Source organism: Drosophila simulans, chromosome 2R, assembly GCF_016746395.2.
Source record: "Drosophila simulans strain w501 chromosome 2R, Prin_Dsim_3.1, whole genome shotgun sequence".
In the NCBI taxonomy this organism is placed as follows: Eukaryota; Metazoa; Arthropoda; class Insecta; order Diptera; family Drosophilidae; genus Drosophila; species Drosophila simulans.
Genome location: NC_052521.2, coordinates 10079521 through 10203178, shown reverse-complemented (window position 1 = coordinate 10203178; position 123658 = coordinate 10079521). Strand labels below are relative to the sequence as shown.

Below are 123658 nucleotides of genomic sequence, written 5' to 3'. Positions count from 1 at the left end.
CAATTTTGACTGCGGTACCAACTGAAATGCCAAACATGAAAACTTGCGAATTGAAATTCAGTTTTTCTTATCGAGGGGGCCCAACAACCGAACAACCCAACAACCACACCGGATACTGAGGCAAACGTGATGATGCATTTAAGATTCTTCCGATTGGTCATTATCGTCTGGCATTTAATGTTGGCCTCGTCTTCGACGGACGGCGTTTTTGATTGATCTACTCATTGACGTTGCTGCCCCAACCACTCTGTTCCACGCTGGTCCACTCTGGTCCGCTCCATCCTGCCGCAGCTACTCGGAGTCCTCCGCGGCCTCCTTCCCTGCTGGATTTCTGGAGAAGAAAGGGGCCAGAAGACACAGATGGCGGCAGTCGATAAGCGAAGTGGCGAGTGAGCAAAAAGTGCAATGGCGTTGACAAAATGGATGATGGGGCCCAAGGTTGCGCAAGTGCATCTCGTTTTTCTGCAAAGGATCGCGGTTCAAAGGGGCAGCTACCGAACGACTTGATAGAGTTGTACACCGAATAGATCGCGAGATCTTTTGATTTTATGATTATTGGCGAGGAAATTTCTTATTCAGGGATATTGAAAATCAAGGGGCTTTAGTGCTTAAAGTTAATGTTTCTATTAGCAAAAATAATGCGGCTTATTGAGCAAAATCTTCTATATATATATATACTCTTATATAATACTCTTATAACTCATTTCTGGACCAATTAAATTTTCTCATTAGGCTTGGAATCTGTCACATCGAAATGGAATGCTAGTGGTTTTTGAGCACTCCCGAATGACCAATTTTTCTAATGATTATAAGAATTCTTATTCTCCACCTCTTATTTATTACGTTCCTCTCTCTTTCTTTCATCGTTTCCGTCTCTTTCTTCGAATAGACGAAACTGATCATCAAAAATGCGCGACGTCCAAAGCGTTTTGCAACTTGCCGCAGTAGCAGGGGCAACAACAGCGGCATCAGCATCTTGCAGTTGCATACCCCGGCGTACACAAGAGGCATCCCCCCTCCCCTCACCAATCACACAAACACACTAAGAAGAATTAGTATATAAGATATATCTTTAAGGTGCCTTCGTTACTAGATTCTTAGCGCATAAAGTTAACTTTGTTGCATGTATGTTAATAATTTGGTTTGCCACCATTAAAGCACCTAAGTCTTCTTAAAGACTGCATTTTAAGTGATTTTATCATAGAATTTCTTTCAGTGCACCCCTTCTTCCCTGAGATATGGAGGGATGTGTCGGCGGTAAACGATTCCCAGGCCTGGAATCGGGAATCGAAGCGATCGTGCGTCATATGAATGCCTCGTGGTTTCTGCTGCTCCTCGTCCGATGTCAAGAAACAAATTTGGTGGCTACTCGTTCTCGATCTCGTCCGTTCGATCGTTCAATTTGGGAGCAGGATCTGGAGGAGCATGGACCGGTGGAGGGGCAGCCGAGGACGAGGGGTTCCGAGGCAGAGACACAACTGCTAACAACTGCATTCGATGCAAGTCGCAGGGCAACAGAATGATAGAGAGAGAAGAGAGACAAAAACAACTTAAAAGCATTTTGCAGTTGAGCCGACCACAAGACTTCATCATCTTTGCGGCTGGAAAATGAGGAAGGGTGGGGTTAAGAGGATGCGAGGTGGGTTAAACGAGTCCGGGGGGGCAACAATTTAATGCCGATGATCGCGGTTGTTTGCTCCCCGGCTCGTTTGGCCATTTTGCCGACGCAAGGAGATAAGAAATTTCGCGATTTGCTTGGCAATTGGGAAAAACTAGAAAAGCAACAATTTGATTAACAACGCTGGGAGAAAAACCCAGCTGCACAGGTGAGGTGGAAAATCTAATCAAGGCTAAGCTTATCATCATTAAGTTATCATAATATAATTGGCATTACCATCCGGCTTAGCTTGATGCACCTTCGTTGTAGCAGTTATTATAATATCAGCTTGAATATATACAATATGACTTTTTTCTCAGTGCAGCTGATGCGGCTGATTCGTCTACATGTTCTGGTTCTTCTCGGGAACCCACGGGATAGGAAGCGCGCCTTATCAGTGCCCTGGAGTCCGGGCTGTCGCCGCCGGATCGTGTCCGATACGGGGTCTTAGGATTCTCTCGTCCTGACGCTCGTCCGCTCGTCCTCGTCTGCCCAAAGATTGGCCATCGGATGGCTTTGTCTTTGTGCCGCCGAAGGAACTTGGACGCTGCACGGACGCTTTGCCGCTGGCGGCGGAGAGCGGCAAAAACGCACCGAATATCAGGGCCAAAGCGGAGACTGCAAAACAGAAGCGCGCCCGGAATGTGAAAAGTTGGTTCCCATGACTCCATCTCCCTGGGACAAGGCGCTGTTCAAAGACACCGAAATTCATCGTCTCCATCTTCGCTCCATGTAGCTCTGTAGCTTTTGTAGCTTTTGCAGCTCTTGTTGCCCCGTTTGCTCCGCTTGCCCCGCTTGCCACTCGTGGGTTTGTCTCTTCCGTCGTCTGTCTCGTTTTGTATTGTATTTGTAGCTCCGGTTTGGGCTCCGGTTTGGGCTCCCCAAGCCCCCAAACTGCCGCCTTTCCCGTTCCCATCCGCCTCCCCCATCCCTGCCAAGTCAGCCCCACCCACCGCTGTTCACCTCGCGAGTTGTTCGCTGTTTATCAGCGATTTGGAAGCATTCAACACGCTGTTTGAACTAACATAAAAACATATTGAAACATTTGGCATTGCCGGCGATAAGGAGTGTTGGAAAGGGGGGAGTGGCATTGGGTTTACACGGGGAAAAAGGTTTCCAACTGGAATATTTATTTCTGTTAAGTGTCAGAAGTTTAAGTAAAGTAGCTAATGCTCATTACAGGGATTACTCCTGTTAATATATTCGTCACTAAAACTTGTAGTGTAAAGAAAACAGATTAAGTAAGGCATTATAATGTCAAGGATTAATGCAAATGTTTAAATTGTAGGTCATAGAGTATAGAAACCTAGGTTACAAGAAAAGAGTAGTACTATATGTATCCTTAACCATAAGGATTGTATGTCAACGCTAAAAAATCGTGATTTACCTTCGATTCCAGTGCCGAATCAATATCGAGACATTTTCGCGCCGTGCAAAAGCACTCCGTCTTAAGTAGGCACTTCTCACCTCAGGAGTGCCATGAGGATTGGTCCGGAGTTGTTGGGTTGCGGATTTTCGGGTCTGGAATGGGTGGCGTGGGCTTAGCTAGCATACTTCTGTGCGCATTCGCGTCTACCTCAAAGCAAATACTTCGAAAACATTTTCATTACTCCAATTTGTCGTCGTCATCTCAGCTGCTTGGCTGCTCGACTGCTTGTCTGCCTCGTTGCCTGATTTGATTGTCCCGGCCGCCGTTCATAACTTTCACGGCGGGATGTGGAAAAGCGGAAAATCGCAGGCGACACGCGGCAAGCGACGGTCCGGGATGGGAATGGGATGGGTTCAGTCAATTCCGTGTTTACCCGGGTAATGAGCCCCAAATTACCCGTTGTTTCCATGGCAAGCGATTTTCCAGCCAGTTCATCATGGCGACGTCCGCTTGCCGCCGGCTCCTTTCACCACTTTTTGTGCATTCAATTTGCACGGATGTGCAATCGAAAGTTTGTCAAGCTCTTCGGCTGGCCGGGCATTTGACCTTGTTGAACATGCAAAAAAATATAGTGTCGCACGGAATGCCACAAATAGGGTTTATTGGTGAAAAATTGATGTTGTTAGCCCCCACACACCCTACACACACACACACACACAAGAAGGTCAGACTAAAAAGCCCGAACAATGCGGCTGGAAAATTGAGAGGGGAAGTGGTTTTCCACCTGCCGCCTCCCATTTATTGAGTGTCATTTTCCCTTGGAATTCGTAAAGTTTATTCAGAGCAGCTATTGAGACTAGTGGCGTCATCAATAAATCAGATGAAACTAATATAACACTTTTTTTTAAGTCTAACGAAAGGCCTAAGCATTCTGCTGTGTTATCAAGTATCCTATAATTTAATAAAAGCTGGTTTATTATCTGGATTTTTACTTATTAACGAATAAATCCGTTACATAGTTAACTTGTCAAATAAGTGGCTTTCCAGATAAGTCTTATAACAATATATTAGAAAGATTTTTGTTTTTAATTAATTGAAAGTTATTAAATACTGGATAAAAAAGGCATGTTTTCAAATAACTACTATTAATAAGACTCCTTTTACCAAGGAAGCCGCTACAGGGGTTACTCGCTAAGTGAAACCCACTGAAGTGCACAACTAAATTGCGGGATAAGAGAATATCCCCCGTACGTGCTGGCCAGCTATCGTGTTCATTATCTTAACATGCCCCGAAAGGACTACTTGCATATTCGACGGCAAATGCCAAACGCGACCAGGCATCAATTTCAACAGCTGCTCCGGGGAATCCCATTCCCATTCCCAAGCCCGCTTCCATTCCCGTTCCCTTGCCCTCTCCTTCCTCCACCTCCTCCATCCTCTCCTCCACTTCGGCAGTTCGCCACTTCGACAAACGAGGCGAGTGCTGAAAAATGCAAATCAAGTTTCAAATATTTGAACAATAATATCTGTGGAATGCCACCCAAATTACTCACGCAGCTCGAGGGGGAAGAAACAGGACGAGGACATCGGGCATCATACATATTTAAAATGTCGCGTGCTGTTAACTTTTGAAATGCCAAAAATTAACGGAATGAAATGGGGACTCCAACTCCAACTCGAATTTGAGCCCATATATACATTCTAATTAATAGCGGCGGGAGCAGAATGCTTAGGCGAGGGGAAAAAAGGATGTGTGCGGCACACTCAAAAGGCATTAGAAGCGGTCTAGAATCACCAGATGCTGATCCGGCGATCGGTGGTCCTCGCATTCGGAGCTGTCAAATGAATGCATTATGCATATGGAATGAGCAGGATGTCCCTCCATTTGGACAGCTTATCGCGGCCGAAACGGCTACCGCTGTCCGTCGCTTGAGTGCCTCATGCTGCACCTTTCCCGGCCAGTCTTCCAGTTTCCCGTTTGCAGTCGGCCACCGGCTTACCTGATTTACCTGGCCACCGGGGGCGCCGGCCAGAGTTATCGACGACACATTGACAGGACATAATCGGCACACTTGTAGCGGCTTATCTTAATTGCTACTGACCTGCGCAACGTCCAGAGTGCCCAGCTCCCAGTTACCGATTCCAGGTTCCCAGCTACCAGCTACCATCTCCCAGCTCCCAAGGTGCTCCACTTCCATTCACGCGGAGGTTTCTCAGGTCCCGCGAGTTATTTTAAATGCGTTTTTCAAGTGCTTGTCTGCTTAAGAGCGCACAGTGTGGTACACTGACGAAAAATGAGCATATAGAAGTGGTCAAATATTAATCATAATTAAAAAAAAAAGGCCATCAAACCCATTCATCAGTACATGATACACTAATCAGAGATCTGGAAATCCTCTTAACTCATCTATGCTGTACTATTTTTGTTTTTCATAAGTATTCAAGTGTATTAAGTGATCGTTAGCTTTCGAGCTCCCATTGTTCTCTGTGTAGCACCGCGTGTGTCATAATGGTTTGCATATTTGTTTGTTAACTGCTGCTGTTTTCTGGTTTTTCACTCGCTTTTCTTTTCCACTCAGCTGGCATTTTCACATTGCTCAGCTGGGCGTTTGTGGTCATTGCTAATTAAAGATTATGCGCTGCGCGTGTCCCCGATGCATTCCCGGGATCAAATGGGATTCCCCGGATGGCTGATGGCTAAAGTTGATGGCCGGGCTTACCTGGTTGGGTGGTAATACGCGCAGCAGAACTTCACTGGATAGTTGAATACTTCGATACTTGTATAGCTGGATACTTGGATACCTGGGTACTTGGATAGCTGGATACTGGATACCCGTATAAATCGAGTGGTTCTGTAAATGGCTGTGGATTGGCGATTGCCTCGGACTTTGCTTTTGTTTTATTCCGCAGAAGTGTAAATTGCGGCTCAATGTGCGAAATTATCATTACCATATCGGGTTGTCAAGAATTTTAACGGCCATTTCTGTGAGTGTGTGCGAGCTGCCGAGTGTGTGTGTGTGTGTGACAAGCGCAAGCTCATGTAAGTGCTCTCATCGAGTGGATTTACGTGGAATTGCAAGTGCTCGCCCCCTCTGCGACCCCACTCCCGCCCCTGGCCCTCCTGCTGATGGATGAAGCTGCCACTCGCCCGCTCTCTGCCTCTCCCTCTCCCGCTCTCGCACAGGTGGACACCCAATATGGCTATTGAGTTATTCACTTTGACATGCCGGCAGCGACGACAGTGGCATTCCACTCCATTGTGAGTCCACTGGGCTGAGCCGAAAACTGCAGCTGGAATGCGTATTAGCAATAACAGGGCGCATATTTCGTGCACTTTTCGTTACTCTCTTTTTGCTTTTGGTGCTGGCCCCCCATTGACATACACCTCCCCACCCACCATTTTTTATTTTATTTCTATGTGTGGTTTTTCGGGTGTGTGCCTTATAGGTGGATGAAGAATTATGACAACATGGCATACTTGGTGAAAGTATTTAGGAGCGACCTGGCGGTTGCATGCCCCACCGACATTACACCCCCACTTCACTCCCCCTTTGGTTTTAATTACGCCCCTTTACGGCAGGCAGTACACGCACATATTTTTGGTAGAGTGCGTGTGTGTGTGTGTTTGCTTGATGGTGGAGCGGGGAGGGGAGGTAAGCTTAAGGTCAGCTGCGAGTCCTGCGGCAAAAGTCCAACCCTTGGCAAAAGATGTCTGCCGCAGCCACTGTGCTGCTCACTCTCACACAAACGAGCGCACACAGGCAGAAACGCACACACGCACAGTGTACACTGTGGAAATAAACCGGTTTCCTGAGAGCAAGGGGTTCAACCTCTTTGCATTATTGGGCGGAGACTTGAGCTCGCTCTCTCTCATGCCTGAAATGAATTGTTTGTGCCTTGTGCGAATTATACATCACGCCAGGTCTGAAGTACACTACAGTTGTCTCGCTCGGACGCAAGCGGCGGAGTGGCGCGCGAGGCGAAGGTGCGAGCGGGAGGGCCGACTTCCTTGACTTTTGCCAAAATGTTGCAATTGTTCATGGGAGTAGTTAGGTGAATGTGCACGAAAGTGTGGGCGTGGGGGCGTGAGGGAGCGGGTCGTGTGGGGGCTGGATCGCCACCCACCTCGCTCTCTATCGATTCAGCGAAGTGAACTGCATTTGCGGCACTTGCACTTGAATGCATTTTAAAGCGCCCGTAGCAGAGAGCATAGCATATTTTTCCACCAAATTTCAACAATTTCAACAATGCCCCGTCCATTTGCCGTTATGAACTGCATATGTATGTGCGTGCGTGTATGTGTGTGCATATCGCCAGCAATACATATGCACGAATTGCAACGACATGCCTCTGTGTGTGCATTATTAACCAAATATTTTATATTCATCTCTCTGCTGCGCACTCTGCTTCTTGGTTTTTTACCGCATTTTCATGCCGTTTGCCTGCCCATGTGTATGTGTGTTCGTGTGTGTAAATGTGGCTGTGAGAATGTGTGTGGGCGGTGCACAGTGGATTCCCTTTTAATTAACTCAATTTCATGGCATTTTCTCCTCTACGCTTCTTTTTTTCAGCACATATTTCATATCCTTTCCGACGATGTGACGTGATGTGGTAATAAGTTGCATTCTTTTTGTGTATTTGCAATAATTGCCCGGCAAATGTAAATAAAACAACGCATTATCAATAAAAATGAACCCTGGTTGGGGTTTTATCAATTGAGTGTTGATATGCATATTTCGCATATGTAAGTATAATTGAATTTTCACAAATATCCACAGAAATTAACTACAAAGTTAATTTTCAAGAACTTGCAGTGAGAATTTCACAAGCATTAACTCCAGGCTATAAAGAGCACATAAATGTTTAATAAATAATTAAACTTTTTTAACAATCTTTTATACAATTTACTTATACGACATAGTAAATACAATAAACTATTAGCTCTACGATTTGGCAATGATGGTTCTTGTACATATGTACTCGATTTTAATCGAAATTGTAAGAAGTTTATAAAAACTAGATATCCACTAAGTACTTCCATTTCAATACTCATTGTGTACACTCTTCTTTGCGATAAAACTTTATTACGTATTATTTGCGGGTAAGCCTACACCCCACTTAACTAACTGGACTTTTCTTGGAGCAAATTAAATTAGATGGCGCGGAATATTCCTAATACAGTTTGTGTTCATCCACCGTCTGCCTCCGCAATCCAATTTCCCGCAGACAGGAGACAGGAGGCCTAACCCGGATCTGGAACCGGAGCATCCTTTGCCAGGTCAAACTAATAAACTTTCCTTGCTTTTTTCCCGGCTATCCTTGGGCCCGCAGAAACCTCATCTCGTCTGGGGTCCTTTGTCTTGGCGTCCTGGGGCCCCGCCTATAGATATAATTGCTGTTTAAAGGGCCTGTGGAGCGAATGGGGCGAAGGGAAGTGCAAATGCAGCCGACAACTTCAAGTCGAGCATTTTTGTGAATTATTTTCCCATTATGAGCAGATTAAGTTTATTGTGCGGCCATTGGCAGAGTCCTGAAAGAGTCCTGGCAACGCGGGGTATTTTCCGTCTTCCATCTGCGCCGAGTGGAAGTGGGCGGTGTGCAAAATCAACCCGACATCTTGGCAGCTGCTTTGGAAAATTCACTTCAACACACGCACACACTTTCAGACATCCTGCTTTGTTTTGAGGTCCTTGGGAGCTGGAGGTGGAGCTGGAGCTGGAGCTTGTGCTGAGATGAAGAGGACAAAAAAAGGGGGAGAAGAAAGAACGGTCGGTAAGCGGAGGAAAAGTATTTTAACGCGGTCTGAATTTCAAAAGTTTGCCAAGGTAGAACCGCTCGAGGCCAAAACGAGTGGAGGAGTGGGGCTATCACTTGAAATTCCCAGCGATTCCCTTTGAAGCATTTCGTTTGTATGCAAAATGTTGTTTCATAATTTTCATTCTGTTTGCTTAAACGTGTAAATTAGAAAATACCTTCGAGTGAGTAAGGAAACGAGGTGGGGGAGCTAGCAGATATCTTACACACATTAATTAGAATATCAATGGAGCATTTGGTTCCATGTCTTTGTCTCCGATACACAGGAAATGTCACCTTGTACCCGGGCACTTTTGGGAACTCTGCTCGGGACGCAGGACTCTTCGAGCGGGCACAGACAAATAAATCACAGAGCAAACGCCACACAAACTGACATGACCGGACCAACCTACCAGCCAGTCAAATGGAAAGGAGGAAAATGGAAAGGAAACCAACCAGATGCACATGCAACCGCAGGCAGCCCGAAATGAACCCGAAAACCATGGGGAAAGACGGGAAATCGGGTGACGGGGAAATCGGGGAATCCGGATTGCGGGCAGGAAAATGATGTATGGATTTTTTAACGCCGCTGATTGTCTGCGCAATCGCCGGAGCCACATGGAGCTCCCAATGCATCACATCGAACAGTAGCCCCGCTTATTCGGTAGGATGATTCGGTTCCGAAGGATTCCAAATCCGATGCCTGGCTTCCAGCGCCGTAATCAGCGCCGCATGTGGGGAGCATTGGACCCCCAACATGTGCTCAAAATGTGTTGCATCCACAACAGCGTTAATTATAAATTGATTTCTGCTCTCATGCAAACCCACCATTATCTGCAACGCGGCAAAAACAATTCGATTTGGCAACATATTTAGTTCCATCATAGCAGTCGATCCAATGAAAGTTGTTGTATTGGAAAGATTGATAGATACAGTTATCATCTGTGGTACTTCCAACTAGTTGCAATAAGCAAATAAGTTCCTACTAAGCCCATTGTATAACATTCCATTAAAGTACTTGTCATATTCGTCTGTTTTGCATTTCGAAACTTAATTGTTTTTGCAAGTTTATACTAATTTGTCCTAATAAAATCACCATATACCCTATATCCCACTGTTTCCTTAGCTCCTCACCTCTCGTTTTTCCGTGACCCCCACTCCAATCAGCAATTAGCAGCCAATACGGTTTGGCCAAATTTACGAGCTGCACCCGGGATGCCGGAGTACGTGCCAGCAGAGCTCTTCCATCCATCCGTCGACTCATCCATCCATTTGCTCAGCGATTTCTCCAGCGGAGGCGGTGCGATATCTTCTCCCCAAAGACGCTGGGAAAATGTTTTTATTTATACTTTGCGGCCAGTCACGCACATTCGCTGGTCATAAAGTGTCGCCGAGTGGAGTCATAGTTCCCCTATCGAACGGTGGCTCCTTCAAATGGGGGCCTCCAAAAATACCCACGTGCCACACTTCGCTCTTTTATTATTGTTTTCCCATCTTATTTATTATCCAACTTTGGTTGCGCGCCTTTTGTTAACATAACTTAACCGAATACCAAATTGGAAATTTGTTGGCCTCCGCGATTCTTGTTTATCTGGGGTAAAATTAATTTCCATTTAATGTGGCAAACGGTCTTGTTGACACTTGGTCCAATAACCTATGGGCAAACTGGGGTATTCATTTTGTTGGACGTGCCGCTTTTGACGGCGACTATATGGAATTGATGGAGCTGACTAAATAATATTCACTACTTCAGTGGTAAGTACCGATATACAGAAACATATCTTTGAAATACATCTCACCGAAATAGAAACCATGTGCTTTTAACGCATTAGCTCTATATTTTATAGATAACCTTTTAAAACAGTTGATCTTTCTATTCACTCCTTTAAAGATATATTTTTATTAGGAATTCTAATAGCAGAATTTACGCTATAAGCCAAAGTTTTCGATCTCAAATCGTTTGCTTTTTGCACTTTCAATCCGCAACCGAATAGATACAAGACTGCAGAGTACTACTTATCCCTTGGATCGCAAACATTTAGCTGAACTCATTAACACACAATGCGGCCATAAACAACAACAAATGCTACCGACCAGAGTCGAAAGTTGAGAAAAGGAAGGAAGTAGAGCCGCCAAACGGAACCATCTGTCCCGATGGCGAAACTTGAGTGACAACAGCAGCAGGAACATTGTTTTGGCCAAAAAAAAAAATAAATAAATAAAAGAAAAAGGCCAGCAAAAAGAGGTGAATTGAATGAGTTGCGGAGGGAAGTTATTAAAAAGCGATAAACCCAGAGCAAAACGCATTTGGCGAATTGTTGAACACCTTGTGGATGGCCTCCCTTGGCCAAGCGGCCGAGCGCAGTTACCGCGAATTATGGAATTCTTATGCTAAAATAATGGACCCACAACACCGGACTCGGAGCAGAAGTGAAGCCACCAAGCTAGTGGTTCATCGATCAGTAATAAATTTGTTGCGTACACCGGGGGTACAAACCAAAAAACAGAAAAAAAAGAGAATATGGAGCGGGAGCATGTCGCGCGTTTGTTTCATTTCTTTAATTCATGAGCAGGATCGGCGTTCTGGACCAACTGTTCCTGCTCCGCCGATCGAAGGTGAGGTGCTTTGGCCAACTGTTGAAAGTCAATAGTATGGGTGCCCCTCCCCCCCGGTTCATTGTATAATAGCGCAAAAAGCACACAAGCTCGTCCATCCGGTTGAAAAAGAGTGAAATGGAGGTGGGGGAGTCACTGTTCCCGGACAAAGTCACGGTTGCAGTTGCAACGCCAGAAGTCACAGGAGCCTGGCGTCTTATTTATGACTTGTGCCACCACTTGGCTACTATCTCAGATTTGTGTTTTCATTAATTATGCAAGAGATTCCTTTTGGGGATTTCATTTCATTTCATTTCGTTTCGTTTTTGTTTTGATTCGGGTCGTGCTGGGTCGTTTTGGATGATAAATAGCCCGAGATTAATAAGGCGCCTGGCTAAATGGCGTGGAAAGCATTCAAAGTCGACGATTATGAAATTTGGCCGCTTATCTGATTGTGTTTCGTTGCTTAATCGGAATGAAATCATTAGCAGATGGGCACACAAACTAATTAAAGTTTATATCAACTCCAAAATTCTTACCTTTATCGAACCGCTCCCTTAGAAACGCACACTCAGTTTATTGATTGTATTCAAATTGTGTTTGTTTTTTTATTTTATTTATCTTTTTTTTATTGGGTTTTCTGCTTTGCTTTTTTCTCAATTTGATTTTCGTTATCCTAGTTTGTTGAAGTTTGCAAAAATCGAAGTTTAAACAAAATAAATTCTAACTTTGTTGTTGCTTTAAGTGTATGTCAAAGTTCGCGTTAACTATACAAGAAATGTCGATTATTAAACGTTACCAACGCTGATTACGAATACCATTATATATTTATGTGTATATTTATATATATAGTGTATATAGTCATTATTGTATGTGTCTAAATTGCTGATATGGGATGCTAAACTTACAAAATCAAATTACGCGGAAAAAATGGTCTCGAATGCGCGAAAAATCGTTTGTTTACAAGGTGTTTTTAAGCTTACGAATTATAGTTTAACGTTAAACATTATGGTAAAATTAAATTAAATTTCAAAATCCTTTGCGTTTGTTATTGTTTTGCTCACACAGAAACACAGACACTGCAGTTTTGCTTAAGAAGCGCTCTCAAAATCCCGACCCAAAGTCGCACATTGTATTCGATCCGGGGTGACGTCCTTAGATCTTCCAGGACACGGTTTATACACTCGCCGAAGGACCTCGGCGCCCTCCATCGCCAGGTGGCGTTTAGAACCAGTAAAGATCCTTCGACGATTCCTGTACTTGCGCCACCTGCGCTTCCAGGCCTGGAAAATAAATAGGATGGGTTTATAAGAAAACTTCATATATTGCTATGAGATATCAGCTTTATATATCTATGATTAAGGTAATATATATATAAAGTAATTTTAATCAGAAAGGCTTGCAAGTTATCCTTCATATCACGTGTTATAAGTACGAGATACCTAAGTACTTTAAAAAAATCTTCCTTACGATTGAACTACACTTATGTGAACACATATTATCCTAAATTATGTTGTATATATCACCGCTTAACTAATATATTTGTCCCTTTGAATTGTTTCTTTTTCAACGACATACATATTTAGTAAACTAAAACCCTGCTCATAGGCTCACCTGCCATTGTGGGATAGCTGGAGTACTCCAGGGCGTGGGCCGTCTGCTGGTCGTGGTGCAGCCTGTAAGACACGAGAAGCCGGCGAGAGGTCAGGACGTGGTCTGTGTGTTGCCCGATCGGGGGATCTACTCACCTGGAACCGTGGCTGGCGTACTGCTGGGGCAGCCTGAGGAGACTGCCGTACTGGGCCATGTTGTGGTGGTAGGCGTGGGCGTGGGCCGCATGGGCGTGGGCTGCGTGGGCATAGGAACCATAGTGGGCCGCATGCGGCACCCACGGATCGGTGGCGTAGCCGGTGTCCGTCGCGGTGCCATACAAGTCGCTAACCTGCAAGCAGATATCCGATCGGATTACAACTTATTTAGCATGGATGTGCAGGAGCGGCAGGATCGAAGGCTCCTTCCAGTCGTAATTGCCTCACGTACCGCCAGCAATCGGCAACTAGCAACTGGCTACTGACCACTTGGACGTGGCATTGTTATTGGTTATGGGTCTTGGGTGGGTGCTCACCTGGTGGTGTGTGGGCGCGGGTATGGGGTGCACGTAATTGCTGTTCCAGAACGACGGTGGGAAATTTCGATTCGACATCGGGCTGCTGCTCTCTGCAATTGCAAAATGGGGGAGTTGTTTAGGGCATACGTATAATGATAATGGTTCACAAGTTATTGTTAAATCGCGCTAAGATTATCAGGACAATGGAGCAAAAATAGTGGAGGAAAATCCTCAAACATCTATTAGCAGGTAAGAAAAATAAAGTAATAATTTCCTTACTTTACTTTGTTCTTAAACAAACACAACCTTTGCTGTTTCAGTGTTGCATGTATCTTAAGATACTACCACTACCTATTTATGTAACTAGTAAAAGGAACCATCTTTTATACAGATAAATTGATAGCTGAAGAAGGTGTATATGTATCTTTTTCATTGAATTTTCGCCAGCAAATATACTCGAAGGAGGTGCTATGCTTTTGCCTCTCGGGGCAATTTCCATTCACTTGGCGGCAATGATTAACTGGCAAGCCGGCAGATGAACGAGTCTTGGGGGATTCTGTGGCTCGGCTACGGGATTGGTTGGACCCTCTCCACGGAGTCCCAGTCTGAATCTCCGCCTCGGTGGCGGCGCCATGGCCTGTTGCAAATAACTAAGCGGAATGTTTTCGGTTGTCGTTCGTGCTCGTTGTCGCGCTGTTGTTCAGGATCATCACTTGTATTAAATGGTTGTAAATCTACGCGTTTATGAAATCGCGCGACGCCGCCAACAAGATGCAGAAGGAGCAGGAGCCGGGCAAGACATCTCCATTATGTGTAATGGAGCTCCCTCAGGAGACCGGGCGCCCAAAAATAGCCACTGCAATTGAGCGGCAGGAGATACCAAAAACTTGCATAGGCTTGCATTTGCGTTGACAACATTCCAAACTCGATTCGAGAGAAAAATATCCAACAACTGGAGAGGAGTTTTGAGGATGCGGACGAGGACGAGGCTGGAGGATGTGGATGTGGATGTGGATGTGCTTGTGGGGATGTGTAATGTTTGTGCTTGGCTGCCGTCGCGATTCGACAACTTTGGCCGGCACGTTGGCGAGTGTGCCATGCATGCTGATGACGATGAGTATGAGGATGCGGATGATGATGGCGATGGTGCGGCTGGGTTACTGAATACTGGATGCCATGCCGCGTGCCTTTTTTTTCCGTATCAGAAGCCAGAAGTCGTCATCATCCCATTGCCATTCACTCACTCGCTCAGCTGAGGCCGTGGAATTCCCATTAATGTGCAAACAAGCAGACTGCCAAAGATATTTCCTCTCCAGCTCCTTCAGTTAGCATTTCACTTTCAGCCAGCGGCTTCAAAAGCGAAAGCCGCACTACCTGTCCCCACCTTTCACCTTTTGGCCTAATGAAGAGAGCGTGGCGATTTATGACCCGATAAGGTTCGATCGCCAGCGTTGACGCATAGTGCGTTCCTGCACAGAGAAAACTAACCTAATCCTCTATGAACATTCTAAATCAAGTATAGAGTATTCAAACTAAAATCAAATCAACAGTAGTTGTATCTCGTTTAAACTTTAGTGAGTTTCTATTCGAAACGAACAAGTATAATCCTTATATATTGAAACTATGCTTTAAACTATTTTTTGAAAGTATGTTACTTATATTTAGTGCACTTTCTCTTTTTATTTTGTTTTTAAAGTAAAATCTAAATTGTTCTAATTTCCTTTAGAGCACAATATTTTTCCGTGTGTCCCTGCACTTGTATCCGTATCTGCAAACGTATCTTCAAATGTATCTGTATCTCTGTTTCGGTTTCGGTTTCTGTTTTGTATTTCGGAAAGACGTTTCTCCTGCCTGCAGCGGGTGCCAAGGAATTTTAAATCGAATTCTTTGGGCATCTAATTAAATGCTCCTCGCGGCAGAGAAACAAAATGAAAATAATACGAAAGACTGCCCTGATGAATCGGGTATTTTTTGATCGAGAAACGGATCGGGAAACGGGGGAAAGCAGAGAAAAGTGCAAGCGTGCCGTTCCTACCGCTCTGCTATCTCGTCATCTTCTGCGATGCCCTCTTTCGGTTCGGATCGGTTCGGTTCGATACGATTCGGTTCGGTTCGTTCTGTTTGGGTTCACTGTGCGGAGCAGTTAATTGAAATGCATTTTAAAATCGTAATGAGGAATCTATGCGGCATTCGGCATTGCCACCGTCCGACAACAGCAACAACAACTGGCACCCAAAGCAACAACATCAGCATCGACCGCATCGCATTCCGGCGACATTTCATAGCACATTCCAACTAGCGATATATACATACATATATATGTACATATATATATATACATCTGGGCATATAGCACATACATACATATAGACGCGGGGCATTGCATTTCGAAAAAAAATGTATATAAATGTTGAATAGTTTTAAGCGCACAAATGTAAATGTTCAACTGTGTGCGCGCTGCTCTCAAATAGACAAATGACCAAAATGAACTTTAAATACCATTAAGCAGACAACAAAAAACGGGCAAAAACAAGAGGCGTAAAAGTAAACAAATTTAAACAAAAACCCATTCGCATTTTAAAACTGTATTTTAAGGGGCAGTTCTAAAATGGGCAATGTGTGCCAGTGTGCGGCAGTTGGCGAAAAAATGCCAACGTCACCCTAATAATAAGAATTTTGCTGAATCGAATCACCCTACTGCATTTGGTGACAACTTGAATATTTGGTTTTTAAATATTTTGAAGTTAGATCTTTATACGAATTTCTGGACTACAAAAGTGATGATTTCTTGGAAACCTAATAAGCTATCCTTTACTAAACTTATACTTTATAAAGAAGTGTTTATTTATCTGAATCATAAATAAAAAATGATATATCGAAACATATCATTTGTCCATATCTGCTTTAATAAGCATTCAACCAAGTTATTTCATTTAGTATTTGCTTATTTGTTGGCCAGTTAATTGGCTCCAGGAAACTTTACTGGCTTTGATTTAAATTTTGGCGAGCCAATCACTGTAAATTCGTAGTTAAGCAGCCTGTGGAAAATTTCCAATTATCGCATAACGAATGGGGGAATTGAATGGAAACTGAATTTTCGCACAATCAAAGTGGTGGCATTTCCTCAAAGCAGAAAGGAAATTGGGCAAATCGGTGGGGGAAAATCGAGGCAATGGCAGCCACAGAAACTCAATAAAATCCCAGGTTTAACTGCAATTGGCGGTGTGGCAAAGGAATATGCCACAAAGTGCTCCAATCGAGGGGGCGGCAACCGGATAATCACCCAGTGGGCGTTGCACGTACGAAACATTAGCATTAAGAGGCTTTTCGACTGCCAACACCTGTTCGGCATTCAAATGCGAGGATAATGGAATAGATTGATTGAGCAATGGACACCAGTTAGCCGAGCAGCATAGCATCGATGCTCATAATGAAAATCTTCACTTGACAAGCCTGAATTCGTTATGGCTGGGCAAAACTGCAACAGGGCAATTAAAATTAAAAACAAAACAAAAAATAAGCAACACACATGTTGGGTTATTTTTATATATATGCACATATATATGCATATATATAAACGTTGATCCGTGTTGCACATAGTGTGCAGCAGATAGACGGACAGGCAAAACAGACAGGCATGAACAAACGAAACGTTTATCTTCATTAAAGGAGGTAATTAATTTTGAAATCGAAAGAACAAGCGAGTGGCAAGTGGCAACTTGATTTATTTGTTTTATTGTGCGCCCGTTTTTGGTGTGAGTGCTTGTGAGTGTTCGCATTCACATTCACATTCACACTCACATTCACAGACATTTCACAAACTTGTGGAGGGGATAAAACAAAGTGCCATCCTAAAGTGTTTTTATCTTATAAACGAATGGCTGACAATGAGTGGAGGCGAAAATTTAAATATTTTGCATAGTTTTCGAACGAAAAGATGTATTAAAGGCGAGCATCTTAATGAAATCTTAAAATTTGAGACACATTTTTATTCGATTTAAATACATGTCAAATGCCCAATATTTTGATATAACTTAAACTTTGGGTACATCCACACACCAAAGCATTAACTTTGCACTTTTAAAAGTTTAAAGGCATATCGATTTGTTGTGAAAACTTCTTCATCATTTTGGAAAGGCTAAATGAGGCTACTGCCCCAACTATATACTCCCACCCCCAAAGTTTACACACATTAACCGACATATTCCCCATCGATACAAGGTCATCAGTTGAGTTTGGGGTAACACAAGAAGTGGTTCCAGACATTAAAACCACTTCACAAAAATGAAAATGGTGTATTTTTCTTTGTTAGATTTAGCCACCTCATTCTTTCCCACACACTAATGCATTCCGAAAGGCATAATTTGCCTGTTGTAAATTTTCCGAGAACATTTTAATAACTTTGCTGGAACTGCTGGCTCATTTTTCACCTAATTATGCCCCCATTTTGGGGGCACAAGTGGGACAGTGCCGCAAATCGAGGCAAACACGCAAACTGACAGCCGGGACAAGTACATGACACGAGCGGTTCTTTGATCACAACTCACTGGAGCCACGAATGAGTGAAAAACGGGTAGGGGGAGCACGGAAAACATGCTGATTATCATCCTGCACTAACACAAATACCAGTTCTTATTTTAAATGCTTGAGAAAGCCTATATAGACTATGATAATTTAAATCTAATTAATTTAACCAAAGGAAAAGTTGTATTATTTAACTCTGATAGAGTTAAATTGATAAGTTATCATATTTTTTTAGCACTCACCTTTAGAATCCTTGTTGTTGTAGTTGAGGGCGCGGGAGAAGTGCTCGTCCACCTGGCTGGCCGTGTCGCCCGAGTAGTTGGTGAACACAACGCAGGAGGCCGATAGATACTGAGCCTGTCCCTGGCCACTGCCGGCCAATCCGCCGCCTCCGCTGCCCATCGGCGCCTCCAGAGCTGGCAGATTCTTGGGTATTGCTCCCGTGCCGCCTCCGTCGCCGCCCCCCGAGCCCGTTCCGCCCGCTGAGGATGGACCGCCCGTCGCTCCGCCGCCACCGTGCAGCGGATGGCTGTGCGAGTGGGCGTGGCGCGGGGAGTCCGGACCGGAGGAGCAGGATGATTCATTATGATGCTGATGTTGTTGGGAGCCCACCAGGCGTGCTGGGAAATCATACAGAGCGAGGAGAAAAGCGGAAAAACTATTAAATAATCGCAAAATAATGGCGAATTCGCCAACGGGAAAAATATGATATAATTTATTGAATGCTAACTGGTTTGGAATGCGAGTGCTTCGTCGGAAATTTCAAGAATTTTCAAATTAATTAGCTACGAGTGTGCGATGACTATCGGGCTTTTTTAACCGCATGAATTTTCAGTGAGCTGCCAAAAAATAAATATTATGCAAACATTGACATTGACAATATCAATGAAAACACGCACATGAAAACCCATAAAAAATGCATTGTTTTAAAGCGAACGAACACGTGCAAACACAGTGTTTAGCTAATGAATAATTAATTACATCTATAGCGACTTTACTTTCATTTTGGTAGTAATACTTTTCAGATTAGTTTCACCTTTGGAGCTGAACTTTATAATGTACTAATTGAGACACTAATGTATTAATTAGTGGAAGGGCTAAATGGGATCGATCTCTAAAGTTAAATAAATCAACACATCGATTTTTAAAAGATTATTCTCATTATAAGCTCTTTCGTTAGTAACTAATTAAGGAAAGTCGCGGTTTTAGTTCCACTAAAGTTAAAACTAAATAATAACTTTATATTCTGATAGTTTGAAATGACTTTTGTAAAGTTTCTAGATCGCCCTCATAGGTGGTGTACCCAAGTGATCCTTGCTCACCTTCAGCTTCGCTGCGCGGCACGATGAGGTCCTCTTCTTTGGTTTGGTGCGTATGCGTGTGTGTGTGCGAGTGCGGGTGCGTGTGTGCGTGGGCGAGGGAGTGTGCGTGCGTCCTGTGCGAACCGTGCAGCGAGTGTCCCGCCGCTCCGCTCAGCACCGGACTCATTCCCAGTCCCACGCTCCCAACACTACTGCTCCCGGGCACCACATTGCTGCCAAGCAGTCCGCTCGCCGGTCCGCCGCCTAGTCCTCCCAGGCCGCCCAGTCCACCGCCTCCGATTCCGCCGGAGGAGCTGGCCTGATTCGCTGCGACCGCCACTGCCGCCGCTGCACTGTTGTGGGCCGCCGCTGCCACCGCCGCAGCGGCATTCGCGCTCACCGAGGGCGGCAGGATGGGGCTGCAGGGCGAGTGGGAGCTGCCCGAGGCACTCGATGAGGCGGCCAAGTTGACGCCCGAGGAGGAGTACAAATCCTGGTTGAACTGAAAATGTTACAAATTATTAGTTTAGCTGTTATCAAGAATTTTAAAGTTAGAAAGTTAAAGTTAAGCGAATAGATTCCTAATGATCAGTGACATTTAAGATCTAAGCAGTCGAGAATGGGTTCTAACGGTTGGATGATGTTATATAAGATTTTATGCAATTTTATCTAATTTTCTAATAAGTTTAAATATGATACCTTTAAAAAGTTTTTTATTCATGCCAAGGAACTTCATACTTAGTTGTTTAAACTTAAAAATAGTAGTGATTCTTATCGGAGATAGTGTTTTCATTTTGAATTCAAATCATTCTTTTAATAGTATTAAACTATATTGTAGTTTGAACAGCTTTAACCGCGCTCCCCTTTGAAACTATATTTCTGGATTCATAAGTGGATATTCCCGGCAGATTCCCGAAAGGCCGGCGACGGGCGAGTAATGAGTTATGAGACCCGTTGCAGCAAATTGAAAATGACACAATAAGAAAATTTATGTTGATGGAAAACGCGAGTGAGGCCATTAAATTTACGAGCGTTTGGCGCATATTATCACGGACTCGGGCCAAGGTTGCACCGCTCCAAATGGGTAAATGGGCTGGGGAAAAGGGGGAGGTTCGAGTTTGGGGAGGAGGTGAACTGAAACTGAAATAGGAGAGCGGCCAGAAGGCGATAATCACGCCGCAATCTTCTGCTTAGCGGACTGTCAAACATAATGCGGCGCTGGCGACGATTTACGAGCAACACCTTCGACCGTCCCCCCTCCTAATGAGCCCATTAGTGGCTCCCTAGCCGATAACCCCATGGCAATCGTTGCCCTGCCCCTGCCCCTGCCCCTGCCCTGCTATGCCACATTTGCAGCCGAAAATCGTTCTAAATTTAAGCATTAACTTCCAGTCGAGCGGGGCGAACCACGACCCCTGCCCTGCTCCATTTCGTAGGCGCATGCCAATTATGATCGTGTCTAAGGGTTAATAATGGGTTAACCGGGCACGAACCATTTCAAGAAGAGTGCAACGCGTCCACGGACAGCAGCCCTGATTTACGAGCCAAGTATCTGGTAGATACAACAGCTGGCCCGTTAGGAGGCATGCCACTTAATTAGACGAAAGCGCTGAGTCAGCCAAAAGATACTTGCTAATAGATACAGATACAAATTGATTGAGATACAGCTGCGGCAAAAGCTGCAGCATCACAGGCACTTGCCGCAAATATGTGGCAGATCGAGTATCTTCATCTGTCACCTGGCTTAAGCACATAATCAATGCGTTCCGCCTTATCGGCCAACACTATCAGCGACGACAGTCCAAATTGGAGGGCGGAATCCTCCGGTTGCGGAACCCGAATCGCGAATACCAAGTGCAGTAGCGTAGGCGAAACAATGCCCAGATACAGATACAAAACGCACGGTCGCAAACGCATCGGCAGATGTATCTGCACGGCAAGCGGCACACAGAAAGAAATATCTTGCATATACATATATGCATCTTTTGAACAAAGCTATAACTTTGTGAAGAGTGCGGTCACATATTTAATTGAAATGTTAAAAAGCGCTGATTCACAGGTATCTATCTTCAAGTTTTAAAACATTGTTTATGGCTAATGCTATTTTGCTAAATATATTTTGCTAAAGATATTTTGCTTAATAAGGTACATAGTTTCATATAAAGGTCATAAGTGCAGTAATCATCATATTCAGTTCAATGTACACACCCTGACCATTAATTAATTTAAACTATCTGAGCAACGTATCATTTTCCCTGTGTACTTGTATCTGTATCTGCTGCAGTGTTATTAGCTGCAGGCGATATTTCGGTTATGCCGAGCAGTCAGACCTTCGATCACACGGCATAAATCACCGGGAATCGCCAGACGAACCAGCGACAAAATTTCGGGCCCCAAAACTTTTGGCTTTTTTTTTTTGGTTTTTTGTTTTTTGAATTCAGCTCCCTGGTTTATCTGCGATCGGTTGACAAAAGGCCCCAAGGATCGAATCGGTATGGTTATGTTATGGCGTTGTAGGCGAGGAGAGCTGCAAGATCGGCAAGAACTAATGGCGATACACACAATAAATTAACCGAGCGGCCGAAGGTTTTTGTTTGTTTATTTGTTTTAGTTTAACTTTAGGTTTCGGGACTGCCTGGCTGGCTGGCTGGCTGGCCAAAGTGTCGAAAGGGCGGACGAGGATTGTGCGTTTGTGGGACGAAATAAACCGGTCATCCAGCTGAGGAGCCAAAGCTGCTGACTCAATCTGCGATTGGCCTTCCATGGCGGTGGAGCAGAAAGGAGCAGAAAGGAGCAACCGAAGCCGCAATATCCAGGCGGGTTTATCGCGGTCCCTCTTTATGGGCATGCAAAAGCATAGAATCAGAATCGTGTCGTATCGGTTACTTACATAAAAGGCCAATTTCGATTTGGTGCCGCGGCCTTGTATAATTGGAACTTGCGACACAAGAATTTCTTTGTGCCCCAGCGGCAGCAGCAACGGCAACTGCCTCATGGATATATTGGCCGCACTGCCACAGCCGCCTTTTGACCATGGTCGGCCGGAGTTTTGGCCCTCGAAACTGGACACTGGAAACCTGGGATCGTGAGAACTTTTCTGTACTTGTCACAGAAATCACAGCGAAATCTTCGAAATCAATGTTAGCAAAAAGCGGGAGAGGCGAAACAAAGCCAACATTGAGTCGCGGAATTCCTTGAAATGTTGCCCCTTTAGTTGGGCAACTTCTCTTCTTTTTTTCGGTTCTTTATTGTTTTCGGGTTTCCCAAATCGATTTGCGTTCTGCGTGAATTCTTATGATTTGTTAGAAGCGTCTAATTATTCAGCCGCCAAAACCGTCCAAACAAATTGACGCAGCCAACACAGTAGCTTTCGTTGGCCTTGGCCAAAAGTGCAAAGAGGTATCCATCAATCAGCGGTGGCCAAGTGACTCATCCTCGGTGCTTTCCCTCCTTCAAGTGCTCCTCCTGCAACTTGTTCTTGGTTAAAAGGAGACGAACGAACAAGAGTCTTTACAAAACGTTTTCTGATTTTCCTTTTGGCCACTCGGTGTTTATGCAAAGCGAGCCACTTTGCGCTGGCTAACAGAAACTTGCGTTGCACAAATGGGATTCCAGTTTTGAATTGCGCTTGCACAAAGAGCCTTTACTATTTAAATTTATATTTTGCAATTACAAATGTGAGCTTAAACGCATGAAATACAAAATATAAGTATTTAAGAACGCTTAAACTACTAAATCATGTCGTTCCTTTTTAAATAATGTTTTTTCTCGATAACTGACATTTTCCATAAATAGCTTTGATTAATTAAAATTCTAAGCAAGTTATTCAATTGCTTCTGTTTAACAGACGTTGTTTCTTATCATTTCAAATAATGGTTTTTACTAAAAAACAGTTATGTCAGCAATTTCAACTACTAACTTGGAGTTACAAAAAGTATGGAGAATTGTAAATTTGGAAATGTTTAACACCTTGGTACGTGCGTTAGCCACAAAAACCACAACGCCTTAAACTCGAAAATTCGCTGGCCAAAAATGTTCAAGATACAAATTTGGTCACCAACACTTTTGCTGGTCGGTTTCAGCTCATTTCTTTGATATTTTATGAAATTAGTGAGTAATTAGTATTTAATAGATCTAATAAGTTAAATAATCTCAAATTGTTGTGATTTCTGTGAGTCGACCTTTATATACTGTGTTGTTTTACTATCTATTAGATTCTTTTCCTTCAGTATTTCTATCAAATTTCTAATTTTAAATCCTTCATTTATTACTTATAAAAAGACAAATTGTGACTTTTATTAATTGAATGGTATTCCTGCGGGTATTTATAGTTAACCTTATACACAAAATAACAACGATTAAAAATGTTTTCATAAGATAATGAACTCAAAATAAACCAATAATTGTTAATATACAATTAAAATTGTCATTTATATTAACAAAATTATAAAATCTTATAAACGGGAACTATTTTTTGAGTAACATCGAATATTAACTTTCGAACTGAATAAGTAAAACTCGTCTGACTAAAATTTCATATTTTTTGTGACCACATTCACATGACTATCATTATTTAATTGTGCTATCGAATTCCGTATTTTAGTTTATTATCCAATCCCTAAAAGCAGCCAAAGCTCAAAAGGATTAGCTATTTAACTATCTGAAACTAAACAACTATTCTTCTTCTGATTGTAAAAATGTAAATTATAAACATTTTACTGACTGCTTGGAGTTTAAGCCAAGTACAAGTCAATTTAAATCAATCTAATCTTTAAAATGTGATGTTTTTTAAGTAATATTGCTTTGAAAAAACTTTAGCTAGCTCTAGGAGTTAGCTGAATGCAGTTGTTTTGGCCTGATTACCCGGCCAAATATTCAAAGTTCGGGAGGCAAATCGAATCGAATCGAAACGAATGGTTTGCGGTACTCACCCTCTCATACTGGTAGAACGATCGACTTGGTCCAGCGCGCCCGTACAGATATGGATAGTAGGCACCGTACATAACTTCGGGGCAGGACACTGCCATTGTCGCAGTGGCAAGCGCACTTGCAACTGCAACTGCCACTCACTGCCACACACACACTGGCACTGGCACTGGCACTGCACTCACACTGGCTCACTGCTTTTGCGGTTTGGCGATGGATGGTAGTTAAATTGGTATTGTCACTTGAGCGGGGAATTGTGATACCAATACGCGTGGTTCCAATTGGATTCGTAATCGTATCGGGGGCTTGAAATTGAATGCTCTCTCTGAGGAGAGCGAGATAGATGGATAGATAGATAGAGAGCGCGCGGGGCGGGAAGGGGGCTAAAACTTGGAGTAATTATAAAACCGGCTTTCAAGTCAAGGCGTGTTTTGGTGTTGTTGTTGTTTTTCTTGTAGTTTTTCTGCAGCAGTTGTAGTATTTATTTCTTTTGTTGGCTGGCAAAATTCCTGGAATGAAAACTCCGCTCGGCTAATTATATTTACATATTGTAAAACACCATCGCGTTTGTATCAGCAGCAGCTATAATTGCTTTTCGTCTGTTTTTTTGTTTATGTTTCTGTTGTTTTTCGCAAACTTCTTTCTATGCATTTGCCATTCCCGTTCGTGGGTAATTTCCTTTTCTTTTCGACTCAGTTTCCTCCCCTCGTCGCTCTTCGACTTTCTTCACTTGCTTCTTTCTTCTTTGTTTGCTTGTGCAGGCAATTGCAATTATCATTTCCACATTGTTGATTGCTGTTAGTCGTTGTTTTCTATTTTTTCAGTTTTTTTTCCCTTTGGCGTTGGAACGTCAATTTCGTTTCTCATCCGCGTTTCCGACGAAGAATTGCCAACTGGAAGGAAAATGGAGAAAAGTGCAGGAGAAGGCATTAACAATTTGCTAATTGTGGTAAGAAATTCAAAGCTGAAGAGCCAATTTCTGGCATTTATGTTAAAACCGACTTTAATGATGTGACTATTTGAACCGTAAATGTGTGTTGAATAGCAATTGCATGTAAACAAACCATCATCAAGTCTGAAAATGGCTATAAAAAACCACAAACGAAAACTTTCACAGCTAAAGTAATAATGATCAAAATAAAAACCAATAAACTGGCTCATAAACAGTTTTATAAACGAAGTGAATAAAAACTTGTTCAATAAATCCGTCGGAAAATAAGAAATTACTTTAATTGGCTTTAATTCTTGGCTTTAGCTTTTAGATATATCTTGAATTAAATCGCAAATTTATAAGCTAACCTGCTTTGTAGAATGGAAATAAATAATAGTTATAATTTTGACTATTTCTTGATGTAATAACGACAGGAGCGAATGCCAAACGTTGAACAATCTATTGGATTGAACACAGTAAAAGCTACTGAAATATATGAAAATATATTTAAGTTCCGACGGCAACAGGAATTATTTTTAAATTAAACTCCGTCGGGACATGCGAATTACAATAACATGTCACAAAAAATATTCGTAATTTAATGAATAATTGTAGCTATGACATATCACATAAAATGACTATAGCTCCATAATGTTCCCGTTACAAAAAACGGAAGCAATTTGACAACCTTTTTTTAATCCTTAACTGTTTAGAGCTTTTCACGTTGTACCTTTTTACAATTCAATTAAAAATTATAGGAACAATATAACCAATTAAGTTGAAATAATAAATTAACCTTAACAATTTTAGACGTTTAGCATAACGTGTGCATAATAAAACAAAATGCAAATCGATAAAGTAGGCAAATTATTAAAATTATAATGGCACCAGAAGGAAAACGACTGTGCTCCAATTAGACATCTCATTTATCAAACCCGTACTTACCACTTGAATGTTTTTAGTGTAATCCAATAAGATGTTCAGTGTTGCTTGCGTATATCAACTTTATTCTCGTTACAGTCCACTTTTGGCAAAATATTCAACAATTTCACAACTCTTGTCAAGGTAAAACTTGACTTAATTTTCGTTTGATCGTTTTTTTGTTGTTGTTAATTTGAATAGTAATTAAAGTGATACGCGCTGGGGAATTCGCACGTGAATTCTTGAGATTTTGGCGCAGGGGCTTCTGCGATTATTTTTAACCGAAAACGAGCAGCAAACATTTGGTCGGCGCACTCAATGAAAATATTTTCGCTAAATCCACAAAATGCCGAATTCCATAAATTCTTGCCGGCCCGAGAGCGAGTGAGAGGGAGGGAGATAGAGCGGAGCGAAAACGAGATGGAGAACGGCACTATTTTGGCAATTGCAGCATCCGCGGAAATCTCTATTTCTATAATTATTATTCTGCTTTGCGATGTGGCACTTGGAAAACAAATGAACTGCACTTGCCGCGATCACTCACTGGGATTTTGGTTTTGTTTCGTTTTAATTTTTCGATATTCTCGTTCACGCTGAAATCGAAAATCCGAAAATCGAAATCCCGCGCGGCGGTGAGAGAAAAACACGGAGAGCTCCGGCTGCCGCTCAATCGGAAGAGAAAAAACAAACTGGCAAAAGGAGCGGTAAATCCAATGCATTTGCGGGCAGCGCGACAGCAGCGCAGTCGCCGCGGCATTGAAAACAAAATGGCAATTTCTTGTATCGGGCCATCTCCCTCGCACGGCAGTCATTGGACCGCTGTGGGAGCGGGACAACTAGTGTGCTGCAGTTGCCAAGCACCGCCCACTTGATTGCTGCCGCATTCAGCGTTGTGTTGTTGTTTCCAGGTTTCCAACTAACGATGCCACATCGGTGTGAAAATAAAATGGAGTGCGTCTCAATTGTGTCCTCAAGTAGACGAAACTCCTGCTGTTTCTCTCTGATTTTAAAGTTCGACAAACAGATTGAAAGGAATTCGCATTCATCCGGGGCCTTCTACTTCGTCCTTTTGTTCCTTTCCTTGCCTTTCCGCAATGAAAAGTATGCGCCAACTGTGTCAACAGTGTTTGCAGTGCCCCCGCAATCCTTGTTTTCCAGTCCCCATCCAAGCCGCTAGCCCTCCTCAACCGCGAAGTTTTCGTATTGATAATAATCTGATTGCAAATGAATACAATTTATTGTGCTGTTCATTCGCCTTCATTTCGCCGCGGATTGTGTGTTGACAAGGTGTGGATGCGAAAAAGTGAAAGACGATCTACTACACCTTTAATTGTTAGATTGTCGATAGGAACGTGTAAAAACGCTGAAAAATCTGTGGTTAATATCAAAATGGACATCGTGTTAGCATGGAAGGTAGCCTTACAACAGACCATATAGGATCTATACTTTGGTTTTCATTTACTAATTCTAGGAAAGTCGGAACACAAAGCTTGGTTTTAGTGACAGCTAATATGTTTTGATTACTGGTTATATTTTTTGCTTTGTCCTTACTAAATATCGAAATTTGTTTAAAGTGCAAAAAGTTGTTTAAGCAATGTCGCATAACATGTTGAGGGAAACTTCTATAATTACGGAGAAAGCTAGAAATAAAACCATGTTTATGTGGGAGCTTAACCTGAGAAAGAAATTTCCAGATAAAGAAGACATGGCCGACGGGACTTTAAGTGGTGACTATTTAGGAGATCCTCAAAAGTAGTCAAGGTAGTCAGCTTATAGATGATGACCAATAAAAATATAATGGTTAGTACACAGCCTGTATCAAAAACTAAATTTCTAAATCCTAATGTCAGATAATAATATTTGGGTTTGCTCCGCCCTCAAGAAAAGATAATATCACTTATTTATTTTAAAAATTAGGAGAATATTATTCTATTATAATACAATTCAATTAGACAAATCAAAAGTGGTGAACTATCTTTTCTTGAGGTTTTTAATAAAACTGGTTTGGTTTCAACCTTTAAAGTAAATCATTAATAAAACTCATTGACCAAGTGCATATGGATAAACTATAAGACCAAATCTGGCCTTTCTACAAACCCTAAAACTATGCAACAAAAAAACACAAATTTCTAGCTACATGTTAGCTTATATATTTTACCCACTTATAAATAACCAACCAAAATATTAAAAGCCATTATTAAAGTACAAAACATACGCGCAAATATTTATTTTTTACGAGTTTCCAAATAAATTTGACTCTAGGCAGTCTTCCCGTACATTTTTCTCGTTGTTTAACAACTTCGCAGCATGTTAGTCTTGAGAAGAAGGATAAAACACTCACAATTGGGTTTGGCGTAAAAATAAAAAGAACTGAATGCTTGGAAAGTCACAGGGAAAGTTAAACAAATGTTTCATCGAATTGGATTCAAATCTAAAGAGTACGTTGTGTGAGTTTAGCTTGTTTAAGGCGTTAATCGTTTGGGATCGCGTGGGAACATGGAAGTCTTGCGGATGTTGTCCAGTCCCAGATACAGCATCACCACACGCTCCATTCCAATGCCACCACCAGCATGTGGAGGACATCCATAGCGGAAGGACTCGATGTACGCCGCAATCTTGGAGGTATCTAGAAAACAAATATATACGGCGTCAATATTAAGTATTTATAAAGTAGATCAAGGTGGAAGTTCTTATCTGAAATGTGATACAGTTTTAGCACTTGAGCTGTACACTTATATTATTCTCTTATTGCAGTCTTATCATTGTTTACCGAGAGATCTTGTGACTAAGCTGACCTTAGGAGTTATTTACTACGTGTAGGGGGTACTCACCAATGCCATGGTGCTTGGCTCGCTCGATTAAGTACTCGGGATCGTGGATACGCTGCGCGCCGGACAGGATCTCCTCGCCGCGCATGAACATATCATAAGAGTTGGAGTAGACCGGATTGTTTGGATCAGGCATCGTGTAGAAGGGCCGTATCGCTAACGGGAACTTGTCAAGGATGTAGAAGTCAGTGTCGTACTTGGCCTTGACCAGGCGACCCAACAGCTTTTCGTTGGGCGTAGACAGATCCTCCTCGTCGCCGGTCTCCACACCAGCCTCGCGCAACATGGCCACGCCATCGGCGAACTGGAGGATCAGTGGTGGCTCCAGGAACTTGAAGGCATCAACCTTGTACTGCTGGCCAACAGATTCGATTTCCTTGGCGTACTTGTCACGCAGTCCCTTGAAAATGGACGTAAACGTGTTGCCAATCGTGTGCAGCACCTCGTGGTAGTGATACTTAAAAGCCATTTCCAGGTCAAGGCCTACGAACTCGGTCAAATGCCGATGAGTGTTCGAATCCTCTGCACGGAACACGGCTCCTACGGTATAGACCTTGTCAAAATCGGCAGCGATGGCCATCTGCTTGTACAGCTGCGGCGACTGCGCCAGATAGGCTGAATCCTTGAAGTAGCTCACGGTGAACACGTTGGCGCCTCCTTCACTAGCCGCCGAAATGATCTTTGGCGTGTGAATCTCGGTGAAGCCCTTCTCGGTGAGAATATCGCGGAATAGGCGACATACTCCGGCTTCCAGTCGGAAAATGGCCTGATTTGCCGGGGTCCTCAGGTCGAGCACTCGGTTGTCCAAACGCGTGTCCTGGTTCACGCGAATATTCAGACCTTCCGCATCCTCGGCGTTCTCGGGACGCGATGCATCCTCGATTTGCAACGGCAACTGAGCCTTGGCCTGGGAAATTACGAATATCTGCTCGACGGACAATTCCAGCGACTGCTCTGTGCAGGATTCAATCTTGCTGGACACCGCCACTGGCTTGGCCTGAATATCGATGATGCTCTCCTTAGGGATACTGAAAAAATAGAGAGTTTTGAGCTTAAAACGTATTTAAATAATAATGTTTATCAGTATGAATTAATAAATTTCAAACAACACAAATTCTACGCAATAATATTTTATCAAAGTATGATGAAAATATCTATATGACCTGCGCAATTCAGATTCGATATTGTGCTTTTTTGGGTTAGGGCTCTTAAGATAACCGATCGCCATGTCGAATATTTATAACTTACTTTCCCGCGAATTTGACCATCTGTTTGGAGATAACATCACCGACAGCCAGGATGCACTGCACCGTGCTGCTCTGCTGCCGCAGGATGAGGAAGCACTGCTTTCCCTTGGCTCTCGACGTGTGGACGCGTCCTCGCACCCAGACAAGTCCTTTGCCCACCTGACCGCTTAGTTCCGATACCGGGACAAAGTTGCGTTCACTGCGTTTATCCTTGGATTGGATCATTTCGGAGAGGCCATATCGTCCGGCGGCGTGATCCTCGGCAGAATCGCCCCCAGCATTATTGGCCGCCGCGGCAGAGGCGTTCTCCGCTTTTTGTTCGGCTTTCTGTACAAATAGAGATTAAAGCTGTTATCAGAGGTTCAAAAATAACAACACGCCACGTCCCCAAATCAAAGATTCTCACCTTTGCGGCCTTGGCCAGCTTTTTGGCTCCCTTTTTGGAGACCTGCTCCCCGTTGGCCACGTTCTCTTTCTCCTCGACCATCTTGGAATGCACAAAAACGGCTGTAGGGAAGGAAGGGTTGTATATTTTACAAGAGGGTCACAAAACTAGAACGTAAACCACACAGTTTCGATAAGCGAGCAACAGGCGAAAAAGGAGGAGTATTCTGTGCGTTGCGTCATGGTTTTATAAATAGCACTTGGCTGATGAAGTGCCCCATTTGCGAATAAGTGACATTGGCTTCCGGACTGCAGTTCAGTGACCCAGTCTCCTCCTCCAATAGCCATATGTCCACAAATATTTCTGGGGACAGAGAAACACTCTTTGTCTAGCGGCTCGCACATAACCTAAACTTTGCGGTCTTTTATCTGATCATTTACCGATTCTATTCACTTCCTGTCTCTTCTCCTATTGATTATTTCAATGGTGCATTCGAGTGCACTCGACTTACCAGCTAGATTTTGCCCTTTTAATACACAAACGAATTGATTTCACGAGCGTCGTGTACTATTGCACATGCCAGCAGCGCGGTGCAGTCTAGAGGATTTCTATCGCGGCTATCGATATATATCGATGGTTGCTTGCGTGCTTCAGGGTGGCGCATATCTGAATTTGTGACGTTACATATTTCAACATCCTAAGAATTAAGTGGAAAATTCAAAGGCATTCGTAATTTAATTACAATACTCTGTATGTATTAAACATATATCTACGAATATAATTTAAGACTAATGTATTTGCTTGCTTCTTACCACAAAGGCACCATAGTGTGGTACGAGCCAAATAGCATTTAAACGCAATAATGTTTAAGCCGGGCTAGTGTAGTCTGTAAATGTACCACCTTCTAAAAAAATAAGTTCCACCCCCAACGATAATTACAGCTGCGTTCCGATAACAGTCAGCAGGCACATCTCTGTTAATTTATAGCAAAAAAAAACAAATATTCAGAAAAACAACATTCAATTGTTTGTTTTGATCAAATTGCAACGTAATCCAGAGGTAATTAGTCATCCAAAGAGCATAATTTGAATAATGGGGAGATAGTAGGTCACGTCTAAGAAAATTGTAATAGTGTGATTTCCCGGTAATTTCGAGAAGCTGGCAATTTCTAAAAGTGAGTCACCACTTTTCCTACACCGAGCTGCTGTGTATGTATTATTTGCGCTGGTGGTGCTCCGGCTGAACTAATTTAATAGCTACGACTTGGTTAAAGCGCTTAAGCTCGCGGTTCAACGTGTAGGTAAGGTTCATAAATGGCCCCAGCTATTTACGGAGAACCCACACCATAAAGCTTGAGAGGTACACGTCATGGGGGCCACAACAAACCAAACGGTGCCGAAGTTTCTCAGGCATTACTCAAGTGGCAAATTGATTGATAATTAAAGTTGCATGCCACCAAAGGGTGTGCACTTTTCTTAGACACTAATTAAATTAGCTAATGATTGCTTATCATCTGTCTTTGCAGGTAAAACAACAACGAAACAATGCAAGGTGAGTGGAATAAGGACAAGCCGTACTAACATTCTTTTTTGGATCTAAGTTTACTCCACAGCGGTTTCGGAATTACATAGAAATCCCTAGAGCGAAGTCCCTCGAGAATGTCCTGGCAAAGTGTTCCCCAGTATCCCCAATACCAAGGTTCAATCTTCTTAACTTCTAAGCGAGTGTTACAGCTTACCCGTTTTCAGATCGCATGCTTTTGTTCGTCCCGGGGCTTGTCGACCCGTTGAATGCTCAGTAATTTCCCAGAGCTGATTCATTTCCATTACCTCTCTCTCTTTACACATCGTACTTGTCCCTTCTTATCATGGTTGTATGTACATATTTGCTCGAGATTGTTTCTTGGTTTACCGCATCTCTTCGTCACGGCGAAGCGTTTCATTTAGATTTTACAGTTCTTGGTAGACAGATTGCTGTAGCGAACGCGTTGGTAGCACCTTTTTAGATGACAAACTAAAACGAGATGTCTTATTCCGCAGATCCCAACCAGCAGTACAACTATGGCGGCGGTTATCCCCCGCAGGGAGGATATGGTGGATATCCACCTCAGGGCGGCTATCCACCTCAAGGACCGCCACAAGGCTACCCACCCTATGCTCAAGGAGGTGCTCAACCCTATCCACAGCCCTACGGACAGGGCCCTCCACCGGGAGGTTATGCTCCCCAGCCGGGATTCATCCAACCACCACCATCTGCTGGCGGCTACGGAGCCTACGATGATCCGGAGAGCCAGCCCAAGAACTTCTCGTTTGACGACCAAAGCATCCGTCGCGGATTCATACGTAAGGTGTACCTGATTCTGATGGTGAGCTTAAGATAATTCTACATAGAAGGCATGTACAATTAATTAACAATTCTTTGTCGTTAGGGACAACTAATCGTCACTTTTGGAGCTGTTGCCCTGTTTGTATTCCACGAGGGCACAAAAACCTTTGCCAGGAATAACATGTGGCTCTTTTGGGTTGCCCTCGGCGTGATGTTAGTAACCATGCTGTCTATGGCTTGCTGCGAAAGTGTGCGCCGCCAAACTCCGACGAACTTCATATTCTTGGGTCTGTTTACAGCAGCTCAGTCGTTCTTAATGGGAGTTTCCGCAACCAAATATGCGCCGAACGAGGTGAGTACTTTGATTTAAGTACGATATGTAGTAAAATCAAACGATATCTGTTTTCCAGGTTCTCATGGCGGTGGGCATAACAGCAGCGGTTTGCTTGGCCCTAACGATCTTCGCCTTGCAGACCAAGTACGACTTTACTATGATGGGCGGTATTTTGATCGCCTGCATGGTGGTGTTCCTGATCTTCGGCATCGTGGCCATCTTTGTCAAGGGAAGGATCATAACACTGGTGTACGCCTCGATTGGAGCGCTGCTCTTCTCCGTTTACCTCATCTACGACACACAGTTAATGATGGGCGGCGAGCACAAGTACTCTATCAGTCCCGAGGAGTACATCTTTGCGGCACTAAACCTCTACCTGGACATTATCAATATCTTCATGTACATTCTGACTATAATCGGAGCATCGCGCGACTAAGTTCCGCTCTATTTCCAAATATTGTTTACAGTTTAATCGGGTTATTCAGTAGCCTGGAATACACGAATATTGTTGTCGCGTAATCTCATCGGTGTGCTCCCCCAGTGGAGGCAATCTTCAACTAACGAATTACTCAAATACTTACAAATCTATCTACTTCGTGTTGTGTTGCCAATTTCCCGTTTCCTTCTAGTTCTAAATGTCAGCTAAGGGTATATGAACTAACTTTTTGTTATGTATGTTTTATTCTTGCTTAAGTTGAGGCGCAAACCAAGTGGATATTTCCAAATTTAAAAAGAAAATTATAAATATGTATGTATACCAAATGATATGCCATTCAGATACACGAAACAACAATAAATAGTCACGTATAAACATATTTATGTGAGAATATACATATAAGCAAGTTGGCTTGCAGTTGTTAAAACCTAAAAACTTAACCGTGTGTAATAACCAAGGAATCCCGATTTTCAACTATGAATCAAGTACCGAACCCTGCAGCGACACTGAGTTTAAAGTCAACAATAAAGCGCATCTATTTATTAAAGCCACAGACCCCTGCATTGTGGGGCTTCCGTCAGTGGTTCATCCAGTTCAACCAGCCAGCCACCACCGCCAGATGCAACTTTAGTCTGCGACGGCAGAGCGACGCCGGTGGTTGGATTACTTCTGGACTCCAGACCATTATCGTCTGCATTTTTGCTTTATCATTGCTTAAGTTAACTTTGTTATCTGCACCACCACAGAAAGAAGTCCGGGTGTTTTAATTTCGGGTTGGCCCCATATCATGCGTTTGACCCGGCCACCTGTTCAGTAGTTCGTGTGAATTCCAGCAGGGCGTAGCTATAAAATGTATCACTACCAGCAAGGCAAGTATCGCCCGGATTGGGCTGAACCGAAACCAAATTGGCTGCGGAAAGGTGCTCTAGATTAGATAATCGATTTGGCTATTGTAGAAAGCTTATTGACTGCATCGTTTCCTCTCCGTAAGAGTCGAAAAAATATATCTCTCTCGGCGCATTTTCATCTGATAAGACAGCTGAAAAGGTTTCTGTATGAGCCCAAAAACACTGATTCACCCAATCGAAGGGAGAGTGAACAACCATTTTGAAATTGTATGGTGGCAATATCAGTTACTCACCGACATCAATACACAAATCTTATCTAGAGTAGAAGTGTGGGGCTGTGATAAGAGCCGGTAACCGGCTAATCTCAACTCATACGTCCATATGGGAACACCTAGAAAGGGCGATTCGGTTCCATTAAGCTGAAACACTAGCACGCTGCCGGCAGTCGGCCAAAGAGAGCATAGTAACTTAAGTGACTAAAGTTTAGTCATAGCAATTTAACCATGAGCAGCGACAATCATTTTCAGTACGGTTAGTCATTGCATTAATTTTCCTGCTTCCTTGAATTGTCTTCCAACCACGCAGGCGATGAAACTGGCGCATACACAGATGCGGAAGCGGACAAGAGCTTCGCCTTCGATGACCAGAGCATCCGGAAAGGTTTTATCCGGAAGGTCTACTTGATATTGATGGTAAGTGCTGATATTTGAACTGAAAAAGAAAACATAAATTCAAATTGTCCAAACTATAAACGTATTTGGATCACTACTTTTCCGCTTTGGGTCACTTTAAAGACTTCAAGATTTATTGACTTCCTGCAGTCTAATTTTGATATCGTTCTATTTCTAGTGCCAATTGCTGATCACTTTCGGTTTTGTTAGTGTATTTACGTTCTCGAAAGCTTCGCAGGAATGGGTGCAAAAAAATCCGGCACTGTTTTGGATAGCCTTGGTAAGTTTTTACGACTTTTTTGCTAAATATTGAATACGAATATACTCCCTATTCCTAAATTCAGGTCGTTCTTATCGTGACCATGATCTGCATGGCCTGCTGCGAAAGTGTACGCCGTAAGACGCCTCTCAACTTCATCTTCCTTTTCCTGTTCACCGTGGCGGAGTCGTTCCTTCTGGGTATGGTCGCCGGACAGTATGAGGCTGATGAGGTCCTGATGGCAGTGGGAATTACGGCTGCGGTGGCCCTGGGACTCACCCTGTTTGCCCTGCAAACGAAGTACGATTTTACGATGTGCGGAGGAGTATTGGTGGCCTGTCTGGTGGTCTTCATCATCTTCGGCATCATCGCTATCTTCATTCCGGGCAAGGTGATCGGACTGGTCTATGCCTCCTTGGGAGCATTGCTCTTCTCCGTATACTTGGTGTACGATACCCAGTTGATGCTGGGTGGTAATCATAAGTACTCCATCAGTCCTGAGGAATACATCTTCGCCGCTCTAAACCTCTACCTGGACATCATTAACATCTTCATGTACATACTGACCATTATCGGATTGTCTCGCAATTAGACTGGTCATTATGATCCATAGCTTCTATTCCAGTTTTAGCAATGTAACTTAATTTTATGTGCCCAGTGCCACCTTAGCCGCGAAGAAATACAAGACGACTAACTAATCCAACATTGTCGAGTGCTCGCTTTGGTTTGGGATTTTGGCTGGGATTGGGGCGCTCAACTAGTTCGAACCTTGTCCACACCGCGGTGTCCAATTAATTAATGCGCACGAGAGGCCGTAATGTAATTATGTCCAATCAGCCCCTGCAGCGCCACCAGTTCCTGGGCTGGATTGAATGTGGACAAGGTGATCGGCGCGATCGTCAGTTGCGCGAGCGTCTGGCTAACGGGCGGACATGGATTTCGACGAGGTGCTGCGGGAGGTGGGCTCCTTTGGGCTCTACCAGAAGGTCATCATCTGCTCCGTTCTATTGCCCGCCGCGCTGCCTTGTGCCTTCCACGCCTATAGGTTGGTCATCCTTCTTTGGTTTTCTATAAGAGGCTGTAGAAAATAATATTGAAAAAACAAATCTCAATGGGATTTTCACATCCATCACCTGTTATTCATCGCCTCTTAAAGGTACTTCATCAGTAAATTTTCAAAATTATCTAACATAATTATTTTCTAGCCAGTTGTTCATAGCGGCCACACCTCAGCACTTTTGTCGCGTTCCTGAGCTGGAGCCCTGGACGCAGGACTATGTGCAGCTTGTTAAGAACCTGAGCATTCCGCGTAATCGCAATGGAGCCTATGCCGAGTGTTCCATGTACGCGAGAAATTACACCGATATAGTGCGCTATCTTGAGTATCGCCCTCCTCCGGATTTGTTACGACAACAGGCAGAGGATTTGCTCAAGTTGCAGCCGGATACGGCGCAGGTGGTGCCGTGCCAACATGGCTGGCACTACGACAAATCCATATACTCAAGTACGGTGGTTCAAGAGGTAAGGGTTTTCCCATTCGCGTTGATGGTATGTTAGAATTATTTCCTCATATATTTTGCAGTGGAACCTGGTGTGCGACCGCAGCTTCCTTGTTACTTTGGCGCTTGTGGTCTTCGGTGTTGGCGGATTGCTAGGTAACTATGTATTTGGATATCTAGTGGACCTGTGGGGCAGGCGGCCATCCTTCTACGCCTATCTGCTGCTCGAGATCACTGCCTGTGCGGCCAGTGCCTTTGCCTGGAACTATTACACTTGGCTGGGACTGCGCTTTGTGGTGGGACTGACGGTGCCAGCTATTCTGGCGAGTCCCTATGTGCTGGCCATTGAGCTGGTGGGACCGGAGAGGAGAGTTTTTTGCACCATCGTCTCGAATATCGCCTACTCCTTGGGCTTGGTGGTATTAGCCGGAGTTATCTACATCGTACGTGATTGGCGGGAGCTCAGTTTGGCAGTGTCCATGCCTTTGCTGATGCTTTTCTCCTGCTTCTTCGTGCTACCGGAATCACCACGATGGTTAATGGCCGTGGGGAAAACCAGGAGGGCCATTAAAATCCTGAAAGTAATGGCCAGAGTGAATGGTGTGCGCGTAAATCGGGATTTTGTGGAACGGTTGCAGCGAAAACTGGTCAGCACAAAGGCTGCGGAAACCAAATCTTCAATGACCACCCACTATGGCATATTGGACTTGTTCCGGGGACCCAATATGCGTCGAAAGACCCTGATCATCACCCTTATTTGGTTTGCCAACACCAGTGTCTACGTGGGACTGAGTTACTATGCTCCTGCGCTTGGAGGCGATGAGATCTGGAACTTCTTTCTGGCTGGGGCGGTGGAACTGCCAACATATTTGCTACTCTGGCCGGGATTGAGTTATTTCGGAAGGCGCTGGATCCTGTTCATCTCGATGCTGGTGGGCGGAGTCGCCTGCGTGGCCACGTTCCTGTACCCAGACATCACACTGCTGCTTTACTGCGTGGGCAAGATGGGAATCAGCTCGTCCTTCGTAGTCCTGCCGCTTATGGCATCTGAGTTGTATCCCACGGTGGTGCGGGGACTGGGCATGAGCTTTAGCTCGGTGATAGCCATGGTGGGACCTATAGTGATTCCCATGATCAATCATATGGTGAGTGCGGCTCAGGAGATTACTGTGTACTATAATATTCACCCATTTCCCGTTGCAGGGTCAGCAAATGCTCGTACTTCCGCTAATTGTGATGGGAGCTCTGCTGATCTTGGGAGGATTTGCTAGTCTTCTCCTGCCAGAGACCCGTAACCGAAATCTTCCCCAGACTTTGGAGGAGGGCGAGGCAGTGCCACTGAGCTTCCTCCTCTGCTGCTGTGTGGAAAGCGAGCGAAAGCCGAGCAATATCCGTGTGAGTCCGCAGAAAAGGATTGTTCCTGAGGGCGGAACACCGGTTTTCCATCGTGTAGATACTCCGGTTTCAGCTAGAGTCCCTTGCAAGATCGTTTGCAGCATTTGTAAAAATGAAATGCGCACACTTTAGGCAGTTAAAAGTTGTTCAAATAGAGTAGGTTAAAATAAAGTTTGAAAAATTTTTTTTTTTTTTATTAATTTATTTTTTAAGGCATACGGGGAAGTCTTGGCTCGCCGTCTAACTATTGTTAGCTTTTTCAAATTTCCAGTAATTTAACTACAATTACATAACAATCACATATAACAAATAGGATTTAAGATAAGCGTCAGCTTCTGCGGACCCTTGTCAAAGGAGATCGGGTAATGGGATCCCTCGGTTGCCTTCTATTGAGCCTCCTTGGTGGGCGAGATCTGTTTAGAGCGCTGGCGCTCCAGCCTGTCATGGTATCTGCTCGAGTGCTGGTTTATTTCGTCAAATACGGTTGCGAGTTTCAGGTCTCAGGATCCAGAAGCTCTCCAAGGTACTTTTCTGCGTTCGGTTGTGGTACGGGGGCTTCCTCGATGTAGACGGGCGGTGGCGTTCTCCGCTTTAAAGTATAGCATACGTTGTTGGATTTACTGCTATTGATGCCAATGTTCCAACGTCTTACCCATTCCGAGAACCGGTATGCAAAGTCCTGGATACCATCGGCTGCGTCGTGCTCGCATCGGGACCTGTAGGCCACGTCATCGGCAAATGTGGCCAACATTGACTTCCCGTTAAGGCTTACATCCGGCTGCGGCATGTCGTGCACAACTTAAAATAGTTCTTTAATTCATATCATATCAGCAATTTTGCAATGCATTTCAACGCCTAAGGCGTTCCTCGGTCGCCATCCGGCGGTATCGACTCTTCTGTGATTCCGATAGATTCCTCCAGGGAGCAGCTGCCTTGGAAATGACAATTCTTATCCAAGAGACAGGCAACAAAGACCAGAAAAATACCTTTATCGTGACACCCCTACTTTATATATGTGGCCAATTATCGTAAGAGACATCGTGGCTTAAGGATTTAAGCCACGATTTTTCTTTCTTGAGATAATATGCCACAAATATAAAGTAGGGGTTCCCGATACAGGCATTTTGCCGTTCTTTGTTCCCTGTCTCTTGGATAAGAGTTATCGTTTCCAAGGCAGCGGCTGCCTGGAAGAATCTATCGGCATCCCAGAAGAGTCGATACCGCAAAAAGGCGAGCGAGGAACGCCACAGACGATGGAATGCATTGCAAAATTGCTGATATGATATGAATTAAAGAATGATTTTAAGTTGTACTAAAGACAGAGTAAGATAAGCCAACTGTGATTCAAATGTATATTCAGAATGTGCTAGGAAATGAATTTAAATTTTGTTTCAGTAAGACATCAAACTGTGACCTTGAAATTGTTCCTATGTTATATATTTATATATCTTAAAGTCTACGTGCTAAGGTGGCGAAGCACTGCTGGCTAGTTTGAAATTGAAATTAATTTGTTTTGATTTTGTGGCGGCACTGCGTCTCTTACATCTGGCAACTCTGTACCGCATGTACATACATACATACATGTGTCACAGTGGTGTGAGCTATTAAAAGCTAGAAAATCTTTAGATCATCTTTAGTTCACACTTCAAGACCTAAATGTGACAAGATTTTAGAATATTTAAATAATTAACATCTTATTGTCAATAAGCTAAGCCAAATCTTTAGCCCATAAAGTTTATTTTAATCATCAAAAATATTTCAGCAAGCTATTTTACAATATTTAAATCACTTATATTCACAGTATTAGCTATGCACGCATGTTTATAAAACAGGTTGGCAGGCCGACCGGCAAATTTAAATGGACAAAAAATCAAAACAAAACCCAATTGGAACCTAATAAACATCAATTAAATGGGCATATTCGCTACCATATGAGTTTTTTTTTACTCCATTTGACCTCGCAACTGATAAAAATACTAGCATTTGCATTAACCCTAATACGTTATAGGTCGTCGAAATGCGATAAGAAGCCGGCAATCGCTTGCTTATGCACAAATAAGTGGAAACTTCAAGAAACATTCCGGTTGAACTGGCCTAATCGCAATTTTAAGCCAATTTAAACGTGACTCATTTCGAAGATTTTCGAACCTAACACCATATACATATATATACATATGTACATGTGCCGCATGCTATGACTTCCCACCTTTGGATTTGGCCAAATAATTTGGATGTTGCGAACGGGTCAAAGTTCCTGCCGAAGGAGGCTTCTGACCATCTGGATTTTAGACCCACTATTCCATTCCCAATGTCAACAAGTTTTCGACTGCCGCGTGCTTTGCGCCGCACCTCCCACCTCCCCTTTCCCAACACCTCACACAAGAGCGTTGCTATGCATACACACACAGGTCCACACTCACACACATGTCGATTATGCAAGCAACGAAAATAATAGGCATTAAACTAAAAAAAAATGCTGGAAATATGAATGGGTCGTATGGTTTTTACAGCTCATTTAATGTAATGCATGTATGATGGTCTAAAACAATAGTTTACAAATTATAAGCTATGTTTTCAACAATTTGGGCACATTGTCCTCGAATCGAAATTGTGGCCTCCAGCTTGTTTTCGTTTTAAATTGAGGATTCGTTGAGGGCGGGGTTACATCGAAAAGTCGGATTTTGGGGAAAATCGGTAAGAGCTAGTAGTGCTAAAAATATATTTCTCTGTCCTCGCGACCTGGCAATGAATTCATCTGGAGTGTCTGCGTTGTTCCCCTAATCACCTCACGTCACAATTCTTCCAAAAACCGTATCGTATATATATAGTATATAGTGTATTATGAGAGCGCATATATCTATAGATACATTTGTGTGTGTGTTGTTCTTGGGAGGGCGGCAAAAATTAGAATGTGTGTGTTGTTTGGACTGTGGTTTTTTTTTTTTGGTTAAGGAAACGTTCTTTAATCGCTTTGGAAAATACATTTGACTGTTCCAAACTATTACAATTAGATTAAGATTGAAGGGTTCCCTTAGTATGTTAAGTTAGTTATTATGCTTATGTGTTCTGTTCAGCGCTCACTAGGATGCCTTTATTTTTGTATTTTAGTTTAGTGTGTAGCATTACCCCCAAAAAAGTGGCTGGAGGGAGCACGAAGAATGGCCCATCCAGGGCAGAAGCGCTGGTTGCAGTCCGGAGTGGATCCGTTTCCGATTTGGAATCGGAATGGGTAAGTGGTAGATGTGTTTCCGGCGTGTCTGGTGTGTGGGTTCTGCCTTGTATGCCAGCCACTTCGTCTTGCTCCCTGGCCCCGTATGTTTTGTATGTATGTTTTTGCGTTCGGTGTGTGTGGTGTGATTTGCCTGGGTGGGCGGGGTTGGACCTGCCTAAGCGGAGGCCGCCACCTCACCGGACTTCTCCTCCTTTGTGTCGGCGATGGCCACCTCCTCGAAGTTCTCGACCAGATCGGGCACATCATCGTCACCGGCATCGGCGGCCGAAGAGCCGGCTGCGCCGCCGGCGCCGCTCTTGTTGGCAATCTCCGTGGCCAGCTTCTTCAGCTGGTTGATGTCCTGGGGACCCAGTTGCGTCAGAATGCCGGGCACCATCTCGGTGATCGTCTTGTTCTCACCATGACCAGTGATGGCAAACGTGTTCGTCGGCAGCGAGGCCTGGGCCTTCGGATTGTTGAAGTGGATGACGGTGCCATCGTTCTTGATGATGTTCACCTCCTCAATGCCGGGAATTGTGTTCACCGACAGCTTCTTGAGCGACGACTGCAGCTTCTTGTCGTCGGTGGCGGGCGTGGAGTGGACGATCTTCTTCTTGCGGCGAGGGGTGCCCTTGCCGCCAATGCGCACCTGCGCCTGCAACTTCTTCAGCTTTTCCGCGTTCATCTGTTCAATTGAGTAAACACAATGGTCGCATCAGTAAAACGCCAATAAAATGCCGCACTTTCCACTACTCACTTTGATTTTACTATAATTTAGCACAGAGCCTTGCCAGAAAACACGTGCGCCCAGTCGTAGTCAAATGTCAAAAAGAAATCGCCATGATAAAAATGGCAAAAGGTGTATGTATATGTGAGTAGTACTGGTAGGAAGTACTAAACGTGAGTGTTGACTATCGATAACTCACAAGGTGGCAACCACTGCGCGCCAAAATTTAAAATAGCTTTTATAAAGCGATTATTAATTTTATTTAATGAATTTATTTTCGATGTAGCAATACGTCATCTGAATTTTTAATGAATTTTTAGTTTTGAATGTATTAAAATTTCCAGTAGTATATCGTGGGAAGTTATATCTGTTAAGGGCGTAAATTCAAATATTCAAATAGTAAGCACTTTTTGGAACTGATTTATTTTATTTTCAATGCTTATGGCCACAAATATAGGAAAACATGTTTAAAAATTTGCTATATAAAATAAAATAACGTAGTAAGACAAAATCAATTTACTAAATATTTGGAATCTAAATATACATAATTTCGAGCCATTATAAACTTTGCAGTAAAGTAAAAACACAATTAAACCAGATGTAATATTTGAATTAATTAATTCTTATTTTTTCTATTCCAATAGTATCGGTTGCTGTGTTGAGTGCACCAAATATCGACGCTTTGCATCGACTGCTTACTAAACACAGCCAGCGCAGTCAGTGCTGTAAAGCGTGCAGACATTATCATCACGATAAATTGTAATTTTTAAACAATTTGCTACTAAGACAGTAAGACAAAATAAATTTACAAAATATTTGGAATGTAAATAAACATAATTATGAGCCTTGCAATAAAGTTTTTAACACAATCAAACCAGATGTAATGTTTGAATTATTTAATTCTTATATTTTTCTATTCCAATAGTATCGATAGCTGTGTTGAGTGCGCTAGCTATCGCTAGCTATAACACAGCCAGCGCTGTCAGTGCTGCAAAACGTGCTGCCATTATCATCATGATAAATTGTATTATTTTCAGATTAACGCTGATAAGATATAGTTAATTCCAATCGGGCTTCAGTAACGGCCTTCCGGCATAGTAGTTCACTGATATTTAAGTTAATTACACGGGTGCTGCCAAGGAGCGGATAAATCCGATAAGTAGGTAGTGTCTGTGCAATAACTGCAACAAGTGGAATTTTTGTCTTTAAATACATATATTAAGAAAGGGGAACAACTGCTAAAACCTTGCCAAACGTAAGTATATCACGACGGCTTATCGACCATGAAACGAGCTTTTAAAGTCATTAACTTCCTCCGCAGTGGACGACTTTGAGTTGGACGATATAGACGATTTCGCCATGGATTTCTGGGGCATTTTCATGTTCTTCCTGCTCACCTTCCTCATCATGAGTTGCTGCGGATATTGCTGCACCACCAGACGCCAGGGTGCCGTTCTGTCCAGTGAGTAACTGTATACAATATAGAAGTATCAGCCTATAAGCCATTAATCAAATAAAAACCCGCGATGAGTCATTCACCAACCGGAAAGACAAAGCAGTCGGAGTTTAGCTTAAAAGATGAGTTTCATGAGTGAGCGAGTGTGCGTAAGACTATACGACATCCTATTCGTGTTAAGAAGTGATAATAACAATTATATTCAGTCGATATATATTTATAGAGAGAGACAGATCTGAGTAATGAGAGAGAGCTTTTGCAGTTTTTTGGCTTTTGCCTCTCCACCGATTCGTAAACAACATTAAGTATGCTCAGCCATAAGCGGAACTTACTTTATCAGCAAGGGACAAAGTAATTATCAATTATGTATGTTTATTTATATGGTCGTATCTTATCTGAAACAATTAGATGTTGTCCCTTTCTGGCCACGATTTTCCCAGTTTTTACCCAATTTCCACCATTGGCTAGCTATAAAGTTAGCTTTTTTAATATAACAACAATATAACTTAAATTTAAATGACTCATCTTCAGTAGCGCTTCGATAAGGAATTGATATATTTTTAGAGATAAGCACGACTGACAATTGTATCCACATGCCACAGTTAAATACGCATGCAGTATACCTCGAACTTTTTGACCGAACGGCTCGTTGAAAAAAGTATCTTTTAACCATGGTTAACATATACTTCGATATATGGTTTCCCATTATAATGGTGTTTTTCATTGTGGTTTTGTTACTGGTGCTATTGCGAGTTCGTCGCGCCCGTCGTCTTCGCATGGGAAACACAACTGTGGTTACCGCCGGTGAGGACAGGACTTTAAATAGTAACTCTGGGATGATCGATGGTCGTATCTTCGATTCTGGGAATCGCTCCAGACAGCCGAGCTATCAAAATCTAATCATATATACCTATAAGTGCTTCACGTCCAAGACGCCATTTGCATCAAGCGTTTTGATTATCACCTTAATTTACAAATCATCAATGCTGTTCATCAAATCGAATCTGGCTCGTGTAGCCTTTTTAACATTTTCGACAATCTTATTATCTTATATTCGCAAACGTTTGACGTCAAGTCTTGTTTTTTCTTCTTACCCTTGCCCGAATGATATTAAATTATATTTAGTGTTGTTCGAATTAGGCGATAGGGTGTTGATTAGATGGTCGTAAATAGTTGGTACCGTGCTCCCAGAATAACGACTTCTTTTCAGCACACAAACAATTTTCTATTTTTTTATCGAACAATTTTCTACCTTGAATTTTTTATTGTGTTCGATAATAAATTTAGACAGCAGTAATAATTAAAAAATTTTTTTTTTTTTATTAAATAAGTCTAAACCTTTCAAATCTCTATAGAGTTTTTGTACTAACAAGGTCAAAATGGCAATATTAAGCATGCAATAAAAAATGTTATAAATATATAAAAACTCGAATTACACGTAATTGAAAATACTATAGCCACTGCTTTACCGATTTGAATTGCCTCAAGAATACTTGTGCTTATGACCAGCTTTAGATATTTAAATAATGATAAAAAATAAGTTAAGCAAGATTATTGGCATTCTGCAAACAGAATTGTTGTCGTTGTACTTGAATCGTATTTCGTTTCTGCAGAAAAATCTTGGGTCCAACTGTTGACCGGTGAATTTCCCCAACGGCTGTATTGTTTGCCATCCCAGATAGTAAGCGTTCGATAAGGGTAATTCAATTATTTGATTACCACTGACGTCAGAAACGATCAGAGATTTGTGGGAATCGTTCAGAGTAATCGCATCGTGCTGAGGATCCCCCAGAAGTAATAAATTTCGAAAACGAAACCTAATTTCTCTTTTGATTGATGTAGACTATTGACGCAGGTTTCAAGCTGTAAATACAATGTCCACTTGAACTTTTATGGTTTCCCCTCCATTCTATGCTACCTTCTGGCACCGATATCAGGACTATATGGCGTTTTTAAGCCGATTAAACGTCCAGAGCGTCAATGCCGACCCAGCGATGGGTGCTAATCTTATCTTGCCATTCAAACCACCATTTTAAACTGACTTCGGGTCTGTGGGGATATGCAGACAGTCCGGACTCTTACAAAAGCCGGCGAGGAATCGAATCCGGTTCGCAATAATCGTCGAACCTCTGCGCAATGAACACTGGAAAAATTCGCATTACCGTGGCGTAGTTTCAATACCCATCGAACCATCCTCAAGACTGCCTGCCGTTCGAATTTATTAGTTTGTAAATACCCATTGTTGAAGTAGTTCGATTAAGATGCCGCACGTACCGGGCGAAAGGGATCTGGAGATCTCCACCATCATCCTTTGCACCATTTTCGCTGTGGTCGTCTGCGCAGTCCTGGCGATGATCATAGGATCCGTGATCCGCAAAAGGAAGCAGCGGCTGGCGGACAAGGGCGTGATTGAAGCAAGTTAGTATAGTTCGCTGCAGAAGTCCATTGTTGCTGTTCTATGTCCTTTCGAGTTCGCAGTTGTCCAAGTTCCGCGTGTGAAGTTCCTATGTGTTGTTTTGTCCAACAAAATGATGGAGAACAATCTATTTGATTTTTTTTTTAAGTTTACCAACTTAGTTTCGTTATTTATTAACATGGCTGTAACATTACAAGTTTGCCGAACCAACTGCTTAATAAATAAGATTATTAAGATTATTATAAGATATTTCACATTTATATACATGGATAAAAAGTTTGATTCTGCTACAATATTGACGCAAAATCATTTGCCTTGGCTAAGAACTTAAAATATATGTTGTATTTAATCCTGCTGTGCACAAAATACAAAAATCAAGATTTTTCCAAAAAAAAAATTCGGGTGCAACCACTATCAATCAAAAAAATAATCATACTTTTTCATACAATGATTTTTTCCCATGATTTTATTTTCCTACACATTTCAGATAAATATTTTGATTCATTCGGTGCATTATCGCTATGTTGCGGATTTACCATGTTCTTAGTAATTTAGAAATATTTAAAGAACTTTTACTCAAAGATTATAATTTTTGAACTACACATAGCAAAGGAATAAAATCGCTCAATGCTTTGAATTTTTAACTTTTTTGAGTACGACTCAGTGAGTAAAGATTGTCCTTATCAAATTTTTAAGCGAATGGTATTGTATTTACCATTTGCATATTATGAGTATGAGTAATTATTTAAAGTGAAACCCCACATCGACTTCTTTAACATTTTAGTTTCTTTGCTCCTCTCATTCGGATCGCAAGTGATTTGGAATTTAGCAAATTTTACCAATAATGGCAAAATATAAGTCAATCGCAGTTTTCATTATTGTATTGTTTTTGTATTGCATTTACCTGTGCTTTCGTCAATGCAAAAGGCGGGGTATGTATTTAATTTTGGATATTTTTTTTTGTATCTTTTCGATTTAATCCTAAACGATCGGATTGCTTCTTTCAAATATTTAAATAATCTTCTGTGTAATATTGTAGTTCATAGTAGTAATCATTGCTTCCATTGAGAACTGTAGTGTTTTTCTGACTTATTGTGACTAAATCATAAATTTTAAAATCGGTCGCAAAATGGTTTTTTTTAATTGAACTAAGTACTTGTTGTAAATCTAGATTAATGTACTATACATTTGAGACCTTTTATGGTGTCACATATCAAAGAAGCTATAAGCAGATGGAAAGACAAATAAGACAAGAACTTATTGATATTTCTTGGCTTTTTTTTAACGCCTTCTGGTTTTTTGCCTGTTTTTTATGCCTAAAAGTACGCTGCAAAAATGTGTTCCTTTGTTAGATTAAACAAAGAGCTAAGCAGTACTTGTTAAGTGTTTTAAAGTTTTCTTTATTCTGGATAAATATTTTATATGCAGTCTAAACGATAACATGTCATTTTCTTTCTCATCCGCTTTTTCTTATCGTAAGAAAAAGGGCTTAGTGAATTGGATTTTTTCCCAGAGTCAGTCCCAAAAGATTTGAGCTACGGCACAGTTCGATCAGTTCATTTACTCAGTTCGTTGCAGTCAAACGTGTTAACTAGAAAAAGATGCCTTCTTTAGAATTCCCAATGCCACCTCAAAACGATGAAGTGGGCGACAAATTACCTGCAGCAGCTGCCAGATTAATAGCCGTCATTTTTATGCTTTTTGTCTGGGGCTATTGCAAGTGTTGTTGTTCTTGTTGTAAACGCACTAAGACGGAAGGTAAGAGAAATTCTTAACGTATCTGTACGATAAGCCAACTCTCTTATTTCAGCATCTATTAAAACTCACAGATACTTGCACTTTCAGATAGCTATCTTAGTCTATAGCTAGCGTTTGCAGTGCAATCATGAATTTTCTTTTTGTGAATGTGTTTAAGTCGAATTCAAATGAAGGCGACTTCAGTTTGGTCATAGTGTTTGCGGTTTTTGTATTAACCATTTGTATTGGGGCCATTTGTATATGCCTATTATTAAAAAGTGGAAAGCAGATTAAAAACTGTGATGGTTGGTAACCCATTATTCTTATTATTTTTATTATTTCCACTACGCTGTCTGCTTTAAAAATAGACAACTCTTAATAAATCGTGAATTTCCGCTATATAACTGTGAATATAGTGATAAATGATAAAAATCACATAAAACCAGAAACTATCCAGCGTATTACTCACTTTGAGTCACTTTGTTCATAATTGCCACATGTAAATATAGGTAAATCCAGGTGCTTAAAGATTACTCACATGATAGCGATATCTGCATCTAAAACACTGGGAATCTTGTTTGTTTTTTAATTAAACCCATTACTCAATGACGTCATTCAAGGCGTCTGTATTTGATTTCCTAACTCGATCTTGTAAATTGATCAATATATGATAATAATGGGTATTGCCCAAGGTTTAGTGCTTCTGCTTCCTATCTGCACTGTCAATATTATTTATGGTTGAAATATTCAAGTCATTGTCTACAAGAAATTTAGTTCTTCAACTAGTCGTAAAGTATCTTGCATGGGAAATCCGATTTAATATTAAAACTTGTAATACATATTTAATTTCTCCTCCAAAACACAATTTTAAATCATATCATATCCAGTATCCTAAACTTTAAAAGCTTCTGTGGTGAAATAGTCCGGCTATCTTGGTATGCTCAGATTTAGGACTCGGTTTGGAGTGGGTAATGACTGGGTGTTATTGTTATATTTGTGCAATATATACTGATAACAACGACTGTGATTCCCTACTATTTCGGATCCCATTTCCAAATGTGTCACTAAATGCTTCGTTTACGCCTAAACGCAAATCAATAATTAGGTATTAGTGGCTAATGGTCATACAAAGGGATCGATCCCGAAATGCTGGGTAATTCAGAAAATGATTATGAAATCCATTTAGTTAGGTCGCAGGTCCTCACGATGAATGCCACCATATTGGATGTGTTTGAGGACATTTCCCAGCGACTGCACATCAACTGGACATTTCTGGCATTCGAAGCGGGTATCCTCACGGTTTTGGTTGCCCTTGTTGTGATATATGCCTTAAATCTTGCTCGAAATCCGGAAGACTTTCGATATTTGAACGTATTTTCGAAATGAATAACGAAACGGAGGTCAGCTATTTGCTGGAGTCCCCGGAACGCTCTGTGGTTTTCATATCCGTTTTTCGCATAATCTTCAAAATATTCATCTTGGTATTGCTCGGCCTGGTTGCACTACATTGGAAGCGTCGTCAGGCTCTCGGCGATTTAAGTAAGTTATGATAATGGTTGGAAGTGTTCTGTTATCACTGATAAGAGCTATCTTTATGAGTGCGATTGCCCTTTTCTTTGGCCATTACTGGCACTTTTTTGCCAATTGCCAATCCGTCGGCTTTAGTTTCTCGCTTTTGTTTAGTCTTTGTGCGCCGCTTATTCAGTCAGTATCAAAATCATGGATGATTCGGGCATCTACTGGATACTTTTCTTCACCTTCTCCGTGTTTTTCATGACGTCCGCGGCGGTATTCCTGACCCGTGGTCGAACCCGGAGAGCGGCGCTCACCAAGGGCGCAGGTGTGTTTTTCGGGGATCTCCCGTTTGTGGCGATAACGCGACCAATGGGTTTCCAATATCGCCCATTTACACAAAAAAAAACACAAAAGCCCCAATGTCATGAAACAGTTGAAATCGTGAACTCCATGCTGTAGCACCAGTTCGTTCAGTTTGTATAGAATAATATTCGCGATGGAGCCGTTTGTTATTCCCATCATAGCAGTCTCAGTCTTCCTAGTGATTGCCTCGTCGATGTGCCTCTGCTTCTTTTGCATAGCCAAGAAGTTCAGATCCATGGGTAAATAGCTGCAGCTCCGGGCAGAGTTATTTATGTTTTATGATTTATGTAATTTTGAAGCTGTTCCGTACTGCCAATATCAGAGATAAACAAGACCATAATGCGAGTACACCACCCGCTTATCGTATTGGCCATATAATCGGACATTGATTAGACGTGGGCCGAGTGAGTGGGTTTGTCAGACATAGGACTTGCAGTCTGTTCTGTGTTCGCCTGGAAAGCGATTGTGTTTTTTAGAGCTAAATCCCCTGACTTATCGAGAATGTGGGCGTTCTTTGTCGGATTATCTATAGCCTTTTCCATATTTTTCATAACTTCCATCGTAGTTTGCATTAGACGCAAACAGAAAGCAGCGCGAAATGTTGGCTACACAATCAGCGAAGGCGTTGGTAATTACATTGACTGAGCAATGAAAAGATTGACAATTACACTTAAAGAAATACTAGTGCAACAAATTTTATTGAGCCTTATCTTATTTGTCTAAATGTGAAGTAATTTCTATTTATTGGTGTTACGATACAGGCAGTATTTGTTTTAAAAATATTAATTATAATACAAAAAGTATTTATAGTGTATATAAACGTGACACCTTTTTCTATAAATAAATTGAGTGGATAAGATTAAGAGCACAAAATAACAGCAAAGAAGTTAATGTACATCAAGTTTTGATGACTTACATTAATTTAGATTAATACAATATTGAACATTTTTTATAGTGCTGAAAGGGGAATTTTTGTTCACACTGATGAGTCTAATCAAAAGTGGGAGCTTATCGAGTCTGCGATTCGCGGTTGGCGATGATTCAGAATCATTGGCGCAGCTATTTTCCGTTTCTAATTTCTTTTTTCCGTTCTTTCCACTTTCAGCGCCTGTGGTGGTGACCTCCGCCACCCACACGGCTCCCGGCGGATATCCGGTCACACAGCTGCCTCCGCCGGGCTATCCGTCGGGCAATGCCTACGTAACTGCGACCTCGTACCCCGCACAGACCACCGGGTAAGTACGGAGCCAGAAGTGGGGCCGCAAACTATTCTAATGTCCTCGTTTTCCCCGCAGCAACGTGACTGTGCAGATGCCCATGCCGATGAGCCACCAGAACCAGCAGCAAATGCCAATGCCAATGCCGATGCCGGGGTAAGTGGAAGCTAGTGCTCCAGCGGAACGCAAATATTAATTGATATGCTTTTATCCAATGCAGTCAGCAAACGCATGGCGTGGCCTATCCGCCGTATCCTGGCGCCGGGGCTGCCAACATGAATCCTCCGCCGTATGACATGGCCATGGCTAATCCAGGACCTAGTGTTATGCCCGCTGGATATGAGAAGCAAGCTCCATACAATCCCCACTTTAACCAGTGAAATCTCACTGTTAACTGAAAGTGAAACTATATTTGAGGATCCCCTTTCCGTCTCGTTATAGCTTTTTTACTCAGCTGAACACTTTACTTTCCATGTTTCCTTGCATAATGTATTCCCCAAAAAAACTCCAAACTCCTGGGAAAAAACCAAAGTGAAAGCGATCGCACAACGAGCCATTTTTATATTCCATGTGATGTATGTAAAGTGTACATATAACTTAAGCGCAACCTTTTATTTATACATCTACATTAAGCAAATCCAAAACGACAACCAAACTGAACTACATGAAGTGTTAATTGTAATAAACCAGTGAAGTGCACATCAAATACAACTGGAGCATATTTGTTTCGATGTGCACTTTCACAAAATCACAAAAACAAGAAATGCAAACATGTTTTCAATTACTTCTGCACTCGGATGTTTTTGCCAATGGGTTTCTAAAGATTACTAGTGGATTCCATTGCTATTGCTGCAATCGAAAGTTTTTATTCATCATTTTTTAATTGAGATGCGGAATTATGTTTTATGTTTTTAGTACCTTGTTTGGGCCTCTGGGCAAAATCATTGTTAGCCACGCTGTTTTAATATTTGCGAAATTCCAATGCTTTACACATTTTGTAAATTTTATATCTTGATAATGGCCTTCCAGCTCTTTGGATTCCTTGTTGAATATGGCAACTATTGGATATATACAACTAGTAATAGCTTTATATATTATAGAATTGTCACGCTGCATTAAGGCAGTTAAAATGGATTTTCCGCTGTATAGATAGATTAGTTTTCTTCAAAATAGTTTTGTATTTTGACTCCACCAATCCGCACCAGATGTTGTACCTTCTATCAGTCCTTGCAATAGTTCTTATCAGCCAGGAGGCGTTATCTACGGATTACTGCAAAAAGGATCTGTGTCTGCCGGAAATAACGCATATCGCTTGCCGCAATTATGGGGTAAGTTTGGCTTCCCATCAAGGTGCTTAGTAACTGTCTGAGTTTTGCAGGACTTTGACGAGAGTTGTGGCAGTGATGCAATCATCGTGAAGTTTCCCATGCACATGCGTGCCCACCTCCTGGCCGTCCTAAATGATTTTCGGAATACCGTGGCTAAGGGTCAGTATCCGCACTTGCGTCCAGCTTCCCGGATGGCAACACTACGGTGGCACGAGGAGCTGGCCGGATTGGCCAAGTTTGCCTTGAGGCGTTGTGACTATATCGACGATTACTGCAGCAATACGGATGAGTTCAGCTATGTGTCGTACATATATGGCAGTACCAAGTGGTTGCAACTGGAGAAGGATCCCATATCCGTTTTGGACTTTGTTTTGCAGTTTTGGATGGATGATGTCAAGGGCTGCACAATGGCGCACATCAATGCCGAGAAACCGGCCAAGGATGGGTGAGAGTGAGAGATCCAAGTGGTTAGTGTATATATGATCCATGATTGCAGACAGTGTCGCGGCTACTTCACCCAGCTGGTCCAAGATTTGGCCGCCCATGTCGGCTGTGCCATGATGCTGCGAAAAGGCCAAAAGAGCCGACTTTACCAGTACGGTGTCCTTTGTCACTTTTCGCGCGGAAAGATCGCCAATGAGCTGGTTTACCGGGCAAGTGCTCATCCGGGAAGTCGCTGCTATGCAGGAACCCACTCCATATATGAGGGGCTCTGCTCACCCGAGGAGCATGTTAATCCCAATGCCCTGCAATTGGGCGAGCTTAATTGATTCGTTCAAGCTGCATTTAATAAATCTAGCTCATAAGATAGCTTTACACATTAGTTAAATAGCTTTTGCCACAAGATGCAGATGTGGTATTTGTACCTTTTTTTGTTACCGCTAACTGCGAGCTTGTCCCCAGAAGATGATCCCCATTGTAAGCCCAATCTTTGCATGAATTCGGAAGTCCATGTGGGCTGCTTTCAACCTAAGGTAGTAGCTATCAATGCTTGCGATTGTATCGATTTAACCACCTCATCTGCAGGCAATAGGCGAGCAATGCGGGAAAAACAATCTCTTCCTGAACGTCAATGGAGCCTTGAAGACCGGCATCCTTAGCAGGATCAACATGCTGCGCAACTATGTGGCCAGTGGAGTGGGCAACTATTCGGTAGCCGCTCGCATGCCAACGATGGGCTGGGATTTCGAACTGCAGAGGCTGGCCGATCGACAGGTTCGCCAATGCGATGAGACGGGAAGGTTTTGCGCCAATACCGAGAAGTATCATTATGTGGCCACCATCGAAATCCGTAGCAAGATGAAACGGACTAAGAGCCTTATACGTACGATTTTAGATAAATTGCTGCCGGAGTTGTTCCTGGATGTCATGGGATGCATGATGAACAGTCAGAAATTAGTGCCACTAAGAGAAGGGTAAGTGACGTATAACGCCACCTATATTTCAAGAATAGAAACCAGCTTTATAGAATGATTGTTAAAATATTTTACAAATTATTGTATTAGTGTGTTTAGTCTTACATTTTTGAAATTGCTGTATTTAACTACTAAGGCCATATTTATTTTACTGTAGAACCTGTGTGGGCCACTATATGCCGCTGATTCAGGACCATGGTTCGCGTATGGGATGCGGCCTTCGTGTGAAAGGTAGGGACGAAAAGGAGTCAAATATTGTCCTGCTCTGCCACTTCTCGCGGGCCAGTGTGAACAACCTGATTCCGTACGAGGAGGGGCAGATTCCTGGCGGGAAGTGCGCCAGTGGATCGAGCCAGATGTACCAGTTTCTCTGCAGCGAGGATGAGGTCGTCGATGCCAACAGCTTGGCGGTGGAATCGAATATGCCGCCCAGCGACAAAGTGCAAGATGACATTTAGGGTGTTAAATACACTTTTACACTTAAAGAAAAGGTGCTTATGCACTCAATATTCATATAAATACTATTCATTAAATAAAAACCTATAAAACCGATGACAGAATAATGTGAGACATAATTTCAAAATATTATATTACTTTAACGGACTTAAGGTACAAAATTTAAGGTACAACATTTTATCAGAACTTATCGCTTTGTTTCCTGTGTACAAAAGTGTGACTAATAGTGGGCCTAACCAATTGTTTAACTGATTGGTGGTCAGTAAATGGTCGCAATTGATAGCTCCGCTTGACCGTTAATCGATTTGGCCCCTTCGAACTCTATAAGAGGCAGCCTCGGGTGGCCGGAACTGGCTAAACTGGCTGCATCGTCGAGATGTTGGACACCAAGTGGCCGCCGCTGTTGCTGCTGCTGATGCTCCTGGGCCAGCAGCTCCAGGCCTTCGACTACTGCGATCCCACCCTGTGTCCCGGACCCGAGAGGCATATAGCCTGCAATAATTTCGGGGTAAGATGCATCGAATGGTCAGCGAGCCACGTCGCTGATGTATGATTCCTTTAGGCGCTGGCCGACATCTGCAGTCCGGATGCCCACATTGTGCGGATCACGACGGCTCGTCGCACCATGATCCTCAATGAGCTGAACGAGTACCGCGATCGGATAGCGAGGGGCGATCTGATGGGCTTCAGTCCGGCCACCCGGATGGCCACGTTGCAGTGGGATCAGGAGCTGGCCAGTTTTGCGGAGCTCAATGTGAAACGATGTGCCCTGGTCAATGATCATTGTCGCAATAGCGAGCAGTTCCGCAACGTGGCCCAGGTGGTGGCCGAGGGCGGTTGGCAGGGGGATCCCTTGCCGCCGAGCTCTCCCAGCGGCCCTCCCAATCCGGAAGCTCCAATTCCGGTGGAATACCACACGGAAGATGAGGTGATCAAGGCCACGCTGGAGCAAATGTTCGCCGAGTACAAGGAATGCAGCATGCGGGATATTATAGCATTTAGTCCGCCCAACAACAGGTAGGTGGAGGCGCCAGGATTCAGTATTGCTCACCTGACCAGAATCCTTCGCTTGCGCGTCAGCAAGTGCATTGCCTACTTCACACAGCTCGTCCGGGATAGCACCACCCACGTGGGCTGCGGCATTCTCCGCCAGACCAAGAACACCACCAACGAGGCCGGTCAGTCGCTGTCCAGTGTCCACCAGTACATGACCTGCAACTTTGTCCGGACAAACGATGTCAATGCCCCGGTCTACCAGAGTGGCGATCGACCGGCCACCGAGTGCCGCAGCGGACGGAATCCGGTCTTCATTAACCTGTGCTCCGTCAACGAGATCTACGACTCCTCCAACCTGGCTGGCCTATTCTGAACTGGCGGGCTCTGCAATATCAAAGCCAATCATTAACTTTAATAAAAATGAAAGCACTTTAATGATTGCTGGCTTCTTTTTAGTTGAGTGCGGTTAATATGACTACTAACAATAAAATTGCATTAACTTTGGCTCTCTTAACAACTTACAAGAAGAAATCAACAAAGTCTAAACAATTTTAGTTCACACGATTAAGTGAGTGGATGCAAATCTTACTATAGTATAATATTTTACCATATAAAGTACAGCTCTTCGCGAGTTAAAAAACTAGTGACACCTACAACATTTTGTATTTGTGTGTCACTCGATGCGTCGATTTGTTACGAGAATTTTTCATTTTCTCACCATCCCCTCAGTTCCGATATAAAAAATATGAATTTTTGCAGTTTCGCCACTTTTTTTCTAAAATATTAAACTTTTTCTCGTCTTGGTTAGCAATCTATTATCACTCGTTATGATCGGACAACCACAGCGGACTTCATTTCCTTTTGTATATTTATGTATACGTTTTTCCCATCGCACGAAGCGCACAAGGAGCGCTTCGTCACTATGTGTACTGCCGCCCAAGTTATATTTTCCCAGTATTTGTACATAAAAAAATTAACTATAGTGTCAGAGTACTTCCGAATTTCCCAACAAATATTGTTAGGCAGGTAGATTCATTATGGAATAAGGGCATAGGGCAGTTAGTTAGAAGAATAATATTTATTAAACATTTAAAGAAACCCTTAGTTTGTTTCACAAATTGTTTTTAAAGCAGCTCCACTTATTGGCGATTTAGGGAGATCATTCCTTAAGAACTTTCTTTTTTACTCTGCGTCTTTTTGTTTGAATTGTTCGTTTTACAACAGAGATTGAAAGTTGAGCCAGTAGAATCGCACCTTAATTCCATCACCATTATTATAATGAACCCGATTCGCCCGACGCCACTCACCTGCAACGTGGCATTCAAATTGAAATGTGTTTTCCCCGCTCCGTTTTGGCATCTGCCCGCCGGGTTGCCTACCTACCTACCTACCACCCACATTCTGGATCCTGGAACCTGCATTCTGCATCCTGCAGAATCCCTGTTTTCGCACCTCGGCGGCTGCCAGTCAAAGTCAGCGGACGCAAAAAGTTCGTTGACAACTTTAGCAAACAAATTTTTTATCGCGCACAGCCAAACACCTTTTTTTCCTTTTTTTTTCATTTGATTTCAGTTATTTTTTTTTTTTAATTTTGTTTTCCATTGTTGGGGCGGTGAAAAAATGGTGAACACAGCGTGAAATACGCAGCAACCGCAAAATAGTGCTCACTGAAAAAATACAAGAAATAAATCGCGAGTATTTCCAGCTAAATACGAAAAACTATTTTTCTTTTCACTAATGATTTATTCAATTGTAAAATGTGCTCGATTGTGTTCAGAGTTAATGGTAAATCGTATCGTGAGAGTCTTTGCATGTGCAGTATTTAAGCTATTTCATAAAATATTCCAGTTTGGTCCTTGCTCGTTCATCCGTAAACTCGCTTGAGAACCGTAAAAAATGTATAGGTTGTGTTCAGTAGATTTTGGAACAGTTCCAAGGTGATGGGACGTATATTGCCCAGTAGTATCTGGAATTTAAATTTCAAACTGATTAATAAGTAGAGGAATATATGCAGGTTCGATAAATATATCTGTATATTAAATATTCACTGAACCCTTAACAATGGTTAACGTTATCGTGCAAGGATTAATGTAAGCAGGACTTACTGAAGCTGGCCGCTGGGCCCTCATCATCATGAACAGGATGTTTTTGCGCAGTGGAACGTCGAAGGTGAACCACTCCGTTTCGTAGGCTGCGGTGGCCACGGCCAAATTCTGTTCCCTGAGCTCATTTGCATACCAATAGAGGGCCAGTATTTGGGCCAGAATCATGTTAATGTACATGCAAACAATTATCAGCTGACTGGTGCCGCTGACCTATGACAAATGGCAGACACGCGTACATTAGGTTCCCTTTGTGGACATCTACTTACGATAATCAGCATGAAGAGGAGCGCACAGAGCAGCGCCGAAAAGGCCATCAGTTCGAATAGGAACATCATGGTGGTCAGCTCGTTTATGTGATCCATGTACTCGATAATGCTCTGCTGGTAACGGATGCATGCTATGATCTCCTCCCTCAGTTCCCGCGAGTTGCGATCTCCGTACGGATGCTTAAGCGCCACCTGGCGGAGGCGATGCTGCAGAGCCTTGCACCTCACAATGCCGAACATAATCAAGCCCACAATCAGACTGGTGTACGGAATGTACATGCAACAGCCCATCGGGGTGATGAGCATCTGAAAGATGTACCACATCTCGTAGTACGGACTCTCGTACTCATTCAGACCAGGAATTCTGCTGCCAAATGGCAGGACTGAAAGAGGATAATGGGTAATAAAACGTGTGTCCTTCCAACTCCTTTTAAGGACCTTCCAACTCACCTCTTTCGCTGGATGACAATGGGTACAGACCGAATCCCATGGATGTGAGCATGCCAAAGAACAGATTGCCCCTAGCCATCAACTTTCCCACCTTGTTCACCTGGCCCAATATTTCCGATATATACGAATCGTTCAGATTCAATAGATCGTAATAGGCCTCAGTTAGTTTCTGGATCAAAGCCAAATATCTGTCGTGATCCGCCAGCAAGAGATAAGCTCGCAGCACCGTATTAATCCAAAGGACGAGCATATATGAGTTTCGAATTATCCCGGTTAGTCCTTCATTCGTACTCATCATGTAGACGATTTGGGTGAAGATGTGGAATGAGGCCAGTCCAATGCACACATAACGCCTCAAGTTTTTGTCATAGAGCAGTGCCCAGAATCGCAGTATCTTGATGTTCATGTAGATTAGCTGAATGTCTTCAAACATGGCTTATAACTTGGCTTTCTAATTGAATTCTGAGCCATCCCGTTTGTGCCTCAGCCTTTTATAGCATTCCTATAGCAGTTTTTAAAGGACACGACTTGCATGGACTCCCAGCTGGTCTCATTTGGGTGCAATTTCTGCCTAAATTGCCAATGATTTTGCACAAATTTTCGCCATTGAATTGCAACATTTATTTGCTGCATTTCATTGGCCACATATTGATTTCTTTTTGAATTATGAGTGAAGAGAGAGAAGGGGGGAGATACAGATTATAGCACTTCAATTTATTTTTCATTAAGCAAATTTGGAAGCCAATTTTGCTAATGCGTTCCGCTGATAACTGGACTGCACTTTAATAAAGATAGACCAATTAGCATATAAAGTCAATTATATTTACACATAGATAATGCTCATCGAATGGAGATAGTATAAAACCCTATAAGTGATCGCTTGATAATCAGAAGCAGCTTTTCTAAAAAGCTTTTGATAGCTTCGTTCACATTCAATGTGAAATTAGTTGTGTTCCAGCTCTCGAGATCTTCGGTTCAATTAGACGCTCACATATGACATCATGGATCAGACGATGATAGCACTCGCTTTGTTTATAATACTGCTCGTTTTGCTCTACAAGTGGTCGGTGGCCAAATATGGTGTGTTCAGTGAAAGGGGCGTGGCACATGAGAAGCCATGGCCTCTAATTGGCAATATCCCACTCAAAGGCATGATCGGTGGTATACCAGTTCTAAAGAAAATGATCGAATTGCATGCGAAACACTCGGGATCCCCGGTATATGGCATCTACGCCCTTCGAGATGCCATGTTCTTCATTCGAGACCCTGAGCTCATCAAGCTCATCGGCATCAAGGAGTTCGACCACTTCGTTAATCACAATAGCATGCACAACAATATACAGGAGTCGATACTCTCGAAAAGTCTCATTTCGCTGCGCGATGGTCGATGGAAGGAGATGCGCAATATCCTGACACCCGCATTTACGGGTAGCAAAATGCGTATAATGTACGACCTAAACCAATCGTGCAGTGAGGAGGGCGTCATCCACATACAGGAGCAGTTGGAGCTGTCGCAGGACGCGAGCATCGAACTGGAAATGAAGGATTACTTCACGCGATTCGCCAACGATGTGATTGCCACGGTGGCCTTCGGCATCAGCATCAACTCGTTCAGGCGCAAAGATAACGAGTTCTTTCGCATTGGACAGGCCATGTCCAGGATTAGCGCCTGGTCGGTGTTCAAGGCCATGCTCTACGCCCTCTTTCCACGCCTGATGAAGGTAACTATTGTCCAGATGTCGCATATAATGTCCTAATGGTCGGTAAAGTGTCAACCCATTCAGTTGGTTCTCTCTATTCTTTATTACGTGATAAATTAACCAGTAGACAGAAATAGTCGAGAGTAAACTATTTATGGAATATGTTGATTATTTATTGATTGGCTTATGCTCACTTCTGCTTGCTCCAGGTTCTCCGCATCCAGGTGCTGGACACCAAGAACATTGATTACTTCAGCAGCCTGGTCACCGCGGCGATGAGGTACCGCCAGGAGCACAAAGTGGTGAGACCGGATATGATCCACCTGATGATGGAGGCCAAGCAGCAAAGGTTGGCCGATCTGAGGGATAAGTCGAAGGATGAGCTGTACTATTCCGAATTCACCGACGATGACCTGTTAGCCCAGTGCCTGCTATTCTTCTTTGCCGGCTTTGAGATTATCTCGTCGTCCTTGTGCTTCATCACCCATGAGCTCTGCCTGAATCCCACGGTACAGGACAGGTTGTATGAGGAGGTCCTCACCGTGCACGAAGAGCTGAATGGTCAACCCCTGACCTATGACAAGCTGACCAAGATGAAGTACCTGGACATGGTGGTACTCGAAGCACTGCGTAAATGGCCGCCATCGATTTCCACCGATCGTGAGTGCAGTGAGGATATTGATTTGTTCGATGAAAATGGTCAGAAGTTGTTCTCCGCCCGAAAGGGTGATGTCCTGCAAATACCTATCTTCTCGCTCCATCACGATCCCGATAACTTCGAGGATCCGGAGTTCTTCAATCCGGAGCGTTTCGCCGAGGGTCATGCTCTGGAGTCCCGTGTTTACATGCCCTTCGGAGTGGGTCCTCGCAACTGCATTGGCAATCGAATGGCACTGATGGAGCTGAAATCCATAGTATACCAGTTGCTTTTAAATTTCAAACTATTGCCAGCTGAAAGGACATCCCGCGATTTGCTGAACGACATAAGGGGTCATGGTTTAAAGCCGAGGAATGGCTTCTGGCTGAAGTTTGAGGCACGTCAATAAAGTCTTATGCATCTGAGCCAACTAATCGAATGCGGTTTTTCAATTAAAACTCGTAGGCAGCCGTTCATTAATCAAATGGCTGGATTTTTCAATTAATTTAAGCTGGGTGTCTTAAGTGAATCGAGAATCGAAAAAAAAATCTGGTGAAGAAGTGCTGGTGACAAGCACTGGATGGAAAAACTCGCTCGCTGCTTGTCCGGTCCAGTGGCGCCGGAAAAACCAAAACTCCGGGAAATCGGGAGCAGCTGAGGGGCGAAAAGTTTTTGACATTCTCGTTATTTATGTGCTTCGAGGGTATTTAGGCAAAAGTTTTTCGGTCCGCCTAAGCAGTTAATACGATATTGATTTATTCGCAAGTCAACAGCTGTGAGATAATAAATATTATGCAGCTCAAATACATATTTCGAATCTAGCGACTTGTTGTCCAGGGCCAAAGTTTCTGTTTTGATTCCCAGATTTGATTTATAAAGCGGCCAGCGATTAAGCTTTGATCCAGCCAGACTTTTGGCCAACTTTTATAAGCTTAAAGTTGGTGGGAGTGGCTCAGGGAGCCCAGGGAGAAGTAGCTCGGCGACTTTCCCTCTCGAGGGAAACAACAAAAGTAGCCCAGTCGCAGGAAATTCAAAGTTTTTCTTTGCGTTTTGCATTTTTGCCGCGCTGGATAATTATTTTCCTTTCCACTGACGTTCGACAATTTGTTCAGCGTAGAGAGAATAATTTAAATGAGACAACAGAATTTTATAAGCTTTAAACTTGCGAATAATAGAAAAACCATATAAATTATTACCAAGTGCTACAAAAGCTATTTTATTGAGAAAACAAACACAAAGGGCGTCGGTTAAATACAAATAAGCAGCGCAATTTGAAAAGCATCACGTTAATTATGTGGCAATTACTGCTAATGGAAAATATGATAGGCAAATATAATTTTACATATGCAAGGGAGTAATATTTCACAAAAACCAAAATATACATTTTCGATTTTATGTGAATTTACAAATAAAAACCAAAACACACACTAAACACAAAACAATAAACTTAAATAAGTAACTGGGCTTTTAAGGCTGGTTGCCAAATTTGCTTGGGTCCACCACTTTTTTGAGCCCATAAGACACAAGATTTCGTATCCTTGAATGTCCAGTAAGTTGTGCAGAATCTTGCAATTTGCTGGCTTACATGGAAAAGGCAAAATGGGAGCAGAAGCAACCGAGGCGGCTTGACCATAAGCCGCTCCATTTGCATAATTATTCATTGCGCAGCATTATGAGCATAAATAAAACGATGCTCCACTGCACAGACACACACACGCAAACACCACACACACACACATGCTCAGCAAGGAACATGTGAGGATAATGCCTTGTGGGACATTATAAACCCTTGTAAGCGCCCCGGAGTATGCAACGCTTTTTCCTTCATATTTATAGTTGAACATTTTTTAGGGCTCCGACTATTTATGGCCCACATTACCCACTGATGCACTTGCAATCCGACTGCAACGGAATACCAATTGAAATAATAGTGCTAGGGAAGATCCAATCAGCCGCATAAAGATTAACAACGCACCCAAGTCGAGTGCACTCCGCAAAGGATGCGGTTAAGCCAGTGAAGCCAAGTTGCCAGAAATTAAATTCAAAGTTCAACAAAGCCGCAACTATTCTCATAAAACTGACATGCCGGCATACCTCTGTGTTCGCGCTGCAGTCTCAGATTGTGTGCCGGTGACAACCTTAACACCGAAATACTCAATTAAATAAAGTTCAGCTCGAAATTGCATTACATTTATGGACGTGAGTGCGTGGGGCGTCCTGGCGGCAATGTCACTGCGTTTCTCGCAGCAGCCGCGTGTTGCACAAACTTTTGCCACAAAAATGTGCGTATATGAAATCGCATGTGTGGGGCAATCAGTGGTGGTGGTGTGCCCCGCAAATCCATTTCAAGAGCGATAATAATAAAGTTTGCCAAGAAATGCGGAGTGGTTTAGCCTGGAAAACTCTGACTCTGTATGCAGCTCTTTAAAGTATAACTTTAATATTTTAGTTTATAAAATATATAATGCATTTAAAAGTTAACTAGATTCTGGTTCGAATAGTTCGCTAAAATTTGCATATAGCCGTTTAAATTTATGTTAAACGCCACATTATGACGCTGATTAATACTTTTCCATGCACTTCGCTCATAATTTTGTGCGACATCGCATTCCATATGCGGAAATTTAATTAACATTGAAGCGGCCTAATTGAAATAATTGCATTTAAGGCTTTAAGCCACTTTGAACTCGATGCGGTGATGAGGTGAGCAAGTGGGTCGGTCGGTAACTATTGACAACCTGCAGACAAAGCAATTAATTTAATTCACAAAATTCGTCCTTTTGCGTATTCTATGTAAAATGCATGTGTATTTGATATATTCACAGTAACATTTTGCAGATAATATGCAGCCAATTGTTGGCAGTTTGCGGTTTTGCACAGATACCCAGCTCTCGATGGATTATTTTGCCACGCTGTGTGGCCTTTGCCACTACTTAGCGAAATTGCCCACCGAGAGTCCTGTTCGTGGCATGCCGCATTAAAATTGTACGCAAATAATTTATGTCCTTTTGGGCGGCTGCGGGGGAGTGGGAGTGGAAGTGGGAGTGATGATTCCCTTAGCCCAGTTGATTTAAATTGATGCATGACTTTATTAGGGGATTATAATACGAGCGATACAAATTGATAGGTTATCACTGGCCACCATGCGTTTCCCAGCTTACGTTCTATGTGGTCCCTAGGAGTTCCACTTGATCCGGAATACAATCAGGCTCGGATTAGTTTCAGCTCTCTGGGCCATTTTGTCGTTTTATTATTTCCCTTATTTTCCAAAAGACCGGCCATAAATACACGCACACTTATACGCGTACACATCCCGACACATCCTGTGCTTCCGTATTCCGACCTTTTATGACAGCCCAAAGTGCCTACTTATAAAATCAAAATCATAAAAAATAATGTTAATTTCAATATTGTCTCATTAAATGTGTATAAAACTCCAGCCGGTGAGCATGTGTGTGATGAAAGAATTTTCGTGATGGCCGGATGGTGGGTGCGGGGAATTTGTTCATTTAACCTGCCTCAACGTGATGGGCCAACGCACAGTGGAGCAAGATTTGTTTAAAAGGGTGTCAAATAAAGTTACTTTAAATTTATATGTGTGTACAAATGTTTGATTTATTTGGCATATTATAACAATTTATTAATGTGTTTTGACTTTGTTCCAATTTGTTGAACAAAATCATCAAAATATAAACCGAAATATTTTCTTTAAAGATTGTAAAATGGATATTTTTGTTAGTTATAGTTAGATACAATTTTTTTATTAGCACAGTTTATTTTAGGTTTTAAAAGGATTGACTTTATTGTTCAATATGAAACACAAAGGAAATTATGGGTTTGAAAATGTTTTGCTTTAAAAATAATTTTTAAAAATTTATGCTTCTGGTCTAGAGCCCTTCTCATTAGCCTCGTCCCACTGTGCTGGATTTTTCTCTCCGCGGAGTGTGGGTGCGTGAAATTTAAATAAAACGTGCGATTGTCGAGCAGCTGTTGCCGTTTTTCTCCGTGCGGACGTCCTTTGTTGGCGGAGTGGAGTGGGGGGCAAGGACGAAGAGCATAGGACGCAAGGACGAAGGACGAGGGACAACATACAGATCGACGGGCCTGACAGTTGAGAGTAACGCACACGCACACACACGCAGGGTGCTGCTACGCACACATGCACAAGTCCTCGCCGGATGGCGGCACACACACGGACGCACAGTGGTCGGGAAATGTGACAGGATGTCATTTTGCAACGCATCCGAAACATAAACACACGCTTTTCTTTTGTGCTCGCCCACTCATACATACATATGTGAAAATTATGCTGCTAAAAGGCGGCAAATGCTTGCATTAGTCCCGCTTTCCCGCCATACACTCCACCCATTCGGGGGTAAGTTTTCGGAAAACAAGCGAAACTAGAAAATTTGCATAAGCGCCGCTCGTTGGCTGGTCGCATTATTATGGGTTTCACTGTGTGTTTGCGTTTAGTTATTTAAAACACACGTAATATTCATAATATGACGCAAGTGCGTGTCGTATACGGAAAATTGCAAATTGTGCTTAGCGCGTGGGAAACTTGTTGATTTCGGTCTCACGTTTATTTTGGCAGGTATCCTTTAAAACTCTGCACTTTGAAATGTAAATTTGCCTGATTTTTAATTAATAATTTTTGTAAAACCCATGCTAAACCATTTATTCCAAATGATTTAAATGGCGATATTAAATAAGGAAATGCATAATACATAAGCACTTCTAACCATTTTAAGTACTTCCGCTAAATGGGTTACAATTTTACAATCTAGTTAGCGCTTTTTAAACGTATTTAATATGTTACTGGTTTCCTTTAAGCCCTTAAGCCAAACTAACCCAAGTTCGCAAATGAAATTCGTAAATTTATAATTAATTTCCCGTTTTATTGGATTTAGTCTCCCTGGGCGATTTTCAACCGAAAAAAAGAACGCTAAATAATAGACAACCAAAAGAGTCGATGCTATTACTTATTTTGGCTTTTTAACTTTTGACCACATATTCAAATATGCACACAATTAATTTAAATTGTTTTGGTTTGCTGCTCCGTTTGATTGCATTTGGCAGGTGCAATAATGCAAAATTAGCAAGTTAATTGAATTTGAAAGTGCAAAGGCAGCGCGTTTGCATATTAGGCTCAAAACTGCATTTGCTTCAAAAAATAATTATATCATAACATTTTCAATACACCCAATTATGAATGTATTTGTTTATTTACCAACCCGTTTTCCTTATCTTCTATTTGCACGAAAATGTTTGCCAATTCAATATGCTTAATTTAATAAAGCACTTCTAATGAGAACATTTATATATTATATTTTATATTTAATTACGAGGGGTGTTTGCGTTAATAAAACATATTATTACCCACGTGTGCTAGCTGCGATCAATCAACAATGAGGTCGATAAAGGGACAATTCCTACACACTACTATATTCCCTTCATTTACTCTCCTTGCATATTTGGAATTTCAATTAACCTAATTTAATTGAAACTATGTCTGCAGTCAATTGTGTCTAATTGTACACAGCAGTTGTAGACACGTGCTTTCAAAGTAATTTAAACAGTTTATTACATATAAGTATTATGCATTCAGTGATGACAAAAGTGACAACTACGGTGGTCACTTGCTAAAAGGTAAGGTATAGAAAATTCAGTGCATGCTTTCACCTTAAATCCAAAGCAAAGCCTTGTTTAAGCCCAAATCCACTTATCTATCATCGTTAACCTTTGACGATAAAGTTCTGCCATTGGTTCGTCCCCCGAGGCTTGCCTGTACGTCTGCCTAGCATCGCTGTGGATGTTTAGTTGGCATAATTAAAACAGAAATCAAGCCAGACGATGTCTCTGCAAATACACCCACTAAGCTGAAATTGCACAAATAATGATGGAGTTGGCAAACTTTTGCTTACCTGGGATTACTTCCCCCCCGGATCCCCCTTGTTTATGGCCCCCTATGCACGAGCCTGGAAAAGTCAACAGGGGAGGTGGGGGTGTCTGTTATTTAAAGGCCGGGGGCTTATTTGCCTCATGTTGCCGGGGCTTGTGTCATTTGGCCTATTGATTTTTGCAGGTGGATAGCCTTAAATTTGCCAACTCGAGTTTTGGGCCAAAGAGTCTAGGAGGAATCACTCGGGGCTACGTGGCACACGTCAAAGTTTGTCTTTTTGAGGGCAAATAAATTTAATAAGCGCGTTCAAGTTATAAGTTATGCCAAAGTTAGCCCAAGTTGGCCAATTTTATTATGACAGTAAGTGATTTTTCCTTGTGTGTTTGTCGACTTTTTTATTCTGTGGCAGCCTCGTAATTAACTGGCCCAGGCGTTGCATACTTTCCAGCTGCGTCCTGCGGCCGAAAAAAGATGGCACAAGGATAAAGAAATAGGTCCTTGCCCCCTTTTAGCCCGGCTCTCCACCATATTTCATTAGCCTTATCGCGCTTGTAGTGCTCCGGCCAGAAAGACTAATTTATGGGGCATTTATGGCCACATTGCAGACCTATTAACAATGTGCAGTCAAATTTAATTTTAGCTACAGCAGTCCCAAAAAAAAAAAACAAAAACATTCGAATTTATGTGACAGCGTTTGAAATTTATTTGCTGCAACGATTACGTACAACTGGCGATGGCTATGGCTATGGCTATGGATATGGCCATGGAGATTGGTGTCTGCAGCGCTCTCTATAAAGTTCCATTGACCCATTTTGGCCCAGTATCTGGCCAGGCCGAGAGCCAAGCTTACACAGATACTCACCAACACACAGAGGGGCAGACACCGAAAGGGGACTAACCCTTTAGCATGCAAAGTTTTTTGCTAGCCAACCGACAATGTGAATGGGCGAATGTTCCCAGGACGAGAACTAGGACCAATGCACAGGCGATTAGTGCGCCATTTGGCCGTCTTTAAGCTAGTGTTTATGCAGCGACGAAAGTTCAGGTTTATCTGATGGATAAGGCACTGAAAAGGAGGAACATGCTGCCAACTTTAGATACTGGATAACAGTGCGTATGATGCTGTACAAGGAACATTCCTTTCAACTGAGAAAAGCTAGTTATATATATGGATAGATACATTTAAGATACAAATCATTATTAAGAAAATTAATGTGCAATTGATTTCTTAAATGAATCAAAACCAAAGCAATTCACATGCATGTAAAATCTCATAAATATATACATTTAATAGGAATTTATTGATCAAAGTTTGGCCTTTTATAAATATGAAAGTTTTGCTAATGACAGCGCTATAATTTGGTATCTATTCATGTCCTTCTGGCAATTTTCCATCGCATAAACTCCATTTTATGAGCTACGTTCGGTGGCATATATATACACTCTTGGCCCAAAGAGAGAGACTGGCATGTGGCTGCTGTTATTTACTGTTATTTGTTTAGCCGGGTTCCTGTTTATTTTTGGGCTTATTTGTTGCCATTGTTGGCCGCCATTGTTATGTCCGGGACTGCTGAACGCCGGCCACTGGCTGGATGGTCGGTTGACCAGTTTGTGCCGTCGCAAAATGAAATATTCAAGTGCGCATTAGGCCCGCATGTCCCAGTTGAAAATCGAGAATTGCCGTTGCAGTTGCAGTCTCTGTTGCAGCTGCATCCAGTTGCATCCAGTCGCACCAGTCGAGCTGCAGAGCATCGGGGGTCTTGGTAATTGCGAAATTACCACAAGTCTGCATGCGGCTGCATTGCAATTGAAATGGCAATGATTTTTGCCCCCACGCTCACTCGCCATATGTTGATTTCAATTGATTCTTGCTTTGTGGGCTGTCTGCTTTGCTGGTTTCAATTTTGGTTACACCATTACCCCGTTCGGGGGCACAAAGGCACATATTATAAATGCCACACTCATTTCAGGCGGCCTCCAGCTTCGATTGGCCTAAACAGCAGCCATTAAAAGTTGAAGCCATTGTTGTCTGCTACCACTTTCACTTGATCCCTGTTTGGACCACAAGGCTTTATCTTTCTGCCCCCCGGCCTTGCAACATTTTTAAGTTTTCCCATATCCTCCAGGCAGTTGCAAGCAAAGAATCATTTAGATATTTCATATATCAGCGATGGTTTACTATGTGAAATTAAAGAAATTCATAAAAATATTAGTACCTAAGAATGTTCTCCCGTTTAGTTTAGTTAGTTGCACATAATACAAGATAACTCTTTAACACTATGAACAAACCACTACTGTAACTACGTTTTCTGTTCGCTTAAACCTGCTTTCACGAGTGCATAGAACACAGAACAAACTGTTGTATTTTAAATAATAAATAAATGTAGCTTTGTTCCTTGCTTGTGTTTTATGTTGGACAGCTCTCGAAAGTTTTGGCGCACAGTGCCAAAAACGAAAACCAAGCGCAATTACTCGAAAGTAAAGTTAACTTTTTCCACTTTCGTGGGATTCTGTGGTCGGAAAATGTTCGCCTATAATCCGAACACAGTTGAATATGCGACAATATATAAAACAATGACAAAGTACGAATGCCTTTGGTCAATCAGAAAACAATAAGAGGCGACATAACTACCTTTGCTTACCGCTTTTCTAACGAGGCGATTGGGGTGTACAAATTAAACATTCATTAGTGCAAATAAACACAATTAAGTTGAAGAAGCTTACAAAGGCTTTTGGCCTGCTAAATGTTTTCCCATGCAAATTGAAATAGTTGGTGAAAATGTACTAAGTGGAAACATGTAATGGATGTGGGCGGAATGGCTGGCAAAACGCAAAACACTAGACTAGATGGGGCAACGCAATGTAGATTTTGGCTGCAAGTTTCTGGGCGGCGGCAACTAACTGACTGCATTACACGGAATGCAAAAGGGAATATTTCAGTGCTGGCATCTGTTGATGTTTATTAATTGTCTTCAGAATTTAAGCAGGCAAATTACTTGGGGCAAAATTCGGTGCTCGGTGCTCAGTGAAGAGTAGTGAAATCCGCAGGCATCCAAAAAAGATTGGTTTCTTTTGGCCAAGTTCGTTCGCTCTCCTTTTGCGTTTCTGCTCCAACAGCCACATTATGTGAACTGGGGTCCTGGTCGGTCTGCTTATCGAATCGAATATTTTGTTTAATTGAAGTATTCGACATTCGCCACAGTTGACTGCACAAATCTAACGACGTTGGCTCGACCTCAACAATGGCCAAAATGCAGTGGGGTTAGTTTGTTTGACGGGTTATTCGCTTTCTGTAATTGGATATTGGAAATCACTGGCGGTATGGCATTAAATTTATAAATATTGATGGAACTTCCTTCGTTGCCGGAGCTTATGTAATAAAGCCAGTGAATTCCTCTACTCGCTTGCCACTTTCCCGCTAAGTAGTTTACTCTGCTTTTGGCCATAATTGAAATGCCAATGCCGTAAAGTGTGAAGTGCTTACCCGCAACTTCCTTTTGGCATTTTGCGAGGGTATATTGCGACTGCGACTGGCTGGAAACCATTTTCATCGCCCAACAGAGTTTTCCTCACAATCAATCAAATGTTTGACATATTTGGATATTCATGAATTTCTTATATATAGGTACTTGGAATTCAAAATGCTTGAAAACTTCTGACAAAAAAGCATTTATTTATTTTTAATACGAATTTAATGGATCGGTGTGTATATAAGAAGTGTAGTGTTTACTTTTAGGTTGAGATATACATTATTTACAAGCAAATGAATCTTTCTTCAATTTAACGTGTTGCTATGGGCTAAATTATCTTTACCACTTGTAAATTGTTTATAATAATATTTATTAAATGTATGTTTGTTTAAGCAAACTACAGATTGATATGTATATCAATGTATAATAAATTAGTTTGAATTTAATACCTATTATTAAAAGGTATCCAATAGTCTATTAAACGCACTCTGTTTTTAGCTGCGTTTGTATATGTTTGCACTAAGAACCCGACTGCATTATAAATTGCATTCATTGTCGCTGCATTTTGTGCTTCTGCCATCTTGCTCGTCTGTTGGTTTGTCTACCACCCCCACCCCCGCTTTTCCACCATTTTCCGCCACAGTTTTCCACGCTTTCTTTCTCTCCCTTTTTGTATCGCATTGCAGCTGCATCAAGTAGAAAAAACCAATTTGCAGCTATCAAAACGAAGCTGTGAATGGAGCGGGCAAAGTGGCACCGATTGATCGATTTGTTGTGCGCTGATGTTTGCGGAGCATTTGAAGTTGCCGGGTGATGGCCATATAATTGCGTGCCGTAAATAGGATGCGATAATAAGGGGCGGGGAGCAGAGATTACGAGCTCCACTGACCCGGATTACGCCCACTTCCGTATCATCAGCCAGTTCTGTGTCCCATTGCGCCCTTCTTGGCCCGAACTTATGACCGCATAAAGCTCAAAGACAAATGCCCAGATTGAAGTCGATAGCACTTGATTAACGTGTGTGATGGCTTGAGTGGTTGGCTGGCGGGGGTGGTTGGTCGGATTACAGCCCAGCCCCTCTGGAAAGCTATGTAAATGAGCACCCACGCACAGGGAAAGGTGCTAATGAAGGCGCCGAAGAAACCGCCAACGCCATCGCACAATCACGAAAGCAAATAAGCAAACAAGCCGCCAGGTGATTCAGCCTTTTCAGGTGTTCCGGGTGTTTTGCCTGTTTGGATGTTCGGATGTCGGGATGTTCAGGTGTTCAGGTGTTCAGCTGTTTCGCGGGGCTGAGAGTTTTGTTTGCCGTTTAGCTTATCGCTGCTTAGCTTAATTAAAGCGCTTGACGTTTCGCCAATTGCCAGTCGGCTTTGATTTTTCGACCATTTTGCGGTGCGAGCATATCACATAGGAAAAAAAATCAAAATGAAAATGAAATAGAAGTTAAATACTTTCCTTGGCATTTGGAACACCATTCTAACAGATCATTAATACTTTTAAGTATGTAAAAAATGAATTTATTCTTTATTTAACATTTTTATATATATCCGGTTAAGGCAGGGACCTGGCTAAGATTGCTGGGCAGGAATATATATACATATAGGCATATGATGTATGCCACTTACTATCTCCCACTGATGGATATCAACATCCCTAGGTGTTGCGGGCTTAATTAGTTTCGCTAGGATGGAAACTCGTGGCTCGGCATTTATTTGTTTCACATTCATGGCATATTTTGCAGCGCGGCTGTCTATTTTGAAATGGAATTTTCATTCAGATGGTCGGGCATTGTTGATCTGAATGATGGAGCAGACTGACGTCCGTTTGGCCTCCATTCGGCTTGGCTTTGTAATGCGGCCAGACAAATACGATGGGGCATTGAGTAGAGAGTATCATTAATAAAAATAATGCCACAAGAAGAATAGGGCTCATACAAAGCGGCAGCAACAAAAACAGCTTTGCCACTGGCTGTGTGGCATAACGTCTCTAATTGAATTTCTTATGGTCCATTAACTGTCAGGGCCGAAATCCTCCGGCCAAAACGGCCAGAACCTGGGCCAAAGGAGCTCAAGGAGCCAAAGGAGCCAAGGTGAAGCCACTGTTGGCGGGAGAACTGAATGAGTAAGCAAAGAAAAGCGTAAACGTGACAGTTTTTAACAATATTTAAGATGTCAGCATGATATATCGTTTAATTTATGTATTGCGGGTGTGCTTGGGTGTTTTAAGTGGGTGTATACTTATATTTTCCCTCCTGATGGCTCTTCGTCAATGGAAGAGCAAGTGGAAAATTTAATAAAAACATTTTGCGAGCATTTCCAACGACGCTTTCCCAAGACAGACAGGGCTTAAATATGAAAATCTAATTAGAATGGTGGCGCAGGGGGTTTGGCAGCCGGGATGAGGATGAGGATGAGGATAAGGAACCGGAACAGGAACAAGTCCTTGCATTCTATAATAATAAATAACATTAATCAGCAGATAAAACAAATAGGGAGAGGGACACACGGACCTCGTTTAGCTTCCGATTTGCATAGTTTGTGCAATATTTCCCATTTTCCAGCCGGCGGAAACTGCAACGAAGGACTTGGCGAAACAAGGATTGTGGAAACAGGAAAAATCGTAGCCAGGTGGAAAAGGCCGGTGAGGACTTTGGCCAGGACTTCCTTTTCCTGTTTATGCTGACTGAATTATTTATGCAAATATTCACCGGCTTGCGACCTTAAAGGCACTTTAATGCCATACCACCGACTCACAGTTCCCTTTATCCAATATTTGTGAATGAGTTTTAGCAAGTTTTGCGCTCCAATGGCTTCGAATGGCCTGGGAAATGTTGAAGGCATTTTCATTTAAACTGCAGCTGGCCTAATCCTCACCAGGGCAACCATGTTTCGTGGTTTGCAGCGCATTTCCATTTTCGTTACCATTTCCTATTCCTATTCCCTTTTTCATTTCCATTTCCATTGATTTTATTTCATTCCTTTTTTTCGCCACTCGTGGCTGGCCGGCGATAATGAAGCATTATGGCCAATTATGGAGAGGCAATCTGGTTGGCTGCCGGCGCTTTCCATTTACCTGTTTGCCAGCCATTTTCCCCGCAGCTTACGTGGCGTATGCGTAATGCAATCGAGTCCAGTGTGTCAGACGCCGCATATTTGCAGACATCTTAGGCTGCGTACTGCATAATTAGCTGTTCGCTGCAGGCTCATTTCGATTCCTACTCGGACATGGCTTATTGCAAATCCCATCCCGTCCAGCAGTTGCGCCTCCAGCCAGATCCAATTCCAGGCACGTACTCCAACTCCCCGACTCCGCTGTTTGTTACACAATGTCAATGCCACATTCTTGACAGTCAGTGATGACTACCAACCTCATTTAAGAAACTACTAAACACTCAATGTGGCTACTAATAGGTTAAAGCTGAAATTATATTATAATTATGAAGAATATCAAACTAAAGTTGAAATTATATTATATTTATTAAGAATATCAAACATATTTAGTTACTACCAAAAAATATAACTATCTAATATAGTACATTATATAATAATATTATGACCTTATTTAAAAAATATTATTATAAAATATAGAAACTCTAAAACTTATACAAAATATATTTGCTTCCTTTCAATTTTTGTTGCTGAATACATATTTAAAAAATATTATATTATATTCCACCCTTTCCTAGCTAGATGATCACATCGTGGCAGTGGACAGTTGACCCGAGGGAGAGGGAATCCTGCCCAGGGGCACAGTTAATAATAATTGCTGGCCTGGCACTGAACATGAACCTTCATCAGACGGCGGATTACTTGGGTGCCCGATTGCCAAAATTGTCACGTCGTCGCAAGTCTAGCGAAATAAATATATAAAGGTGTCAGTCCGGTCAGTGGCCCGGCCAATAAAGTAGAGTTTTAAAACGCAGCTCCCGGCTAGATGAGTTGTTTACCAACTTGATTTCTAATGAGGATTGGGGCGACTTTAATAAGTGGTAGTCGTCGTGAGGTTTTTCCTACACGCCAGATGAAAGAGCATAGGGCAAAAGGTTAAATGTGTTGATTGCGCAGAATTGTTTGGGAGAACTTGGGCTAGAAACAAATGCAATTTGGCAGTGGCAATCAGCCATGACTTCAGCGAAAAGCATACGCACTTAATTAATTTCAATTAGCTACTCACACAAAATCTCCAGCCACGAGTTTCCATCTCATTTTGGCCAACTTCTTACTGGCTTATTTTTACTATTTTCCGCTGGAGGAAGAGGAATTAGAGCTTGTGTGTGGGCGAAACGACTCGGCTCTTTCATATTACAAATTCTGCGAAGTGAAAGTAATTATAGAAGTAAATAGTTAATAAGGAATTTAAGCATAATGTTTGTGCGTTGGCTGGAAACGAAATTGTGGTCTAGTATTAAAATTACGTTTCCTGGAACTGCATAAAGTAGGAATGTTGTTGTTTAACAAAATAGTTAAGCTACTGCATAGAATGTACTATTTTAAAATTTTTTGAAACAGAAAAATGTTTCCATTATCCTGGGCTTTGCTCGATTTAGTGTGTATGTGTGTAACTCTTTACTCATAAATTATGAGCACATATACATATACTTGTTTAATATTTAAATGATTTTTGTTTTCGTTCGAGCAGCAATGTGCATATTTCGGAGAAAGCACTTTTCGTGTACATACATATTTGAATGCCGACATGGTTGTGTCTGCTGCTGCCTCGGCTCGACTCTCCCGGGTCTCCCAGGACTCACAGGACTGCCAGGACTCTACGTCCTGGCTTATTTTTATGTGCAAACAAATAACTCTGCGGCTGCAAACTCAGCTCCGGAGCCCAAGCCCCACACTTTCCACCGACTTTCTTCTCCGTTACAAGTGCAATAAACTTGCCACTGACTTTGATTGACAGCCTTGGGGTTTCAGCCATCCAAAGGCTCCAAAGGCGGCAACAAAAATTGGCATTTTCATTCAATTTAAATGCATTAAATAAATACCTGTATCGGCAACGCAAGGAATGTGTACTCGAATGCGAATCAAATTTCAATGAACAACGTGAAGGTGGAATTCCATATAGAATACATAAAAGCTGGTGATATTTTTCAAATTCAATTTGAAATTAATGGATATCTCTTTTTTTTATTCATTTTACACCAAAATATGGCTGGCAGTGTCTTGCTTAAAAATATATATAATATATAGCATGGATTAAATTTAACCAATCACGTTTATAATCATCAACTGAAGAACAAAGGATATAAAGGATAATTATAACAGGTCTCTTGACGCCACTCTGATTTTATTCACATCACACGCGGCATCATAATCAGTTTGCAGCTAGAAATTCTTGCAGCAAAACTGATGTTAATATGCAAATTATAATTAGAAACCCCCAAACCGCCCAGAGCCCCACAAATATATCAAAATTCAGGAATAACTGAAACGGAGCTGAAATTGCATGTTTACGTTATGCAAATTGTGCTGTTTAATGCCAAAGCAGCAGCTCCAACTTGCGAGAATATGCAACAAATGTTGTGTAATTTTCCCTGTTGTTTGCACGTAAATAGTTAGAAAGATGATACTGGCTGCATTGATCAGCTAGCTGCAGTAGATTTTCAATTTCATGGATAAAATGTGAAAATCTCGCCTTAAAATGGACTGCGTTCTAAATAAAAATGGGCGTTTTAATTACTCATGTGGTTTATGGAGCGGCAAATTGAATTTCCCATAGTTCATCCTGGGCTCTACTGTTATCCGATTTAAATAAAGATTAATGGCAACTACTCCTCTGGTTGCGACTGATATTATTTATTGTCGAGTCAGAGCCTTTGTGTGAATTGTGCAGCATTTTGATTAGATGGCTAGCAAGGACCACCTCTGTATATCAGCCAACTAAGTAGTAAGTAAATGAGTTTTGATATATGGAAATTAGTTAATTAAGATAGGGCTTAAGTCTATTATGTTATTTATGAAGATTTTATTAAGATATTAAAATACAGAGAGCACAGAACTATCTTTTTTACTACATTTTACTGCATGCTGTAAATCAACATTTTAAGTATTTTGAGTGTATTTTGTGAGTGTGATTTGCTCCGTCAAGTTGACACTCTATTAAATTAGTCGCATATTATGGCAAAAAGGGGCTGTGTGAGGGGAATTGCGATTGCAGCAATAAATTTGCCAAGTCCGCAGACCGAGCTCAACTCGAAAACAATTGCAATCGCATCAAGAGTTACTCAAAGTTCGGAAGTTGGTCAAGCATTTTGCAAATAATTTCCCGCTCGGCCCACGAAGGCCATTCATCTGCGGCCAGGTCAACGGGCTTATTACCTATTCAACTTATTCAAGTTATTCAAGTTTTGGCCCGGACTTTATTCAGGCCCGATGCGCAGAAAAGTTTCCATTAAGCGGTCTAGGGTTTGGTAAGTGTTCTAATTGTTCGAATGCGAATGTTACAAATTTTTACCATCGAGTTTCAGTCGAGTGCTTCAAATGGATTCTTTTTCGAAATTTAAGCACAGCGAAAGTTGGCCGCAATTGTAATTAAGAAATGAAAGGTTGAAGGTTATTCCGCAAATAATAGCTACAATATGCAGGAAAAATGCAAGGTAATGTTTTATTAATGGCTTTTAGAATCTACCTCAATCGGTAATCATATTTTAAAAAGATTTGTTTTAAAGAGAATTCAATTAAGAGCAATAATTGGCTGATTGAAGGAAAGGAAAAGTTAATAATTAAATAATATCAGCGCATTTAAAGTCAACTGTGGAATTCGTGGACGTGGCAATCTATTCGCAAGCGGATTGTAATTTGCGCGGCATTTATTTAATTTATGCAAACAATTAATTATGTAGCTGCACGTTTGCAATTTCATTAAATGCGCGTTTATTAATGTCAACAACAATAACAACAACAACAAGAATCGCGATCCAGCAACGTGAGCAACTGGAGAGCGCATAATTAATGCCATAAAATGTGAATAATTTCCAAATCTAGGGGGCAAATTGTGCCAGCGAAAGGGGGCGCTATTTGGGGCATGGGCGTGGCCGGGTCGGATCGGGTCAGGTGAGTGGGTAATAAATTCCCCAAGGCATATGTAGCTTGTTTTTGTATCCCTGCAGCTGTTTCTCTTTGTGTGTGTGTGTGTGTCAAAGGATTAAAGCTTTAAGCCGCGCTTTATTAATTTCCATATTGCATATTTCAAGGCGCCGCTCTTGCCGCCCATAAATCAGGCACATTAATAGCTGTTCCCAATACCCTTTCAAAGGGTATATATAATAAGTTATTATTTCGGTTTTAATTTGATAAAAATATTACGACTATATTATATAGCTTTTCTGGTTCCTATGTCGAAATGTTAATTGAAAATTGAAAGAAAAGTAATATTTGTTTCATTGTTTTTGACCTAAGGTCAATGACCTTATCTTTTTTTTATTCCGTTTAAATTAGTTGTTTTTGTTAATATTTTATTACTGCAAGAGTACATAAGCTACGACTTGCCGGAACTACCTCCCTTTCTCGTTTTACTTCATTTTAATTTATTTAATCGAGTTCAACCATTTGCATTTGTTGCAATCATAAAACATTTTACTGGAATCGAGGAACAGCTGCAGCAAAATAAATAAATGCTCGCACATATTTGTTTTCCGGCAAGGTCATTAGGAAATGGGAAGGGGAAAAGGGGCATTTCCCTGGAAAGCAATAAGATAAACAAAACGGAAATGTGATTGCAAATCATGGCAATAAAAATATTTTATTAAATTTTAAAGGTAGACAATGCGAAAGCAATTTGGCAATTTTCAAAAGTATTTTGCCCTTTTTACGACCTGAAAATGCTTGAGTGTTCTTAGCAAATTGTTTTCTTTAGTAAAGGTTGCCGCAAAGTCAGTGAAAAGAGTCATTTTAAGTTTAAGACGTTTCATAAAATGGTCGTCGTTGAATTCAATCGCTAACAACTGGTACATATGGGTTCAAAGACCAAGGATCCTTAAATAATTGAATAGATTACTTCAAAAGGATTGTATATTAATAAGTAAAATGATGTTGGAGTACTAATGGTTTCAAGTTATTTATTTGTTAGTTTAAATATTTACTTCGTACTTCCCCAAGAAATATTGTACATTCTGACCCAGTGAAATAAATTTTAAATAAACTTTTACTTTGAATTCCTTAATTAAGCTTTAAATGATCGCTGTTGTAAACTAAAATTGCATAATTAAAATGAAAGAAGATGTGAAAAACCGATTGCTTAATCAGTTGCGAATATCAATAGTTGTTGAGATTTCCCTGCAGACTTACTTTCATTTATACTGGCATTTTGGCATTAAGGTAATAAAAAAGGCTTCAATGTGCAATTAAATGCGAAGGACACAATTCCACATGAGTTCCGCTGGCATTTCATCCTGTTTCTCAGCTGTCAAGTTGACCCGCGGGAACAAGAGGCTGTAGGTCGCAATTTAAATCAAGTTGACCGCAAGATTGCGCAGTGAATTATACCGTAGTTACTGGGGGCACTTCCAAACAACCATGCCACGCCCCCTCACCGTTTTAGGGCGGCAGTTGGTGTGGCGCTTACGTGCTTTCAGCATTAAATTAGTACACCCAGAAGTACACCTTGGACTGTAATAGAGATTTAGAGCAGACAATAAAGCGACTGGCAATGCTCGGCCCATGACATCAAAAGAGATTGCCCCCCAGATACTTTTACAAGGCTAAGCGAATGCTCCACGCTCCTTGGTCGGGAAACTCAGTTGGCAGTTGTGCTAGGAGGATGTAGCATGGATGTATTTATACCATACCCACTCGCTGTCCATCAAAGTGAGCCATTAAAGTTTTTGGCAACATGTGATGGGGCTAATTACGAGTACGCCTAATGAAAAATCCAACACTCGGGGCAAAGCAAAAAAAAAAAAATGAAACGAAGTGGAAAGAAAATAATAAACTTTCCCTTTGCATGCGTGCGGCAAGTTTTTAATTAAATAAAGTCGCAGCCATTTTCTGTTGCAGTCTGGCCCGGAAGTTTTGGCCAGCAATGCGTTTGTGCTACCAAAAACTTCCAGCACTTCGCCGTAAAGTCGGCCAAACTTTAAGTTGCAACACCCCAAACGGCACAAAATGAATCGCAATGTCGTTGCTGGAACTGGATTAACTTTAGTTTACTTCATCAAAATGCAAACATTCCCAGGGCGCTGGGGGTGGGAAACTAATAACAAAACATAAACAATTTGCGGTTGCCTGAAATCTCCAATTTTTTGGCATTCAAGGCCCCCATTTTGCCACTGCTCGCAGTTTGGGCTTGAAAAGATAGGTAAACAAAATCACGTTGGGTAAATATTATTTCATTTCCCCGTTGCCGCCATTCCCTCCTTTCCCGCATTTCCCGCCTCCGTTGGGATTTTCCGGACTTGTTTTCGTTTTTATTAGAAAACAAATTTAAATTTTAATATTTTCTCTGTCTCCACTGACTGTTGTCACTTTCTGTCTGGCGCAAAAATAATAATAACGGAAAACCTGTGGAATTTTTCACTCTGGTATGGTGCGTACTAAAAAATTGAAAACGACTTTTTGACAAAAAAGAAGGGGTAAGGAAAAAGTTGACAATAATATGAGCCAAAAATGTGCATTTCGACTTGACGAAAATACTTTTATTATTGTACATTTCGAATTGGCCAAATTATTGTAAATTCAGCAATCGGATTTCGTGTGCATAAGCCAGAAATCATAGAAGAGCATTTTTGTGTCATGTCAATATGTTGGCCAAGCACGTTCGGAAAACACCACCCGCTCCTCGTTTGGTGGCCAAAGAAGCGCCCGAATCCCTTAACCCCTTCAATTGACAATGCGTAGAACGTACAATATTTTGTCGTATTGTCGATTGTGGCCCGACTTCGTGCTCACAAATATTCCAGTATGCGAGCATTCTGTTCGACTGTTCGAGTATGCGACTATTCGACTATTCGAGTATTCGAGTGTGCATTATGTGGTGGTGTGGCAGCGCAGCACGGACATCTTACTGTCCGGCCATGAGTTATATTTGGGTATGCCAGCTTGAAAGTCCTGTCAAGCAGCTGTCAGTGCGACTTGTGCGGCTCCTGGCTGCCAACTCCCAACTCCCAACATTCGTGCAGCAGTTTTGGTCCAGGACCTGCTGCTGCTGCTGCATTCAATTGTCACTTGGATTTCCAGGCACACGTGTGCTCAACTCGTTCATTCTTCAGTTTTGTCAGGCAGAAGCGAATATGTTCAGAAATGGCACGAAAGAATGCTGCAAAAACTATTGCTAATGCTGAGGATGATGACTGATTGCCAGACTTAAATGCAAATGTGGGCAACGTGCACTGTGGGGTTAAAGAGCTAGCTGGATTTTCAGCAGAATCTCTGCTCTCCTTCCTGGCTTCTAAAGTCATTATGTATCTCATTTTGACTTTAAAAATTGAGTGGCATTTATTGAGCTTTAAATAGGCAATCACTTGGGATAGAAAAATAAAGTTTTAAAGCGATATTTAGATGGCATCAATCAGATTATTTGATACTGCCATGAAAGGAATAAAAATATTGAGAAGGATGTGCCTTGATATCATCAGTTCCTTCGGCTTTGAATTTTCATAAGGCAGTATCTGGTTTATCCTTTGTTACTGAACAATTCGTGATTTGTCTTGATAGGTAACTAGAGCCATCATAAAATATTAAGAGACATAGATGTTTAAAAATTATTCGACAACATTTTACGAACTAAACTCCGTAATTGCTAGGGTATAATCTGCGCACACGGAGAACTTCACCGGATAATCCAGACAAAAGCCCCTCAAAGGCAAGATGTCCTGGAAACGCATGCCAACCCTTGGCCTCGGGTTCGCCGAGCATTTGGATACGTTATGGTTCGCCGGTCGAAAGCCCAATACACTAAGCGCATTACACATACGCACCGTTGGCGGGGTTCACCCCTTGAGAAAAGGTTTGATGCCACCGCTGGAAAGCATATTCATTTCGGTTTTAGCTCCCCAATGTCACGACATTCACTTAAATGGGTTTCCAGTCGTAAAGCACACTCATACAGAACTAATGCCATGTAAAATGCTTTGAAGCTGTAAATTTCTTTGCAACTGCAACAGAAGCAGCAGAAAATCAGTGGCAGCAAGGGGAAGTGAGCGGAAAGGCATCTTCTAAGCTGGGGAAAATCCTTGGCGCTTTACTTTCATTTTGATTGCCGTTCAAAATGCCGTTCGCCAAATGAAGTGCCAAACTGCGGAGCTCAACTGAAAATGTTGCCACAATTAAGACAGACAGAAAGTCCCGGGAACGGGAAACAGAAACGGAACGAGCACAGAAACTGAAAACATCTGGCTTGGGTCTTGTAAGCTCGCCTTTGCCTTTGAGCTCCATTTGAAGTCCTACCGCCTCCGCCTTCGCCCCGCCTCCATCTCCATCTCCATCCTTCGGCATCCTTTGGCCTGAGTAATTTAAAACTCGATGGCAGTTGACTGTTAATTTTAGTTCTCTGTGAAGTTTTCGCTTAAATATTTTATTCGCTCGGTCGACCAGCGATGGCTCGGCGGTGATGGCTCCTTCATAAATCAGCGCCTGTCTGCCTGGTTTGTAGTTCATGGCGCGCAACAAATTGTCGGTCTGTGCGGTCGGTTGATAAATATGCCAGACCCACTGTGCTGATATGCCTGGTGCTCCGTGTATCCACGGATCCGTGGGTCATGTGGTGCCTTAATTACGGCAAACTTCCTCACCGACATCGGGCATCAATTTGGTGCAGGCTCATCTTTTGTCGCTCGAAGTCCGCAAGGAATTCCGTATTCATTCTGATATGCACATATATCTTGGATGGCAAATAACTTTCGATTTTAAATTAATTATTAAATGAGGCGCATTTCCAGTCAGCTAAAATGCTACCAGACACCTTCGTATGGGCTTTAAATTAATAAAAGAGAACAGTGTCAGCTGTTAATAACTAAGAGGATAGATTAAGCAATTAAGAAGCATATAAATACAGATATACATTTAATCATTTGTTTCGTGATTCTTAAATCGTTTCCTTTAAATTGTTTAAACAAACGCTGGAAGTTATTTTTCCTCTGGCGCACCTCGGAAAAGTGCCACTTGGAATTTTCGGCGAGAGCTTATATCCCAGATTGAAGCGGAAGTCCTGCTCGGCAGTCCTCCGGCAAATACTAATGCAGGCGGAAGTGAACGAGACAGGCGGACAGACAGTTGGCAACATAAATTCGGTCAGGTTCACCCAGAAATAGTTGTTGGAAGAGAGGAAAATAGCGGCAAGGGGAAAGTGGCTGGCAGACAGAGCTTTGAATTAGTGCGAAAATCGCAGAGAAAGTGGAAACGCTCGCCTTGAGCACCATTGTGGCATTTAAAATGATGCAGCGCGGATGGTAGGAAAATGCAATTTAAATCATTTTGAGGAGTTGCACTTGCGCCCTCCATTCGAGTGCTAATTGCCGGAAATAAAAATGAAAATCGCATCCTGTACTTCAGCGAGCGGAAATGACCGCAGCCGCCATTGCCGTCGTTCTTTCTCTGAATGAATTTTCAATGCGTCGCAAATTTATTCTCATTTTTTTTCCAGCATATTCCGCTGGCTTTTCTCCATTTATTGTGCAGTTTTCTGCCACGTTTACTGCCACCACTTGCTCGGCATAATAAAAACAATAATAATAATCCGGGCTACGCTGCGAAAGGGTGGTTGACTCATATTTATGTCAGCAGTCTGGAAGCAATCATTGCGCTCGCCTAATTTATTTCGTTTGTGCCGAGTTTCCAAGCCCCATTAGGGCTCCTATTTCGCAGTGAAAAACTGAAACTCCCACAACAACAGGGATTAATTTAGTTATGCATAGCGAAATTCCAACAACATTATTTGCGCACGCATAAATGAATACCGAATAATGGACGTGCATAATGGAATCAATCTTTGCATACCCTGGAACAAAGTTATTGCAAGGAATATGAAGGCTGGAAGTTAAAGCAGCATTCAAATACTAGAATAATTAACTCAATAAAGTAAATAAAGCAAGATAGGAAGGACGAAGGATATGAACTGACTTTCTAAGCCATAATTAACTTGCTTAAATACAAAAATAATTTAAATTATTATTATTATTTTTTTAGTTTTCGATTACCAACAGTGCCCATCATACCCCTGGCTACCCTCGGCATCACCGCAGTGCTCGCATTGCGTATACGACGTGGTGGCAAGCCTTTGGCAATCGACTTCCCTGTTGTGATTGCGTGGGGAAAAGGAGTGAGGACTCGCGTCTGGCATTCGCTCTTTGTTTACTCAATGCCTAATTGCATGAATATTTTTGGCTCATGCACAATTTGTTTATTATTATGGCAGCCGAGGCGGCGTGTTGTTGTTATTCCTGTTGATTTTTCGGCAATACACTATTCAAAGGCCAAATGGTAAATTTGAAAGCGCAATTAAATGAAATATTTACACATCATTTGGCTCACTGTTTGTCGTCAATTAAATATGGAAGCCTTGGCAATCATTCGAGACTAATTCAATATGATATTTGGTTGCCATCTAAGCTTTACCGACCGAGCGTCGACTGCAATAACACTGCGGTCAGCTGGCTGTGCTAAATCAAAAGGGAAGAAAACCCAATAGGACAAAGGAGAAAGTCGACAAAAAGGATAGTCTCCTTAGGTATATAGAGTCCTGTTGACTGGCCTTCAGCTGGAGTGGAGCGAACATCTGAGCTGCTGCTGTTGCTGCCGCCGCCAGTTAGCAGTTTGCAGTTTTCCACTGCTTTCGACAGCTGTGCTTCGTCCTTGCTGCCACCGCCAGCTCCATCCTCCCAGTGGAGTGAAACATAAAATGCATTTTCCGCATTAAAAAATTCAACCAGAGGACCCGGCCGACTAACACATGGCCCCCAGTCGACGGAGGGCAACAAATTGCTTCTGATTTCTTATTTGGCTCGTCTCGTATTTTCCCATTTTATCCCGTATATGTATGTGGAATTTTATTAAAATGATTACCATTTAAGTGTTAAGCGCATGTGGAAAAGTCTGGTACTAAAATTTAAATTACTCCAGAGAGAGAGAAAAGAAACACATAAAATTAACAGTGCGTGAGATGATTTCCGGCGCAGTAACAACAGATGAACGAATTTCTTGCATATATTCCTCACGTATTTAAGCTAATTTGCGTGGGCGTGCGAATGGTGTGTAACCTCATTAGAGAGCCATATAAAATTCAGTCATTTTTAATGACTGCTTTTTGTGTTGCAAAATTACAGACCAAATGAAATGATTATGCACGAAATGATGTTGAAATGTGTGTCACCCATCAAGTCCATGAGCCGCGTCATTGTCATTTAATTGTTTTTATTTTTCATATAATTTTCCACTCAGCATCTGATCGGCATTTCCACATCAACATACCACGCCCGAGTTTAAAATTTAATAGCATACTTTTTGGGGCACACTTTAAGGCGCTCGGCTGGGAAGTCTGAGCGATTTCATTGCCTTGTAATATGTGTGCAGCTGTCTCCGTGGCGCAAACGTGTCAGCCATTCTCATATGTGTACATCGCCAGTTATATACGCAAATCGTTCCAGGACACCATCTCATGTCTGAGTCGAGAGAAAGCCATGCATAAAATATATGTGCGATGGAACAAAGGGAAAATCGTACAAATGTGCGTGGGAACATTGCAAGTACAAGCGAGTATATATCGTTTATTTTTGCTTACCTAATTCATTACGCACATTTTAACAAAAGAAATGGAGATTCATGTGAAAATTACAAAGGTAAACCTCTTTTTCCTATTTAAATATAATACTCTGTAAGCTTTTTCAACGCAGCAAATGAACTGAATCTTGTTTTTAATCTCATTTAAATGAACTTTTGAAAAATGTGCTGTTAACAGTGGGGTATATAAATATCTACTAAAATAAATAAAAATGTATTAAGTGTGCGTTACTTTTCGATTTTAAAAGCCCCTAAATACTAGAGATGAACTTTAATTTTTTCCCTTCATTTAACTTCGACTTCTTGCCATCTTTGGCAGTCAGTTTTGGCAACAAACAGAGCTTTAAGCCCGAAAGCAAAGAAAGTACAGGAACAACTTTCTATGCATTCAATGTCGGTGCCTAATTGGCCATCTTTGGCTTGCTGTTTGCGAGTTGGCTACACTTTTTCGACTCATTATGCCGGTTAAGTTAACAACAGTGACTCAATTGTTCTTCGCCCCAGCTGACAGCCCCCGAAAATCCACCAGAACAACCCGAAAAGCAAACCCAACTCGGAAGCCAACTAATTAGGCTTCGATTAACTTTGGAAGGAGAACACTGGAGCACTGGGAATACGACAGGCCGCAGCAAGCGGAATAAAGCAGCAAAATCATTGCGATGCCACATCTAGCCAATCGACAGGATTTGGTTATGGCCCCGAGATATTGGCCACGATGAGTGCGGCCTAAACAATTCGAACCGTTTTGTAAATAATCGAAATATGGGAAGCGATTCAAGTGCTTTGGCACAAACTTTTCCCACCATGCACACGTTGCGGTATTATATCCGTTGAAACTGTTCCACTATAACTACATAGCCTCCAGTGCCCAAAAGTTCAAGATTGTGAAAATTTCAACAATGGAATAAAACTTTTTTATGTTAAATGGGAATTAGAGCCGAGCCGGAAGGGATGCACAGCATTGGTAGATGGAGCAGAAGACACCAATGTACGGGAATATTGATCAAATATTAAATCGACAATTTTGGGAATCCATAAAAGCAAAGAGTCATGCCCATTCAAACTGAAACTACTTATACAGTTAACTCGGGCAGGTTTTAAATATTAAATAAATAAAAAAAGAAAACTGATGTTACAAACGTTTATTTTGATTTTTCCCTCGGTTATCAGTCCACTTAATTCGAACTGCCAGTGGGCCGCTTCAGTTTGTTTAAAAAGTCATGGTCAATTTTTTTGGTTTGTTTTGCATAATGGCCAGTGGGTGCTGGAGTTGTCCACTCTTTTTGCCCACGACACTGATGCCAATTTCAATCAATTCAATTAATGCCTCAATTCATGGTTTTACCCCTCATTCCGCCCCCGTAACACCATACCAAAATGGGCCAAAATGGGCAAAAACAAAGCAAAAGAAGGCAAAAGAGAAACGTCGAACGGAAATCCCGAACAAACCGCAATGGCCGGCAGCAGACAATGCAAATTGTTTGAGTGCCGCCCTCCGAATGTGTAGCTGTAGCTGTAGCTGTATCTGTATCTGCATCTGTAGCTGTATCTGTATCTCTGTATATGCATGTGGTCCGTATCTGTATCTGTAACTGCGGTTTCCGCTCAGGCTTTCTTTTTACGTTTTTATTGCATGTGAAGTATTTGAAGTATTTGCGAACTACGCTCGAGTGTATTCATTCCCCTTTAGTTGCAAAAAACGAGATGCGAGACTTTAATGTACTCGCAGTTCATTTTGTATTCATGCACTTTACAATTTCTTGTTTCCGATGCAGTCCAACAAATGCATGCCCTGGCCACAATGCTTTGGCCAGGGGACACAGCCTCGGTTGGAGCACTAGGAGCAAAAGGACTCGGGAAGACTCAGCAGGAGCGGAGTCAGCAGGATGTGCTCCTTCGGTTTCGTTTGGGCAATCATCTGCTCCTGAGTGCTTGAGTGGTCTTTAAGTTATCTGCCGCCTGATGATGGATAGAAAATGGCTGCAGCTCCACATTCTCTTCCAGCTGGGGAATATGATTTATGCGAGCGCCCAGAAACCGCCGAAAGCACTTCGTTCAGTTAAGGAATTTGTTAACCTATGTAAATGCCAACAGATATATGCAGATAAGTGAAATGCTACACCTTTACGGCTATTTTTAAAAGTATGCATCATTAATCAACATATGACCCTATAACCCCTATAAAGCTGACATAACTTCATTTAATTACCATATAAGTTATAAGATATAAAGAGATTAAGCAATGATACTGTTTGTATTACATTTATATATCTATCTGCCAATCTAACGAAATTGGCAACCATTGAGTGAGCAATATAGCAATATTTATAAATTTATGAAGTGGTTTTAGTGAAAATTAAGCGCATTCCAAAATCAGCTTTGAAAATGGATGTTGCAGTTTTAAGATTCACAGCAAGTACTGCTTTTAAATACACATTTCCGATACCTGCAATCACAGAGGTCTTTCATGGACTATTTGGCTGGGCTGTGACTTTAAGCACATTTCCATGGAACAACATGGTAACAATGCAGGACCAACGCAAATATCGAAAGGGAAACACGTGCAGGCGGCTCCCGAATGGCGACAATCATTACAAGGACGATGAGCATAAGCAACACAGCAGCAGCATCCTGACAGACGGAAACGCAAACACACGACTCACACACTCGCACTCGCACTCGCACTCACACTCACACTCACATGCATATTATTTACATGCCACAGCACGTGCGGCTGTATTTGTGGCACCATTTGTAAAGCAGATACATATACATATGTATATGTATGTGGCACAAAAAACTCCCACATTATGTCAAATGTTTTGTTTGTCCTTTATGGAAGTGGATATGTCAGCGCCCGTGGTTTTCGTCCTGGCAGCAGTACGTGCCTGTTGAATTGGCGCCCCAGTCCCGAATAACTCGGATTTAGTTCGCATTTTTACTGGCCAATCGAGCACAAATTAAACCCGGATCAGGAACCTGGCCAGAAGCACTCGAATCAGCAATCGCTGGCTAAGCACTCCGGCGACCGTTTTCAACCTGAAGTTTTGTGTCCAGCTTAACTTGCAGCCAAAGTTTTTCGTTTTCTGGTAAGAGAGAAGTAAGCACAATTGGGTCAATACACAGCCAAATCGCTTGTGCTTGAGCCGTTGGGATTTGTTGGCAACAGGAAGGGGGAAACGGCTAACAGAAATAGCTAAGAGTGAAAAAAACTAAGGAAACAGCAAGGATACAGAGTTAAACTACAAGAGCCACACAAATAATTCCCAAGTCCCAAGTCCTTGACTTTTTCAAGTTCAATTTCGTTTGGAGCTGCAACATTGCGATAATTGATGTCTCGACATTGTTAATTATCCCCAAAGATGTTGGAACGTAAATAATCAGCTCATCAGCCGCTTGCTTTGTGAATTTTATAGCTTCACCTGTGATGTCTGAATGCCTGACCAAGCCAAACCAAGACTGTTCAATTATACTAATGATATTATTTCGACATTACGCATACGCAGTGTGTGCGTCCAATGGATGGAAGCTCGTAAAATGCAGAGCAAGCATTAAGATATTATTTGTGGGCTAGCTTAGCTCTATTCAACTAAGGCCGAGTGCAATTATTTGCAGAATATATAGTTGTGGGGCAGGGTGCTCCTCACATTCAAAATATTCAGTCAGCCAGCAGAGCCTTCGGGATATATTGTGCTATATAATTTATCTAAGCAGCACATTCCCGACCGAAAATTTAAAGCCACAAAGTGTCAGACTTGACTTGCTGCGGCTGCTGCTGGCAATAAATCTTAAAGTTCATTAAAAAGTTTATTTATATTTCACCTGCTGTGTGCGAGCGAAGGAAGTCTGGCAAGTGTCAAAGAAATAAAAGCTCGAATTGCCGACAAATCTTTGTTAAGCTTGACCTTGACTGATGGCCCCTCATAAGAAGTCGTTTTAAGAAAAGCCCCGAACGCACAGAAATAAATAACTTTTGTCTCGTTTAGTAGAAGTAATCAACTTCCTAAGCTGGTAATTTAAATAAAATGTGCCATAAATGTGCAATTTCAGCTTGTTTATTAAAATTAGAGTTTCAATTAAAATTGATATTTTATTTACAAATGCAGTCATTTTGTATGTGAAATAAAAATCGTTATACACTTTTATCAATGAATGCCATTCGCCACTTCGTTAATTAACACCAAAATAAATAGGGGCAGTGAATCATCGTAGGATTTTTTATATGCAACCCAAAATATGTGCATTCACTAGCTTCATTCAACTAAAAAGTGTTTCGCCATTGAAGAGTCAACCAGAACGCCATCAAAAGGAAGCGCTCCAATAAGTTTGAATAGCATCACAGATACACCCGTATCTACATGCACAAATGTATCTGCATGTGTTGCTGGAGATTGCGCGGCTTCGGCCTTGCTTTTGTAATTGTTAACAATAAAGGAGGCGGTCTAGTGGTGGGTGTGTTTCATCCGGCTTTAATTAAGATCCAGCTGCAAGAATCCATGTATGACAAGTATTGGACTGCACGTAAGTTGATAGTGATATAACCAAGCTTAGCATATCACAACTCAAACAGTAGAACAGACAAATGAATAACTTTACATATGAAACTGCAAAAAGATAAGCTGGTTTATACTGCAAGGAAATATACAGTCATGGTCAAAATTATTTTCACAAAGTGCATTTTTGTGCATGGGTCACAAACAGTTGCTTGTGCAGCAAGTGGGGGGAGGTGAAATGCAAAAAAACTTTTGCTTTTGCAAATTCAAACCTATGCAGAGTCAGATGAAAGAAGAATTGAAAAAATAAATGTTCCTATGCGCAAGGAAGAGGCAAATGAAGAGATCTTTATCAGTTGTCAGAAGTATTTGCACACGGTTTCGTCGCATCACAATTATTTTCACAACGCAATTTCTTCTTCAGTGATTGGTTTAGAGTGACAAGTGCCGGTTTGTTTGCTTAAATACATTTAAATTATTGAATAAAAATTAGATTTAATCATTTTCCTATTACAGTTATTAAATAAAATGCCCAAAACAAAAGAGTTAACAGTTGAGGCCCGGGCTGGTATTGTTGCTAGGTTTAAAGCCGGTACACCTGCGGCCAAAATAGCTGAAATATATCAAATTTCGCGTAGAACTGTCTACTACTTAATAAAAAAGTTTGATACAGTTGGCACATTAAAAAATAAAAAAAGATCAGGCCGAAAACCTGTGCTGGACCACAGGCAATGCAGGCAAATACTTGGAGTTGTGGCGAAGAATCCTAGTGCCAGTCCGGTAAAAATTGCCTTAGAATCAAAAAATACAATTGGCAAACAAGTTAGTAGTTCTACAATTCGTCGCAGGCTAAAAGAAGCTGATTTTAAGACATACGTTGTTCGCAAAACGATTGAGATCACACCAACCAACAAAACAAAACGTCTTCGATTTGCGTTGGAATATGTTAAGAAGCCTCTTGACTTTTGGTTTAATATTTTATGGACTGATGAGTCTGCATTTCAGTACCAGGGGTCATACAGCAAGCATTTTATGCATTTGAAAAATAATCAAAAGCATTTGGCAGCCCAGCCAACCAATAGATTTGGTGGGGGCACAGTCATGTTTTGGGGATGTCTTTCCTATTATGGATTCGGAGACTTGGTACCGATAGAAGGAACTTTAAATCAGAACGGATACCTTCTTATCTTAAACAACCATGCTTTTACGTCTGGAAATAGACTTTTTCCAACTACTGAATGGATTCTTCAGCAGGACAATGCTCCATGCCATAAGGGAAGGATACCAACAAAATTTTTAAACGACCTTAGTCTGGCGGTTCTTCCGTGGCCCCCCCAAAGCCCAGACCTTAATATCATTGAAAACGTTTGGGCTTTTATTAAAAACCAACGAACTATTGATAAAAATAGAAAACGAGAGGGAGCCATCATTGAAATAGCGGAGATTTGGTCCAAATTGACATTAGAATTTGCACAAACTTTGGTAAGGTCAATACCAAAAAGACTTCAAGCAGTTATTGATGCCAAAGGTGGTGTTACAAAATATTAGTATTGTATTTATATAAAATAAAGAAATTCTTATGTTGAAATTAGATGTTAAGCTGAAATTTACTAAATTAAGTTGAGTGAAAATACTTTTGAAGCGCAATAAACATGTGAAAATACTATTGACAACTTGCATGCATATTTTCTTTTGCTTTAAGCTTTGTACTATGAACCGTTATCTTTCGTATTTCTTTTCGACTACCTTCTGCATAGATCAAGCTAAGCGATAAGAACTATTTCAGGCAAATCGGACAACAACAAGAAGACATATAACAAAAAGAAGTTGAAGTTTGCAAATATTGTGCGTTGTGAAAATACTTTTGACCACCTCTGTATATAGTATTACAAACCCAATATTAATTATCTTTACCAATTCCGTGGAGTATATATAAAATGTAAGCTGCGATGATAAAAAGTAAAAAGATCAAACTGATGTTTCGACCAGAAAACATAACTGGCATACAAGTTTTAATTAAATCTAATTTGGGAAATAATTTTAAATAGTTTACTTTAATATCTGATGGCATACTTACTCTCGCTAAATGTAGAACAATCGCTTTCGCAGGCAAAGCTGCTCCAAATTAGTTAAAGTTCAATGGGTAATGAATTCCGCCATTTCCGTGGAAGTTTCTATATCGCCAGGAGCACTCAATCGCAACGGACGTCGTAGGAGGAGCACTCACCGAAGTCCGTCTTGAGGGTGAAGTACATGCCCACACCGATGCCGACGACCATGATGAGAACTCCCAGCCAGTAGACCAGGCGCCAGAAGGGCCATGACGATGGTGGCTTCTTCTGGGGGCGCTCGTGTCTCACCTCCTCGTCGACTTCAACTCTTTGTGGTTGGCGGCGCAGCTTGTTTCCCATGTTTCCCTGGGCCTTTAACTTTCCTGTACGAATTTGCTTCCCTTGGGCGATAATTGATTGGATTTTCCCTGGCAACTCGACAGCAAACCGAATGATAACATTTTATTGAAATTACTTGAGCATCTCGTAGGCTGAGATTCATCTCCGATGGCGAAAACTTCTGGCTAATTATTTAAGTTAATTGGCCTTTGTCCGCAAAAGGCCTGGCCAAGCAATGATGATGATGATGATGGGGTGGTTAGCATCGGCCTGAAATATTTGCTCGGAGGCCACAAAATGTCTCGCAAATTTGTTCAAATTACTTGGAACACAAAACAAGAGTCGTCCGCCACTCCTTGGGATCCCTGCCGGCCCGAGTCCATGCATAAATTTGAGAGCAGGAGGTCCTGGCTGGAATACAAAAGGACTTTGTTTGCGGTCGAGAGATGAAAAGTCATTTCTCTCCATTATTTGCCAACTAATTGGTTGTAGGACTTGTGCATTTATGTTGCTCAAATGTTTGCCCAAAGAATTCTGGAATTTGGTGAGGTGTCAAGTGGGTCTACCATCACCAACGACCTTTTGCCGTATCAATTAAATGGCCAAATGGTCAAATGGTCAAATGGCCAAATTGAGCAAATGAAGGATGCAACTTAATAATGGCATTCTGTATATGCGCATATGTATGTACATACAATGCCACTTAAGCATGCCGTAGATCTCATTCTTGCCATGATTTAAGTGCGTTTCGACCGGCTTTTCCAGTTTTCCCCCATGGCTGTATCCTTTGGAGTGCTGCCGATGCCATTACTGCTTCAATTTCAGTTTCTGTTTGATGTTAATGAAAGTTTCCGTCGTGCAAATAAAGCCAAAAGCATGGAAATCAGTAAAACAAATTGCAATCTGCTTTTTATCGCACGTCGCTGCATGACTGCTGGCAGCCGGCATTTTCCTTGCTCCCTCATCGATTGCCTGGCTTTTCCCTCGACTTTTCCCTTTCCCTTTGCTGCTGGCCCGCCCGGCTATTGACTTGCTCATTATGGCCCTGATGATGACTGCTCTCTTGCCACAGCTACCGTTCGTTCGTGTACAGTATCTGTGTGCTTTGGTTCCGTTCCGTTTCGTTTTCAATTTTCCTGCAAAGAAAAAGGCATAGATCTCCTCATTCCGCACCCGCATTGGGTGGGGGTCGGCAATCAGGGCGGCATAAATTGTTAATATATCTTAACGGATATTCAATTTCCGTCAACCAAGAAATGCATTAAATTGGTAACAAAGCTAAGCCGCTTCAACCGAACGATGGCAAAATTGTTAAGCTCCAGCGGGGTATTATTAAAAATTCAAAGTCGTTAGAGAATGGCAAAACTTTGTGCAGTCCGGGCCAGGACATAATAATAATATAGAGCCGGAGTGGAAGGACTGAAAAATAAAGAATGGCCAGGACAATGGGGAGACAACAGGCAAACTATGAACTGGGAAACTGGGAAACTGCAAGACTGCGAAGCTGAGATGCCGAGAAGCTCAACTATGCCCAACTTGGCTGTCCGACTGTTTATTTTCACTAGACTTCCTCTTTCCCTGGGCTTCGGCCTTATTACGCTCGGCGGCCCATCATCTGCATGGCCTTGGGGTGGGTGGCGATAAGTGGGCGGTGCAGCTGGCAGGACGAGCAGGCAAGTTGTCAACTAAGTTTGCAACAATAATCGCCAACTTCACAGGACCTGGAGTGACAGAGCTGAGGCAGCAGCAGCAGCGGCAGCTTTCAGATAAAAACCAGAAAACAATAAGACTCTAGGCCGACTTTTATTCAGTCTTGCAAAGTTCTCCACCTCTGGCACTGCAGCGTTTACCCTCGAAAAAGCAAAGGTCCTCAAAAGGAGCAAACAGCAGCAAATAGGCTGTGCTGGCAAGGATCTCTTCAGACTTTCGAGACGTGGCACAAAGGAAAGATTGCTTTTGCGTTTTGTTTGCTCCCCGACTGGAGATTAAGAAGGATTCAAAGGGTGTGAGAAAATGCGACCAGGTTAGTGTGTGCCTGTGGCATACATAGTGATTCTTTGAAACAAATATTTAAATAAATCATACATTGCCATTTTAATCTAATTTAAATGTCGCTTTTAATTGAGAAATACTATAAACGGCTTAAAATAAGTTGTGTGGTGACACTGATTTGCAACTTTATGCAATTTTCACCTTTGGGCCAAAATCCGATTGACAATTATTGGTATTATCAGGCACTTAATAGTTGCATTTTAATTTGAAACACTGCCAATGACGTTTAAACAAATGGCCATTTAAGAATTAAAAGCCAAATAATTATAAGCTAAAGTGAAATTGCAGATGCTATATAAACTTTTTAAATTAAATAAATCAGTTGTTAATTTTAAAATACCCACAGCATAGGTTCGCTGTGGAGTCGCTTCCCAGCATAATCCCATTTAATTAAATAAATCTGTTAGCCAACTTTTTGCTCCACCGAACTATTGAATTAGCCGCCTCGCCGGGAGGCGTTTGAAAGCGTCTATCCAAATTCTGGCATTGTCACGCTGGTGTCCTCAAAAAAGAGCAAACGAGCTGGCAGGATAGTGTGCGTGGCATATGTAAATTTCCAGCTAATTAAAATTAGCATATATTTCCCCCAATCCCCACTCCACACATAAGTATATATGCGTATGAGGGGGTGGTGGGGCACATTATCTGGCTGTGCCGCAAGAAGACGTGGAAAACTACGCGCTCAGAGCTGATTAAAAGCGAAAGCTAACAAGCGTTTGCTCTTTGCCCCCGCGGCCCTGCGGGTCCTGCCCCCCGCCCTCCGAAAACTGCACCCACTTTGCCAGGGGCACCCTTCTTTCTGTGTCATTTTGGGCTCCGCATTAGGGTCGTAAAAATTTATTGTAACTTTTTTTCAGTCTGAGGCAACGGGCTTAAGGCATTATGCCTTTTAATTAAACCGTTGAGATGTGTGTCAGCCATATAATAAAATGGAATGGAGTAAAATTTTGCATACATATGCCCCATATATGTGTAGATGTGTATAATCGTTTAAATTATTGTTGTTCTCCCAGAGTTTTGAGCTGGTTTTGGTCGATTACAAGGCTTCGTATTAATTATGATAATTATGTGTAAGCGCTGGCTGGCATTTTAATTGCGCATACGCCATGTTGCACATTCCATAAAAATGCATCCGAAAGGAAAACGAAAAGAGGAGCAGATCTGAAAAAAAGGAGATCCATATAATTTCATAATAAAAATCTTATAAATTAAACAATTTAAAATTACAAAAATTCCCTAGAGCAGCCCGCATCAATTCGTAGCTGAGTTCACTTGGCTTGTTTTTGCGAGGATGCATTGTCCTCGTTCAAGTCCTTTGTTAATTGCCGGAAATGCAAATGGGTGGCAAGTTGAGAGAGAATGGAGCTCTGTCGACCATAAATGATTTCCATTTTAAATGCGTGCGAACCGCTGCTCCATTTGGCCATTTATTTACATTGGAGGTGAGCCAGCTTCCTTTTTGGGTCCCCACTGTGCACGCAATTTTCATTTCTTTGGCCATCGTTTGTTCCTTTTTTTTTTTCTTTTCTCGGCTGGGACAACAATTCGCTTTGGCTTCACACCAAATTTGATTTCATTCGCAAGACGCTCTCAGGTTAAATGGTGCAGAAAGTCCTGGTTGACTTCTCGACTGGCTGACCGACCCCAAGTAGGATCTCGAAATGAATTTAAAAGCCACTTTTGTGCACGCTAAAAAAATTATGCACAGGTTATACAAATAGAGTAGCCTGTTGAGTTGATTTTTGGCAGTATTAGCAAAGTGAAACTTTTATTTATACGCATCTTCGAATCGAAATGAAAAATCAAATCAATCGGATCGTCGTATAAATTTCATCTTTTTTCTGTGTAAGCAATCGAATGGCCAAATCCCGTCCGTTGTATCTCAATAAATAAATGTCACGAGTTCTACATTCCAATGCGCCCTCCATTCGCTGTCAATTTGTATGCTCTCTGGCGCATTTGCATAACAAAATTGCCATGCATTTCTCATTCCTTTCCGATTTTGTGCATTTTTTAACTCGTTTTTTTTTTTTTTTGTTGAGTCGGCACTTTGAACTTTCGAACGCAGACCAAGTAGCCGAAAGAGTCAGTTATCCATTTGCAGCTCAGCAAGTTTTGACTGCAGAATGTCAACAAAATAAATGCATAAATAAGGGGATCATCGTGTCAGGGAAGGCGGGGGTCAGCCCCTCCCACCGCCCACGAAGAGGTCTCAATATAACGAGATGATGAAAAATGTTTGAGTTTTGCATTATTAAAGTTCCTCGCTGGCAGTTGGCAACTTTTCACGTGCTGATAAATGGCCCCCAGCACTGGTAGTTGGTGGAAAAGAAACGAAATAGAACGATAACTATTCCATCTGCACTCCGGGTGCGAACATCTTTCAATTGAAATACATCTCCATTCGCCTCCGGCTACCCATACATATATACATACATATATGTATATATACATATCTATATGTACTATAGGTGGCTACATATGTGTTCGTGTGAATGCAAGTGGAATAACGAGTGCATATTTTCTGGGGCTGCCAGGGTGAAATCATGCCATTTAAAATCCACCCGATTTAGTTTGGCTTGGCACTTATAATTAATTAAACATGGATTACTTGTGCAGCCCCCCCGAAAGTCCATTAAAAGATTGCCTTATCCCTTCGGGTTTTTCGTTTCACATCAATCCATTTATTGTAAAATACGCCGGTCTAAGGGCCAAGCTTTCTGGTTTTCCTTTTCTTTTTTAGTTGGCTTAAACTTACTGGACATAAAATTAATGTATACATAATATATATAGTTCATAACTTACTGGCTAAATGCATTTCTTTTTTTTAGCTCTCATGGTTTTTGCCCTTCGCTCACTTCATTTGTTCGTTTATTTAATTTTTGGTATATGCAAAACTGCAGAAAATAGTTTTCAGTTTCTTGTGTTTCGTAAAAACTTGCATATGATCTGTTTCTCTATTTCTGACTTGATCTCTTTGGCATGCGACTCCATGGGTTGGGTGTTAGGGAAATCGGTTTGGTTTTGGACTGAAGCAGATATTTAGTAAGCGGGAAAACGGATGCGTATACCCTATTATATTGTACAACAATTACAAGTACATTTACCAACACTAAACTAATAAATGTATACTGCATATGACTGATATGGTGACTTAGGCTAGAAAGTTCTCTTCTCCGCGAGTCCGTTTGTATATTTATTATTTGTCTGAGATGAGCCTAATCGAGATTAGGCCTCTTACATGTTACAACTAGTTAAGTTTTCGTTTTAGTTTTGGGGGCAGGACGATTATATCTAGACATTAACTCTGCATTCTCTTAAATGATATGCTCTCTCTCTCTAACCACCTTTCTGTCTCTTTTGCTCCCGCTTCTGTTTATGCTACCGCGGAACTTAAGCCTCTATGAGATCTTGTTGAAAGACCAAAGAATTGAATATTTATACGGTTGAAACGAGGCTGGCAGCTGCCAACTAAATTACGCATACGCCTAGTGTAAGCTCCATTTGAAAGATTAATGCTACAACTTATGTGCTGAGTATTTACAATGGGGGAGTAAAGGAGGGCGGCCTTCGATATTCGATTTTCCGTTTATTTTTTACACTTATCTACCGATCTTTTAGATCCACCTCCCACAGACAAACAGTGGACTCCCAACTATAGTAGGCATGGCTCTGGTGGTTCACTGTAGCGGTATTCATCCCCTCGGTTTAACGGCGGGATCAGCTCACTTACGCCTGCCCGGCGGCCACGAACTGGACCACACTGTTGTTGGTTTTCGGCGTCGTTACCGTCGCCGGCGCTGCTGTTGCTGTTGTTGTTGTTGCACCGCTCGACGGCGCAGCATCAGCAGCCGAACCGGAAACGGAAACAAAGGCGCCACTGGCACTGGCATTCGCCTGGCACTCGACGGCGGGCAGGCGCTTGACCAGCATCCGGCTTGACTTGACCGCTATCCATTCGTTGCGAGCGGCATCGAACCAAGTCAGGCCCAGATTGTATCGCCCATTGAGATTGGCGTGCTGGCAATGAGAGAACCACCAGCCACCCTCATAGTTAGCAGCACAGTGCGTCTGCGAGATGTCCCGATCGTCATCGATGGCCGAGAACTGCATGCCCTGTTGGTAGTTCAGTGCATCCGACGCATTGCCAGAGTACTCGGCAATGTGCAGCCGATAGCCGTCGGCTCGCGAGGATATGTAGAATCGCTTGTACTCGGCCACCCAAACGTTGTCGTAGATGTCCTGCATTTGCACCTGCAGCCGACTGCAGTTGTCCAGGGTCAGGTGATGCAGCTGCTCGTTGCCAATCCAGAACTCACCGCCAGGCGCCCCAAATCCTTGGGCATAATCCGCCCACGAGCGGTTGAAGTCGGCACTGCCATCGAACCGCCTTTGCACCGTCGTCCATCCATCGGCGGTGCAGTGCGTCATCAGCGGATGCCGTTGGCCGGCGGGCGCAATCAGATGCAGTCCGTCTGTTTGGGTGTGCACCTCGCTGCAGTCGTGCGGCAGTTTGTTAATGATGGCCTCGTACTGGGTCTCCACGTTCTCAAGCTCGCTGACCAGGGTTTCGGCCAGGACGGAGTCAATGGGGGAATCATCCTGCGGCGTCTGCGGCTGGAGATTCTGATGATGTGGTCGCTTGTGGGGCTTGTTCAGGTGGGTGAGCTGTGTGCGGGACGGGAAATAATTGAAAATCTCAGTTAGCCAGGGGCCAGCATTAAAGAACTTAAAAGTAAAATAGCGAACAAAAGTTTTGAAGATTTAATAAAGAGTTACTATATGGAATTCAATTTTATTAAAGGAATTTAGTGTATGATAGATGCATTGCAAATGTGGCCATAACTCACCTTATTCTTCATCTCATCATTGACCAGAGACTGCAATCGATCCACATTGGTTCTCAGCTGATCCACATTGGCGGACAGCTTCCGCATGCCTTCGCGCTCCTCCTGCAGGACACTCACACTCACAGCCATGGCTTGCAAGGATCGTGCCGCATTGGTGCCCTCCTCCCTGATCAGACTCTGCTCCGAGGTGATCTGGGCATTGGCGAACTCGAGCTTGGAGATCTCGTGCCGCAGCTCCGGAATGCTCTTATCCATCTTGGTCTGCAGGCCCTCCACATCTTCGAGCAGCTCCAGCATCGAGGTATGCAGCTTATCCAGCGAAGCGATCTGGCTGCTCAGGTTAAAGTTGGCATTGGCAATTCTATGCTGCTCCACCTCGATGCTGCGAACCCGCTCGTCGATGTGGTGGAAGCGCAATCCGTTCACCTGGCGGCGCAGGTTCCGCTGGGCCAGTTGCAGCTGGTGGATCTGCTCGCTCTGGAAACGGCAATGGCGACGCTTGTGATCAGCAGTGGATTCAAGTCCAGTTTGCTGAAAGGAAAATAAGGAAACATTAGAAAGATATTACATAACTTATGCATTCCAAACAATAATGATCACTTTGTTGTAAAATATGTTAAGTAACCTTCATAAGTTAAAAGTTCATTCAAAGCAAAAATTGCAAGTCAAGACACTAAGAATGATGCCTTGGCGCAAACTGACCCAGTGCCACCCACATTTCATTACATTCTTCAGTATGGGGAAGAGCCATGATAAGGATGACTCGTGGGGAGAGCTGTTAAGCTGGCTGAGATTCTATTGTCGCTGCGCTGGCTGGGATTATGTGCCGGGAATTGAATGCTAAATCCATTTATTATAAATGCATTTCATAACCAGGCGGCAGGCAGAGCGTGCCACAATAATGTCAGCTGCAGCTACGCAGCCAGCTCAAGCTGCAGCTTTTGCCCAAAAGCGTGTAAATCCCCGGAGCTGCTGCTGCTGCTGGTGCCGCGTGGCGTGGGTGGATTTGCATCCACATCCGCATATCAGCATGCCCAACCCCAACCCCAATCTCAGCCCCAAACCCCATCCGTATCCACATGCCCACCGTGCATCTCCTAGCTCTCGGTGGTAAAAGCTGCATAAATTTCCACAAACATACAATATGCATAGAAATAATTTTGCTGAGTGACAGCAGCGAGCAGCTGTAAACCAAGGTAATGCCATTTGGGTCACATTCAGCCGGCGCCGTGAATGAGTGCGCCCCCAACGCCACAGGATCTATTCTACATATCTGCCGCCCCAGGGCATCCTTTTCATTTATGTTCGTGGCCATCAGTCATAGAAATGTCCTGGGTAATTGACTAATAAAGGATGCTGCTGGCGGGGACAAAGGGCGGCAGAAAGTGTCCTGCTAATGAATTCAATGAGTGAGTGCGCAAAGAAACCATGTTGTATACGAGTATACTGCAAAAAGGGGCCATCAACATAAAACATAAAATAAAAGCAATTATGCCGTTTCCTTGCAACCCCTTTTCAATGGTAGATTTTACTTTTCTTCTCCATTCTAATCCCAATTAGTCAACCTTGAAATGCTGTACATTTTCCAATTAAATAAATGCATAAAAAATATGCTAAGCGAAAAGAAAAATCGTAAGTCGATTTCAAAGATTTGGTTATTTTTGGAAATCCCTAAATCGACTCACAATTTGACTTACTGCCAAAGACTCGATAGCAAATTATATTTTCCGAAATTTTTGACCATTTCCCGCAACGAATTCAATTATTGCTTGCCAGAAGAAAAAAAAAGCGAACAAAAGACCACCGAAAATATGGAAAACATTCATGAATATTTATGCCAAAGTTGCGTTTGTGCCTCATCGGCATCGAACACTTTGGGCCGCTGTGAAAATGTTTTCATTGGTGGCGCAGCCACTGCTTTTTCCGCTTTTCCCGCTTTTCCTTCGCTCCGTTGTTTGCTTTGCCTTCACGCACGTTTCGTCGGGGTGCAGTGGGTGGTGGTTGGGCGGTTGAGTGGGTGGCGCTGCTTCAGCCTTGGCGTTGTTTTATGCGAAAGGTCACGAACGCGGCTAATACGACACGTTCGCGTTTTATATGAACTCTGGCCGAGACGGGGAAGTGGCCATCAAAACGGAGCAATCCTCAATATATATTCGGGCAAACGTGTTTGCTATAGCGGTGTATACATATATATTTCTAAGGCGGAAAGGTGCCAGCACTGGCATATAAATTTCGCCCATCAACGGTATAATTAAATGTGATTTATGTAGCTCAAATTTCGCCGCCACAGAGACAAGTGAATTTTTTTGTTTTGTGTGCACTGGCCAATGGCCGCGTTAATTGAAATCGAAATTGAAGCATAAATATTTCAAGTGTTTTTCGTGCAAAGTCATAAACAAAAGGATCAGAAGGGGAACAGGAACAGGAGCAGTCGAAGCGCCAGGAAAAGGGAACTAATTAATTTCTGGGCTGGCCCGGCTGCTTCATGGATTAAAAGTGAACATTTTACATGTTGTACTTAAGTGAAAGCTAACAAGGATTTGCTATTAGCGCGACAGCAATTCCACGAGGGATGGGTATGGGAAAATGGAAAATGGGAACGGCTTTTGGGGTTGCAGCATGGCGCATGGAGCATGGAGCATGGGAAAAAGAGTAAAAATCTGTTCCTGTTCAGTTTCTGGGCTTCTGCACGGCGCATTGTCGTAAAAATTTAATAGGACTTCTGTGCGATGCTTGAAAAAGTTGAGCTCAGTGGCAGATAGCTAGGAGGAAAAGTGGGCTGGCTGCGTCGACGTTGGGCGCCACAAAATGCCATTAAGTTAATGCGCATTTGGGGGCCAAAAAACGCTCGTTGCCGGTACCTCAAAGTCAACGTCAACGTGATCCTCTGGATGAAATGTGGCAGAGGCGTGTGCATAATTTGAAACTACAATGTAGACCACAAATATGCTTCGAAACCGTATTTAATTTCCAAGAAAATGTGGAAATATAAGCAAAGGACAATTGTTTCAATACAGACAACTTGACTCCTGCGAAGTGTATATTTTACCGATACAAAAGGGTAGAAACCAGCTCGACAACAATCAAACAAATTGCCAGTGGAGGAGAGATGGTCGTACGTAACATGAAACAAAGGCAAAACAAATATCAACATAAATAAGGTAAAAATGGCAGGCACTGCGAGGAGTTTTGGTAGTTGGGGGTACGAAAACAGACATACAAAGATATCCGAAACCGGATTCTCCGTGTCAGTTTGCCTTGGGGCTGCTGCCATAGCTCCTGCTCCTCCAGCTCCTGCAGCTCCTCCTCGATTCCTTCGTTTTCTGGCGCTCTGCCGTTGTGTGCCTGGCATTTGTTTGCCTTGCTAATTTAACAGCCAGTCCCTCATATGTACAATACACTACGCCCCCATTCCGGAATCCCCCGCCCAAGATATAGTAGCATCAATAACCAATGATAAACATTTGTGTTTTTCCCTCTTTCGGCTCGAATATCTGGCCCAACTGTTGCAAGTGACAGCTTTCATCAAAGCGATTTGTTACACAGAATGGTCGGTTCAGCACATATGTATTGTTTATTTATATATACATATAAGTATTCGGTTTTATATCAGGAGGGCATCAATCTGCCGACTGTTTGCAATTAGAGTTGGCAAATTATATTTGGCTTTTCCCCTGTCACCGGCAGATGTTTTTGGGTTCAAGTGTTATCACATCTGAGCAGGGAAATAAATAAATACATAAAGCAAAGTTTGGCTATGCCCATTAAATCAAGCTTAATTCGGCTAATTTATCAAGGTGCATTAAATTAGTGTTTATTTGCGTGAATTATTATGGCTATTTGACAAAATACAAATCTGAAATTTAGATGCTTCAGCTTTAAAAGCTTCAGAAAGCTTAACCAAAAATTGTTATTTAATTCTTAGAGAAGGTCTAGCATCTCCATGGTAACTTTTACCTACTTGTGTAGCTTTTTATTTATTTTTTTTTACTTTTAACATTTCCGCTAGCAATTTTTGCGAATCCTCTGTCTCTGGTTTTCGCTTAATCCCCCAAGGTTTTTTCTTTTTTTTTTTTTGGTTTTTGCATAACTTTACTGCTTTGGCTTTGTACATTTTTCCGGGCTAATCAAATAAAGGAAAGTTGATTAAATTCAACCATCCACTCACACACACACACAAAGGAAATTATTGTCTATTTTTTGGTATTAATTTTTCGTGGCGCCCACCTGTGCAGTTTTATTGTTTGTATTTGTATTTATTTTGCTGCTGGTTATCCTTGAGATGTTTCACTTTTTTCCAGCTGCCCTTTCTATTTTCGGCTCCCTGGCCTTTGTTATCTGCTTTTTGCTCTTTGTTCTAATTTAACCTAATTTCTGCTTTGCTGCGCTTCTATAATAACAATTTTCAAAAATTGCTTTTGGTTTTTGTGATGAGAAAGTCCAGGAACTGGTTTTGTTGGTCAAAAAGCAACCCCCACCACGATTTTTTATTTTTGTTTTGGTGGGAAAGAAACCAGCGAGACAGAGTGAAAAAAGTAATGAAAAGGATCAAATTGTGCCGAAGTGCCGCAAAGGGGGGAAGGGGGATACGAGGCAGGTGGCAGGGGAACTGATTATCGGAGCACTCGAGAGCATCTGCCGCAGCTCCAGCTACCTTCTACCCTGTACCATCGCCATCCACCACTCGACAGCTCCAACTCCTGCTGTCGGCTGCCAAAACTTGGCAAGTCAAGAGACAAAGGCCGGTCCTCCAGCGCGTTCTGTCCATCAAGTCAAGCCATCGAGTCAACCTAAGCCAGTTCCCAAAAGCAGCTGGCCAGTGAATAGCAATCCCTCCATCCATACTGTCCCGAAAACCGCCTCTCCTTTGACTCAGGGCGATTAAAAGGTGATTTCCTGCTTTTTGTTTTGCAATTTTCAGCAATTTCGCTTTATATTTTGGCAACGGCCTGCCCATTAATGATATATATATATATAAACATACACCCAGGCTGCTGGGATGCGAGGATATATGGATAACAGCATGTGATGCGTGTGCGCCGAAGTCCGGCGAAAGCCGCTTAAGCTGCTCGGCTGAGCACTTAATCCCCTCCTTGTACTTAAGGCGTCTCAAGGGTATATTGGACCTGCGTAAAGTGGAGGTTGACCATGGTCAATTGATCTCGGGGGAATCGGGTTGAATTACCAAAGCTTCATGGTCATCTGGGTTAATTGAAACTATACCTAATCGTCTATATCTATATCGTATTTAACTATTGTACTTAAAATGCTTAAGTCGGATTAAACATTATGTTTCGCGACTTTATTTATGCTTTAAAAATACCACGTTAGCTTTGAAAGTCGGCTGAATGAAAACCAAAAGCCGAAGTCGAAACGATTTATTTTTCCCTTTGAATTCCCACATATACTTCTTAAATTTCTATTTTGCCCTTTGAGACTCGCAAGTAATTGCGTCAGCTCGTCGAAATTTTCTCGGCTTTGTGGGAGAATGGAGCACATATACAATTTCCAGCCAAGCCAGCGAATTCGCTGGCAAGAAGTGTACACATTCTGCTTCTAAGCAAGCAAATTTCGCTTAAGCCAAACTTCAAAGTGGAGCGAAACGACTGAATAACGCTGGAGGAACGGCAAAACCAGCCAACAACCAGCCAGCAAGCAGATCAAAACAGGTGGCTGCCAAACCAGTTTAAAGGGGGGTAGGACCAACATGGGGGATGAGGGGCATCAGGGCCCCACTGACATATTTCGTTGATGGTCGAACGACGTTACCGCATTCTCATATTGGAGCGGTCTGACGCATAATCCTTTTAATGAAGCAACCTGGAGCTGGTTACCTGGCTGCCCTTCCATCGCCATGGCTCCCCACCCTTGCCAGCTGCCTTTGTTTTCGCTCCATTGTTGAGGTTGCTGCTGCTGTTGCTGCTGCAAGCCCTTTATTGACATTAATTATAATTAAGGAGCCGGTAGGGTGTCGAGTCCTTACATCCTTGCACATAGGATGTGGGAGCATACGAGTCGGAGTCGGTACAAGTCCAAGTCCGAGTTCGAGTCCTTCATATGCAGATCCGATTTCGAGAACTCCACATCATTCACTGTAAGCCCGACATGAGAGCCCCAGTAAGTATGCTGGGATTTTGACGAAAGGATGCCACTGATCATGGCTCCATCATTTGCAGCAATCTCTTTATGAGTCGCCCGGAGGCCCAGGAGGACATTAAGGCATTGAACGTGAGGCCTAAGTGGCTGCCAGGGACGGTCGAGTCTGACATTAAATATTAAATACGACAACGTCCTGCGGTGCGTATGAGTAATTTGGCCAACATGTGTGTGTGTGTGTGGCGGGCCGTTAAAACGGCGGGCTAAAAGGCGGATTGCGATTTTGGACCCACTCGTTAGCACATCGTGCCGCCCCACGCTCACCACCCACCACCCACCTCCTACCTCCTATCTGCCACAACCTTTAGCGCTCTTCACCTGGCGTATAAAGTAAGGCATAAAACGGCCAGATAATGGCCCGCCACGTTGGTGGCCGCTTTATGGGACGCACTTAAAGGAGAAACAAAACAAACCAGCGGCTTTCTTTCGGGGGTCATAAAAGGATACACTGGGAGAAACAGAATTGTATATACTATTCATACTATACTATACTATACTATACTATACAATCAACGATGAATTGAAAATGTTCTTTTTAATATTCTAGTCTAAGACTCTTCTGTACGCAGCTTTTAAATTGTATTCATATCATTTAGTATTTTTCCCAGTGCACGACTGTTTCACCTCGGCCGTCGCGTGCTTATCTGATGATTAGCATAAAGCGGGTACTCACCTCCTGGTTGGCTTCCTGGCTACCGCTCTCCTCCTCCACACTGGCGGATGTGCCGTCCTTGCGAGTCCTCTGCTGCAGCTTGACAAGGGCGTGCTGGAAGTCCTGCTCCTGCTGGAGCATCTCCTCGCGCAGTTCCTGGACATAGACCTCCGTCTGCTGCTGGCGCTCGCGCTGAGCCGCCAGATCCAACTTAAGCTGCTGATAGTCACTGCGAATGGTGGCCAGATCCTCGAAGGTGGAGCTGCGCTGCTGGACATCCCGGGCCACGTTGCTGGCCGTCCTTTGCAGATCCACCAGCTGCTTGCGAATCTCGGAGATCGTCTGCTGCAGCCACTCGACGGTCAAGCGCTCCTTGTTGCCACTCTGCGAGGAGCGCAGCGCGGCCAGCTCGTCCCTGAAAAGGGGAAAGAATTTAATAAGTCTCTAATTAGCAGGGGACAGGTAATGCTTTAATTGCTACACTCTGGCCAGGAAATCTAATTTAAATGGACATTTTCAGGCTGTCGGCTAACTTAATTGCCAATGCGGCTGGCGTGCGGTCCACTAATGGGATTTCGACCTGCACTCAATCATGCTCCAGCCCCACCTCGATACCGCTAAATTTCCATCGAGCGTTTAATTTAAGCTCTGCGAGATTATTTCACCAGCATCGAACATTGTCGACAAACGGAAATCACAGAAATCATGCGGACAGTGGACAGAAATTCACAAATGGCGATGGCAAACTTTGCCGGAAAACATACAAAATAAAAAATCAAGTGCGACCAGACCGCAAACAACAAGTGCTGGGGTGAAAACGTTGTTTAAATGCTCAGAATGAAAATGAAAATGAAAATGTTGTAGCACTTGTGGCAGTTGCCAGCTACCAAAAAATAAGAGCGCAATGAGACCAAGACCGAACGAAACGCATTTTTGTGGCATTTCAGACAATTAAAGTAGTCAGTTGGAAGGAAGCGGAAACGGAAGCACAGCCGCAAGAAGCTGAACAAATTCGGAGCGTAGGTAAAAAGTTTTGTTTTTCGAAAGGCAGCAGCGGCAGCAGCAGAAGAAGAAGAAGAAGCAGAGCAGCTGGCGCTGTTCTTTTATTTTTCACTGTCAAAAGAGCACAGCTACATGAAATTTTCATAAAGAAAAAACCCAACCGGCAACAAGACAAAAATAAAGTGGTCCAAAGAAAAGTTGTGTTCCCCATCCCCGTGACTGTGGGATGTACATATACATACATCACATTCGGTTAGGTTTTTATTCATGCCAGCCAGCGTATACGTAATATTTCAAATTGTTGCATTGTGCGTGGGCGTTTTTTGTTAATTTTATGGCTTGCAAAAGTTTTTGTGGCCCCATCCAGACAGACTATGAAAAGTTATGGATTTGTTTGGCTCTCCGTTTTCCGTACAATTACTTAAATATTTAATTAAAACAGTTCGGGGTTCTTGCAAAGTTGGGGCATCAAAAGCCGTAACTGACCCAGGCACTGCCGGAAGCCCAAAGTCCACATGTACATGTATAGCCAAATATTTGCTATGTCAAATAGAATAAAAATGTGTTTCCTAGCACGGAGCTGAAAAACTTGCATTACTAGCCCTAAAAAAAATAACAGTTTCTAGCCCTGCCCATTGGCAACTTTTGTAGTAATGCCAAACCAACCGAATTTCCCTTTTCGCCTGGCAATTTTTCGCTTGGCTGCCGTACCAGCTTTTTCCGACCAAAAAAAACTGACTGTCATTCAACGGAAAATTGAAAATGCTGTCAATGACAAGCGAGCAAATTGAAAACGCAACATGAACACTGCAAATGCCGAACTTCATCGGACCTGATTTGATGACGTCTGATGGTGTTCGCATCTGGATTTTCTGATTTTTTCCAGTTTAATTACCAAATTGGACGCAGCGGTGTAACTTTTGGAAGCGAATCTTGTTATCAAATCAACAGAGTGGACCTGCCCAACACGCTATTCAGCTCAATCAGATAATGATGTTGTCCGACTGAGCGGACTGCGGCTAAAGCTGATCCAGGTGGGCGGTGGGCGGAAAGTGGGCGGTAAGTGTGTGGTAAGTGAATGTCGGTCGAAGGTACGTACTGTGGTCGGTTTTGTGTGGGCGGCGGAGATAGTGGATCACATAAACCACAACTGACATGACGTTTGACTGGCGTTTGCCTTGGGAGTTGGGAGCTCCAGCCCCAGCTCCAGCTCCATCTCCATGGACAAGTCCCTTCTGCAAGGCACACTCCTCATATGTATATGGAGTGTATAAACACGAGCGTGTGCTGAATTATTTACGGTGTCACTGACAAAGTTTACGATGTCCACGACAGCAACAACAACGGGCTAACCTTGGCTATTTGTTCAGTAAATTAAGAGTGTGCCATTTTTACGTATTTTTTTTACGCTGCCACACAGAAGATGGTATACCGGATAGATGGTAGTGGGTAGTCCGGTAGTGGCGCTGGCGAAACTGATATATGTGTGCGTTCAGCTCGATGAGACAATCATTATTAGTCAGCCCATGACATTGACAACAAAACAAATCACGAATGCTACGCAAACTTGGGCTGGGCCACTGGCTCGTGTCTTTGCTCTGATTAGATGTCTTATCCTGCCGCTTCCTGCGTTTCCCCATCACATATTTGTCTGAATTAGTGGAGCACAATCATGTGCCGCATAGGAATTCTCTTCTTCATTGCACTGGCCACGAATGAAAAAGTTGAAGGAGTCGCAAAATGGAGGGAAAAACTGAAGTTTTCGCTGTCACAACAGTCGTAAATAATTGCAAGCCTTGTCCAGGGAAGATGGGAAAAACAGTGATATAACAAGAGAGAACGCCGGATAGGAGTGTGTCGACTATCATATACCTATTAGTCAAGGCAAGGGATTGCGTAGAAAATGAACATATGCCGTGAATATAAATGCTTTAAAGGGGCGGAAATGAATCTATCTATTTACTCTACTTTTAACTAGCTTAAAGGTGTGATATAGCCAAAATGAAATGAATCCGCAGTTACCTTAAAACATGCGTACAAATTTATATGTCCAACTTAATTTAAATAGATTAACACTAAAACTAGACTCTCAAATAAGAAAGCTATATTTTTCACCCCGTTTACAAACTGTTGCCCGCTTTAGAGGGCCATCAATTTGTTGGCCAAAGTTGGGCGACAAGTTCTACGTGACTGCGGGAAAGTTAGCGCCAAGTTTCTAGGCCCACAAATTGCCAGCGAGACATTGACCAATGGAGCGGGTCTTTGTCGGCGCGTCGCAAATTAAAAATTCAAATTCGATTTAGAGCAGGTGGGCTAAGCCTGGCCAGCTTACCTGAGTTGGTTCAGTTCGCTGCGCATGTCGGCGTCCACGCTGTTCGCATTCGTGGTGAGCCGCAGGGATTTGCGCAGATTGTGCTCCAGCATCTCGTAATCCTCGCGGCGCCGCAGCATCAGGGCGTTGAGCTGCTTGGTCAGCAGGCGCACCTGATCGGCCATTTTTTTGCTCTCCATTGTCCTGCCATCCTGCCGTTCAATGGAGCTGATGTCCTCGCTATCCTCGTCATCATCGACGAAGCGGAGCAGCTCCACGCTGGATTCTGGCGCTTCCGCTTCCTGTTTTGAGTGCACAACGGGCTTCTCCGAGGTCACCACCTTGGCATCGCGCAACATGTTGTTCACGTCGCTAAGGACTACCCCACCACTGGCCGCTCCACTCACGGATGCCACGGAAATCTGGAGCACCACCACGGCCAGGAGTATTGGCCACAAAACGTTTGAACCTGCTGCCATTGTTGCAGGGCAATTTAAATGGTCGCGCGAAACTTTCTTTTTTTGGAGGTCCGGGAATGTTTGCCAATCTTTCATTCACACCGCACAAAAAAGGGACTCGAGTTAGATGGGCAATTTATGCAAATAACTGGCACGCATGCCGACAAACACAAACGATTCTCCTCGACTTTCCGGCGCCGTGACAGTCAAACACCTTATAAAAAGGCGCTGGCAAACAATGCTACAATTATTCCAGGCGTTGCCTCGGGCTTAATCCTTGTGGTTTGGCTTAGCTGTGCTTTTCACTTTTGGTCCACGGAAAGTTCTCTCGCAGCACTGGGTGAAGTATATCACTGAGTTCACAAGAGCACCTTCCAAGGGAAGGATGTTTTCAACGCGGCGTTCTTCGAAGGACTGAAGCGGCGCGTCTTCGGCACTTCCTTTTATTCGCTGCCATGCCGAATGCTCGGCTTCGTTCGGCACGCTTCGGCCAACACGAGAGAGCAGACGAGTACGAAGTTGCGGTAAAGGCAAAGGTACATTTGGCGGGGGAGTTGCCGGGAAAGAGTGCCAAAGAGAGCAGCCACCTGCCCGAAGCATGCAACAAGCAGGGAAGAGAGCCGCAAAGAGAACGCATCTAGTTAAGAGAAAATCAATGAATAAACTCGATGTTAGATGCCCGAAAAATGTCCTTTGAAACGATTGCTATTAACAAAGATCATGTCTTTAAGGCAGGCAGTTCCCATTCGGAGTTTCAGATAGGGAACGAGAGCAACGCAAAATGGCGGTCTAGTTACCCGGTGCCTCTTTTTTGCACTCATCCTGCTGCCCCGACACATGGCGCGGTTGCGGTGAGACTACAACGAAAACAAACTGCAACGAAAACGGCAGATGTTTCGGCCCCATAGGCAGACAGACGGCGAAGTGCGAAAACATGCTGATGTGCTAGATATACTGCAAGACGAACGAAAACCAGACGGAGCTAAATGTCCCGGAGTACGGATAGTTGCAAGGAGGAAGGACAGCTCATAGGAGCACAAAAGAAACTACTCCCTATTGTCTTTGGAATTCCTCGTAGTTACCTGGGGTAACAAGATTTCCTGGTTCCAAACAATAAGGATGTTCGAGGCAAATACCTTGATAGGAAATCAGATACTAATGGCTTAACTATCGGCTGCATCATCCAGGCCGAAATCCCTTTAGATCTGCCGCTTTTCGAGACATTTGTTTTTAGTGCACAGTTGGTGGGAGAGAATCTCTATGTATCTATCTCTATATAAATCACCCACCCACGCGATTCGCTGATAAAAGCCGGAAAAGGTTTTAAAGTGCAAAGTTGGAATGCGGCTGCAAAAGTCACAGGTCGTAAGCCCACTAACTGCATTGCTGCAACATGGCTCCAAAAAAAGGTGGGGGAAAGGGGGGATTCATCGCAAGTGGGGCAAATGTGTGCAAAAAATATGCCAAAAATGCCGCCTTACGCACCGAAAAAAGCGCTGTAAGCTATGCATTTTACTATTTTTGTTCCATCCATAAATATACAAGGGGTGAGGCAGGTTCCGGGGTCAGCTGAATGGAATGTGCGCTTGGCTGAGCAAAGGGAGGGGGGAAATGTGTGGAAAAAACAGGGGGCAGGAGTAACGACTGCAAGGGGGTGCAACAGTCTGCCATTGTTGGCACTTGCCGAGGCTGTGTTGCAATTTGCCATATTTTCATACCCTTGCAAGGAGTTTTGCAATGGAAAACATGCATTTGGTGAACTAGAATAATATATGTGTCTGGAAATAAGAGTTATTATAATCTATAGTTAAAGGATACTGCTGGAGTAAGTGGTCATCTACAACAGAAAGTAATAGCTCAATCCAGCAATAAGTTCATAGATTAAGCTATTTTATACATTGAAGAATCTTGTTCTAACTAGTTATAAGTATGCTATAAAGCATTCTATAATATATCGTCATGTCTGCTTACATCAGTTCTTAAATAATTTAATATTTAAATATAGCAATTAAAGCATGTTCTGCAATTATCACTAAGGGCATATAGTTGTTATCCAAGTGTATTCCCATCTTCGGGTCTCCCAATCGCGCACTTCCTATTATTTCGATGTCGTTTTCGGTTTTACTTTTTAATGTAGTGCTGGCAGCGAACGTTGGCAGAGAAGGCAGAGAACAAGCCGGAGCTGCTGGCCAGCCCCTTTGTGGTGGCCATCATCAATGGATGTGGCTGCATAATCAAGCGGTGGCCACATGCACATCCATGCCACACATGCATGGGACATACAACTTGCCCTTGCCATCCGGCCGAACTGTTTGCATATTTTGAGTGGACGCAGTTTAGTTTTTAATTTGATGCCTTTGTTTGTTGTCATTCTGTTCTAGCTTGTTGCACACGGCAAGTGCAGTGGGATGGGGCATTGCACCTGGGAGTGGTGGCTGCAGCCATTTGCATGGCACTCCGGCACTAACCCAACCCCCCACCAAGTCGACCCCTTTGCCCTCGTGTCCATGCCACCACCCCACTGAGCATTTGTTTCATTGTCGCCCGTTATGTTGTTGGCTTTTATGCAGGGAAATGTGGCTGGAAATGGCAGCGAATGGCTCACGTTATGGTCAGCATATTAAGGTAATGGCCTGGAAAGTCTGTCGGTGCTCTCCAGTTCACTCCCTGAATTGGTATTAAATGTGAGCGTGGCACGACTCGAATGGAGTTCAAATTTCATTCCACTCATATTCGATGGGGATTTCAACGGGTGCTTCCCATTGAAGGCACTTTTGAGGTCTCGTCCAGGTGCTAAAAGCAGGTACTCTATGCGATTTGATGGGCGACTAGCATTGTTCCTTCCAATTGCACTTATACTAAAAACAAATCACTTTATGTAATAACCAACTGGGTTGTAACACCTCGCTGCAGAATAAAATATAAGGTTGGCACTACTGCACATAAATCATTAATGGAAAAATAGTTATTGTTATAGTATTGCCTACTATACAATATAAAACTTATATAAATTTTAAATATTTTTGTTATTTTATATGTTATTTTTATTGGATAATCTCCATACAGATCCAAAAAGTAAGTCGTACAGGAATTCGAAAAATTCGTCTCTAGTAATTCAACTCACTTTAAAACATATATAGTTTAACGAGTATCTGAAATTGGATTCAACAATCAATGCCGGAATGCGGGAGCAGGTGTCTCTTATCTGCCCATTGACCAGTTCGTGGCCTTTCTGGCCAGGCAGATGATGAGGGCTCATCAAGTTGGCTTAAGGCATTGTTGATTCTGCCCAGTGTGCATACGAGATGAGTGCCTGAGCCGAGGACAGGTTCCGCTTATGCGGCATGCAACCAAGGAGCACGCAACGACGCACGCGATACATTTCCAGCCCAGGCGACAGTTTTGTGCCTTCGAATGTATCTGGCCAAAAAAAACAACGATCGACAAGAACGCTGCGCAGGCGCAGCTCCAAACTGAACACTAATCATCTGAATGACAACGGCTGCAACAGCTGAGGTAAGTTGGCCGGCCGGCCAGTCAGTCAGGAAGCACCGAAAGAAGACTTCCAAACCGGCTGCAGCCGCTAACGGCAGGTGCAAAAAATTTACCACTCGAACGAAAATTTCCTACCTGATTTAATCTGCCGCTGTTGCTGCTGCTGTTGCTGCCGCTGTTGTTCCCTTTTTCCCTTTTTACTGTTGCAGCGGCTGGTGTTGCTGGTGTTGCTGCTGTGCCAAGGCTTCGCTACGTGTTGTTTCATCAACTTTGGGACTTGTAGCCACTGGCGTGGTGTGGCATGTTGCCTGCATGCTCCGCTGATCACACACACACTCTGGCACAGCGACAGGCACACACACTCGCAGATACTTTTGCTATCACTCAAGGCTGTTGCTGCACGGCTGCCTCCGTTTTAGCCATCCACTTCGGTGGCTTTTTCTTGGCAACACCAACGCACTAGCGCACCAACGCACCAGCGCTGTTTGTTGTCTCCTTGTCACTGCATTCGCACGCTCTTCGCGGAGAGAGTGAATGGAGAGGAGGGAGAAAGAGGCGGCGAGGATGCAGGGGAAAGCACACATTGACAGACCATAAAAACAATCCCTAGAAGCCATCAACCGAATGAGGGCTAATGCTGCCATTGACCACCATAAGGCAATCAAAAAGCAGTTGCACTGGGTTGGAATGTGAATGGACCATTAGATACCCTAAATTGGTCTTATGTTATACTTTATGTATAACATATAAAACCTATATAGCCAACAATTCCTTACCGTATTTATTCAAGATATCCTAAAAATAAATATATTGCGTTAGGTTGGTGAAGTTCAAATTCATTCAAATTGAAATAAAAGTGATTCTGTGTTGCTTTCATAGCCCAAAAATAGTTTAAAACAATATTCTGCACCCCCAACCCTTTAAAACCCTGAGTATTTCTTACAAAAAGAAAACATGCTAGTGAGACGAAGCGTGGAAGCATCGAACCGGCTGCGACAGCTGCAGACTCAGATGCAGATACAGATACATCTACCAGATACATCAACATCCCGCAAGCGGAGCTAAACGGAGCACCAGGACAGCGAGCACAAGGACACATCGGAGCAGAAGGAACGAGGAGGGGAGAGGAGAAGAGAGGAAAAGAGGGGCGACTTCCTAGAGCCCTTTGTGACTTCACAGCTGTCGTTGCGGCGTACTTCCCCTCCCCCGCTGCAATCAACAGATTTCGGTTTTCGGATTTCGGCTTTCAGCCACTTGGCCGAACCATATTAATGGGCAGGCCAAAGGACCTCGCTGCAACAGTTGCAGCTCCTTTCGTCCCTATGCCTATGCACCATATCCGATCGCCCAGCCTGCAGGAGGGCAAATAATGACGAAAGACAGGCGAACGCGTTTTTGGTGTGCATCGAAGGTGGCAGGACGTGCAGCTGGCAGGCTCCTCGGGGCATTCATTGTCCTGCTCATTCTCGGTCCTACGCATTTGCCATGCACCCAAATAACGGATCCTGGAGCATGTCAGATTTGCAAGTGATGAACTGTGTTAACTGAAAATTGACAGGCGGCCCATTGAGAGCAGGGCAGCGGCCCTTTTGTTAGCAATTTTGGGCAAGTATTCAAGGAAATTCAAAGAATTTTCAAGACACCTAATTGTCTGAATTTTCTGGAGGTAAAGCAATTTAAAACCTTGCTTTGCCTAAATATAAGAAAATAACGAACGGACAAGGAAATTCCAGGAATTTGTAAAGAAAATTATTTTCGGAGAGTAATTTAAAACTCAAAAACATGTAAATTTTATGTTATTCAAAAATACCACTCATTTTTAATAGTAAAACATATCAGATGTGATTGTAATAAAATCATGTTCGTAATTGGTAAAGATGTTGATATTGTTTTCAATACAATAATGTATAGTTCAGAGCATACAGCAAATACATAAACTATAACAATTGTTTCCACCTTTTGTACGATGTCACAAAAGCAGAGAATCAATTATAAATAACTTTAAAAAAAATAAACAGTAAATGTGAACACATTTCAGTAAGTCTTTTCCGTGGCCCACATTTCGACCTTGTGGAGTTTCCCACACACTTTAAAGTTTTCATCGCCATTCATTACCCTTAAATGGAGGTAAATTGAGGACAATGACAATCAGTCGAGGAGAAAATTCCAGGGAAAAGGACTCACGAGGCTGGCGGCATTTAAGCTGTTGCCAGTTTTACAGCTCGGAGCGTTTAAATCACGACCCAGCTGAACTCAAAAAAAAAAAAAAAAAACAGAACAAAAACAGTGAAAAACATTGCGAAAGAGTTAATAACAAGCTGTAAACAATGCCTCACCCGCCGACTCCTCAATCCCAGCAATTTTCGACGAAATATTGTGAACAAAAAAGCAAAAAAAGAGGAAAAAAAATTGGGAAGGACGAAAGGCGAGCAAAAAATTCTCAGCTGCTCCCGATGCTGTGTCCAATGCACAGATGTCGCTCAGATTACGAACTTAATTGCCCCAGTGCAGGATATGAAACCCCAAGCCCAAGCCCAGGCCAAAACCAAACCAAACCAAACCGAAACCCATTCCAATTGCAAAACACTGCACAATAAAAAGCGGAATTCAGAGTGCAGCAAAAAAAAAACATAGCACAGGACTAGCCCAAAACTGCAGGCCAGAAAGAACGGCAAAACTGGCCAAAATGTCAGGGTCTCCCCAGCATTGAATGCGAAACATTTCAGTTAGCCTCTGTTCGAGACCTCTGCCTTAAAAAAAGAAACCCCCCTTCTACATATGTGGGAATGTTGCGGGAAGAAGGGCTTTTGCATTTTTAAAGTTTCAGTCTGGACCGGAATCGGAATCAGAATCGGGCCAATTGATATGGAGCTGCAGTCGTAATTCCCCTGAAATGTTGCAGTTAATAATTGTGGCTTTTAAGGGGCAATGATTTCTGTTACATTGGCTTTTATAAAATCTACATTACTTGCAGCAGTTAAACAAATATTTGTTGTTTAAAAAGAATAGTATTTTAAGCTGCATATCAAGAACTAGCCTTCCCTAAATCAGCCTGAATTTAAGCTTAAGCATGGTTTACATTTTCGAATCTATCGATTTTTATTTTTTATTTTATTTTATGTAATAAATACCCCCAGCGGTTTTTCCATCTTGCAAAAACTTCCCCCTTTAAAAGTTGCGTTCTATTTGCGGCACTTTTACGGCGTGAAAGCCCCTTTATTGAACCAATTTCCCCGAGAAGAAAACTCGACTTGCTTTTGGCTTAAAGCCCTTTATTTTGTGAGGGTCTTATCGGCATTTGCGGCCTGCTTCAATGGCTCCTTTGCACTCGAACCTGCATTCGGCCATTGTTTCGGCCACGTAAATCTTTTCAATTTGAATCAACCTAAGCGTTTGTCATTTTGACTAATGGCTTATCAAACACAAACGCAAACAAACGGGCCCACAAGGCCAAAAAAAGAATCTTTGACAAAATTTATTGTATCGTAAATTACGCATAAGAAAGAAAAGTTACAGCACTAGCGAAAAAAGGGAAGGCGGCATGTAAAAGCTGGTAGAAGGCTAAACTTTGCTAGCTTACAGCTCGTAAATTCTTTCGAGAATTTATGCAAACTTTCGTTCCTCATGACGATTGCCCGGGGGCATTGTCTCAGCTCCACAGCTCCTTAGCTCCTTGGCTCCCCAGTTTCAAAATCCGGAGGTGATTCGCTGCAGGAATGCCCCTAATGACCCCCAGCCAGCGGGGTCATGCACACGTATTTAGTGAACCTTTTTCGGGGCGTCATTATAAATTAACAATGGCCAGGCGCAAATTTTTCAGCGTGCAACGACACCAAAATATAAAAAAAAGAAGAAAAAACAGAAATACCACGACACAGAAATACAAAAAACATACAGAGCGCAAAATGATGGAGCGTTTAGCGCTACTCGAACAATAAAAGTCGCCGGCTGAGGAAAAGGAGCTGGCTCCAAAGGGGCAGGAGCTGGTCCAAAGGATGGAGCCTGGCCTAAGGATGACAAAAGTTTCCGTTGTTGTTTGCCCACCCACCTTGTTGCTGCATTGTGTCAACTGGTCGCTACACTTAGTCCTTCTCCGTGGATTCGTGGGATCCACCGCCTCCGAATCCTCCCACAAACACCCCTTCCTCCGGTGGGCATATGAAACATTTTCTTTGGGACAAGGAAATATGAATTGCGTGCCAAAGAACAAAAAGCAGCTAAGGACGAAAGAAAAGTTTCGCTCAGCTTTGTTTCGCTCTGTTCTGTTCTTTTTGTGACTGCTTTTCCAGCTTGTTTTTCGGGTGACTAATGCACTGAGAGAAAAAAGCAACATAGAAATGTTCCTACTTATTACAAAACTAACTTAAGCTAAGAAAGACATTACAAGTAACTTAAGACGATTTTTTTTCTTGAAATTTGATTCAAACATCTTAAGTTTCCAAAGAAAAAAAATGTATATGTATAACTTCATACCAGTTTGAAGAAATATAATTATTAAATAGCCAAGCAGCTTAATATAGCTAACCCCACGAAGTTTTCTATTAAACTTACAGTTGACAAAGACATTCAGTATTTTATTGCAATTCACATACCGATTTTTCCCAGTGCAGTCTCGCTCTTATTGTTTTTCTGCCTTCGTGTGCTATTTTGGAGCTCTGCTGCTGGCTCTGCTTTTTGTTTGTGATTTATTTATTTTGTTGTTTGCCGCTTTGTTGTCACTTTACGCTTTTATTGTGCCACCCATCCACCCACCCACCCACCTTGCGGCCCTCATCGCGTATACGCCTCGTTGTGTACCGCTAAGCAAGAAATCATAAAGTTAAACTTTTCTTATTACCCCCAATCGAGGACCTCCAGTGCGGTGCGGGCGTATCATTACAGCCATTCGAGAGCCACTAAGCCGCTGGGATAATGAGGAGTCGCTGGCTGCTTGGCTGTGATGCCATGGTCTTAACCAGGTAACAAGATAACCCCGGACCAGACCCTTCATCCATTCGAAGTCAAATCATAAGCCGGAAATCGTTATACATATCACCTGCTGCCAACTACCGCAGGAAGCGAAGGAAACAAATGCCAGGATCAGAGCGAAATGTGAAATGTGTGGTGTGTTTGTTTGAGGTGTCCCCCCAGTCCCCCTGCCACTTGCCCCTGCTCCTGCCACCGTATCCGTTCGATTTCGCTAAAAAGCAATGCGGCCGAGGATAACGACTCTCGGCACCAGGACTCTGAATTCTGGATTCCGCATTCCCGACAGTCAGTCAGCTGCCGCCAGGTCGTTTCGGTCGGTTCAGTTTGGTTCAGTTGGTTCAGTTGGTCTGAGCGTCTTGTTTCCGTTTGCAAATAAAACATATGCTTACCCCTCCTCCTTTTTTTCCCATCCTGGCATCATTCCCCTTTTGCGCTTTCTGCTCCTTTGGTTTGCATTCACTTCGTTTCTGCATATTTCCTGTATTTATATCAATGGCTTAAGGGCCCGGCAAGGATTCAGCTCCTCCATCCAGCCATCCATCCATCCATTCGTCCATCCATCCAGCCATCCATCCGTCCATCCATTCATCCGGAGCTCACTGTCAAGTGGCTTGATTTTTATTTATTTTTAATTATGAAAAATTGTAAGGAAAATATTGCGTGGTGGAAACAAAGGCAGAACGGAATTGACACAGAAATCACTTTTTGTTGACACTGAACTTTTGATTTATGCGTAAGGTGGGCCCAAGGGGGGGCGGTGGGCGGTGAAGTGTTCGTCGGGGGGTGCGGGGCGACCGCACATGCCACGCCAACTTCATCAGTTGAAATCAGTGTGTGCAAGCTGGCAATATTGCAGATTGTGCGCCATTCAGAGATGCGAACAGAGTTTCTGGTGTTTAATAACAATATTATGTATAATATTGAAATAACCATATATATCATAAGAACCATAAGAAAATGTACCTATACTAGGGAAATTAAAGTGTATTGGTAGTGCGACTTAGAGATTTGAAAGACTATCTTAAGCATTTCAAAGAAAGGATTGGTTTAAGTGCAGTATGTATTTATCTTGTGGAACTGATTATGTTTCCATCGATTATAATAACAAAACTGAACTTTAAGATAATAATAATAATACTACCATATCAAATAATTATTTATAAGATCAGTTGAAAAAGAGCTAACTTATGCTATATCACACATCCCACAAGTTAATTGATTTGAAACTTGAAAACTTTTGGTAAGATGTATCTAACTTTTCCAAAACTAAAAGCTTGATATTGTTTTTTTTCAGTCTGTAGCAAAGTTCATCCTATTATTTATTATATTCAACTTTTTTTTCGGACTATAAGTATTATTTGGCATTTTGCCTTACACCTGGTGCTGCCCCGCGGCATCACTGATGTCAACCCACAACCCAGACCGCCCATCCACACGCACTGCTGAGCAGGCAAAGGATGCCAGGAGCGGAGAGCTGGGATGGGCATGGTTGGGATGGATGGCGGAGGCGGCGAGCCGGCAGCCAGGACATGCAGGACCGCATTGTCCTGTCAGCGTCATTGCGAATGAAATATGAACAGGAGCCCTGTGAAAAGTGCGGACACTGAACGCCAGCCAGTTCGTGTTGTTCATTTCCAGGATTGCGGCACACACCTTGCAATGGAACCAACCCGCCCCGCCCCCTGTGCACCGCCCCTTCCGACGTCCTTGAATGCGTTGCGACGGCAGGCGGCAAATTGCATGCGGTGCCAGGCATGGAATCATTTAAAATGTTTCATCCGAAATGAATCGAGTCCGCCGCCGGCCACTCTGGTTTTTCCGCCTCCTCATTTGTTTTGGCAACCGCAATTTAAACGTTGACAGCCTGGACAGCGGGGCGTGGCGTTGAAAAGTGGGCGGTGGTGAGTGGGCGGCTGGGAGCTGGTAAAAAAGGATTGCAGCCATACGACTGAATTATGGTCGAAGTGGACAGTGTAAATCGCTATTTAGCCAGCGGCATCCGCGGGATTGGCTCAATTAGTGGGCCATCGCGGAGCGGTTAATGTCATTCAAGTCAGTCGTCGTGGATTTTTGCCAATTTAAAGCGGGCTTTCATTTTTCGCTTATTATATTTCATACTCTTTTCATACTTCATTTTTCGTTGTTTTCATTCCGCCTTTATTGCCGTCCGCACGCAAAAAGTTCCACTTCGTTAAGCAAAAAAACGGCCAAGCGGGAATTTTATTGGGGTGCCAAAAGGACTTGACTTGTCATGTTTTTCCAGGGGGTCTCGCCAGCTGAAAGGGGGGGGGGGGGGGGGATCACTGGGAGGTGGGGGGAAAAACCGGGAGGTTACGCACACAGCAAACACGCAGACAGTGTAAACTCTGCTGGTCTAGCGTTCAGTACAGTCAATTTCTTGTTTGGCTTTCCCCGTCTTAGCAATTTTCCCCTGGATCCCTCCTGCTCCTCATCCTCATCCTGAAAGTCCTGGCACCCCATTTGTTGCTCGGAGTTACTGGGAAAACTGCTCGTGATGTCCATAAAATTGTTACGAAATAAAATCAATATAATGTGCAAGTTATTCTCATCAAATTTAAAGAGCTTGTTATTCAATTTTCGATTTGACGATGGCTGCTGGATAATAGAATTAATTCCAAATAGAAAAGGAAAATGGAAATGTATTTCTGGGGTTTCTAAGTCAAATGTGTAACTGAATTTTGGCTGCATTAATGTTTTTCATTTTGATTAAATACAATTTTAATATTTTATGTCATCAGTGAAGAGGTCGAAAGGCTCTTTGGTGATTAAAAGGAGATGATGGGCTTAACATTAACGCTATTATTTGGTTTTATAACATTAATAAATATTTAATTTATTTAATATGAATAAAGGACTAAATGTTTTGTATTTCATCAGTCCACTGTTAATTACCGATTAAAAGTGTAAAATGTGAACTTAAACCTCAAGCTCACATTGCCATTTAATGAGCGCATCAAATTATTTATCTGCAACATATTTGTGCAATACCCATTTGTATCTGCGTAAATATGTATCTTAACTGCCCATAAAAAATTGTCCCTGCCAGACTGCACAGTTTAAAATGATTTTTATGCGATAATCACCTCGTTTAATGGACAACCATCTGCCGTACAAATACTTTCGTCTGCTTTCCAATTTGTATTTTTTGCGGCTAGAGTTTCATGTGGCAGATCCTATCGCTGAATCCAACGGGTGCTCTTAATTAAAATGGAGAAAAAAGCTGACCCAGGAGGAGCTGGCAGATCGCATGGCCAGGAGCAAAAGGAGCAACCCCTAGCCAGGCGAATAGGAGCAGCTGCTCCCCGGAGCATTGCTTTTGACTTGCTTGAATCCGTACAAAAGTCCCCCTTTTTTTGTTGTTGTTCTTCGGTCGGTCGGGGCAAGCAGATGCGCCTGGTGGCTTCATTAAAATTAACAAAACTTAATTGCAGCTTTCGTGGCACGAAACATGCTGCAAATGCGTGTTCCAATCTGTTTGATGGTCTGCTGCTGGCCAGCAGAAAGGGGAGCCCTGCACCTGCTGGTGATGATCGTCGGGGCTGGCTGCCAAACAGTTTGATATATTGCCCCTGGGGTTGATCCTGATCCCCAGATCCTGGGCAGATTGCAGCTGCAATCGGGCAAACGCATATAAAGCGAAACATATATTTGTTGCAACAACTGCTGCATAGCTAGACTATTTACACCTGTGGTATTGCTTTTATTTATGATGTCACCTCACCTGAATCCTGAAAACTATTTTTTGGCACCGAGATAAGCTTCCTCCATCTTCTCTGGCAAAATAGAAATAACCTGTACTTTAGTGCCTTGTTAACTTGGCCAAAGTCGTTTACCTGTCGATGCCCGTAATTTTAGCTGCAATTTTGAACTTTTGGCATGTCGACATTTGCATGCCACCACGCCCCCAAACAATTACCCCAAAGTGTAGCCAAAGTTCATGGGGCAACGGCGGAAATTCAATTCCTTCGGCCAACTGACATTTGTCGCCGTTTGGCGGGGGCAGTGGCCAAAAGTCGGGCAACTTTCGCCAAACTGCCATCAATTTCGGTGGTCAGCCGGGCAATTAATTGGGGTGCCAATGTAAGCCCCACTTGGGCTTCCCTCTCTCTCCGATCCGAAATCATATTCATAAATTGCGGGGTCACAGTTGTGGCCAACTATTAAACATAGCAGCAGGCAGCTCCAGCAGCATGAGCAGCAGGAGCACCCTGCCACCTTGTGTGTGGTCACTGGTCGAGTGTCGGTGGTCGGTGGTCGGTGGTCGACGGTCTGCGGTATCGATATCCTGCCACCAACAGCAGGAGCAGCAGGACAATGGCAGTTGGTGTGCCATTTGTTTGAAGTGTGCCTGCGATAAGCGTCTGTTGGCCAGTTGGTCAGCGGCGGTCGGGCGATCTCATCCGATCCGATCCCAATACGTTCCCATACCGCAGCGATCCGGTTTCAAAACAAAAGTTTATGGTTACACTTAAAGCTCAACCATGTGGATGATGATTAAACGTTGGCTGTGCAGGGAAGGAGTCACTCCAACCCATAAGCAGCAAGACCGCTCGCATAATTCCCGCATTAATGATGTCGATTTCAATAAAAACAGCCAACATTTTATGCTCCAGCGAGCGCATTTTAATGCGAAACTCAAACATACACGAGATAAAATAAATATAACTCATACGCCCCGTGTGCACTGGCCGGGAACCTTCGTAGCCGTAGCCAGGAGCCAGAAGCCACCAGCCAGCCAGAGTCCTTCGTACTCCCAGGGGCAGTAAAAGCAGCAGCTGTCGGGCGATATATCCACTCCGCGGCGCAGCGGAGCAATGCGTGACCAATCCGAAAGGGGTCGCAAATACTGGCCAACTTCCATGCAAACTGCTGCAGACACTGCACCGAATGCACTCAGCGAAAAAGAGAAGGTAGTTTGAAAAGTTAGCAATAAAAATGTTTACTTTGAGTTAGAGATTGGCTATCACAAGTTGATAATATCTCCTTGTAAATAACTTAGTTAATACAAAAGCAATCAAAGTCAAATATAAAATGATAAATTAAGCATATTATATAGTATATTCAATTTAACATTGAAAACCCTTTGAATATCTAGCAGTGCATTTATAGAAAGAGCCGTGCAAAGCGAACTGGCAAAAGTCCGTTGAGTCCATTATATAAATGCTCTTTTAATAATAGCTTGGCTGGCGGTAAATGGTGTCGCACTCGCCGTCCCTGTCGCACCGTGTTGCCCTCTCTTTCTCAAGTATTTGCATTCTGCATAATGTGCACTGACCCAGTGTAATTTAGATAAGCGGATAAGCCCGGTCCAGAGTAAACTAATTAAGGATTACACGTCGGCCATATGCGTTTATGGTTTTTGCACACGTTTTTTTTCCATCCCGCCGGCCGTCAATCAATCAATCAATCAATCAATGTAGATCAGATCAATTAGTGCCATTAATTCGACATTAATCATGGAGAGCTGCAAAACATTAGCCCTGTTCGCCGTTAGTTTTATCAGCTGTCTGCTTTAGTTTTACCAGCTGTAGAAGAAGAAGATACCGCTTGCCGCCAAATCCGAGAATAAATATTTAAGTATTTGCTACATGCTCATTTTTAAAGTGCATCTTGTTTATTTTATCCCTTTCGCTGAATGCACAGAGAATATATTGTTTTAATAGGTCATTAATGCTAAGATTTTATATACATTAATTAGTTGATAGAATCGTAAATGGAAATGGATTAAGATTAAGTGAAGGAGTTTTGAACATACACCATTATTGTTAATTTAAGCTACAAATCTGAATTCTGAATAATATTAGTACTTTATTGTAAAATATTTAATAAGCTTTTGGTAAGATAGTCATAAATGAAAGTGAATAAATGACGCTAATATTCATACTCCTCTACCATTTCATGTTGGCGAGTAGCGAGAAGCGAGTAACATTTCCTGCGAGTGTAAATCAAACATCCCCTCCCCGCTTATCCTTTCGCCAAACGAAATATCCTGGTCCTTTCGTCTGGTCTTTTGCATAAGCAAATACGCGCGATTCACAAACACGTGACGCTTTCCTCCGCCTGCCCAGCCCGCCCCCTTGATCCCTCCTCCCCACCACTGGGGGGCTTCCCCAACTCGGCAGAGTGAATGACTGGGTGAGTGGGTGAGTGAGTGAGTGAGTGACTGGCAGAGTGAGCGACTGCGAGAGTGAGTGAATGATGGCTGGTGACCAGTTCATGGTTCAATGACAAGCAACTTTCCGTTTGCGTGTGCTCGTCCGCCGCTCCCTTCTGCCTCGTTTCATTCGTTCCATTCGTCCTGTTCTGTTTTGTTTTGTGTGTGCTAACTGACTGAATCCCCCAGATCTGCACACGCCCCAACCGCCGCCCACTTGG

At 42.6% G+C, this 123658-nt stretch overlaps 14 protein-coding genes and 4 long non-coding RNA genes across 29 annotated transcripts; 10 read left to right on the top strand and 8 right to left on the bottom strand.

The window, feature by feature from the left end:
• Positions 1-12504: 12504 nt before the first annotated feature.
• On the bottom strand, positions 12505-26299 carry LOC6734237 (protein vestigial). The gene is made up of 8 exons (XM_016167959.2): positions 26149-26299; positions 24278-25165; positions 19368-19848; positions 18288-18665; positions 13540-13631; positions 13163-13356; positions 13029-13090; positions 12505-12697 (listed from the first exon to the last, which is right to left on the bottom strand). Exons 2-8 carry the CDS (start codon positions 24371-24373, stop codon positions 12639-12641), a joined length of 1362 nt encoding a protein of 453 aa, XP_016027288.1. The 5' UTR covers positions 24374-25165; positions 26149-26299; the 3' UTR covers positions 12505-12638.
• Positions 26300-27036: 737 nt separating this feature from the next.
• Positions 27037-29569, top strand: LOC120284481. The gene is made up of 2 exons (XR_005543764.2): positions 27037-27537; positions 27819-29569. It is a non-coding gene; the product is annotated as an uncharacterized LOC120284481 (long non-coding RNA).
• On the bottom strand, positions 28322-31219 carry LOC6734236 (aspartate--tRNA ligase, cytoplasmic). The gene is made up of 5 exons (XM_016167958.3): positions 31096-31219; positions 30606-30706; positions 30201-30526; positions 28956-29980; positions 28322-28750 (listed from the first exon to the last, which is right to left on the bottom strand). The coding sequence occupies exons 2-5, from the start codon at positions 30684-30686 to the stop codon at positions 28587-28589; spliced, it is 1596 nt and encodes a 531-aa protein (XP_016027287.1). The 5' UTR covers positions 30687-30706; positions 31096-31219; the 3' UTR covers positions 28322-28586.
• Positions 31220-31499: 280 nt separating this feature from the next.
• Positions 31500-34058, top strand: LOC6734235 (protein lifeguard 1). Of its 3 annotated transcripts, none has more exons than XM_016182195.3 (5): positions 31500-31643; positions 32185-32282; positions 32624-32949; positions 33013-33261; positions 33320-34058. In XM_016182195.3, the coding sequence occupies exons 2-5, from the start codon at positions 32243-32245 to the stop codon at positions 33677-33679; spliced, it is 975 nt and encodes a 324-aa protein (XP_016027282.1). In that variant the 5' UTR covers positions 31500-31643; positions 32185-32242; the 3' UTR covers positions 33680-34058. The 3 variants fall into 3 exon arrangements, with proteins under 3 accessions (XP_016027282.1, XP_016027284.1, XP_044778313.1); XM_016182197.3 differs by lacking the exon at positions 32185-32282 and adding an exon at positions 32110-32135 and having other exon boundaries at positions 31508-31643; XM_044922378.1 differs by lacking the exons at positions 31500-31643; positions 32185-32282 and adding exons at positions 31744-31758; positions 32110-32135.
• Positions 34059-34204: 146 nt separating this feature from the next.
• On the bottom strand, positions 34205-35434 carry LOC120284480. The gene is made up of 3 exons (XR_005543763.2): positions 35297-35434; positions 34821-35238; positions 34205-34718 (listed from the first exon to the last, which is right to left on the bottom strand). It is a non-coding gene; the product is annotated as an uncharacterized LOC120284480 (long non-coding RNA).
• LOC6734234 (protein lifeguard 1) lies at positions 34415-36160 on the top strand. 2 transcript variants are annotated; one of them, XM_002081227.4, is made up of 4 exons: positions 34415-34548; positions 35113-35219; positions 35377-35478; positions 35543-36160. In XM_002081227.4, exons 1-4 carry the CDS (start codon positions 34530-34532, stop codon positions 36047-36049), a joined length of 735 nt encoding a protein of 244 aa, XP_002081263.1. In that variant the 5' UTR covers positions 34415-34529; the 3' UTR covers positions 36050-36160. The 2 variants fall into 2 exon arrangements, with proteins under 2 accessions (XP_002081263.1, XP_016027280.1); XM_016182200.3 differs by lacking the exon at positions 34415-34548 and adding an exon at positions 34918-35058 and having other exon boundaries at positions 35137-35219.
• Positions 36161-36343: 183 nt separating this feature from the next.
• Positions 36344-38535, top strand: LOC6734233 (beta-alanine transporter). Its single transcript, XM_002081226.4, has 4 exons — positions 36344-36502; positions 36663-36978; positions 37040-38101; positions 38160-38535. The coding sequence occupies exons 1-4, from the start codon at positions 36390-36392 to the stop codon at positions 38481-38483; spliced, it is 1815 nt and encodes a 604-aa protein (XP_002081262.1). The 5' UTR covers positions 36344-36389; the 3' UTR covers positions 38484-38535.
• Positions 38536-41284: 2749 nt separating this feature from the next.
• LOC6734232 (transcription factor BTF3 homolog 4) lies at positions 41285-42476 on the bottom strand. The gene is made up of 2 exons (XM_016167957.3): positions 42320-42476; positions 41285-42247 (listed from the first exon to the last, which is right to left on the bottom strand). Exon 2 carries the CDS (start codon positions 42245-42247, stop codon positions 41738-41740), a length of 510 nt encoding a protein of 169 aa, XP_016027279.1. The 5' UTR covers positions 42320-42476; the 3' UTR covers positions 41285-41737.
• Positions 42477-43240: 764 nt separating this feature from the next.
• Positions 43241-51757, top strand: LOC6734231 (protein shisa-5). Of its 8 annotated transcripts, XM_016182206.3 has the most exons (5): positions 43241-43544; positions 43611-43751; positions 50882-51011; positions 51072-51149; positions 51214-51757. In XM_016182206.3, the coding sequence occupies exons 2-5, from the start codon at positions 43649-43651 to the stop codon at positions 51371-51373; spliced, it is 471 nt and encodes a 156-aa protein (XP_016027277.1). In that variant the 5' UTR covers positions 43241-43544; positions 43611-43648; the 3' UTR covers positions 51374-51757. The 8 variants fall into 8 exon arrangements, with proteins under 8 accessions (XP_016027277.1, XP_016027274.1, XP_016027272.1 ...); XM_016182203.3 differs by lacking the exons at positions 43241-43544; positions 43611-43751 and adding an exon at positions 44427-44549; XM_016182201.3 differs by lacking the exons at positions 43241-43544; positions 43611-43751 and adding an exon at positions 45992-46163.
• On the bottom strand, positions 51587-52035 carry LOC27207829. The gene is made up of 2 exons (XR_001600591.3): positions 51912-52035; positions 51587-51842 (listed from the first exon to the last, which is right to left on the bottom strand). It is a non-coding gene; the product is annotated as an uncharacterized LOC27207829 (long non-coding RNA).
• On the top strand, positions 51897-53135 carry LOC6734230 (antigen 5 like allergen Cul n 1). Its single transcript, XM_002081223.4, has 3 exons — positions 51897-52321; positions 52372-52766; positions 52818-53135. Exons 1-3 carry the CDS (start codon positions 52199-52201, stop codon positions 53089-53091), a joined length of 792 nt encoding a protein of 263 aa, XP_002081259.1. The 5' UTR covers positions 51897-52198; the 3' UTR covers positions 53092-53135.
• Positions 53103-54288, top strand: LOC6734229 (antigen 5 like allergen Cul n 1). The gene is made up of 3 exons (XM_016182208.3): positions 53103-53295; positions 53348-53736; positions 53894-54288. Exons 1-3 carry the CDS (start codon positions 53167-53169, stop codon positions 54192-54194), a joined length of 819 nt encoding a protein of 272 aa, XP_016027271.1. The 5' UTR covers positions 53103-53166; the 3' UTR covers positions 54195-54288.
• Positions 54289-54536: 248 nt separating this feature from the next.
• LOC6734228 (antigen 5 like allergen Cul n 1) lies at positions 54537-55623 on the top strand. 2 transcript variants are annotated; one of them, XM_002081221.3, is made up of 3 exons: positions 54537-54700; positions 54755-55209; positions 55273-55623. In XM_002081221.3, the coding sequence occupies exons 1-3, from the start codon at positions 54569-54571 to the stop codon at positions 55559-55561; spliced, it is 876 nt and encodes a 291-aa protein (XP_002081257.1). In that variant the 5' UTR covers positions 54537-54568; the 3' UTR covers positions 55562-55623. The 2 variants fall into 2 exon arrangements, with proteins under 2 accessions (XP_002081257.1, XP_016027270.1); XM_016182209.3 differs by having other exon boundaries at positions 55252-55623.
• Positions 55624-56917: 1294 nt separating this feature from the next.
• On the bottom strand, positions 56918-58508 carry LOC6734227 (odorant receptor 49b). The gene is made up of 4 exons (XM_002081220.4): positions 58010-58508; positions 57560-57942; positions 57294-57503; positions 56918-57154 (listed from the first exon to the last, which is right to left on the bottom strand). The coding sequence occupies exons 1-4, from the start codon at positions 58440-58442 to the stop codon at positions 57053-57055; spliced, it is 1128 nt and encodes a 375-aa protein (XP_002081256.1). The 5' UTR covers positions 58443-58508; the 3' UTR covers positions 56918-57052.
• Positions 58509-58961: 453 nt separating this feature from the next.
• LOC6734226 (probable cytochrome P450 9h1) lies at positions 58962-60780 on the top strand. Its single transcript, XM_016182210.2, has 2 exons — positions 58962-59730; positions 59919-60780. Exons 1-2 carry the CDS (start codon positions 59011-59013, stop codon positions 60753-60755), a joined length of 1557 nt encoding a protein of 518 aa, XP_016027269.1. The 5' UTR covers positions 58962-59010; the 3' UTR covers positions 60756-60780.
• A 27756-nt stretch (positions 60781-88536) lies between these two features.
• Positions 88537-91435, bottom strand: LOC27206166. Its single transcript, XM_016167955.3, has 3 exons — positions 91006-91435; positions 90823-90950; positions 88537-89039 (listed from the first exon to the last, which is right to left on the bottom strand). Exon 1 carries the CDS (start codon positions 91337-91339, stop codon positions 91121-91123), a length of 219 nt encoding a protein of 72 aa, XP_016027267.1. The 5' UTR covers positions 91340-91435; the 3' UTR covers positions 88537-89039; positions 90823-90950; positions 91006-91120.
• On the top strand, positions 89072-89617 carry LOC120284395. Its single transcript, XR_005543609.2, has 2 exons — positions 89072-89378; positions 89445-89617. It is a non-coding gene; the product is annotated as an uncharacterized LOC120284395 (long non-coding RNA).
• A 4596-nt stretch (positions 91436-96031) lies between the features above and the next one.
• On the bottom strand, positions 96032-109237 carry LOC6734224 (protein scabrous). Its single transcript, XM_016167954.2, has 4 exons — positions 108363-109237; positions 105050-105443; positions 98221-98751; positions 96032-98038 (listed from the first exon to the last, which is right to left on the bottom strand). The coding sequence occupies exons 1-4, from the start codon at positions 108893-108895 to the stop codon at positions 97100-97102; spliced, it is 2397 nt and encodes a 798-aa protein (XP_016027266.1). The 5' UTR covers positions 108896-109237; the 3' UTR covers positions 96032-97099.
• Between the last annotated feature and the right edge of the window lie 14421 nt (positions 109238-123658).

Coding starts and splice junctions, on each gene's coding strand:
- LOC6734236 (XM_016167958.3), bottom strand. CDS start 30,686: ATGGTCGAGGAGAAAGAGAACGTGGCCAACGGGGAGCAGGTCTCCAAA. Junction 29,981..30,200: donor ATGGTCAAATTCGCGGGAAA/GTAAGTTATAAA, acceptor CTATTTTTTCAG/TATCCCTAAGGAGAGCATCA. Junction 28,751..28,955: donor AGCCAAGCACCATGGCATTG/GTGAGTACCCCC, acceptor TTTGTTTTCTAG/ATACCTCCAAGATTGCGGCG.
- LOC6734234 (XM_002081227.4), top strand. Junction 35,220..35,376: donor AGGTCTACTTGATATTGATG/GTAAGTGCTGAT, acceptor TTCTATTTCTAG/TGCCAATTGCTGATCACTTT. Junction 35,479..35,542: donor CACTGTTTTGGATAGCCTTG/GTAAGTTTTTAC, acceptor TCCTAAATTCAG/GTCGTTCTTATCGTGACCAT.
- LOC6734230 (XM_002081223.4), top strand. CDS start 52,199: ATGTTGTACCTTCTATCAGTCCTTGCAATAGTTCTTATCAGCCAGGAG. Junction 52,322..52,371: donor TCGCTTGCCGCAATTATGGG/GTAAGTTTGGCT, acceptor TGAGTTTTGCAG/GACTTTGACGAGAGTTGTGG. Junction 52,767..52,817: donor GAGAAACCGGCCAAGGATGG/GTGAGAGTGAGA, acceptor CCATGATTGCAG/ACAGTGTCGCGGCTACTTCA.
- LOC6734233 (XM_002081226.4), top strand. CDS start 36,390: ATGGATTTCGACGAGGTGCTGCGGGAGGTGGGCTCCTTTGGGCTCTAC. Junction 36,503..36,662: donor TGTGCCTTCCACGCCTATAG/GTTGGTCATCCT, acceptor ATTATTTTCTAG/CCAGTTGTTCATAGCGGCCA. Junction 38,102..38,159: donor TTCCCATGATCAATCATATG/GTGAGTGCGGCT, acceptor TTCCCGTTGCAG/GGTCAGCAAATGCTCGTACT.
- LOC6734228 (XM_016182209.3), top strand. CDS start 54,569: ATGTTGGACACCAAGTGGCCGCCGCTGTTGCTGCTGCTGATGCTCCTG. Junction 54,701..54,754: donor TAGCCTGCAATAATTTCGGG/GTAAGATGCATC, acceptor TGATTCCTTTAG/GCGCTGGCCGACATCTGCAG. Junction 55,210..55,251: donor TTTAGTCCGCCCAACAACAG/GTAGGTGGAGGC, acceptor TCACCTGACCAG/AATCCTTCGCTTGCGCGTCA.
- LOC6734235 (XM_016182195.3), top strand. CDS start 32,243: ATGTCCTGGCAAAGTGTTCCCCAGTATCCCCAATACCAAG. Junction 32,283..32,623: donor CCAGTATCCCCAATACCAAG/GTTCAATCTTCT, acceptor CTTATTCCGCAG/ATCCCAACCAGCAGTACAAC. Junction 33,262..33,319: donor CCAAATATGCGCCGAACGAG/GTGAGTACTTTG, acceptor TCTGTTTTCCAG/GTTCTCATGGCGGTGGGCAT.
- LOC6734226 (XM_016182210.2), top strand. CDS start 59,011: ATGGATCAGACGATGATAGCACTCGCTTTGTTTATAATACTGCTCGTT. Junction 59,731..59,918: donor TCTTTCCACGCCTGATGAAG/GTAACTATTGTC, acceptor TGCTTGCTCCAG/GTTCTCCGCATCCAGGTGCT.
- LOC6734227 (XM_002081220.4), bottom strand. CDS start 58,442: ATGTTTGAAGACATTCAGCTAATCTACATGAACATCAAGATACTGCGA. Junction 57,943..58,009: donor ATTGTCATCCAGCGAAAGAG/GTGAGTTGGAAG, acceptor ATCCTCTTTCAG/TCCTGCCATTTGGCAGCAGA. Junction 57,504..57,559: donor TCCTCTTCATGCTGATTATC/GTAAGTAGATGT, acceptor CATTTGTCATAG/GTCAGCGGCACCAGTCAGCT.
- LOC6734229 (XM_016182208.3), top strand. CDS start 53,167: ATGCAGATGTGGTATTTGTACCTTTTTTTGTTACCGCTAACTGCGAGC. Junction 53,296..53,347: donor TGGGCTGCTTTCAACCTAAG/GTAGTAGCTATC, acceptor CCTCATCTGCAG/GCAATAGGCGAGCAATGCGG. Junction 53,737..53,893: donor TTAGTGCCACTAAGAGAAGG/GTAAGTGACGTA, acceptor ATTTTACTGTAG/AACCTGTGTGGGCCACTATA.
- LOC6734224 (XM_016167954.2), bottom strand. CDS start 108,895: ATGAAAGATTGGCAAACATTCCCGGACCTCCAAAAAAAGAAAGTTTCG. Junction 105,444..108,362: donor AGCGAACTGAACCAACTCAG/GTAAGCTGGCCA, acceptor TCCCCTTTTCAG/GGACGAGCTGGCCGCGCTGC. Junction 98,039..98,220: donor ATGATGAGATGAAGAATAAG/GTGAGTTATGGC, acceptor TCCCGCACACAG/CTCACCCACCTGAACAAGCC.
- LOC6734231 (XM_016182201.3), top strand. CDS start 46,007: ATGCCGCACGTACCGGGCGAAAGGGATCTGGAGATCTCCACCATCATC. Junction 46,164..50,881: donor CAAGGGCGTGATTGAAGCAA/GTTAGTATAGTT, acceptor TTCCACTTTCAG/CGCCTGTGGTGGTGACCTCC. Junction 51,150..51,213: donor ATGCCAATGCCGATGCCGGG/GTAAGTGGAAGC, acceptor TATCCAATGCAG/TCAGCAAACGCATGGCGTGG.
- LOC27206166 (XM_016167955.3), bottom strand. CDS start 91,339: ATGGGAAACAAGCTGCGCCGCCAACCACAAAGAGTTGAAGTCGACGAG.
- LOC6734237 (XM_016167959.2), bottom strand. CDS start 24,373: ATGGCAGTGTCCTGCCCCGAAGTTATGTACGGTGCCTACTATCCATAT. Junction 13,091..13,162: donor TACGCCAGCCACGGTTCCAG/GTGAGTAGATCC, acceptor CGTGTCTTACAG/GCTGCACCACGACCAGCAGA. Junction 12,698..13,028: donor CAGCTATCCCACAATGGCAG/GTGAGCCTATGA, acceptor TTTATTTTCCAG/GCCTGGAAGCGCAGGTGGCG.
- LOC6734232 (XM_016167957.3), bottom strand. CDS start 42,247: ATGAACGCGGAAAAGCTGAAGAAGTTGCAGGCGCAGGTGCGCATTGGC.